This window comes from Rhinoderma darwinii, chromosome 1, assembly GCF_050947455.1.
Source record: "Rhinoderma darwinii isolate aRhiDar2 chromosome 1, aRhiDar2.hap1, whole genome shotgun sequence".
Lineage (NCBI taxonomy): Eukaryota > Metazoa > Chordata > Amphibia > Anura > Rhinodermatidae > Rhinoderma > Rhinoderma darwinii.
Window position 1 is genome coordinate 476,989,314 of NC_134687.1, and position 144,179 is coordinate 477,133,492.

The following is a 144,179-nucleotide window of genomic DNA, read 5'->3' on the forward strand; positions in this document are numbered from 1 at the left end:
TTTTTCACTGATTTATAATTTAACTTTAACATAAATTGTCCTAGTGCTGAAAGATGCTGAGATTACATGATCTGTGTCATCCCAGCATTGCTCTGTATTCAGATCACATATATACTAGTGATCTAATTGCTGCTGGCCATTAGATCACTATTAGAAGTGGTACGCACACAGAGAAATGCTGGGAAGACATAGATCATCTCCTCCCAACATGCTCCTTGACTCCATGTTACAGTTGGAAACCTGTGACGTCATAGTGGCATCACAGGTTTCTATAGCAACAGCCTGAACGTAAGAAGGAAGCTTTCTGCATTCAGGTTCAAGTACTAAATACACTGCTCACATTGTTTAGTGCTTTTTGGAAGAGAGATCTAATAATTTCAGCACCCTTTGCAGCGCAATCTGCTATTAAAGTTAGGACTGTATATATACATCCTGGCTGTAAGTAGCTTGGATGTATATGTACAGATTAGCGGCGGGAAGGGGTTAAGTTGCTTAATACATATAAGGATTTTTTACAACATATCACTAGCTGGGTGCCCTTTCTGTAACTCCCATAGACTTCAATCCAGAGGGATGCGAGCAAGCACGGCCACCTATCTATAAAATTAAATGGGGAAAGCGGTCACTGAATTGGCAGATGGTGGTCATGGGACCTCTCGTCGTCTCATAAATGAGGATCCCTGTGCACACACATTTTACTATGAAAGCTGTCCATCTTTAAGCAGACCCCCCCCCCCCTTTATTCCGACCCAAAACCACTTTTTAAAGAACATTTTTCCATGGGAACCCCTTTGAAAAGACCACAAATTGGACTTGCACTGTGAATCATCTGAACATTGGTCAGTGCCACATCACCGGACCGGAGAGAGCAGAAGGAGAGTTGCGTGGCATATCAGGGTAGAGAAGCTGTCAGGATCACTCCGCATCATTGGAGGACTAGGAGGGAGGATGTCAGAGAAGGGGAGAGTGCGGCAGGTGTCATTCTGCACTGAACAGCGGTTGCTGAGCAAGGGAGCCTGCAGACTGCAACTGAGGTGTCAAGGTTGTCCGTGAGGGAATATGAAAAGTTGAGCTCTGGGGTCTAAGAATGAGGGGAGCCATGCTAGTGTAGTGTACTATATAAAAAATAAAAGGGGAGCCATGCTGGGGACCAGGAATCCGTGGGGAACCATGCTGGGGACCTAGAGCGGAATATGTTGGGCAACGAGATTTTGAGAGGAACCGTGCTGGGGACCAAAGGGGGAACATGCTTGGCAACAAAATTTAGAGGAGAGGCATGATGGGGACTGGAAATGACAGGGAGGCCATGCTGAGGACTAGGAATGATAGAGGAGCATAGTGAGCAACAACATTTAAAGGGAAGCCATGCTGGGAACCAGAAATGAGAGGGCAACATGCTGAACTACAAGATTTAGAGGGGTGCAATACTGAGGACTAGGAATGAGAGCGGAACCATGCTGGGGACTAAAAATAATGTGGCTATCTTGAACTGGGAAAGGGAGGGGTTACCATGGGGACTGGGAGGGGTCCTCCTATGGTTATGTGTGCGGACAGGAGTGACTTAAGTACCATACCACGGCTGTTTTATTAGTCCTAGTCTGGGCCCGTTATGTGTGATATGCTGATGTGATGCCAAGCACCGCTGCCAGGGGCGTAACTAGGAAAGACTGGGCCCCATAGCAAACTTTTGACTGGGGACCCCCTCCCCTGGGTGTCACACAACCCCCCCCCCTTGTAGATAGTGCCTTTTTTACAGCCCCCCCTGTAGATAACGCCATACAGCCCCCTCTGTAGATGGCGCCATACAGCCCCCTCTGTAGATGGCGCCATACAGCCCCCTCTGTAGATGGCGCCATACAGCCCCCTCTGTAGATGGCGCCATACAGCCCCCTCTGTAGATGGCGCCATACAGCCCCCTCTGTAGGTGGCGCCATACAGCCCCCTCTGTAGGTGGCGCCATACAGCCCCCTCTGTAGGTGGCGCCATACAGCCCCCTCTGTAGGTGGCGCCATACAGCCCCCTCTGTAGATGACTCCATACAGCCCCCTCTGTAGATGACTCCATACAGCCCCCTCTGTAGATGACTCCATACAGCCCCCTCTGTAGATATCTACAAAGGGGGCTGTATGGCGTTATCTATAGGGGGGGCTGTATGGCGCCATCTACAGAGGGGGATGTATGGCGCTATCTACAGGGGGGCTACAGCCATACAGCCCCCCTGTAGCGAACGCCATACAGCCCCTCCCTGTAGCGAACGCCATACAGCCCCGCCCGTGTAGGGAACGCCATACAGCCCCCCCCCCTGTAGGGAACGCCATACAGCGTCCCCAACCCCCCAAAAAAATGCGACCTACAGTGTGAAAAGACATGTATCCCCTATCCACAGGATAGGGGATACATGTGTGATCGCTGGCAGCGATAGGGAGAATGGGGGATCGAAAGTCCCCCAAGTTCTCCATGACTAACCTCTGACTTACGTCGTCTGCGCAGCTCAATAAAAATGAAAAGAGCGCTGGTCACGCATGCGCACAAGCACGACCGGCGCTCCATTCATTTCTACGGAGCTGCCGACACAAACCCCGGAAGTCCGAGGTTTGTGATGGAGAACTTCAGGGGACTTTCAGTCCCCCGTTCTCCCTATCAATGCCAGTGATCACACATGTATCCCCTATCCTGTGGATAGGGGATACATGTCTTTTGTTTAATGGCAGAGCGGGGAAATACCTCCCTGCTCTGCCATAGTGTTTAGTGGCGTCCTGCTGTAGCAGCCATAGCGGCTGCTAGCGGAGCCTCCGGCCATGGTGGGGGCCCGTGCCGGCGGGCGACACGGGCCCCCTCATGCCGCGGGCCCCGTAGCAGCCGCTACAGCTGCTATAGCGGTAGTTACGCCACTGACCGCTGCTATCAAAACCCTCAATACCTACACTTGTCCACAACAGGTTACGATGTATGAGAACTTTCATGCTGTACTACTAGAGAACTTGTCATTAACCACATGATAAAATACATTATTTTATCATTATTTGTTTTTTGTGTGCCGTACTTGTTTTCTTTTTTTTTTTCTCAAATCTGTTTTTATTTGAAATACAAACCGTAACATCATAGAAACAGGGGCACATTAGCCCAAAGTGCAAAGAAATAAAGTTACAATTTCAGTACATGAGATATACATTGCAAATTACGGACACTGTTATACAGGTGTACATTAAAAAAAAATATGGAAAACGGGGGGGGGGGGGGGGGGGGGTCACACAGTGACAATAACGTTTGTAAGCAGCAATTAGTATTAGGAACCATTTCCAATCAAAAACCAATATAATGAAAATATATATATATAAGCAATGAGCATATGTCTAGAGGATCTACCGAATCAAAGCCCCTCCATATGACAATATGTAAACTAGAGTGGGTGGTCTCTATTGTTCCAGAAAGAAACCCACTGCTGCCATAATTTCATATATTTAACATGACTGCCCGTCTCCCAGCTGGCCAACTCTTCCAATCTGGATATCTGATGCACCTTTTCAATCCATTGTCCCATTGTTAGGGGGTCAACAGATCTCCACCGAAGTGGAACCAGCAGTTTCGCCGCTGTAAGTAAGATTGTTGGTAGGTTATGCCTAGAGGGTCGAAACTGCTGGGTAGGGAGCCACAGCAAAATAAATTCTGGAGTCAAGGCAATCGCACCTCCACATATTTTGGAGATATATTCTTGTACCTCCAACCAAAAGGGTTGAATCAGATCACAGTGATACCAAATATGTGACAGAGTACCTGTACCCCTCCACCATCTCTAACAGCTATCGTCTTGAGATAGTCCCATCAATTTTAATTGACATGGCGTCCTGTACCATCTGGACAATGTTTTGAATGAATTCTCTTGGATCTTTATACATCTAGAAAAACCATGTGAGCTTGAAAAAATTCTAGTAATTTCAGATGGCGTAAATTGTACTCCCAATTCCTTTTCCCAAGCAGTCAAATAACAGGACCTAGATGAAGCAGATTGTATCCACAACTGTTTATAAATTTTAGACACTAAACCTTTAGGAAGCTTTGGGAGTATTAAGATATTTTCAAGCCAATTGGCATCCCGTAAGGGGGCTACCTGTCGAGCTGCAAGTCTTCCACACCAGTATTTAAAGGACATTTAGTGTAAAAACGTAGTAGGTTGCGAAGGTGTTTCTAGTAACAGCCCAGTCAATTTAGGCAAACGCAAGTTATCTTTAAAATGTGTTGAGATATATATGTTCTGAAGATTAGTCCAAGGCAAAATTAATGGTATAGGTTTGTTTTGAACACGTACTTGTTTTCTGATTGCTTCAGATGCTTTAAACTGCATTCTGTGTACTGTTTTCTTTGAGAGGACCACCCCCATTTTTTGTGCAATTTTGGGTGGTCGTCTGAAAGATGTTTCACTGTATATAGTGAATTGTAGTTTAAATGATAGTATTTATTTTTGTTTATTTTTACAGATACACATGAAAATCCATGCAGCTTATGGCTCCACAAAAGACATCTCCGTATACAGCGCTATAGGTTTGTCACCAATGCAGATTTTTATAGTAGGCCGACCCACCAAGAAGTTACAACACCAGTGTCAGGTAATAAGCCTGGAACTACTGTACTTAAATTATGTCCATTTTTTCTTTATCACAGACAGGCAATGGAGAAAGCTATTGAAGATTGTAAAAAAGTACACGATACAAAACTGATAGTGTTATGCCTTGTGTATGTCTTAAAGGGGTTGTGCATGACACAGAGATTTGGTGTTCTCTCACTCCCTGCACTAGGCATAACACGGTGTATCAGTGTCCACCGGATTGTTTTTTTTAATTACCAGATGAATATTATTCCACAACATTTGCAGATAAGCAAACTATCCTGTAGTTGGATTATTCATTTCTGATGCCAAAGGTATTCAGCAGAAATTAGGAAAGGCATCTGACTGATTTTTCAAGATCGATTTGTTATCTACTTGATTCATTTTTAGAAGGTAGATGCCAAAAGTAGTGAAACAGCCATAAACTTTTATGAAGTTGTGTATGGATAAGATGCCAAGAGCACTGGTTGCAATCTCTGGTATCCACAGACTAATGAAAATGGAAAATAATATACAAAAAAATGTCTCTACAGGCAACTTATTTCAAATTGATAAACCCCTTATTTATTAAAGTGCCAAACAATTATAATTACCTTACATCTAGGATATTCATGTGCCACTCATATTACTCATAAATGTGTTACCAATAATAGCAATAAGAAAAAAAACTATTTTATAATAATAATGTAAAGATAAAAATGGACGATGTCAAATAAAAATAAAATATGTTGTATTACTGTGATCTAAGATCGCTTTGATAAGAGCTTTATTAAAGGGTTTTTCCATCTTAGACATTTATGGCATATCCTAGCTCTGGGACTGGCACCTATATCGAGAACGGGGGTTTCCCGACCCCGATTTTGCCTGGCGCGGTGGCTGCTGGCCGCTGATTCCAGACAGGTTCTAGTGGATAGAGAGAGTCACGCATGCACATGGCTCTCTCCATTCTGTCCAATGGAAGTTCCAGAAACAGACGAGCAAGTGCTTCTCAGCTGTTTCCGTAATAACCATTCTATTCAATGGGAGTTATGAAAACAGCCTGTCAAGTTTCCGGAACTCCCATTGAACAGAATGAAGAGAGCAGTGCGCATGCGTGAGCCCCGTTCTTGATATAGGTGTGAGTCACAGAGCTGGGACCCGCATCTATCAGACAATTATGGCAAATCTTGTGGCTATGCCATAAATGTCTAAGGTGTGAAAACCCTTTTAACCTAACCACAAGGGCCCCGTGGTAGTTAAAACAACTTTACAAATGCCCCCTTAGACACACATACAGAAACACGTCTATAATATATATGCGTGTGCGTCTGTGTGACTAAGGGAGCATTTGTAATGTTTTAACCTAGCCACGAGGGCCTATATATATATATATATATATATATATATATATATATAATATATATAGAAGAAGAAAATTTGCAGCACTCCAACATGAAAAAAGTGGTGGTTTATTCAATCCAAAACAACTGCTGTTGTTTTGGATTGAATAAACCACCACTTTTTTCATGTTGGAGTGCTGCAAATTTTCTTCTTCTATATATATATATATATATATATATATATATATATATATAGCCTGTTGCCAATAGGCGTGTGGTAGATGCTATGGAACCCTGTAACAACCAGACATTTTTACACAGAAATTAATCAATAGATGTTGCCCCTCTGCATAGTATGTAAATGTTCAAATTTTAAGATAGAATGAGTGCTAGGTTTAACAGTCAATTCAAAGATTGTTGGTGTGCTTTCATAAACGCTATACACTCACCGCTCCAAGCAGGACCTCATGTTCGTTTTCAGTTGCGCAGTCAATGCGGTAGAACACCAAAGCAATTAGTCACCACTGGTTCTATCGTTAACCGACCAGTGAATAGCGACCACGGCATCTAAGTCGTTAGAAGGAGGGGGCACTCCCTCCAACAGTCTATTTGCCCCCCACCTGCAGGCGACGTAATCGTATTGACCCGCAGAATAAAGTTAACGTGTAATTTTTACCACCGTGAAAAACTAAACTCAAAAAACAATGGGGGAATCACTGTTTTTGCACCACACGCAGAACTTTTTCCGGTTTCCCAGTACATTATACGGTACAATAAATGGTGGCGTGAGAAACTGCAACTCGTACCACAAAAATAAAACCCTCATAGAGCTATATCGACAGAAAAATAAAAAAGTTATGGCTTTTTGGAAGGTGGGGAGGAAAAAACGAAAATGACTGCGGCGGCAGGGGGTTAAAGCTGGAATCATCCAATTCCAAATATGTACAGTTTTATGTTTTAGTACTTTTGTAAAATAATAGCTAGTATTCGCGAAAACATTTTTTTATGTTGACGCATTCTGAGAACTAACATTTTTTCCGGGGCAAGTAGTAGATTTCATTGCCACCATTTTGGGCTACAAAGAAGTTATTGATTTTTCATTACATTTTTTTGGGGGAGATTGGAAAACAATGTAATCTGCCATTCTTTTTTTTTTTTTAAATGACATTTGCCATGCATTATAACTTATATGTCATTATTCTATGGCTTGTTGCAAGTGTGGGTATACCTTTTATATGTATTTCTTTTTATGGCTTACTATTTTTACAAATAAAATAATTTTTAATGAAAAAAAGGGATTTGTTTTACTTTGGGCAATATTTATTTATATTACACTTTATTTGTTGGTTTGATGAGTACTTATATAATGCTTTGGAATACGGAGCATGTGTCTATCAGTCAGTGTTTTATGCCTCTTGCATGGACTAATAGATATCTACCGATAGCAGACCTGGGGGCCTTCGTTAGGCCCCCTGCTTCCGTATTAACCCATTGGCACGCTACGATCGTGTTGTGGGGGCACCAATGGGCTGACCGAGGGAGCTCCATCCCTCTGTTAAACTTCTCAGGTGTCGCAGTCATTATTGACAGTCACATCTAAAAGATTAAAAAGACGGGGAGCGGACTTATAATGGACACTCGACTCTGCCAGAACAGGGACCGTTTTTACAGTGCGGCTCTCTATTCTGGCTCAGAGGGGGGTCTTGAGCAGGGTACCCCCCTTTGACATCGATATGGCATATGAACAGGGGTTGTTTTCATGACACAACCCCTTTAAATGGTTGTAATAAAATTTAACAAAGTATTCTGTCACCTTACTATTAATCTTTCATTTGCAATCGCGCAGATCCTAGAAATCCAGGAAACTAGCACATGCGCAGTGCGTTTCAACGGAGGTTGCTGATGGATAGGTCGCGTCACAAGACCCTCCATCTGAAGCCGCTTTCTGGACGGGAGCAACATGCTGTCTGGGGAGAAAAGCTTTGCTAACAGCGTACAGCTTCTAATGAGTATACAGTGCTGTGAAAAAGTTCTTGCCTCCTTCTCAATTTCTTCTATTTTTGCATATTTGTCACACTTGAATATTTCAGATCCACAAACTACTTTTCGAGTGCTGTCATACGCGGCAGATTTTGATGCAGAAATTCCTGCAACAAAATCTGCCGCATGTGACGACACCTTTAAAGCCCCCTGCACACGGGACGGAAATGCTGCGGAATTGTGTCTAAGCAAGATAAATTGTGAATTCGCACTGCAGGTCAATATCCGCACGCGTTTTCTGTGGGTTTTTTTCAGCGTATGGATGAGCTTTGCTCAAATATCATCTACTGTGCCTCTGCTGTAATACACTGCAGGATTTCTGCACGGAAATTCTGGACGGAAACTCCACAGCAATTCCATCCTGTGTGCAGGTTTTATACTTGTATATACTGTAATTATTGAAGGAAAAATGCTGGCCCTACAGCTACTAAATCAACCAGTTAACCAAATTGAATTGACAATTGGGTTCAGTTTCACTAGCCACATTCAGGCAGGATTACTGCCAGACCTGTTGAATCTAAACATCACTTAAGTAGAATATGTCTGGCAATGTGAAGCCAGCTAGGAGGTCGCAAAAAGCAGCACATGATGTCACGATCTAAAGAGATTCAAATACAGATGTGAAACAGTCATTGAAATCTACCAGTCTAGAAAGGGTTACAAAGCCATTGATTGATATGGCTCTGGGACTCCAGCAAACCACAATGAGAGCCATTATCCACAAATAGAGAAAACGTGGAACAGTGGTGAGTGGCCGGCATACCAAAATTTCACCACAAGAATATCAATGACTTATCCAGGAGGTCTCAAAAGAACCGAAACATCTAATGAACTGCAGGCCTCAGTTAACATCAATGTACACGAATTCCACAAGAAGAAAACCGCTGGCCAAAAAGGGTAGCCATGGGAGAGTTGTACTGCGCAAACCATTACTGACTAAAAAGAAGACAAAGGCTTGTCTCGCATTTGTCGAAAAACATTTAGATGACCACCAAGATAATAATCTGTGGACTGATTTCGGAAGACGTGAGTTTTGTTACATTTGGCGTAACACTAACGCCGCAATTCACCATAATGCATGCGCTACAATGCGCAAAAATTTCTGCAACTGAAAATCAGTTACATTCACCTCAAAGGGGTTGTTTCTGCAGAAAATACTAAATCTGCAGCGTGTGCAGGGGACCGAGGATTGGATTCACACAGAACGGAAATGCTGCTCTTTTTCTGCTGTGTTCCGTTTTGCTCCGGATTTCCCCAATTCTATATTGAAAAAGGGTGATATCCGGAGTGAACATATTAAAATCCGGAAAATGTTCAGCAGCGTGTGATTTAGATTTGTTCATATCCCATCCACATGGCTGGGACTATGCAGCATTTCCGTCCCATGTGAATCCACCCTAAGAACATCATATCAACAGTCAAACCTGGTGGTGGTAGTGTGTGACGGTCTGGGGCTGCTTTGCTTTTACAGAACCTTGTCGACTTGTCATAATTAATGGAACCATGTATTCTGATCTCAACCAAAAAATCCTCAAGTGTAACAAATATGCAAAAATCAAATAAATTAGGAAACCCTTTTACACAGGACTGCAGCTGCTGCCACTAAAAGGCAGACACTAAAGTCCCTTTCACACGTGCCAATTATTGGGCAAATGAGCGTTCACAGAACACTCAATCCCGATAATTGCCCAGGGCAACGATCAGTCGATAAACTAGCAAACGCTCGTTAATCAGCTGATCATATCGTTTTAAATACTGAGACTATTATCGTTGTCGGCAGCACATCTCCCTGTGTGAACAGGGAGATGCGCTGCCGACATGATGATAATGTGTGGGGACGTGCGATCTGAGTAATGAGTGCTCGTCCCCATACTCGCTCCTTGTGAAAGGAGCAAACGAGTGCCCAGGTTGGAACATGTAATAGCACCTTAAGTAAAAAGCTTTAGCTCCTCCTATCAGATATATCCTTTCTGCAGGTAATGAGCTAAGCCAGTTTAGTTCAAAAACAGTAGAAGAAGAAATGTAGTAACAAGAATAGTGAAAGACCAATAATTTATTTAAGAAAACTCATTTATTTAATTTGTTTTACACCCTGTTACATTTTATTGTGGAATAGGAAGCAGGTGGTTTGTTAACAAGGAGAATTAAAGAGGCTCTGTCACCACATTATAAGTGGCCTATCTTGTACCTAATGTGATCGGCACTGTAATGTAGATTACAGCAGTGTTTTTTATTTAGAAAAACGTTCATTTTTGACGGAGTTATGACCTATATTAGATTTATGCTAATGAGTTTCTCAATGGACAACTGGGCGTGTTTTACTTTTTGACCAAGTGGGCGTTGTACAGAGGAGTGTATGACGCTGACCAATCAGTGACTAATCAGCGTCATACACTCCTCTCCATTCATTTACACTGCAGATTGCAGTAATGTTATAGTGTGTTTGTGGCTGCACATAACGATATAGCTATATTGCTGTGTCCTGACAATGAATATACATTACCTCCAGCCAGGACGTGATGTGTATTCAGAATCCTGACCACTTCTCTGTGAGTTACAGCACAGCAGGCGTAGTCTCGCGAGATTACGCTGTAAACTGTCATTTACAGCAAGATCTCACTGTGCTGTAAATCACAGAGACGTGCAGAGAAGTGGTCAGGATTCTGAATACACATCCCGTCCTGGCTGGAGGTAATGTGTATTCATTGTCAGGACACTGCAGTAATGTTATAGTGTGTTTATGTGGCTGCACATAGCGATATAGCTATATCGCTATGTGCTGTGTAAATGAATGGAGAGAAGTGTATGACACTGATTGGTCACTGATTGGTCAGAATCATACACTTCTCTCCATAACGCCCACTTGGTCAAAAAGTAAAACACGCCCAGTTGTCCATTGACAAACTCATTAGCATAAAGCTAATAAAGGTCAGAACTCCGTCAAAAATGATAGTTTTTCTAAATAAAAAACACTGCTGTAATCTACATTACGGCGCCGATCACATCATGTACAATATAGGGCACTTATAATGTGGTGACAGAGCCTCTTTAAGCAGCAGAAAGAAAACAAGGAATCCTTGACGGGTGAGCTAAGGTGATGGGGGAGACAGTGCACATAAGGGGGGGGGGGGGGTGAAATATAGTGTATATTAAAGAAGCAGTCTGGCTAATTTACCCCTCTACCTCACTTGAATATCTGATTAAGTGAAAGATAGTGTAGAAGGGGGGGGGGGTAAATCAGTAGGAGTGTTTTAAAGGTGTCATCCCTTGAATAACTTTCTTACCAAAAGTACATATATTCTGTTAATAATTTTCTAAAGTAAATTGCAGTGTTCCTAGCATACAAAAATACCTTTCTCATCTTTTTTTTTTCTACCCTGCGCCCCTTTGGTGCCGCTGCTAATCTGTGCTGCTTTTGGTGCAAACATTTTGTTTCATTTGGGAAAAGGGGCAAAACTAAGGAAGTCTTAAGGAACAAATATACGATTTTAGGTAATCATTGCCTTTACTAACGTGTATTATTCTTGCAGTTTATCACTGAGGGCTATGCTTCTCACCTTGCCCAACTGGAATACAGCCACCGATCACGGCCTGCCAAGAATACCAACAGGATAGCACTGCGGAAGGGAAGTTTCTGTCTTCCTGGTCAAACAGATTTTCTGAGGAAGAGGAATCACTTGCTTCGTACTATCTCATCACAACCCACTGGTAGCAGCAACCACAAACCGGAGAGAACACAAAGTCAGTCTGAGAGTGACCGGGATCGGGAAAAGGAACGTAGCCAAAGAAGTATGAGTATTGCAGCAGGATGCTGGGGCAGGAGTGCAGCCAACCCCAAGCTGGAAGCTGGCGTTTTAAGTCAGAAGTGAGCCTCCATATTTTTGTGCGTTAGCTCTGGTCAGGTTAAAGGTAGGGGTGGTGACAAAAATTGTTGGAGGCACAACTTTATTGGAGACAGCGTTCACAAAATGGTGCTACTACATAACAACAATAGCAGAGCTGGTGACCAAGTGTTGAACTGCAGGCCTTAAAAGGGTAGTTATGCCCAGGAGATAATTACCCGAAAACCACAGAGGGAGCAAATCAAATTCAAAAGTAGCCCAATGTTTTTATTTATTTTTATTCTTTTAAAGCAGGTTCAAAGACTTCTAGGTGTAAATACGTGCCTCCTATACCTTAGCCATTTCTGAATTGTTACTGAAGAATGCACAACACGCGTCCGGTTAAGTAATGAAAAGGGATAGTACATTCACCTAAAAGCTTGAAAGTCTGTTAAATTCTCAAGAAGAGGTAGCCTCCACAGAATAAGTGGTCAACGGAGACCAGTTGACCTCAGTCCTGCCCTTGTTGGCTTTCTGTCTTGCAAACTAAGGCACAACAAATTAATAAACGGAAACCTTTCATATTTTTTTTGCGGGAAAAGAAGGAAAACGCTTTTTACGCAATGACACTATTTCAGAATCTATGACAGTCTGCCTAGCTCATTTCAATATGTTGTGGACCTATCTAAAGAACACATTTATAACAAGATGTGACAGTACTTTGCAGGTATACCTTGCTAATCAGAGGACGTCCAAACCAGTAACCGAAGTCCATTTGTATCTAAAGTTCTTAAGATTCTGTAAATTGTCCAGTTTGCTGCTTTTGCGTGTAGTTGCTCAACTGTACAACCTCATTGTTTTCTTTGCACTGATAATTTTTAGATTGGAGATCTGTTACCATCTCATGTAGCTACACATTCTTGTCTGTAGTGCATGGTAATTGAAATATTGCTAATCCAGGAGATAGATATTATTACTATTTTTTGTTTTTTTTGTGTGCGGTTATATCACATGGTATGCAGAATTAAAGCAGGGTGCCAAAAAAATAAAAAATTAATGTAAGGTAGAAACTAAAAGGCCATATCTCAATTTCCTCATCTCCACTAATAACAAGTGGGACACTAGGAACAGATGGAACCCCAATACATCTACTCCCTCCAATGCTGAAAGAAGAAGGTTCCAAAATGGCAAATATGTTTTCATACCACTTATTTACTTAGACCGATCAACCACTTTACACATAAAATGACGTTGCAGAGTACAGTATAGGAAATTATTGTACACACTTTAGCACTGTAAAATTTTCCTAATTGTCCCCTATAGAGGTGAACAGAAGCCAAAAAGGTAATTCTTTAAATTGATTAAACAAAGTGCGTGTGCGTGCACAATGAGCATTCTAATTTTTTTTTTTGCTGTTTACTCTGCCCTCGGAGTTGTTGTTGCTGCCCTGGCTTCACAGGGAATACATTGTAATGCCAGTTTACGTTTGTTTAAATTTATGGAGAGTAGGTTGCACTGTTTGCCTGCATGTATAGACCGCCTCAACTTTCACTTTTGTTCCCAATATTACGTAAACCCTAATTTGATATTAAAAACATGCATATTACACATTATAGTACAGATTTACCTGTGGTTCCATTGATTCCCACCCCACCCCCCAAAAAAAAGTTTTATTTTTACAAATATTATGTACCTTTTATATTTCTATAATTGTTAGAAATTTGAGGATACCTTTTGCACGGCCATAGTCATTTTAAGAGCGATTTCTAATATACCACTTCCAATATAAAGCACAATCAATATTGTGTATTATCAGCTGTTCGCCAATAGGCTTTGGCTATACAACAGTGACTATGGAGGTCTTAGGATACATCTTACTGCAGGTCACTGCCAAACAAAATAAAATTCATCCTTAACTGGGCACGTTACACCTATACAACACAAATCGGTATAAAGAATTAGATATGGCCTTTCAAATGGTGAATGCGAGAAACATGAAAAATGCACAAAGGGAGGAAATGTATGTAAATTTATTGTTATGTTCAAGGGATGATAAACTATTGTGTGTAGATATTGTACAACATACAATGTAAATGTTCAGAAAAGTGGTTATATAAAAGTGAAAGTTATTTATTTATGTAGAAAATGTCTAGGGTGGGGGTGATCCTCCGGGTTTTTAATGAATATTTAAAAAAATAAAAAGTAGCTTTTTGTTTTCAGGCATTATGTACAAAGCAATTAAATTAAAGGACCAAGTATAATGTAATAGTCATTTGCATAAGTGCAATATTTTAGATTCCTCCTCATTGCTACATATTTCCCATGTAGAATTGACAATCATACTCTGTATATCTTCATATATTCACTCTTTGTTAAGCTTTCTCAAAACATTCTGCCTTTCCTAAATGTGGGTTTTTGGATATATGCCACGCGGAAATAACTGAAAAAATAAATAAAATACATATATATATATATATATATTATAAATTGACTGCAATAATATCAGACGGTGTAGAAAAAGTGTGTTTGTTCTATGAGATTCCACCATGAAGTATTTAGGAACGAGAAGTCCAGCACCTCATTACTTGTTAGATTATGTGATTACCATGTTAGTTTGTATTTATTTTCCAAAAGCAATAGTGAAAATCAGCTTCTAAATAGGGTTGGGGCCTGCTCACGCTGAAATAGCTGTGTGTGTCGTGACCATGCCTATTCTTTATCGGTTTGAAATGGCTATTATTATTTTTTATCTGTTGCTTCAGAAAGCCTAACCACAGCCTGTCTATTTCTCCTATAAGACGTTGTATCCTTTGATTCAACATCTTCGTCTCAAATAACCAAAAAGAAATAAAAAATATACGTTTACAATGTTAGAAAATACAATAAATGAAAACCAGAAGTTATCTCACCGTCCAGATTCCAACCCTTTAGCTAGCTGTTGTAGACCCCAGTAGCATTGATGAAGATAAATGAAACTTGCCTCCCGTGTATAGGATCCTGCACTTTCTCAAGCCCGGACAGAAAGGTATTTTACCTTTGCTGCATTTCCTAGAAGCTCCAGTAGCCTTACATTTCTCGTATTATCGCCAGGAGTATAATCTATTCTAGACTGTCGGTTTTCTATGTAATAATAATTTATTTATAAAGAGTTATTTGTTGGGGATAACAGTAACAGTTGGTGTGCAGACGTACAAGAGACTTGCACATGACTATGAACTCTTCCAAATGTCTGTCTGCTGCTACCTGGTTTTCATTTTTTGTATTACTTTGGTGTGTGTACAAATACTATTTTGCTTGTATGTGTGTGTTGTTTTAGGCCTCTGTGCGTTCTGTACAGTACCCATTGTACGTTACACAGATTAAAGATTTGGGAAGGCTCTTGGATTGTATCTTTTTTTTTTTTTTTGAAACGCCGATAAAAGTGAAATATTCTGTACTGTAAAGGAAAGTTGTTCTTGGAATGCACTACAAAAATGAACAAACTAGATATGTAGCATTACAGTAGCTTTTAGAACATTTCAGGAAAATTCAAGAGAATGTGGTAAACTCAGGTACAGGTATTGACTGATGTCGTATTTCGTTATCTCGTAATTGCAGCAGATTTTCCGTCCGGATTTGCGGGTGGAAAATCCGCAGCATATTACAGTAGCAGCAAAGTAGATAAGATTTTACAAATCTCATCCACACACTGCGGACGACTTCTGTGCAGATTTTTTAATCTGCAGCATGTCAATTTATGCTGTTGAAATGATTGCGCTAGTGTTGCAGATTTTCTCTACTAAAACTCTGCAACAAATGGCAAATGCAGCTATTTCACACCAAAAATCACAACTATAAAAAAAATTCCACTTAAAAAAACCCCAACATATTTCCCTGTCGCTCCCGTAGCAACGTGCCCATAGTCCCCTGGCTGGTCTTCGTTGAACCGGCCTCCTGGAATAACATTTTGTCTAATGTGACCACTGAAGCCAATCACATGCTGCAGCGTCACATGGGATGAGACACAAAACGGATTGAGGCAGCACCAGCTATACGTCAATAGAATGCAAGTACGCTGTAGCGGGTTAATCCTCAATCCCAACCATAAAATCCAAGAAAAAAAGTAGCAACAGCATCCTTCCTTCAAAGAAGTCTCATTGTGCCTAAAAATGCATACAGAAGTATAGCAGCAACATCGACCCAATCTAGTAGCAGGGTCTTTTTTTTTTTTTTAAAGTCTCTTTATTGTGCCCAAAAATTATGCCTTCGCTACATGGTACGAGACATCATCCTAGGAGGCTGACTCGACAGAGACCAGCCAATGGGAGCTGGGCTGGGTTGCTAGAAGAGTGCCAGGGCAGATGAGTACGGTCCCCCCTCCTTCTTCAGGGCAGTGGCAAATCCGCATTAAATCATGTTTGAAAATCTTCACCAAATCAGATGGACTTTCTCCTGGAATTCTGGATCGGCAGCAAATAAGACCCATGTGAACTTACCCTTAAGGTTTTTCTGCAGTGTCTGTATGAGCTTTTTAAATATCAATCACTTTGCTGCTGAAGATTTTCCAGCCGCAAATCCAGACGGAAAATGCACAACAATTATGCTGTGTGGGAACATAACCTTAAAGTTGTTGTTATGTCCCCACGGACCAACTTTTTCATATAGTAGACACTAAGGGTTTCGCTCCCGCTGTAGCCACTGCAGGGGACGTATAGTATTACAGTGTGGCCATTCAGACAAATGCCATCTGGCTCGGGTCCACCAGAGCGAAAGCCACTGCTGGTTCCCATTTTAGTGGTTTCTCAACAATAATAACAAGAATGCAAATCTGCTAGTTTTTATGCATATTATAAAGTTTTCATTTGTCAGTTCAGTTTCTGCCTCAGCTATTTGTTTTATGTATAAAAATGCATTTTACATCTGTGTTTCTCAATCCCTGGTCAGGAGTATGCTTACCGTACTTGTTTTATGCTCCTCCTTAGACGAAGTAAGAACATGAGAAGTACTTTAATTGTCAATGTGCTGTAAATAATGTAAAAAACATATGCAAAGATGCGGTAACATTTCACCTACACATTGCAACTAATTTCCAGTGAATACAGGGCCTGCAACAGTTGTAATGCTATGAGCAGAAACTGCCAACTCCTAAAGTACCGGTCTTTCAGATGACACGTGGAAAACCATTAAAATGTATCATCAATTTAAGTTATTCCCCACATAAATAAGTGGAGTAGTTCCAGTGAATACTACAGGGTCAAATTTGTAAATGGCCATGCGCCATCAGCTGGCAAGCCCAAGAACTTCCCAAATCTACAGGTAAAAAAATAAAAATATATATTATTCTCCAACCTAACAGAACCTTTTTCGTTAGTTGGCATTTAGCCTCTGGAATAGTCTTGGTTTTTTGCAGCAAATAATTATTCATTCCTGTCAATGACTGGGTTAAATTTGAACACAGACATTTATCTAATAATCTACATTTCACATAGAAATCAGACAATGAGCTTAGATCAAAACATGTAAACCTATGTATTGTTGATTACAATATAAAGATATGTAAGTTGGTATAATAAGAATCTGCATATACACAAAAGGTATCTAAAATAAAGAGAATAAAAAGCACATTTAAAGCAGATTGTGTCAGGTTTCCAGGCTACTTTTATCTGAGAGGCAGCATTGGAAACCTGACAAATCTGCGATAAAAGCAGACCATGAATTAAAGGTGTATTTATGACATACCCACAGGAGATGTCATAAGGGTCCACCTCTGGCACTCCCATACTACCTTCTGCCGCTGGGCTCAGAGGTGGCCAGGTTTTTTTTTTATTTCCTCCCCTGGAAACAGCCAAACACATTTTACTAAGCGGTTTATGGAACTCCCATAGAAGTGAAGGGGAGTTACAGAAACAACATAGCACAGCAAGCTACACTTGTTCTGAAGCTCCTGAGTTCCGGAAACGATGTAGGTTGCTGTGCTACGCTGTTTCCGTAACTCGCATTTAGCACAGCAAGCTTGGCTGTTTCTGTACTCCTGACCACCTTGTAACAGTGGCCAGAAGCAGTAGATAGGGTCAGGAGGACCCATTCTAGAGATAGAGGTGGGACCCGCATCTATCAGACATTTATGCCATATCCTGTGACTCTCGTATAAGTGTCCAATATAGAAATACCCCTTTAAAGGTACAAAAAAAAATATATAAAAATAGCGAATGCATTTAGTACAAGATTATTTTGGTCTCTACAGCAACTCTGTACTGATGTTAAATAGTTGTGTGAAAAACGTAAGTGATATTTCATTGCTTAGCTAATAAAAGTGTAATTGCAGTTGTGGTGAAAAGCCTTTTCAAACAAGTTTCACAAATAACGGACAGGATAGTACAACATTTAACGTCATACACAGTGATTCTTTATGAAGGGGCAACAGCTTAACTCTGAGCTGAAATAGCCGACATCCTATGGCCAAGAGTGACGCAGTTTCCGGAAGGCAGCAGACAGTGTCAAACCTGGATGTATGACCAGGACACATGTTTCCTGCGTGTAATAAATTTAAAGTGAATCACTTAGAAAGTTTAACAATGACAGGAAGGACGGCCTGAATTCAAAGCTTCATTTGTAAACCAGCCTGAAGAAGGAGCCTTTGTGCTCCAGAATGCTGCAATTATTGTTTTTCTAGTTAGGCAATAAAGGTAGAATTCTTGTGAGCTGCCGCCATGTGTAAACAGTTTGGCCAAGGTGACCGTTAATAGTTAAGAAGATATTTCTCTGCAGCACATTGCCCTCAGTCAGCAGTTCTTCATGCAGAGTCACATAATGAGTTGATGACAGACTCCGCTTCATCCTGCCAAGACATGAGCGTAACGGATCTTCCAGCTGAAAGGCGGCGGGCTGATTGTTTGACAGAAAACACATCATCAAACCATCAGTGTCACTAGAGGTGACCAGACGTCTTCCTTCAATCACGTTTCCAGCCGGTACAGGCTCTTACACTTTTTTTTTTCTGCCTCGTGCGGTCATCAGTTTTTAAATGATATTGCATCACGTATTTAATTTTAAACGAAATCTGTGAGTCTGTTGAATTTTAAAAGCAGAGATTTTTTTTTCAGACTATGGCCAGCTGGTTAATCTGGTGAGTCCTGTTGTTGCAGTGAGAGTTGGGCATCATAACAGCTGATCTGCGTGCCCAGAGACTGTATAGCAGCAGTCATTCCCGCACTCTACAACACCATATTAAATAGATATGAAGACATTAGCTCCGCACTATGGCATGAGAAAGAACAGGGCACCATTTTTTTTTTTCTTTGTCTATACCAATGGATGGCAGAAGAAGAAAAAACCCTCCGTATGCCCAAGCGTTCATGCAGAGGTGCAGTAGGGCCCCATATTACAGGCGCTTAATTGCAGTGTAAATCTAATGGATGCCATGAACTACAATCTATGACAGAATTATGGCACGTTTTGCTTAGTAAATGTCTCTGAACTCCACCAAACCTCTATCTGTTCTATTGCTAGATTCTATATACAACTATATGGAGCGTAATATATAATGCTTCTTTACACGGAGGTGCTTGGACTAGATCTGTTCAGGCTTGCAGTTGCTCCTTTACCACAATCAATGTCATATTTTCTGCCCAGTCACCTGTTCATGTTTCCTCAGACAGACCGCACAAAGCATTGTGAACGCAGGCTTGGAGCTATTCACACAGTTCTCTTCGTTCTTTAACATGATATATACTATGTAAAATATTGAGCATTTGCACGCTGTGTATACTGTACAACTTTGCCTTCAGTGTTCTTTCAATAAAAAACATATGTGCTTTTATAAATTGTTCTTTTCATGCTTTCTAAAGCCCTGATTTGGTTATTTACCATTGCCCAAATGTTTTACAAAACAGGAAGGCAGCCCAGGAAACGTTGAGAGAAGTGAAATCATTACTAATCATCATCAGATATAGGCGAGAAGTAATCATTTGTTACTGCAGGAAAACTGGTGTCCGCTTGTGGTAGTTCTCATAAATGCCTGATAAAATACCCACTATTCATACAATTCTTTACATTTACAAAATAAAGAATGGACTTCCTATGACATCACCACCACACATATAAATGTGTTATGAGTAGCGGTCACATGACAAGACGACCATGCATGGAAAACAATTGGCGTTACTAGGACAACCCCAGAGCAAGTGCATTATTGCAGGAGTGTAGCAGGTACCGATCCTTCATTTTTCTATGATAAAAGGGAAGGGTCATTTGTACTGCTCAGAGTTGTAGGTCTCCTGGGTAATAAGAACATCTGATTGTTATAAGCACTTGCCAACTCTCCCACTACATGGCCTGATCATTGATTCTACCTCAAATCCTTAGTCTGCTCTTTTTGTATGTTACCCTTGTATTCTCAGACGCAGTTTTGGGATACGTATCTGTCATTATGAAATATGAGAGAGATTATATATATTTTTTTTGTTATTTATTTATTAGGAGTAATCTTAGAAAGCCCACCAAGCTTGGATAAAACATTTTTTTTTTTTTTTTTTTAAATCCAACTTAAAATAAGTTCTCATGCTAAATAAAACGAGGCCTATAGTCTTACACATTGTATCTGTCATTCTGTGTTAAAATTATTAAAATTAAAATGCATACATACTGTGTACATTGTACAACATAGATTTCAGAGCAATTAAAAGTATGTTCTGTATGCCGTCACGGACGGTCTGATGTCTGTAAATCTACCTTTGAAGTTTCACCAGGATGCAGAATGACCAAAGGAGTAGACTTGAAAATCCAACACTTTGTTGGAAATTAGAACATCCCTGACATCATCTGGAAAGTCAAGCCATCACTTTCTGTTGCATGCTGCAAAACATAACGTAAGCAAACAACGTAAGGAAGGAATCGCACAGCTCTCACAAATCAGCTCCCTGGAGACATGCTTTTGTCCTTTCCATTAATGCCGTTTTTGCATACTAATAATTTTTCTACTGTCGTTTTATTAAAAAATGTTTCATTTTAGAGATGCAGCATTTATATAGCTATCCACTATACATAGATGCTGCATAACACTGCTTGAATCCATCAGTCAGCTGGACTGACAGTGGCTCCTCTGTCTCTAAGGCTGGATTCACACGAGCATGTTCGGTCCATAAAGGACGGAACGTATTTTGGCCGCAAGTCCTGGACCAAACACACTGCAGGGAGCCGGGCTCCTAGCATCATAGTTATGTACGACGCTAGGAGTCCCTGCCTCGCTGCCGGACAACTGTCCCATACTGTAATCATGTTTTCAGTACGGGACAGTAGTTCTCCGGAGAGGCAGGGACTCCTAGCGTCGTACATAACTATGATGCCAGGAGCCCGGCTCCCTGCACTGTGTTTGGTCCGGGACTTGCGGCCGAAATACGTTCCGTCCTTTACGGACCGAACATGCTCGTGTGAATCCAGCCTAAGGATATGTTCACACAGAGTATTTTCAGCTGTTTTTCGAGTCGTAAGCGTCCCGAAAAACGGCTCAAAAATCAGAAGCAGAACGCTTCCCAACCCTTTGATTTCAATGGGAAAAACTGTGCTCTGTTAGGCTGGGTTCACACGACCTATTTTCAGACGTAAACGAGGCGTTTTATGCCTCGTTTTACGTCTGAAAATAGGGCTGCAATACGTTGGCAAACATCTGCCCATTCATTTGAATGGGTTTGCCGACGTACTGTGCAGAAGACCTGTAATTTACGCATCGTCGTTTGACAGCTGTCAAACGACGACGTGTAAATTGACTGCCTCGGCAAAGAAGTGCAGGAAACTTCTTTGCTACGTAATTTGAGCCGTTCTTCATTGAAGTCAATGAAGAGCAGCTCAAGATTTACGAGCGTCACAGACGCCTCGCATAATGCGAGGAGGAGCTTTTACGTCTGAAACGAGGCAGCTGTTTTCTCCTGAAAACAGTCTGTCTTTTCAGACGTAAAAGACACTTATCGTGTGCACATACCCTTACGACGGGGTGTTTTTATAAGGCCGCGAAACAGAAGTGCATATCACTTCTTGGGCCGTTTTTGGAGCATTTTTTCATAGACTCTATAGAAAAACAGCTCCAAAAACGTCTATCACAAAGGCCACGGAAAACGCGAGTGATTAAAAAACGTATAAAAATCAGGAGCTGTTTTCCCTTGAAAACAGCTCCGTATTTTCTGAAGTTTTTTATTTTGTGTGTGATCATACCCCAACACTCAATCTAACCCTAAGGCCGGATTCACACGAGCGTGTGCGTTTTGCGCACGCAAAATACGTGGCGTTTTGCACGCGCAAAAGGTCCATAAAAGCTCCGTGTGTCAGCAGCATATAATGCGTGGCTGTGTGATTTTCGCGCAGCCGCCATCATTAGGACACTCTGTTTTTATGTTTGTAAACAGAAAAGCACGTGGTGCTTTTCTGTTTTCATTCCTAGTTTTGACTACTGTAGCGCGCATCGCACGCGGCACACGGAAGTGCTTCCGTGTGCCGTGCGCGGTTTTCACACACCCATTGACTTCAATGGGTGCGTGATGCGCGAAAAACAGGCAGATATAGGACATTTCGTGAGTTTTACGCAGCGGACATACGCTGCGTGAAAATCACTGACAGTCTGAACGGCCCCATTGACTAACATAGGTCCATGCGACGCGCGTGAAAATCACGCGCAGTGCACGGACGTATTATACATTCGTCTGAATAAGCCCTAATACAAATCAAATCTAAGATGGATTAAAGGGGTTTTACAGCTTCTGACAGGTCGTCAGTACATGATCTGTGGGGGTCCGACACCCGGGCCCCGTACAGATCAGCTGGTCCGATGTCTCTGTGCACCGGACGTACAAAACGGAAGCAGTTAGCTCTGGCCACTGAATAGCGACCAAGCTGCAGCTCTGCTCCTATTCAAGTGAATAGGAGCAGACCTGCAGCACGGCCGCTATGCTACGTACATAGCACTATGTGCCACAACATCTGGTGCCCGCATGCCCCCGTAGTGGCTTATCGTTGCGGGGTCCGGGTGTCGGACCGGCACCAATGACATACCAGTGGATAGGTCATCAGTTGTCAGAAGGTGGACAACCCCTGTAATGGAGTTTGGTTTTTTTCTATAAATATCGAATAGTCGCCTTCTAAATTGAAATTGTTTATTTAAATAACCAGATAAAGCTATTTAAATGGTCACTAAGTTTTTAACAAACTTTGCATAAATCAATAGTATAAGCGAATATAAGAAACTTTGTAATATATCTTAGAGTAATATGCCTCTCTCTCTACTTCAGGCTTCCCCCAACTGTAAACCGACTCGGAATTTACTTATTTTTGCATCTCTCCCAAACAAGACGGACCATCAGCTCACGGCGAGAGGAGGGGAGGAAAGTGAGAAAGGCAGAGACAGAGGTGCTGCTGCAGCTTCTAGTACGTGTTATATTTCACCCCAGGGCTAGATTAACAGCTACACTGCTCATTAATGCTGTATGGTGTCCTCCATGCTGCTGCTGATTTTATATATGTGACCGGTCGGAAAGCAGAAGAATTCTCCTCTTCTATGTGTGCAGTGGATAGAACACATGATAGCAGTTAGGCTCTGCCCACTAGCTCAGAGAAAACGTAGAATAATGCCTCATTCAGACATGCGTTGAAATCGTCCATGTGATGGCCGTTTTTTTAGGAGCCGTCACACGGCTGCATGTATTTCTATGGGGCTGTTCACACGGCCAATGTTTTAACAGCTCGTGAAAAAAATAGGACATAAACCTATTTTTGTCCGATTTTGCAGATCCCTCAATAGATTCAAGTCTATGAGTAATCCGTGAAAACGGGTCCTCCACGGGTGCCTATCGGCTGTTAAGAAAACACGCTTGTCAAAATAAGGCATCAGAGATAGAGCCTGCAAAAAGGGAAAAATGCTAAAAAAAAATGCAGGCTATAAGTCATACAATGGCCAGAAATAGTGTCATTCCTTATCTACACGACAGGTTATTCTGAAAAATCACTTGAAAGGTTAGGTACGCTTTAAGCATGTTCCGTGTGTTCATATTTAGGAGACAGCTGTATGTTAGAAGCAAATATTATTAAAATGGGTTGTCAGGGTATTTGAAAATATATATTTTTAAACCAATTAGAATATTCTGATTAAATAGAGATGGTCCCCATTCAGAATCCTCATCTATTTACCAGAGAAGAGACTGGCCACAAACAGCATTTCTCACACTGTAGGTCTGTGCATTACATGGACACCCCATTGATTTCTATAAAAACCATGTACAGTAACTGCTGCCACTGCAGAGGAATGAAATACATACTCCTACACATATTACAGCTAATCGCTGGGGGTCCTACCTGCAGGAAACCCTGTGTTCAGTATTGTTGGAGGACCCCTCTAACAAAAAAATAAAATAAAATATTTTCAAACCAGGTAATCCCCCTTTAATTCTTTTGCTGTCTGGACCGTTTTCACATTTTTGACAAGCACATATTAAACATGGGTGTATAATATGATTTTTTATTTTAGATTTTCTGAATGTAGGCACCTGGCACATTGTGAAAATGCAACACAGCACTTTAGCATCATGGGCGCCTTCATGCAATTTTGTATCAAAACACAAGCAGAGCCTGAGATACACAAACCCTCCTAACAGTAAGAGTTCATGATGTGCAGCGTTCATATATGCCACTTATGCCTACATGCACACATCTTCACAAAATCACCAGAACGGAAGGGATCAGATGCCATAAAAACACCCGAGTCACGGAGTCAACAAATGGTCTGATCAGGTGCAGGGGGAAATAAAATGTACAACTATTATTTTCTCACTCCTTTAGTAGAAGCTTCCCCAACACCACCAGACCCCTGCGTGCGCCTATGCCCAGCCACCATGTTCAACAGCCCCCACAATATAAGGTTCCCGTCATAACCTGTCATTTACCACGTAATCTCGCGAGATTACGCTTCCTCTGCTGTAACTACCACAGACAGAGCAACAAAGTGCAGGGATTATGAATAGACATCCCGTGGAATGTCTATTCACTGTCTAAACACTTCAGTATTGTTAATGTGTTACTATAAGACAGCACATAAGGATCTAGCAGGATCCCTATGCGCTGAGTAAATGAATGGAGAGGAGTGCATGAGGCTGATTGGTCAGCGTCATACACTCCCCTGTACAACGCCCACTTGGTCTAAAGTAAAAACACGACCACTTGGGCATTAAGAAACTCATTAGCATAAATCTAAAATTGCTAATAAAGTGGTGAAAATAGATCGTTTTTTTAAATAAAAATCATTACTGTCACCTACATTATAGCGCCGATCTCCTTATATAGGAGACAGGGCACTTATAATGTGGTGACAGAGCCTCTTTAAGGGCCCTCCCCTCCCTCTGCAAACACAGACAGCACAATACAACGCACGTTGCATTCTCTTCCTGGCTGGCAGGAACGCCCCACACGTGACGTCATGTTCACATGGTACTCGGAGTGTACCATGTAACAGTGACAACTAAGGAGCCCTCAGCCCTACCGATCCGTTACTAGGCAGCCTAGTGCCGGCGTCTCGGCAAATAAAGACTTAAATAATTTTATACACGGTTAGCGCTGCGTGGCAACTGCGGCCCATATTGCTACACCACTGCCCTAAACGGGATAATCAGGCAGTACATATTTTCTCTCATGGGTAAAAGGGGAGATATAACATGAAGAAAAGTTGTTATATTCCACCCTCCTGGGGTCTCTGAAAGGCTATACAGGCGAAGAGATGACAGTAACTTCTTCCTGCTCTCGTTTGTAGCTTCCCACCTCTTCCTTACAGGGACACTAAACAGGGAAGTAAAACTTTTCATCCAGATTCCTGACTTCAAACGAGCCTGGTATAATTTAAAAGCTAAGCTTTGGGGCTTTAATATGATACTAAGACCTAAATTTCAGTTTAATTTCTAGCTGCGGCAAGTGATGATCTATTACATAAGTCCTTGGTAGTGAAAGGGTTAAGCAGTGTAAGTTGGCATTATGTTAACAGACACACACACCTTATTGATCTCTCGGTGGCGATCTTGGCTTACGATTTCTTCAAGTACTTCACCATCTCCTTTAATAAGTCTGCATGAGAAACAGATACAGTGCTGATCATAAATTGTATATGTGCCTAGAAGAGCACAAAATAAATAGTTGGTTCCCCCCCCCCAATCTTACAGGTGTTGTTTATTGCCATGTCATATTCCACCATGCTCCTGGAGGATAGCTTTTTTACCCAAAATAATGATGCCACTGTGCATTTCCCTGTGCCCTGGATGTGTTCTGAGTACAACTGGTAACTGCTGTTGCATTATCCCTCCTGGACTGGTCAATTCCATCTGGATCCCCTTAGTATATATCACCTTACCTCTGCCCCCCCACCTTTAAACCTTTTCATCTCCCACTTCTATGTTTATTAACCCCTTTCCTCCGCAGCCATTTTTCATCTTCGCTTTTTCCTCCCCACAATCCAAAAGCCATAACTTTTTTATATCCGTCAACATAGCTACATGAGGATTTGTTTTTTGCGAGACAAGTTGTCATTTTTCATGGTATTATTTATTGTACCATATAATGTACTAGGAAACTGGGAAAAAATTATTTGTGGGGTAGAATGGGAAATAAAACCGATTCCTATATTGATTTTTGAGTTTAGTTTCTTCGGCTTTCACCGTAGACTAAAAAAAAATGAATTGTTAAAAATAATTTTTGTTGTGTAGCCATACACGGAGAGCCGTAACTTTTTTATTTTTCCGTCGATTGAGCAGGTTGAGAGCTTTTTGATCACTTATTCCATTTTTTGTAGCGGAGGTGACCATAAAAACAGCGATTCTGGCGTTTAAATTTTTTTATTTTTACAGTGTTCACTGTGCAGGTTAAATAATCTTATATTGTGATATTTCAGAGTTTTTATGTTATTTTCTACATTGCTTTTGGGGGAAATGGATTTTATTGAACACATACATACATATATATATATATACACACACACACATACAAAAAAATGTTTACTAGCTTGCACAATATACTCTGGCAGGGCTTACTAGGAGAACAAAGGTGGCCGCCAAGACAACCATCAGCACCCTGCGATCAAGTATCTAGAAGGGGAGGAAAAAAAAGAAAAAGAGCACGACCGGCACACATAGTGCATCAAACGTGGACAGAAACCTGTGGTAAGTCAGGTGGGCGATTCTGCTAACCTGGTGACGTTGTGTTAGGAACAACATCCTGCGATGCATATCTGTGGATCAGTATAGACCAGGACTGCTGCTAAAGATCCGTGCCAATGCCGGCTGAGGGCTCCATAATTATTAGTGTAGAACAGAAGAAAAAGATAAATCCACTTCAGCACTGTCCGGTGAGCCCGCACCCAGGATGGAGACGCCTCGTTCAGATGGAGAGGTCGAGAAGGTAACTCATGGAAAATAATAATTCCAAACCATAGTGTTCTTTAAAAGTCTTGTGTTTTAATAATTAATTTAAAAGAATAGCAGTTACGTGTTTCGAGGTCGGACCGACCTCTTCCTCAAGCTAATAAAACATTATTAGCCTGAGGAAGAGGTCAGTCCGACCTCAAAACACGTAGCTACTGTTCTTTTAGGTTAATTATTAAAACACAAGACTTTTAACGAGGCGTCTCCATCCTGGGTGCGGGCTCACCGGGCAGTGCTGAAGTGGATTTATCTTTTTCTTCTGCTCTACCATACCCCTCATTCTAACGGCTTAGGTGCTGCGGACGCTATTGACTGCAGCATCTAAGGGGTTAAACGAGCAGGATCTCGCTGTAAGATACAGCAGACACACTCGTTCTATGGAGTGGGCTCAGCCTGTTAAATTGCTTTTGCCTATTCTAAAAACAATAAAACACGGGGGAAAAAAAACAAAAACAAGCAAAATATCTGGGTAGAAAGCTGCACCTTGGACTGTCAAGCATTTAAAAGTTACATCTTGGCAGCAGAGGGGCTAAGACAAATCAAAACCATAGAATTTTTTGACGACATCTTCCTTAATTCTCCCATAAACGTGCTAACTCAGATCAGTCATACATGCAGGTTTACAGCTAGAGGGGGGATTAGCTTCTGCCAAACACCTCTGGCAGAGATCATCTGCAGGGGGGAAAATAAGGATTGGGCATGCTGAACCCCAAAACGCCTGATCCTGATTTCGGCCTGATCCTGGTCAAAATCAGTGGAAGTAGCCAACCTTTTTCTAATGTGTATGACCAGCTTAAGCTGTAGACCACATGTATGTTTGGAAGGGAAGCTAGTCCTTTTGTGACTACTGTGTGTGGCAGAGCAGTTGACATGAGGAACATTCACATGGTTAGCTCTCTGGGGCAGCAGAGAGCTGCACCATTACAGTACCATGGCAAAACTGAATGGAAGTACATTCGGTTTTTTTACTGTAGTTTTACAGCAATTGCGAACAATGGCAAAACCGCATGTAAATAGTGGTTTTTTTCAGTCACAGTAAAACTGCAGCTAAAAAACGCATGTTTATACAGTTATGTAAAAGGCTAGGTTCAAATATCTCCGGTTGCAGTGCGGACACAGACCCACAGCTCGTTGTTCCTGGCTCTTAGCCTTGCCTAGCCACTAGCTCCAAAAGTTAAGATTTATCCAGGCCAGGTCAACCAATACACCTGGATGTCTCTGACATGTCATTGTCAAAAAAACATATTGGATGGGAAATATACTATTCTGCATAAGAATGTAGGATCTCTGCGTTGTAGTAGGTTTTTTTTCCTTATCAAATGAATCACTCCTATATGTAATACCCAAAGCGTGCACATCCCGTGTATAGGCTCAATGCCAATAATATCTTATTGATTCACTATCATCTTACTAGTTCCAAACAAAGACTAGTTCTGCTCACAAAATGTTTGGATGTAGGTAATGGGTATATAAACATTAATTTGCAGTGTGGAGTCACAATTAAGCATTATAATCACCTCATTCTACCAGTTTCTGGGTCCGTCACTCTGCGGATAACACTCTGACGAGCATCCCACTCTTCCTTGGTCATTGGTTTCATTGCTTGAATACGAGTTTTTTGTTCATCGGTCAAAACTTATGGACAAACAGAAATAATATTGTTATAGTGAACTAGTCAGTTAATGAAATTATTATAATCTGAAAAGCTTATTTATTGCCATTCCATTTTTTAGATGCATATAAGAGAATGCTATTGCTCTCCGTAAGAGAGAAGCAAAATAGTCTTGCAGATATAATACCTTTTAATGGTAATCCCAAATAAATTATGTTAAACAGCAAGCTCTCGAGACTACTTAAAGGGGGTTTTACACTGGGCGATTATCGGGCAGACAAGCGTTCATAGAATGCTCGTTGCCGATAATTACCCTGTGTAAAAAGGGGAACGATCAGTAGAGGAACGGGCAAACGCTCAATCATATGCTGGTCGTATCGTTTAAAAAAAAAAAAAGTAAAAGATTATCGTTGTTGGCAGCACATCTCTGTGTAAACAAGGAGACGTGCTGCCGACATGATGGTAATGTATGGGGATGAGTGATCTGAGTAACAACCGATCGTCCCCATCCGTAGCTCCGATCAACGATGTCTCGTTGATCGGCGCTCGCTGCAGCGGCCGAGTGCAGTCTCTTCATTATGCATGGAACTACAAAATGCCTGGATAGATAGATAAATAGATAGATACACAAAAGCACAGAGACGTGGTGTAATAAATGGTCATTGAAATAAAAACAACAGAACAGCAGAATGAGCTTGCAGAGTTAAAGGGGTTGTCCACTCTTTTTTTTTCTATTAATTTATTTATAGAATAGGAAATCATACAGATTTCTAATATACATGTATTTCACATTTTGCTCACATACCCTTCTTATATCAGTGAAGTGGTCTAAAAATAAAAAAATGGTGCAGTCCACAGAATTGTCCCTAACAAAAAAAATCACCCATAAGATAACTGAATGGACAGTCATGTGACCACTGTCCAATTATCCAGCAGGTAAGTATTTCTACCTACAGCAACATCTCATCATTGTCTGTCAGTGTCTGGGAGGAGCAGATTTACATTCTTCCTCCTGTCTTTTTTTTTATTTTATTTAACTTTAACAACATCACCTAGAGACAGGCAGCTATTTTATAAACAGTGACTCAATTGTTTATCACTATCCCACCATTAGGCCTCTTTCACACGACAGTGAAAAACGGCCATGTGATGGCCGTCCTTTTAACGGCTTTCACATGGCCGTTTTCAGAACAATGATGTTCTATGGGTGCATTCACACGGCCGTTTTTTTAACGGCCCGTGAATAATGGCCATCAAAAAATAGGACATGTCCTATTTTTGGCCGTTTTAACGGCCTGACGGCCCCCATAGAAGTCAATGGATCCGTTTTTAACGGCTGTCAATACATGTAACAACCGTTAAAAACGGATCTGTTACATGGGGACTGGCAAGGGAACTACTAGTTCCCTTGCTGGCTATCGTTGGCATACTCACGTTTGCGGCGCTTCTTCAGGTGTGGTCACTCGTCTGTGGTCACTCGGGTTTGAAGGCGCCTCGATGACGTCACCGCCCCGTCGCACTGCCTTGCCAGATCCCATGCAGACGAGTGACCATACCTGAAGAAGAGGAGAGACGGCGCTGCACCCGTGAGTATGTGGCACGATCTATAGGCAGGCTGGTGTGGCATCTACAGGGAGGCTGGTGTGGCATCATGTACAGGGAGGCTGGTGTGGCATTTACAGGGAGGCTGGTGTGGCATCTACAAGGAGGCTGGTGTGGCATCTACAAGGAGGCTGGTGTGGCATCTACAGGGAGGCTGGTGTGGCATCTACAGGGAGGCTGGTGTGGCATCTACAAGGAGGCTGGTGTGGCATCTACAAGGAGGCTGGTGTGGCATCTACAAGGAGGCTGGTTTGGCATCTACAAGGAGGCTGGTGTGGCATCTACAAGGAGGCTGGTGTAGCATCTACAAGGAGGCTGGTGTAGCACGATCTACAGGGAGGCTGGTGTGGCACGATCTACAGGGAGGCTGGTGTGGCATCATCTACAGGGAGGCGTGTGGCATCATCTACAGGGAGGCGTGTGGCATCATCTACAGGGAGGCGTGTGGCATCATCTACAGGGAGGCGTGTGGCATCATCTACAGGGAGGCGTGTGGCATCATCTACAGGGAGGCGTGTGGCATCTACAGGGAGGCGTGTGGCATCTACAGGGAGGCGTGTGGCATCATCTACAGGGGGCGTGTGGCATCTACAGGGAGGCTGGTGTGGCATCATCTACAGGGGGCGTGTGGCATCTACAGGGAGGCTGGTGTGGCATCTACATGGAGGCGTGTGGCATCATCTACAGGGAGGCGTGTGGCATCATCTACAGGGAGGCGTGTGGCATCATCTACAGGGAGGCGTGTGGCATCATCTACAGGGAGGCGTGTGGCATCATCTACAGGGAGGCGTGTGGCATCATCTACAGGGAGGCGTGTGGCATCATCTACAGGGAGGCGTGTGGCATCATCTACAGGGAGGCGTGTGGCATCATCTACAGGAGGCGTGTGGCATCATCTACAGGGGGCGTGTGGCATCATCTACAGGGGGCGTGTGGCATCATCTACAGGGAGGCGTGTGGCATCATCTACAGGGAGGCGTGTGGCATCTACAGGGAGGCGTGTGGCATCATCTACAGGGAGGTGTGTGGCATCATCTACAGGGAGGCGTCTGGCATCTACAGGGAGGCGTCTGGCATCTACAGGGAGGCGTCTGGCATCATATACAGGGAGGCTGGTGTGGCATCATATACAGGGAGGCGTGTGGCATCATATACAGGGAGGTGTGTGGCATCATATACAGGGAGGCTGGTGTGGCATCATATACAGGGAGGCGTGTGGCATCATATACAGGGAGGCTGGTGTGGCATCATCTACAGGGAGGTGTGTGGCATCATATACAGGGAGGTGTTTGGCATCATATACAGGGAGGTGTGTGGCATCATATACAGGGAGGTGTGTGGCATCATATACAGGGAGGTGTGTGGCATCATATACAGGGAGGTGTGTGGCATCATATACAGGGAGGTGTGTGGCATCATATACAGGGAGGTGTGTGGCATCATATACAGGGAGGCTGTAAATAGTGTCTAGGTGAACATGTGACCTTCCTTTGGTTGTTTTCAGGGGGTTGGGACAAAAAAAGCCTGACCAATGAAATTCATCAGTTTTTTTAACGGCCATGAAAAACTGATGCGAAATGGATGTCAAACGGCCATTAAAAACGGACAGATGGACTTGAAATGGATGAAAATTTAGACACACACTGATGCAAAATGGCCATGAAAAACTGACAGTTGATCAGTTTTAAATGGACATTTTTTTTCACTGTCGTGTGAATAAGGCCTTAGTCTTGTTCACATAGGCCACATTGCCAACACGGTGTGTGTGGAGTCACACGACTGACACCATGTCTAGTCATATTCAGTTAGCCTGTTGATGCATTACACAGGAATAATCTGTGCTATACCATTCTACTGTGACAGGGGCATCAAGCACGATAAGAAATGTATGTGAGCAGAATTTCTAATACATGTATTTTGCGAGTAAAAAAAAACAAAAAAAAGCTGGACAACCCCTTTAAAAGGGTAACCTAATATTCAACAAACTTCTGACATGTCATAGGGACATGTCAGAAGGTTTGATCGGTGGTGGTCTGAGCACTGAGACCCCTACGAATCGCTAAAACTAAGCGACAGAAGCGCTCATGTGAGTGCTCAGCCCCATCGTTTCTGTTCGGCTTTCTCCGAAAAGCAGGCTTTAAAGTTTAGTGAGCGGGTGGATCGTGGAAGGTGCGCGGCTCCGCACCTTATAGGCAACACTGATAGTGACATGTCAGAAATTTTGATTGGTGGGGGTCTGAGCACTGAGACCCCCACCAATCGCTAAAACGAAGCAGCAGAGGTGCTTGTGTGAGCGCTCAGCCGCTTAGTTTCAGTTTGGCTTTTCCGGAAATCAATTTATCGGAGTACGAGCATAATATAAAGTCTATGAGCACTTGTATGTGCGACCTCACCTGTATGTGCATCAAATGAATACTATAGGCTGCAGGTCACGTTAGAAGGAGGAGGGCTGTGTAGCGCTATATACAAGGGGAGGAGTGGGGCTGTGTAGCGCTATATACAAGGGGAGGAGTGGGGCTGTGTAGCGCTATATACAAGGGGAGGAGTGGGGCTGTGTAGCGCTATATACAAGGGGAGGAGTGGGGCTGTGTAGCGCTATATACAAGGGGAGGAGTGGGGCTGTGTAGCGCTAAATACAAGGGGAGAAGGGGGCTGTGTAGCCCTATATACAGAGGGGAATTGCTGTGCAGCACTATATACAAGGGGATGGGGCTGTATAGCACTATATACACAAGGGGAAGAGGGGAGCTGATATTGAGGACGCGCCGACACGGCCCTACGTGACGGAGGGCTTGCTTCCTGTGCTGTTCGTGTCGGCCTGTTATCAATGGCATGACCGCAAGGGGCTGTCACATTGTCTATTGCTGGAGTCCACCGAGCAGAGCATCAGCTAGCACTTTGCTCGGGACTCCAGCATTGCTCCCGACATTTGGTCAGTGACTTCAGGGGTTTCCTATAGCTAGAGTTCCCGAATAGAGCCTCAGCTGATGCTCTGCTCGGGGACTCCACTACTGCTGCCGACATCACTGTCCATATATTATCCATATATGGACAGTGACTTCAGGGGTTTCCGATCGCTCGAGTCCCCGAGCAGAGCATCAGCTGATGCTCTGCCTGGGGACTCTCGTACTGCTGCCGACGTCACAGTCCATATATGCTCTGCTCCGGAACTCCAGCTATAGGAAACCCCTGAAGTCACGGTCCATATATGGACAGTGACGTCGCAGCACTACGGGGGTCCCCAGGCAGAGCATCAGCTGATGCTCTGCTCGTGGACTCCAGCGATAGGAAACCCCTGAAGTCACTGACCAAATGTCAGGAGCAGTGCTGGAGTCCCGAGCAAAGCGCTATCTTGAAAGCTTGCAGTTCAACATTATTTATTTTTTTACTAGCCATTATAAAAGGTATTATATCTGCACGACTGCGATTTTCTCTCTCTTACTGAGATAAATAAAACCTCTCAATTGGCTAAATAGGTGCAAAAAAAACCTTTTCTTTTTTTGGAATACTATGGCAATTTACAGCATACTATGACACAATTTACAGGAACTGCTCATAAAAAAAATATAAAAATGACAGGATCATGAAGAATTATAGTCTTAACCTGGGCCGGTGTTTTCCATAGACTCCTTCTGCCACAGATCTAGAGAGGGTCCAGGATGGAATTCTTCAGTCCTGTTTGGGGTTCCCTGGCCTTTCACTTTGACCATTTCTTTTTTGCTATGTTTTTTGGTTTTCCTTTTCACCTTTTTCTTCTTCTTTTTCAGTTTTTTATCTCCTTGCTTTTTCTTGCGACTCCTTTGCTCAAAGCGGTCATTTAATTCATTTGAAGAGCATGATGATGATGATGATGAGCTGGATGAAGATGATGTGCTAGTCTCATGCTTCCTTTTTTTCTTTTTCTCTGATCGTGCGGAAAACGATGATGACGATGATGTGGATGATGATGATGAAGTGCTCACCTTTCTCTTTCTCCCCTTTACTTTTTCTGAAATCAACATAAACATTAACTAGTACTTTTGAGACACTATTGCTAAAAACTGGCAACACAAAGTAAACCTGAATACATGTCTGCTACTTGAATTTGGAATGAGCCCAAGTTGTGTCATAACTGCGGCATCACCAACCTTTTCTCGAGGTATCAGCATGATATTTAGCATGAGATGAGCTCTTCCGCAGAGGTGAAGAACTGCTGCTGCCGTCTCTATGGCGAGAAGTCGATTTCTTTTTCACAGATTTCTGATGAGAGTCAGAATTACTTCTACTACGGTGTTTTCTGTTTGTATTACTTTTGTCCATGATGGCTCTTCAGCAGGTTATTACTGTAAACCAAATATAATCTGCTATGGTTACCAGGTCGTAGTCCAGAATGGTCAGCAATTGCACATCAGAATAATCCATTCAAAAGCATTACACACACGCCAGGTGTGGGGATAAAGAGTTAATCTAGCGTGCGCTAATATTTTCTTTGCAGTTGCTAAACAGTTGTATCATCACATATAGGTATACTTGATCAGATACAGGTTAGCTGGGTTACAAATATTCATTTAGTTTCCATATTTCTCTTAAAATACCATAGAATGACCACGTTAGAGACTTGTCGGATCATAATAAACATACAAGTTACGGTTTGGCGAGCTTGTAAACTGTGTTTGCAAGTTAGCGTGCAACTTTTTCAACACAGAGGATAAGTCGCTTGTGATTTAGACATTAGAGTTAAGTCACCCGCCTCATGAATAGTCCAGTCAGTTAGCAGTCACTTTTGCAGGCGGTTTCCTATGAAATTACATATATATGGCATATCGATTTGGGGACAACGGATCACAAGAGTATCCAATCCCTTATTTCTCTGCAGATCAGATAAACCGAAAACTCTATATAAAGTAGTGACTGCACAGCCCCCACCACGCCTCCAGTCCGGGGGCCGAATACACCTGTCCCAGGAATTGGACCCCCACCATCAGACATAAATAAAATACATTGTGCATTAGATATTCATTTTATTTTTGTCATTTTTTTCAGTCAGGAACAAAAAAAATAAAATATCTAATTTAATATACTTTAATACATCATTTACATAAAGGTCGGAATAATGTAAACTAGTAGGCAGTGTTGAATTCCTCAGAAAACCCCTGAAAACAAATGATTAATAATTACAATAATGCTAATAAATTGCACACATCCCAACTATATCCAGTCAACGAATAAAGAATATTTTCAGCCTCACCATGCGCTTCATGTCGTAATAACAACGACAACTTTGTATCCCATCCTGCAAACACAATAACACAATAGTACTCGGGACCGGTCTATATGTGGTTCCCTTATACGACGTAACTCTCCCAAAGCAGCACGCATGCGTAGTAAAACATTCACCTATATCATAAACGCGCGTTGATTTATCATTCTGAAGGGGAATGTAGAAATAATGGACGCCTCACCCCCGACGGCAAAGAGCAAATACCAATTTCATTACGCGCAGGACGTTATTAGGTGCTTTAATTTACCTGACGGACTCTTTGTGCAACACTCCTAAATGTCCCCGGCTACATAAAACCCTCACTTACAGTTCCGCCGCACTAAATCTACTGTGCAGAGAAATGCACGACTTTGTATATACAATTAATCAATTAACTATTTTACCTCAAAAAAACATGCACATGGGAATTTTATGATGAAAATTATGTTGTTAGTTCAAAATGGTTGAAGTTTTGGTATTTGTTTAACCAAAGCCCTTTTTGGTTGAATAGTTGCACATATAGGTTAGGGGTACACAGCGACTTTTAATGTGTGATTTGCACACACAGCTTTGTCACAACATGGTCTTAACTGTTTTTTTTATCTCAAAAATGTATATATTATGCTAAAGTGTTCATGCATCTGTCACACAACAGAAAAGTTACATGTATCACCAGCTGAAATTGGGGTTGCCAACTTTCCCACCCAAAAACTCCGGCCAGGTTAACAAGTGTAAAAAAGTGGGGTCGTGGCATCACATGGAGTCTTATTTTACACATTGAGTTTCAATTACTTTTTGGTAAATACACATAGATGAATTTCGACCAAATCTGCTGCCCTCTGCCGCTCCAACACCTACATTGCGGTGGTCCCCACCGATCCTACAGCAATGACATCACGTAGAAAGTGCCACACAGTGCCCACTGTAGTTAGAGTTATACACAGTGCCCGCTGTAGAGTGCCACACACAGTACCCCCTGTTGATAGTGCCACACACAGTGCCCCCTGTAGATTCAGATCAGAGCTCAAGGCAGCATTTAGATGGTGCAACAGTGCCCACTGAAGTGATTTAGAAAGAACATCTGATGAGAGAATGTCTTTGAAGAAAAACTAGCAATGAACTTCTATGGCTCCAAAATGGGAACATAAAAAAACTTCTGTGTAGCATTGATTCTTCTTTGTTCAACTGTCGCAGATACATGGTGCCACGTGCTTCCATCTGTACACAAAGACAACCTGTCATCTGCAATTAGGTCTCAGGAAGGGGTTACACAAGACAAAAATAGGTAATGGAGGATTGTGTGTGTGGAGAATTGTGTCAGTGCCATCTTGGTAGTTGCACACCCAGATAATATGTTCATGTATGTCATCAAGAGGGGGTCCATCTACACCCTCAATCTGTGCACAGCTATCCTTCATGGTGCGTTTATGTGTGTGTAGATCAGCCAATCGGCATCATTAACTGCTATTGAGAGGTATGGGCCATCCCTGGCTCGCTGGTCACCCACGGTTCACAGTACTCAAATTATGGGGCTGGCACCATTTGAGATGTAACTGCCCTAGCAATATGTGAGTCATGGCAGTCAATTTATAGGGTCGGCCCTCCGCCTGTGATGTCACTGCAAACCGAAATCCACCTGTGACATCACCATGGATCCTGGGGCACTTAAAAGAGATAGGTCAGGCAATGCCACAGACTTTGCCCATTATGACACCATCACCCATATGATGTCACCTCCCCACTGAGATCTTAACATGCTCTCAGGGGTGGGATTCAGCCGGTTCTCCTTAACCAGTTGTTGAAATAATGTCAGTACCCTTGAAACAGCACATTTGTATTGTTGTAGTGGTGAGGGTGGTGCGCATCCAATTCAAACCCACTTTCACGGGCTGAGGTAGTATCTTTATTTTCAAGAAACAGGAACCATATATTAAAGAAATAGGACAGCACACAATTAAAAGTATGCAAATTACAACTAGGTATTTATTGTAGTATAAAAGTTTCTATATAAGTGCCAGAAAGAAGTGGGCCACATATACATGTATGCTTTACAAAAATTGGAAAAGACCCTAGTAGTTGGCGGGTTAAAAAATGTAAATATATAGAAAAATTTGCTGAGGCAATACAAACCCGTTTTTTTCCCAACTATATGCATGTATGCCCCTAAAACCCCTCAGGACACTGCATCTGTGGCGGGGGGAGGGGGGGGCTATACTAGTCTTTTAGTGTGATGTTAACTGGAGCTGATTCTTCATATAATTGTCTATAGCTAGCAGATATACTCAGTGTCAACTCTGCATTGGGTTATATCTCTCATGTTCTATAGACAGATTTATGTCTGCAAATTGCATGTGCCAGTACAGAATGTAGTTTTACATTTTCATGTTGTTTGTCCCTAATTTAATAAAGGTATTTAATTTATTATACTCTCCTATTCTATTAGTAAGTAGTTGGGAAAAAAACGGGTACATATATATGTATGGCACTATTTTTGATGGCACTAGCTACTTGCAACTATTAGTATTGGGGATACTATCTGTATTCCACTGTTTTTAGGGGCACTATTTATATGACTCAAACAGTACTAGACAGATAAATTCTCTCAAACTTATTTTTGTGAGCTCCAGCTGTGTGGCACTATTTTTTGCGTGGACGAAAAAAAAATGTGACAAAATACACGCTGTGTGAATAAAGCCTAATACCTCATGCACACGACCGTTGTGCCACTCGGGCCGTTTTTAACGGCATCCGAGTGGCACCCGATAGTCTTCACGGACCCATTCGCGTTAGCGGGTGAATCGGGTCTGTGAAAAATGGTCTGAGTCAATTGCTCAAAATATATTAGACTGAAATTTAGATGAGTGTTTCAACAGACACTCATGCCAGGAACTTTATCCAGCATCCTAATGAGGGGATTTCATACAGATATATATCGAGAGAGGAATAGACACACAGACATTGCTTGTATACTCAAAATACTCCTCTGAGGTTTATTGCCAAAATCAATTACAATAATATCATTCAAAAGGGGTGTAGGCTTGAGGTTAACCAATTAGAGGCAACGTAACAATAACTGATTCAGCCAATGGGAATATTTTATATTACATTTGAAATGCATTATTATAATTCTTCATTAAAATGCTGGCATCAGGTCTGTTGACAAGGATATAATAGAGTGTTGTTAGCTATTCTAGTCAGACCGCCATTTGAACATTTTGAAGGCCATAAGAATAATACACAATAATAACATATTTTTGTAGACTCAAGTAGAACTATGTAGGGGAAAAGTCATTAGAAAATGGAGGATAAATATCTTCATAATTTGGCATGCTTGATAATTCATAATGTAATTTAATACAGAGAATATAAGCAAATTGACCACCCATCACAGTTGGGTTCTCAATTCACGGTTTCAATGCGGTTTTTTTCCGAGAACCGAGGCGGTTTTACCAGGATTGCCAGCAAAAAACACATTTAAACTGTGACGTAAGAACCCGGTCTTAAATCACTGCATTTTGCTGTGAGCTCGCAGTATTGAATCAGGATTTGGCCACGCCATCCAAATATACTGACTTCAGCGACTTTGAATAGGGCCAGATTGTGATATCTTGATGACCGGGTCAGAGCATCTTCAAGACGGCAGGGCTTCTGGGGTGCCCCCAGTATGCAGTAGTTAGTACCTACCAAAAGTGGTCCAAAGACAACCGGTGAGCCTATGACAAGGTCATGGGCGCCCATGGCTCATAGATGCGCATTCGAAGCGAAGGCTAGCCTGTCTGAGCCAATCCCACGAAAGGGTGTTTGGGGCTGTGTAGCCGCAGACCGGTCAGTTCCCTTGCTGACCCCTGTCCATCTTCAAATGCACCTACAATGGGCACAGAACTGGACCATGGGGCAATGGAAGAAGGTGGTCTGGTTTGATGTCAGGTTTTCTTTTGTCACGTGGACGGCCGGGTTGGTGTGCGGCGCTTACCTGGGGAAGACATGGCACTAGGAAGCACTATGGGAAGAAGGCAACTCGGCAGAGGAAGTGTGATATGCTATGAGAAATGTTTTGCTGGGAAACCTTCGGTCCTGGCATTCACATAAATGTTACTTTGACACATAACACCTACCTAAACATTGTTGCAGACCAAGTACATCCCTTCATGGCAACGGTATTCCCAAATGGCAGTGGCCTCTTTCAGAAGGATAATGTGCCCTGTCACACTTCAAAAATTGTTCAGGAATGGTTTGAGGAACACGACAAAGAGTTCAAGGTGCTGACTTGGCCTCCAAATTCTCCACATCTCAATCCGATCAAGCATCTGTGGTATGTGCTGGAAAAACAAGTCCTCTATGGACGGTCCAGCTCGCAACTTACTGGACTTCAAGGATCTGCTGCTATCGTCTTAGTGCCAGATGTCATAGGACACCTCCAGAGGTCTTGTGGATCTCATGCCTCAACAGTTCAAAGCAGTTTTGGTGTCACAATGCGGACCTACACAATATTAAGGTGTTTTTAATGTTATGGCTGAACAGTACAATTCTCTTCCAAGTAGAGAACGTTTTTAATATTTGAATCCCACTCCAGTGTGCATCAGCTGTGATGAAAGCCAATCGTCAGCGACCACCACAGCGGTCTGGCAATTATGGGTCAATATATAAGGTCTACAACTATTGTGATGTCACCACCCACTAATTCCTCACCTGTGATGTCAACACCTATTCTGAAGTCACACCAGGCAATGTCACTGATATTGACCATTATGTCAACACCCCTATGACATCATAACATACAATGGTGCCCTACAGGGGACCACCAGCTTATGTTCCTGACAAACCCACTGATAACATCACCAAGTTGATGACGTTACCTTCCCTTCTCCCTGGCATCAGGCGCACAGCCTCATACCCACCATTTGGCTTTTAAGAGGACTCACCATGTCACTCTTGCTGCTGGGTGCAGCTGTGTGGCTGTCTGGCAGTTGTGAGTCACGGAAGTCAATCTATAGGACTGGCACCCCTTGTGATGCCACAACCACACCTCTGACCTGTGATGTCAGAGTCTCATGTTTCAGCACCTTGACATCATAACTCCTAGACTGCTGCTGTTTGTCATGTATGCCAATGACAGGGTTGGCACTAATTGAGACGCCACTGTGGCCTCAGCTGTGACATCATCACCGGAGATGTTTCCACCGATTCTGACATTACCCATCATGGTGTCATTTTCACTGTCACCATCCATGTAACTTATCAGTCCATGTCCCTGACAACCCACTCTCCCCATGACGTTATCAGCGGTGATATTACCAAGATAGTGACAATGTCCCACATGTAACATCACCACTCCTATGCATGGGCCAGATTGAAGGTGTCCATAGAACAGAGCAGTTGTCACCCCCCCAAAAAAAAGAAATAATAACAAATAAAAAATAACCCAAGTATGTATGTAGCTTTTCAAAGTTGGCCTTGACCTACCACAGCAAACTTTATTAACTCTTAGGCTGGATTCACACGAGCATGTTCGGTCCGTAAAGGACGGAACGTTTTTCAGCCGCAAGTCCCGGACCGAACACACTGCAAGGAGCCGGGCTCCTAGCATCATAGTTATGTACGACGCTAGGAGTCACTGCCTCGCTGCGGGACAACTGTCCCGTACTGTAATCATGTTTTCAGTACGGGACAGTAGTTCCACGGAGTGGCAGGGACTCCTAGCGTCGTACATAACTATGATGCTAGGAGCCCGGCTCCCTGCAGTGTGTTCGGTCCGGGACTTGCGGCCGAAATACGTTCCGTCCTTTACGGACCGAACATGCTTGCGTGAATCCAGCCTTAGTAATCAATTTGCCACACTCAGTGTCCAAACTATGCTATCCAGCATTATACAGTGGCAGTATAATACAACACTTTTATAATAGTGGCACACCGCCTACATATCAGTACTTTGCTATGTGCAAATACTATTTTACCGTACCATACCTATGAAGACGACAGCTCGCAACTTACAGGACTTAAAGGACCTGCTGCTAATGTCTTGGTACTGGATGCCATTTAATATTTCCATTGTGTTTCAATATGTAAATAAAGCTAAGCTGTCCCCCACAATAGAGTATCTCATGGCTCCCAAGATTAGAATGTTTAACCGATTTTCATCTGATCCCTCCTAGCAGCAATCTCTTCCCCAACAGCAGCACATTCTCTCACTCGGTCAGAATCAAATTCTCATAGTATCATAGTTTGCAAGGCTGAAAAAAGACATATGTCCATCCTATTATTCTGCAATGTACATCCATAGCCCCCATGAGGCAAAAGAAAGTTTTCCTCATCTTAGGCAAAAATTCCTTGACTACAATATGACAATCTGAATAAATCCCTGCAGCTGTCTGACACTGGTTGCTACAGTTAAGTTTACTGTCAACTAGAATCCCTAAGTCCTTTTCCATGTCAGTTTTACCCAGTGTTCCCATTTAGTATGTAATACCGACATGTGCTTTCTCTTCCCATGTGCATAACGTTACATTTATCAGTGTTAAAGAGGCTCTGTCACCACATTATAAGTGTCCTGTCTCCTACATAAGGAGATGGGCGCTGTAATGTAGGTGACAGTAATGCTTTTTATTTAAAAAAAACGATCTTTTTTCACAATGTTAGGAGCGATTTTGGTTTATGCTAATGAGCTTTCTTAATGCCCAAGTGGGCGTACTTTTACTTTCGACCAAGTGGGCGTTGTACAGAGGAGTGCATGACGCTGACCAATCGGCATCATGCACTCCTCTCCATTAATTTACACTGTACTAGCGATATAGTTATATCACTATGTGCAGCTACATACACAAACCCTAACATTACTACAGTGTCCTGATAATGAATACACATGAAATCCAGCCTGGACGTCATGTGTACTCAGAATCCTGACACTTCTGACTCTTTTTTGTGAGATTCCGGCAAGTGAAACCAAATCTCGCGAGATTTCGGAGCTAAACGAGATTTGGTTTCACTTGCCGGAATCTCACAAAAAAGAGTCCGAAGTGTCAGGATTCTGAGTACACATGATGTCCAGGCTGGATGATCATGTGTATTCATTATCAGGACACTGTAGTAATGTTAGGGTTTGTGTATGTAGCTGCACATAGTGATATAACTATATCGCTAGTGCAGTGTAAATGAATGGAGAGGAGTGCATGATGCCGATTGGTCAGCATCATGCACTCCTCTGTACAACACCCACTTGGTCGAAAGTAAAAGTACGCCCACTTGGGCATTAAGAAAGCTCATTAGCATAAACCAAAATCGCTCCTAACGTTGTGAAAAAAGATAGTTTTTTTAATAAAAAGCATTACGGTCACCTACATTACAGCGCCAATCTAATTATGTAGGAGACAGGGCACTTATAATGTGGTGACAGAGCCTCTTTAAACCTCATTTGCCACTTCTCTGCCCAAGCTTTCACCTACCCCAAATTCCTCTGTAATACATCATCCTCTCCTGTGGTGATTACATTACAGAGCTTAGGATCATCTGGAAATATAGAATTTATACTCTGGAAGACCTCTGGAAGGTTATTAATAAACATTATAAAGATTAGCACCCAATACTGACCACTGTGGTAACCCACTAGTAACCGTGACCCAATAAGAGTATAATAACCAACCTCTGAGCCAGTTACTTACCCACTTACACACATTTTCTCCCAGTCCCAGTATTCTCATTTTATGTATGAACCTTTTAAGCGGCACAGTATGAAATACTATGGAAAAATCAAGATATACAACATGTATTTACTCACCCCGGTCCAGTCTGGAGCTTACCTCCTCATAAAAGCTGATGAAGTTAGGCCCCATGCACACAAACGTGTTTTTGCGTCCGCAATTCCCCCGCAAATCCATGGGAGAATTGCGGACTCATTCATTTCTATGGGCCCATACACACTATCCGTGTTTTCACGGGTCTCCGCGTGTCCGCAAATCCGTGCCGCAGAAACTCAGGACATGTCTTATTACGGCCCGCAAATTCGATGCGGACATGCCCATGGAAGTCAATGGGCCCGTGGAAAATGCGGGTACACCTCCGTGTGTCAACCGCAGTTTGCGGATTTGCGGAAGTGTTGCTAGGCGACGACCGGGAATGAGTTCTGTCGTCATCCTGTTTTACCTAGGCTTTTTTTTTTTATCCGCATTTTGCGGATTACATACGGATGAACTGCGGATTACATACGGATGAACTGCGGAGGACATTTCACGGAACACGGTCCTGGAATTTGCGGACCAGAAAAACACTACGGTCGTTGTGGCGGAACGGGTGACGGTTACAGGCATTGTACCCAAATAAAGGTTAAGCCTGCCGCAAACCGTCGCACTCCCGCCATCCGGGTGCCATAGCTTAGATGGCGCCCGGTGCTAGATGGGGATATGTCCCCTCAAACTGCATTACGTTATGTTTGATAAGCAGTTGATTTATATTATACTGTATTCAGTGCTGCTTCACTGTCCTCCCCTCTAGGGTTAATCTTATACTGAAGGAGAATGAGTCACAGGCTGCAAGCGGGAACTTGTCGGAGTGTAAATAAGAAAAAGGAGGGGGCAAGAGCAGAATGCACATGGCCTGATGCCTGAGGGAGGGGTGAGTGAGGGATATAGTGGTGCTGTGTGAGATTTCAGTCAGTTGCTGTCGAGGAGAGGATGAGATAGCAATGTGAGCTGCAGGCAGGGGATATCTACCTCAGAGATGGTACCTGACCTAGGGACAGTAATAGAGGACAAGTGCTGGAGTCCCATCTAACTAAGGAGGATCTGGAGACACCCCAAAGTATGTGGAGAGACCCCATAGTGAGGTAGCCTGTCCCATCCAGCCCAGAGGGGAGAAGCAGCGATGCATTGGTTCTGTGTGTGTCTGTCCCTGTTAATAAACGCGCCGCTGTGGCTTGTCCCCTGTTAATCTGTGTCGCCTGAATCTATCGCCCACAATCTCATGCCGTAAACCGACCCCCACTGACCCGGTTTCGCCACAGTCGTGTGCATGAGGCCTTAGTTTGACAAGAAGAATTCCTCATAAACCCATGCCGACAAAGAGTTATACCTTTATTCTGATTGAGATTCTTCAAAATAGCATGAATCTTCAAACATTTTACCCACAGAAGAGGTTAAACTTACTGGCTATAGTCTTCGTGTTCAATTTTTGACCCCCTTTTGAATATTGGCACAATATATGTGTCATTATAGAATCCTTAAATATTAAAAAGAAGCTACGTTCTATCACTGTACTTGATACCCTTAGAACTCAGGGGTTTACGCCATCGGGGCACGGTGATTAGTTGATTTAATCTTTTAAGGCGGCTTTGCACTTCTTTCGGAGTTAGACAGGTGAGATTTAATTTGAGAATTTACTTTATTCCTCTGCAATTAACAGACATTTAATTCTCATATGTGAACACAATGGAGAAAAAATGTTTAATACATTTGATTTTTCCTTATCACCCTTCACAATTTCTTCCTCATTACTTTTTAAAGGGCCCACAGTTTTTATTATGTAATGAAAGAACATTTCAGGGTTAGTTTTACTCTCTTTGGCAAGGAGTCTCTCTGTCTCCAGCTTTGCTGTCTTTAGAAGTCCTTTTTTATACAATTTATTTTTTTCCCTATAGCTTTTTAGCGCTTCTTTACTACCTTCCTGTTTTAGTAGTGTTAAATGCTTTATTTTTATCATTTATTGCCACTTTTGCATTTTTTTATTTATCCACATTGGTTTCCTTCTGTTTCTAGCTCCTTTCTTTCCATAAGGTATGTACCTCTCGCAATGAAAACTTAAGATGCTTTTAAAAATATTCCGTTAACTATCTGTAATCTTATTTTGAAAGGATATTGTCCCAGTCAACAAGTTTAAGAGCACCTCTAAGTTGGTCGAACTTTGCCTTCCCAAAGTTCAGTTGCTTTTTTTGGCTTTTTGACAAAATATCCTACTAAAAGACAAGTTGGAGTTTATTATATTATGGTTGCTATTTCATAGGTGCCCCTAAACCTGCACCTAATTCTATCAGGTTTATTGTAAATTGTAACTAAAAACCTCTTACAAAAATGTTGGCGTCATAATGAGCGATGAGACCCCCCACCTACAACGAAGCTTCAGAAGCGCTCCGGTGAGCGGTGTACAGTCTCAGACTTTCTATTGAGCCCGTACACCAAGGAAAGCTGAGCAGAGGCGATCAAAAACCAAGCGACACAGCGGACCACGTTTTAGCGATCGGTGGGGCTCGCAGTGCTTGGACCCCCACTAATCAAAATTTTTGACATGTCACTATGACAAGTCAAAAGTTTTATAAAAGTTTAGCTACACTTTAAGTTCTAAAGACTTCTCCCTCTAGTCAGATCCTGCACCAGTTTGGAAAGGTAATTATCTTTAGTTGACAGAAACCTGTTTTCTTTATAAGATCACAGATTTCAGTTTCAAAATTGATATCTGGGTGGTTGAAGTCATCCATAATAACAACCTCATTGCGATTTGATGCCTCATCTATTTGGCTTACCAGAAGATGTTCTGTGAACTCAGTTATATTTGGAGGCTTATAGCAAACCCCTAACAGCATTTTATTATGTTTTTTGTCTCCAAATGAACCTTTCCCTTACATATATCGTCTCATAGTGTGGGCTTTAGACAGGACTTTACATAAAGGCAATCCCCTCCCCCTTTGCATTTTTATGATTCTTTTCTGAACAGACTGTAATCCTATAATTTCGCTGTGCAGCCCCAGTTACAGTGGAAAAACATGGTCTAAAAGAAGAAGAAAAATACATAAAGTCCCACAAAGGTATTATCTGACCTTTGAGGGACAGACCATAATAATAATAAAAACCATAAAAGTAAAAATAAAAAAGTGCAATTTAAAAAAATAAATAAAATACACAAACTATCCACCCAAAAAACCCGTCTCCCCCCCTGTCAATCATTGTAGTAACGCTAGCCATGACCCAATTAGCCTAGAATAGACCTGTAATATATCAAAATGTAGAAATAAAAGGTATATTTTAGGGTAAAACTATATAATTACCAGAAAAAAATAGCTATAGAGTAAAAAAGCTTATTTTTTTACTATTATTTTCAAACTTTAAGCCTAAAAATGCTAACATAGCAAAAACGATGAATATAAAAATGAGGGGCGTGGCTTAGGCATGGCGGTGTAAGGACGCGTGTGACTGCAGCTCCGGACTCACCCCGCCGAAAATCGCCCGACAGGGCAAACTTACCAGCCGCCTGACTCAGCATGACCAGGGGGAAACATCGTCGGCACCTCCAGGACACGCTCGGGCACCCCGTCTATCGGCCGGTTTCTCCGATCAGCGCAGGAAGGCACTCCACGGCGGTCCTCCTCGTCCCCTCCTGTAGGCCGCATTCAGCCTCCGTCGTCGGCGCGTGGGCACACCCCGCCTTCCTCCCCCTCCGGCCAGCTACAGACCGGCGCCTGCACCAGAGGCCCTGGAGGAGAGATGCAGATGGCAGACAGAGGTCAGTGTGGGGCAGAAATCACAGGGCCAACTCCACCGGCCCCGACAAAGGTAATCCCCCTCCTCCATATCCAGCCCCAGCATGTTCCCGGACGCGGGGCCCCTAACCTGACACCGATGGGCAGGGTGCATGAGGCGCCGCAAACACCACCCGTACAGAGGCCAGCAACCATGCCAGATAGCCAGCAGAGTCAGGGACTGCCGGTCATTTTCCGGGAGACCCCCTCCCCCACCCCGCCAGTGCACTCAGGGGATCATCACGCAGGCCTGTCCTCAGGCCCCCTGCTCTCAATGGAACGGACCCTGGCAGAACTTTGGGAGATGGTCAGGGTATTGCCCACAAAAACTGACTTGGACCTCCGCCTCGCCCGGCTAGAGGAGAAAAACGACAGGGCCATTGGTGAGGTCACACAAGATGTGCGTGCCCTGGCCGCGCGGGTAGACACATTAGAGCGCCAGAATTCAGTGTCTTCTCTGGACATATCGGTCCTCTCCCAGTCCTTGGCTACCCAAGCTACGCAACTCAGAGACCTCTCCCTACATTTGGATGATGTCGAGAATAGGGGGCGGCGTAATAACCTGAAACTGAGGGGTTTGCCAGAGTCTGTACCCCCTGATGGACTTCTTTACGATGCTGTGACCCACATTTTCAACAAGCTCCTGGAGCGCCCGCGGGATATGCCCATAGAGATGGACAGAGTTCACAGACTGGCAGGCCCTCGGAATGGAGACGGCAACCGACCCAGGGATGTTATATGTAGAGTGCATTTCTACAAGCAGAAAGAGGAGATTGCCCGAAGAGCCTGGGAAAAGGAGGCTGTCCCTTACAACAGTACCGACATCACCGTCTTGCCAGATGTATCCAGATTGTCCGCCTGTTATTGGAAGCAACAAAGGCAGCAGGCGCAACATACAGGTGGGGACACCAGTTCCACATCATCCTCCGCAAGCAGGGAATGTCGTTTGCGGTCTGCTCTCCGGACGAACTGGGGGAGGCATTCCGGTTCTTGGAGATCCCACCGGTGCGGTTACCAGACTGGACCGAACCGCCGGCACCATTCGCTCCCAGAGGAGGCCCATATCCGGATTACGTGTCCCATCTTCCGAACCGAACAGGAGCGGAGCCACACGAACTCCGACTCTCGGAGCGTCGACTTCCGCGTAGAGATCGCGGGTCAGGGCCCGCTGACCCTCATCCTCCTGGACGACGTTCACCGCAGAGGGACTGAATGTTCTTCGGTACATCTATGTGGACTTTTTCCTGTAGTCCTTCTCACCCCTTTTTTTTTTCCCATAGGGTTCTTGGAGGACAGTCAAGAACACATTGCTGGTACTGCCATATACCCAGTTGAATTACTGCGGGTCTGGGGGGAGGGAAGGTTCTTGCCTGTTGGGGGATGTTTTAACTGTTATAACTGTTTCACCTGCCTAATCAGTGTCATCATGTAGGGGAAGGTGGGTTCTGGAATTGATAGCTGTTGATAGGGTGAGTCCGGGGCTTCAATGCACTTAAGTTTAATTGAAATACCTAGTTGACACTTGAATTACTGACACGCTGTTACTGCACTACTGTCTTTTCTCGTTCCCTATTTGGGTTCCGTGTAGCTGTGTCGTGTTTGAAGGCCTTCTGCGGGCGACACAGCTCACGTTGAGTAGTGGAGAGGTATTGTGCTCCGACTTTAGAGAACTTGCTCTTGATACAATCGGTTCAGCTGCTCCTGTGTAGGAGCTCGTTCTTTTTCTTCTTTCTCTTTTCCTTATCCCCTCCTTCCCCTTCTATCCATCCCTAAAAACTCTGCTACCATGTCTGACATTACCGTTGTCTCCCTAAACGTGCAGGGTTTGAATGTTTCGGAAAAGAGGTCCTCCATTCTCCGTCTCCTGTGGAAAAGAAAAGCGCATGTGGCCTTTCTGCAGGAAACCCACTTCCGGGCAGACTGCATCCCAAAGCTCACAAACGCTAACTACCCCGATGGGTATCATAGTGCATCACCTGACTCCAAGACCAAGGGAGTCTCCATCCTGGTCTCCCATTCCCTTCATTGGGAACACGTGGACACCTGCACAGATGAAGTGGGACGGTACCGTTTCGTGAAGGGTAAGTTGGATAATGCACTGTACACACTGGCCTCATACTATCTCCCTAACTCTGGTCAGGTGGCCTACTTGGACAGAGTGTTGAGGGCACTGCATGGCTTTCTGGAAGGCACCCTAATACTGGGGGGGGATTTAAATGTCACACTAGACCCCGTCTTAGACACCTCGCGAGGGCACTCCTCTCTACCCAGGGCAGCGCATCGTCGTATACGACGATTGCTGCATGAACACCAACTCATTGACGCGTGGCGGGTATTGCATCCCTCAGTCAAGGACTATACGTATTACTCGGCACCACACAATTCCTACTCTAGGTTAGATTACTTTTTCCTGCGTCATGCTCATCTCTCTAGCCTTACATCATCCTCAATAGAGGACATAACAATATCTGACCATGCCCTTATTACCCTCACCTTAGCCCGTCCTACGGCACACCCTCATTCCTGGCAGTGGAGACTGAACGAGTCGCTTCTGCAGGACTCGACAGTGGTCTCCAAGGTACGCAGGGACCTGGTGGAGTACTTTGACAAAAACAACACACCAGGGATGGATCCTTTTTGTATTTGGGAGGCGCACAAATGCGCGGTGCACGGGTCCCTTATACGAATTGGCGCCAAACTTAAGAAGGAGCGGACGGCTCACCTCAGAGACTTACTGTCCCGAATACACGGACTGGAACAATCCCATAAGGTATCGCAGGACCGGGTATTGGGGGCAGAACTGGGACAATTGAGGGAGCAGGTACGTTCACTCTGTCTTGCCAAGGCAAAGGCCACCCTAGTTAAATGTAGACGGCACTTTTACGAATTCAGTAATAAACGCAGTAGGACCTTGGCCCGTGCCCTCCGGAAAAACCCGCTCGCGTACATGCGTCCCACATATCCTAGGCACACGTAATGAACGACTGCAACTCCCACACGATATTTCAGAGACCTTCCGTGCCTATTATCACTCTCTCTATAACCTCCCAAAGGCACCCTCCTCACAAGACGGCGGTAGCCAGCTGGAGAGGATCGAGCAGTATCTTCGATCCTGCGGGATGAAATCCATCCCACTAGACGATATTGCGGCCTTAGAGGCTTCCATCTCCCCAGAGGAGTTGTCATGGGCACTGAAGGACTCACCCACGGAGAAGGCCTCGGGATCGGACGGCCTGTCCTTGCCATACTACAAGACCTATTCAGACGTGCTCACACCCCATTTCATCCGGGCCTTTAATTCGCTCACCGAGGGAGGCTCCATCCCTGGAGACACGTTGAGGGTGCACATCACGGTCAAACCCAAAGAGGGGAAGGACCCATCCCTATGCCAGAGTTATCGTCCTATTTCTCTACTGGATGTAGATTTGAAACTCTTTGCGAAGATTCTGGCATATCGGTTGTCTCTGCTCCTCCATAATGTGATACATACAGACCAAGTGGGTTTTATGCCTCTATGGGAAGCGAGAGATAACACCACACGGGCAATTAACTTAATGTACCAGGCGGCAGTTTCATCACTCCCCACTTGGTTTTTGTCAGCAGACGCGGAAAAGGCCTTCGACAGAGTCAGCTTTACGACATATAGGAATAGGGACTCATATGATGTCCTGGATCGCCGGTCTCTACTCCTTCCCGTCAGCCCAGGTTAAGGTCAAAGGGCACCTCTCATCCTCATTTAGGATCACTAACGGTACACGACAAGGCTGCCCCTTATTACCATTGATCTTTATTTTATGCCTGGAACCCCTGCTGTGTCATATCCGCTCCAACCCAGATATTACGGGCTTGGACCTGGGTGGCAGATCCCATAAGGTTGCCGCCTACGCGGACGATTTACTCTTCTTCCTCACGGCCCCTAGAATTTCTGATGGCGGAGCTGAGTAGATACTCGAGATTATCCAACTTCAAAATAAACTACCAGAAGTCAGAGGCTCTGAACATCTCGTTACCACAGACTTTAGTCACTGACCTGTCGGAGTCCTTTTCGTTCAAGTGGGCAAGGGACTCACTTAAATACCTGGGAGTCCGACTTCCCAGTGATCTATCTCGCCTTTATGCGGTGAATTTTCCCTCACTTCTTCAACGTATAAAGGCGGACCTGGACTCTTGGACGTCGGGTACTTTCACATGGTTTGGCAGGTGTGAGATTTTTTAAATTAAAATTTTACCACAGATTCTGTATTTCCTACAGGCCCTACCGATACATATCCCGCGCCCATTCTTTCAATCCCTGCTGTCCCTGGTGCACAAATTCATATGGGCAGGGAAACCGGCGCGTATCGCCCGATCCTTGCTTTTTCGTGTAAAGAGGGAGGGGGACATTGGTCTACCGGACTTTGTCTCCTACCATCACGCCTCCCACTTGACACGAATTTTAGACTGGTTCCGACACGGCGGGATAAAAGAATGGGTATCTATGGAACAGGCTTTTATGACGGTCCCCTTACAGGCACTACCTTGGTTGGGTAGACATGTTCCCCTGGCCGCACAGGACACACCCGACAATAGGTCCCACCCTTGCAGTCGCAGCACGAGTGTTTCCTCGGGCGGAGTTCTCGCCGTCCCCCTCCCTGCTATTTCCGATCTTAGGAGATCCTGCTTTTCCACCGGGACTGGATAGGGTCCCATTCCAAGTATGGTTGAGGGCGGGTAAGGGACAGGCAGTACATTTTCTGCAGGATGGGAGGTGGATGTCGAGCGCCCAACTAAGGTCTTTGTCGGATCCAGTCACTTTCTCGGCGTGGCCGGTTACCCAGTTGCGACATTTCCTGGTGTCATTAGAGCATCCTGGGGCGCAACTACGAGGCTGCTCCGCGTTTGAACTCCTATGTACAGGTACAGGCCCGATCCGGCACTCGTTGTCCAGACTCTATACGCTCTATACGCTCACCCTCCAATTTGCCTCCACCCCCTTACCTGCTTAGCTGGCAGAGGGACTTGGGCGAGACATTCACCCCTGAACAAAAGGACCGCCTATTCACCATGACGCATAAGTCCTCTTTGGCCAGTAGATTTCAGGAGGCAGGGTTCAAGATTCTGTCTCGTTGGTATAGGGTGCCTTCCAGATTGCATGCAATGATCCCGGCGGCCTCGCCATTATGCTGGAGATGTGGTGACCATGTGGGTACAATCATGCATATTTTCTGGGACTGCCCACTCCTGACTGGATTCTGGACAGAGGTGTGGTGCATATCCTCAAAGTTTACGGATTTCACCCTCCTGCGATCCCCGGGCCTCTTCCTGCTCCATTTGTGTGAGGTACCTCTGTCTTCGTATAGACGCTCGGTAGTTCGCCACCTGGTGAACGCAGCTAGGGCGTGTGTTCCTGCACTGTGGAGACAGTCCTGTCCCCCGACAGTGGGCATGTTGTTTGGCAAGATTCAGGAGATCACGAGAATAGAGGACCTCACGGCATCAATGAAAGGGACCCATGCCTCCTTCCTAAAAAAACATGGCGTGAATGGATCCGATTTCAAACAACTGTGGAATATAAGACCATCATGGCCTCGTGAATTCACATCTAGACCCGGTGTGTCAAGTTAGCTCCCCCCCCCTTTTTTCCTTTCCATTTTTCCTCTCCCTCTTACTGTCTCTGCTTCCCTTTCCTCCTTTTACTGCTCTCATGCTCGCTTCTGGAATATCATGCACGGCTGCGGCTTCAGGGTGCATATCAGAGATTCCATAAATATCTGTTTCCAGCGACATGGTACTCTCAGGTGACCCCTTACACTTATGTGATGCTGATAGCTGGCCTGTGGCCTTTTGAATGTTTTGCACTGCCATTTTCGAACTGTGTTATGTATATTTTGAATGCTTTGTGATACAAAATAACAAAATGAAAATAAAAGAATTTATATAAAAAAAAAAAAGAATATAAAAAATGATAAAAAGAAACCTGCATAGTTTTACGGAAAAAAACACGCAAAAAAACACGCAAAAATCACATCGCTAGCCCAACAAATAAAAAAAAAGTTATAGCTGTTTAACGAACGCGCGATAAAAATGGCTAAACGGTGACTGGTCCTGAAGGCTCAAAATAGCCCGGACCTGAACCGGTTAAAGTTTTTAGAAATTTTTGAGCTTAGACTTGTCCTTAATAACTTTTTTAACCCCTCCCTCTCTTCCAACACCAGTTTCATTAAGAAGTACCAGTTATCTATCTACAATATATTGCCCTACCCCAATCCCTATTTAAACACTCCTCTAACCTCCTAGCCATCTTCTCCCAAAATACAGCTGCACCTTCCCCATTCAGGTGCAGCCCATCCCTACTGAAAAGCCTGTAGCAAATAGAGAAGTCGACCCAGTTCACCAAGAACCCAAATCCTTCCTTCCTGTACCAGTTCTTGAGCCACTAGTTTACCTCTCTAAACTCCAGCTGCCTCTTTGGTGTAGAACGTGGTACTTGTTTTTTAGAAATGCTGAATTTTAGAGATGCCATCCAATAAGAGAAGGTATACTATTGGACAGTTTGACAGCTAATGAGAGAGGACAGGCTTCACTCTAGTACAATGCTTGCCAGCCACAGCCTGCAGAGCACAATCTGTTCTCTACATCGTACAAACATACATCTGGTAGGTGAGCAAGAATTAGGAGACAAATGGCAGTATGACTGAACGATCAGACTCCAAAAGGTTTGTTTGTAGTCTGTTACCATGAAGACATATACCATAGGTCTGCATAACAGCTGTAGGAGATTTTTAATTAAGACTATGTGCAAAGTTCCTTCATTTTTCATTTTTGAAACACCAGAACAATAAAACACTGTTACTGAAGTTGGACCCTTCCCTTTATTTATTTTTTATAAAATTTTATTGAACATACAATATACAAAAGCAAAACATGGCATTGCCCACATTTTGAGAAAGTGCACATTGATACAGAGTATGTCATTTACATTTTTTTGTCAAATAGATACGTTATCCATATATTGTTTCCTAAAAGCCCTTCCCTTTATTAATTTATTTAAAAAATAAATCATTTAGATGATTAGTTCAGTTAGAGAAGATGTAAATTGTAATTAGTAATTAAAGACAAGCAAAAAAAAACAAAACATAACATTAATGTGCTTAGATTAAAGTGCAAACATTCACAGCCTCTCCTCTGTCTTCCTTTCTTATCACTGTGAATCCATCACCTTCTCCCATTGTCTCTACTAGTTGGGGTTCCTTGTGGCACATGGGACACTGCTTATTGCGTATGCTTGACGCTCTCATCCATATTATAAGATTCCATCTTTCGCCTGAAGTAATGGGAAGAGCTCCATGAACTTGCTGACCTCTGTGAAGTATACCACGGCCAATAGTATGTTCAACCTCTGTATACCTTCGCTCATTGGATGGCACCTGAATAATGCAACAGAGAGAATTTAAAAGTGGTTATTTGTTTTAAAAAAAACAACAAAAAACAATTTTCAAATAACCTGTTAGGGAATTCTAGTTAAAGTTATCCCATAAATCATTTTCATACCAAAAGTCCAGAAATGCAGTTAATATTTTTTTTTAAAGTAATTTTCAGTGTTTCTGGCATATAAAAATACGTTTCTCATCTTTTTTTGCTTCACTGTGTCCCCCTTGGTCATGCTGCTAATCCATGCTGCCGGGGGTGAGCTCTGACAGAATTAGTCCAGCAGCTCCATGGAAACTAATGGAGCTGCGGTCGCACTTGTGTACATGCGTGACCGGCGCTCTATTCATTTCTATGGAGCTGCCGGACACACAAGCTGGACCCCGGAAGTCCCAAGGTTCTCATGTAGCACTTCGGGAGAATTTTTGTTCCCCGTTCTCCTTATCGCTGGGGGTCCCAGCGGTCGGACCCCCAGCGATCACACATGTTATCCCCTATCCTCTTTAATGACCAAGCCAGATTTTTTAAATCTGGTATGTCTGACTTATATGTCTGACATATCCAAGTAATTCTGACATTGTTTTTGTCATCACATGTTGTACTTTATTTAGGTGGGAAAAGTAGACTGATACGATTTGCGTAAATAAAATAAAAAAAATTTAGGGGCTTATAGGTGTCAGAATGATGGAAACCCCCATAAATGACCCCATTTTGAAAACTATACCCCTTAAGGTATTTATTAAGGGGTGTTGTAAGTATTTTGACCCCACAGTTCTTTTGTAAGGATTTATGCAATGCAGGTATAAAAGGATATCATTTAACATTTTTTTCACAAAGGTGTAATTTTAAAGACAGATTTCCTTGTAAAGCGACCATGAGAATGAAGAAACACACCCCAAAATATATCACTCTGTTTCTCCTACGTTTGAAAATACCCCCATTGTGGCCCTAATGCGCTGCCTGGAGAAACGGCCGGGTCAAAAAGGAAGGGAGCACCCGGAGGCTTTCAGGACTTTTGCTTGAAAATGTTTTAGGCCCCACTGCACATTTGAAGAGGCTTTGAGCTGCCAGACCGATAGAAACTCCCCATAACTGACCGCATTTAGAAAACTAGACCCCTTAAGGTATTTATCTAGGGGTATAGTGAGTATTTTGCTGAATTTAATGCAAAGCAGGTGAAAAAAAAAAAATCCACCCACCTTTTTCACAAATGTATAATTTTGAAGACAGATTTGTTTGTAAAGCGAACATGAGAATGAAAAAACACATACCAAAATCTATAACCCTGTTTTGCTGATGCCCCCATTGTGGCCTCAATCTGCTTACTAGTCGTGTAGCTGGGCCAAAAAGAGAGGGAGCACCCTTTGGCTTTCAGGGCACAATTGAATAAATTCTAGGCCCCATATCATGAATTTAGAGGCATTGACCTGCCTGAACAAAAGAAACCACCCAGAAATTACCCCATTTTAAAAAGTAGACCCCTAAAGGTATTCATCTATTGGTGTAGTGAGCATGCTTACTGTGAAAGTGATTAAAATGTTTAAATGATTACATCTTGCATAGACTCCATCTTGTATGGTGGGGACCATTTTGGATAGTTGGAATCCATCTTGTGGCCTAAGGAGCCATTTTGAGATTAATAAGTTATGATTGCTTTAAAAAGCGAATATCTAGGTCAGCAGTTGTCTTGAAACAATTCTAGGTTATGTGTTTTCGAGTTGAAATTTTGTATTATTTTTGTGTGATAAGGAGCCGATCACCCTTGAGTCTGGAAGGACGACATTGTTTACCATAAGGGAGGGGTCAGCCTGACTCTTCGCCTTGGAGAAGAGGTTTAATATAAGGAAGGGGGTAGTCTGACTCCTAACATCTATGACGTGGTATATTTTGGAAACTCATGGCTTTAGGGTATGTTCACACGAGGTCATTACGTCCATAATTGACGGACGTATTTCGGCCGCAAGTCCCGGACCGAACACACTGCAGGGAGCCGGGCTCCTAGCATCATAGTTATGTACGACGCTAGGAGTCCCTGCCTCGCTGCCGGACAACTGTCCCGTACTGTAATCATGTTTTCAGTACGAGACAGTTGTCCGGCAGCGAGGCAGGGACTCCTAGCATCGTACATAAGTATGATGCTAGGAGCCCGGCTCCCTGCAGTGTGTTCGGTCCGGGACTTGCGGCCGAAATATGTCTGTCAATTACGGACGTAATGACCTCGTGTGAACATACCCTTACATTTAAGACGCCTCTTGAGCCTATGATTGGTTCAGGACAAACATATTGCCATTATATGCTATTGGCTAAATGAAATCCAAATAAATGTCATATTGTAAAACATTGTAAATGATTGGCTGTAATCAAGCTGCTCCTACTTCGAAAGATATTATTGTAATGGTTTGATGAATAAACGGCAGAGAAGGATTTTGAGCATACAAAGCATGGTCTCTTGTGCCATCTTTTCTCTCATATATATATCGATCACCTATGATTTGAAACTGGATAAAATCACTGGAGGGCGGGTATAGGTTGACATACACAATACAAATTTCAGTCGAATATATTTTTGTCCATGATTGCATTAACGCTGACCAAATATTTTTTTAAAGGCGGAAATAATGGGTATTATTTCAGACACAGACAATATGGGTATATAACATTTTCTTCCAATTTTCAAATGCAATAGAGGAAAAATTTGTTAAAAGGTTTTTTGTTAGAAATATGCCACAGTATTAAATTTGGGCGGCATACAGAAGAGAAGTGAAGCTGTGTATTCATAATGGGTGCATGTCGCTATAGAAGTATTTGCCCGTACTTATGACTATGTCCCGCATCTGTGCCATTATGATGTCATTGTGGACAGCATTCTGTTCTAATATAAAATCACAGAGACGAAAAAATAAATCGTACTGGAGTGATGGGCAATATCTTAAAAAAATAAATAAATAGAGGAAAATGTATCCAACTATGTGGCAAACTCGAGTCTGTTCACAAGATAGAAGAACTGTCACGTTGGGTTCGTGGACCCACTGGGCCGTACCGCCTTGGCGGTATGGCAGCTGGCCATCAGGGCGCAGGTTACAGTCTATAGTTCGTATAGGGTACCTGTGGCAGCTCGGACAGTAGCAAGGCAGGCTCGGCTGGGACTAGGCAGCAGGTAGACGTCAGGCGTGGTGTAGCAGGACAGGCGTGGTATACAGCACAGCACGAATTCAGCTCAGCACGGCACTGGACCAGGATAGCACGGGATACAGGAACAGGGAACACTGGGAAACACTAGGAGACCATTTGCATAGACAAAACTTAGGGTACGACAACAACAACGCTCAGGCGTGGGAGGAAGGGGCTGAGCCCTTCTTATAGTCCAGGGTGCTCTTAAACATAAAAGTCTGATGCTGAGGTGAGTGCTGGCATCTCCTGAGGAGGAGACTGGGGCCAGCGCTCGCAGATCCATGGCTGCGGGCGTCAGGAGGTGAGTGAGCCTGACGGCCCGCGGCTATGGGCATGACAAGAACACCTGTCGGGCTGTCATGACGAGCTTTTTTTTTTATATCTCAGTCACTGGTTGTACGTCGTCTTTATAGCTCCATCAATCCCTATATGAGGGACGAGCGTGCCAAATGACGCGGTACACCATAACAGGCTCCTGCTCGCCAGAGTAGAAACCGCTATGTACACAAAACAACCACTCGGTTAAAGTATATATAAAGGGGCAGTGTCCAATACCATCTATAGAAACAGTAAAGAATCACTAATACCCAAAATAAAGTAAGTATTTCCAGAAGAATTGTCGGGTGTAAAAACCTGAACAAAACTGCAAGAAAGTCCATGGTATATTGATAAGGAACAGCTTATTAGCCCCTTAACGACCGGCGTATAGCGTTTTTACGTCGGTCATTTAGGGTAGTTCTTCTGAAGTGTCGGCTTTTCACGTCGGCACTTCAGAAGAACTTTCCCCGCATCGTGCGGGGTGCTGCTGAAGCCTGTGCTGTTAATAACAGCCTCAGGCTTCATGGCAACGATTAGAGACCACTAGCAGTGGTCTCTGATCGTATTTAACCCCTCAGATGCGGTACTCAATAGCAAGTGCCGCATCTGAGGGGTTTGGGAGGGGGTGGGCCTCATCGGAGCGTTTTTTGCAGGGATCTGAAGTCCGGGCTGCTGGTAACAGCCTCGGGCTTCAGGGCAACGATCGGAGACCACTAGCAGTGGTCTCTGATCGTATTTAACCCCTCAGATGCGGCACTAAATGGCAAGCGCCGGCCGCATCTGAGTGGTTTGCGAGGGAGGGGACCGCATCGGAGCGGTTTTACCGGGGATTGCATAATCTGCCTCTGAAGCCAAGGCTGTTAGCAACAGCCTTGGCTTCAGAGTGATGATCGGAGACCAATAACAATGGTCTCCGTTCATGTGATCACTGTGAGAACTATTCACAGTGATCACAAAATGTAGACAATGTGTTTCTCCTCCCTGTCTCTCTGTCTCTCCTCACACTTGTTACTTTGTATAAGAAGAGACGGAGAGAATTTTACAGTGACACTGGAGACACTAAATTACTAAAAATCTAATATATATACTTTATATAAACTTCAATTGTATACCTAGGCTAGGCTTATCCTTAGGGTTATTCTAGGTTCTATTCTATAATTAGTCTAGAGTTAGCCTAGGTTTAGTTTAGGATTAGCCTAGGTTTAGTCTAGGGTTAGCTTAGGTTTAGTCTAGGGTTAGCCTAGGTTTGATCTAGGGTTAGCCTAGGTTTGGTCTAGGGTTAGCCTAGGTTTGGTCTAGGGTTAGCCTAGGTTTGGTCTAGGGTTAGCCTAGGTTTGGTCTAGGGTTAGCCTAGGTTTAGCCTAGGGTTAGCCTAGGTTTAGCCTAGGTTTAGCCTAGGGTTAGCCTAGGGTTAGCCTAGGTTTAGCCTAGGTTTAGCCTAGGGTTAGCCTAGGTTTAGCCTAGGGTTAGCCTAGGTTTAGCCTAGGGTTAGCCTAGGTTTAGCCTAGGGTTAGCCTAGGTTTAGCCTAGGGTTAGCCTAGGGTTAGCCTAGGGTTAGCCTAGGTTTAGCCTAGGGTTAGCCTAGGTTTAGCCTAGGGTTAGCCTAGGTTTAGCCTAGGGTTAGCCTAGGTTTAGCCTAGGGTTAGCCTAGGTTTAGTCTAGGGTTAGCCTAGGCTTAGTCTAGGGTTAGCCTAGGCTTAGTCTAGGGTTTTTGTGTAGCGTACGTGTCTGACGTCTGTGTATTTTTTTGTGTAAAAAAAAAAAAGTTTAAAAAAATATATGTAAAAAAAAGTTTGATAGTCTACGTGTTTGTTCGACATCAGTTTTTTTTGTGAAGCGTGCTTTTGTGACGTCCGTGTATTTTTGTCTGGTTACAGCCTTTGTCGTACGTGTGTGTAATTACAATGGCCCATAGAAGGTTCACGGTGGAAGAGGCATACGCCATGCTAATTTCTGAAAGCGATACAGAAACCGCGTCCGAGGTAGAAATGTTGTCTACCAGTTATAGCGATGACTGATACGCTTTCTGCAAATGCAAGTGTCGCTGCAGAGTCCACACGCACAGAGCATGTCGCAGAAGTACCACAAAACACGGTATACACGCTCTATTCCCCCAGAATATATTGAGTGGGTACCCACAGAGTCATTTTCCCCTAATATCCCAGAATTTATTACCACACTAGGGATAAATATTAACGTTGAAAATTTTATAGCCCTCGATTTAAAAAAAAAAATATTCATTACAGATGAACTATTGGAGATGGTTGTTCACCTAAACCAATCTGTATGCTCGCCAATTCTTTGCTGAAAAGCCAACGTCAATGGCACCCCACAAATACTGGCGAACTTTAAAAAAAATTGGGGCTCATCATGGGGTTAGTTAAAAAGCCCTCAATCCGGTCATATTGGGCAACAAGCCCTACACATGCCACACCTGTTTTTCCAGCCGTTATGACCAGAAGCCGATATGAAGTGCTAATGCGCTTCCCTCATTTTAACGACAATCACTAGGTCCCCCTCCCGGAGTGATCCAGACCGTGACCGCCTGTTTAAAATAAGGCCCCTGATAAAAATTTTGGAGGAGTCATTTATGCCGGTGTACAACCCCGAAAAAAACCTAGTGGTGGATGAATCGCTGATGAGTTACAAAGGCAGGCTCTCATTCCACCAGTACCTCCCCTCAAAGAGAGCAAAATATGGGGTTAAAATCTACAAGCTCTGTGAGAGCGGTACAGGCTACACATCTGCCTTTAGAATCTATGAAGGCAAAGACCGTGATATTAACCCCCCAGGATGTCCCAGTGAGCTAGGATGCAGTGGCAAAATAGTCTGGGACTTGATGCAGCCTCTGCTGAATAAGGGTTATCAGTTACACACTGATAACTTCTATACCAGCATCCCCTTGTACAAGCACCTGCATGCCGCTGACACAGGGGCTTGCGGAACAATCCGCAAAAACAGAAGGGGCTTGCCAAATGAGCTGGTGAGAAAACGCCTGAGAAGGGGGGAATCAAGTGGTCTTTGCAGTGGAAACCTTCTTGCAATAAAATTTAATGACCGCAAGGATGTGTTCATACTAAGCACTGTTCACGCAGACTCAAAAGTGACAGTGAGGGAATGTGGTGCCACCTCTGATAAAGAAAAGCCGGTCTGCATCACAGACTATAAGAAATTCATGGGGGCAGTGGATTTGTCTGACCAGGCTTTACAGCCATACCTGGTGCAAAGAAAATCCCGCGCCTGGTATAAAAAGGTGGCCATCCACCTTATTCAGATGGCAGCATTCAACGGCTTTGTGCTGTACAAAAGATCAAATGGGCAAAATAAATGTTTTCAATTTCTGGAGAACATAATTGAGCACCTTTTATTTGAGTCCCCTGACCCCAGACACATCCATGAGGCAGAAGATGTCCGACGGCTTGTGGAATGTCACTTTGTATACCCTGTTCCTGCTACTGAAAAAAAACAATACCCCCCAAAAGCGATGCAGAGTGTTCAGCAAAAATGCAATACGAAGGGACACGCGATTTTATTGCCCTACATGTCCCTCTAATCCTTGTCTCTGTAACTATCCATGCTTTGAAATTTATCATACAGTCCCACATTATTAACTCATTTACTTTCACACCGTTTTTGTAGGGAGAACCAAAAGGGAGGGTTGCTTATTGGATAATGTTTCACTGTAAAAATGCAGCAATACTGTATTTTCTGGAAAAACCTATTTTTTTTTATTTCTTTCCCCCTATTAAAAATACTCACTATACCCCTAGATGAATATTAGCAGGACATTTATACTTGTCAAAATGACCTGCAGTACAACGGCAAATATAGCGTGGTTCCCTAAAATCAGCTCTGGAGTAAAAAGGCCTCCAAAAGCCAAAATGGACTCCTTCTATGATATGCCCTATAACGGGTCCATATAATAGATTAGACACACATATTTAGTATCGCCGTACACGGGAGAAATAGCAGAATGTGGAAAGGTGTCACTTTTACCAGTATGTCCTATGGTGTTTCAAAATGGCTTAAGAAAAGTGACACTTTTGTAAAAAAAAAAATGCAATTTACATTTTCTTGGCCCAAGTTTGACCAATTTCTGTAAAAAGTGTGAAGGGTTAAAACAGAAATTGAAACGATAGAAACAGAATTTGGGGTGTGTATTTTTTTTGTACCATGGTCATTTTTGGTCAATTCTGACAGTCTGCCACTCCAGTACAATGGCAAATGCAGCATGGTGCACTAAAATTAATTCTGGTGTGACAGGCCTCCAAAAGCCAAAATGAACTCCTATGATATGCCCTATAACGGGTCCATATAATAGATTAGACACACATATTTAGTATCGCCGTACACGGGAGAAACAGCAGAATGTGGAAAGGTGTCACTTTTACCAATACGTCATATGGAGTTTCGAAATGGCATAAGTGCCACTTTTGTAAAAAAAAATGCAATTTACATTTTTTTGGCCCAAGTTTGGACAAATTCTGTAAAAAGTGTAAAGGGTTAAAACAGAAATTGAACCGCTAGAAATAGACTTTAGAGTGTCTAGTTTGTAGAACACAATGTTTTTTTACCATTATTTATTGGACTTCAAGTCCATTACCCATACATTAATTACTTGTTAAAAAACTAAATTAAGACATTTTAGTGCGCAATTGAAAAAAGGGGCACTTGTGTTTTATACTATATTTCTGGTCCAAAAAAAATAAACTACACCTCCAAGTCAGGTGTCCTTATGATCAGGATAAATGAAAGAATATATTTCAATACATTTGTATGATACAATTACTTTTATTTTCAAACTGTTACATTTTAAATTATGAAAAATCTAAATTTTTTCTTTTTTTCCTGCCTTTCCACGGCTATAAAAAAAGTAACAAAAATGTTACCTATACATATATACAACAAAAAGGAAGCACTACATGTCCCAAGAAAACTGCACAATTCACATCGATACATAAAACACATACAGAGTTATATTGTGTTACATCTGTGAATAGCAAAACTGCGAAAATTGCTCTGGTCACTAAGGCTTAAAACACCTTCGGTATTAAGGGGTTAGAGATCCTCCAAAATAATATCATGCCCATATCACGGTACAGAATTAGGAATGTAACAGCTGTATGTGGCAGGACACAGTCCTAAGAAAAAGGAAATACATCCCCAATTTATTCTTGTAACCATTGCTAAAATGCACGACTTCCACTAATTCAGGGGCGGCACGGGCCGCAGGTGTTGGATTTATCTACTAATAAATGCAATGCCCACATTTATTTTTTATTTCAAGAACACTTGTGGGAGTCCATGTTCTGAATAGAAAGATGTGGGCTCCTGCACAATAAACTGTTAATAAAATATTAATTTGTTGATCAAGTCCAGGATTTAATTGTCCAAGAATTGTATAAAAAAAATCATAAGGGGTAAAATTAGTTTTACAGTCTAAAATAAATACACTTTACTAACTCCCCATGAAAATCCCTCCCGCTCTTGGATAGCACAGAAACTAAACAAAAAATATGAATACATGAAATTGACTCCCTAAAAAGAATCCCCAAACCCCACCATTTTTGGTGTTCCCTAAATATTCTTTCAAATTAATTATTAGAAACGGTGTGATAGGTCTCAAAACAGGGAAAGTTGCACAGGCTTGGTTCCCTCCTCCATCTCTTTTGGGGGTATCTTTTGTTCTCAGTGGCAGGGACGGGGTAAAGTGGTGCTCAGTGAGCCTTTGGACATCCTCTGACTTAAAAGATTCTCTAGGTGCAGGGGGAGTCAAACAGGAGGTGCTCTATAATCTTTTCATGATATTGTTGGAAAGGGAGTGTTCCTTGTGCCTTATAGCCATCTGTATGAGGTAGATCGCTACCTTTTTATACCATGCCATAGTCTTACATTTTACTAAGCAAGGTTGTAGGACTAGATCGACCCCCACACCATGAATTTATTGTAGTCCACTACACAGACCGATTTCTTATCATCAGTGATAGCTCCCCTCTCTCATACTGCCACTGAGGTGTCTCCATGTACGGTGGTCAGCATGTACACCTCTTTTTTGTCACTCCACTTGACAGCAAGCAACTGGTCACTTGCAAATGAGAGTGACGCACCCCTTTTTAATGGCCTGGACACCAGTTGTTGAGGGAGGCCAGCTCTATTTTTTCATACCATCCACAGGCCCCTGTACTAGCAGCATGGAGGGACTTATACAGGGGACACTAGTGTAGTAGTTGTCCGTGTACACATGGTGCCCTTTTTGTAGCAATGGCACCATGAGTTCCCACACAATTTTCCCACTAATGCCAATATCCTCTGGGCAGCTTGGGGGATTAAGGTGGCGATCCCTGCCTTCAAATAAAAATAAAAAAACACCCAGGTGTAGCCCGTTGTGCTCTCACACACCTTACACAGTTTGACACCATATCAAGCTGCTTTGGAGGGGATGTATTGCCGAAAGGATAGACGGCCCTTGAAGCTCATAAGAGACTCATCTACCGATAATTTTCGGTAGATAAGGTGTCTCAATTTGTTAAGGCGATCATAGCCTGGGTCACTTCTTGGTGGGATTTGGGAATTATCAGAGAAATGCATGAAACGCATTATAGTTTCATAGCGTGTTCGGGTCAGTAGGAACGGATGGAAGTTTTTTTAGGGTAATTTCCTATTGTAATTGTATTTCAGAGACCGTTGTGGGGATCCATGCTCTGGCATAGCAAGGCCTGGGATTTTCGGTCACAAATTGCCTGCCATATGTATTTGTCTGCTGGACAATTAGTTCCGGGACCTGATGACCTATGAATAGGGGGTAAAATTTGAGACAACTGTGTCGACGTCTGGAGTCGATATAAATGGTGAAATATGGGAGTGAAAGAATCTGCAGGATCCCACAATGCAGGGGGGACTGCATTACTAGGCCCTGCCTCTGACCGTTCAATGGTGACAGCTGCGTCCACAACCATAGGGCTGGGGGGTCCAGTGTGTCGCTTTCTGAACTAATTGAACTAAGTTCTGCTTCTGATGCAGTGTCCGCACCGCTGCCTGAACTTCTGGAGCACAGCAAGGTGTACGTCTGCTCCGCAGTGAACATTCTGCGATTTCTGCAATTCACATCCGCTATACTAATAAACTCATTAACTTTTTTTTTTTCTTTTTCTTTAAAAAACAAAAAGATATTACTGTAAACCGCAGCTAATAACCGCTATTATAATAGCGTAATCAGAAAAAAATGATCACAGAGATCACAGGTAATGTGGGGGTGATTACAGATAATCTGGGAACACAGGTGGATTAGTGGTGTGTATTTTACTGGCTGACAGCACAAGATTTGAATTGTGTCTCTCTCCTCTCACAAATCAACTACAGTGAGAGGAGGGAAAGAAAGAGCACAAATCCTGTGCTATATTTACTAAATATATGACTATAGGTATATCACAGTGACCATGTGATCAGTGGGGGCCTAACAATACATTTTTTTATCTCCACTCACCTAACATTCATGGTGAGAGGAGATAAAAAGCTTATTTTTACTTCATACAGCATTCGAACGGTGATCGCCGGTATTTGTGGACTATCGGCGATCATGTGTTTGGGGACCGCAAACAACGGTCCCCAGTCAGTGCTCGAGCCCTCAGTTACCAGGGGGAAGCTGAGAGCAGGGAGCTCTCCCTACTCCTGGCGGCTAATTTATTCTAATGCAGTGCCTTTTAACCTCTTAGCGCACCTTGACGCAACTGTACTATGGGAACCGGAGGCCAACAGTGGCTTCCTGCTCTCCCATGTACGGAAGCCTATTAGGCCCCGCCCGAGGCGGAGACTAATAGGCTTGATGTCAGTGAATAGCGGACAGCTCTAATGCATTGCGTTACGTGGGTAGTGCAATGTATTCTAATAACGATGAGAGGTGCAGGTCTTCAAGTCCCCTAGTGACACAAAAAAAAAAAAGTTATAAAAAAGTTCAAAGTTAAACAATTAAAAACTGCCTTTTATAGGAAAAAAACCTAAAAACTTTAAAAAAAAAAAGTACACATATTTGGTATCACCGCGTTCGTAACAACCCAAACTAGAATGTTATTTTTCCCGCACGGTGAACACCGCAAAAAGATAAAATAAAAAAACAATGCCAGAATCGCTATTTTTTTGGTCACCATCCCTTCTAAAGTATAGAATAAAAAAAGTGATCAAAAAGTCGAAAGTACCCCAAAATAGTACCAATAAAAACTACATACCGTCCCGCAAAAAAAAAAAAGTCCTTACACAGCCTTGTCAACACAAAAATAAAAAAGTTATGGCTCTCAGAATATGGGGACACAAAAAATTAATTATTTTTCAAAAAAGGGATTTTTTTTTTTTGTGCAAACTTGGTAAAACATAAAAAAAACATATACATATGGTATCTCTGTAATCATATCGACTCGCAGAATAAAGTAAAATTTCATTTATAGCGCATGTTGAACACTAAAAAAAAACCAAAAAAAACATTATCAGAATTGCTGGTTTTTGGTCACCTTGCTTGCCAAAAAAATGGAATAAAAAGTGATAAAAAATTGCGTGTACCCCAAAATGGTACCAATGAAAACTACAGATTGTCCCGCAACAAATAAGCCCTCACACAGCTCCAGTGGCCAAAAAATAAAAAAGTTCTGGCTCCCAGAATATGGCGACGAAAAATATACAAAGTATTCCAAAAGCGGATAAGATTGAGCACCATTTATCAGTGCGACACTGGCCACACATACGCGGGTTATTATTTATTTAGCGCATTATTATACCCTCTTATTTTACCCTGAAGTACTCCTCACTGATTATATATGCCCCCACATTATAAACTGAAATACCAGCAAAATCCAAAACAGAACTGCCAAGCAAAATCCCAAACAGAACTGCCAAGCAAAATCTGCGCTCGAAAAAGCCAAATGTCGCTCCCTCCCTTCTGAACCCTACAGTGTGCCCAAACAGCAGTTTACGTCCACTTATATGGCATCGCCATACCCGGGAGAACTGGCTTAACAGTTTATGAGATATTTGTCTTCAGTGGCACAAACTGGGCACAACATATTGTGCACTAAATTGGTATATCAGTGGAAAATTGCAATTTTCACTTTGCACCATCTGCTGGGCCCTAATTTCTAATGTAGAATCACCTGTGGGGTCAAAATGCTCACTACACCCATTATAATGCCCTTAGGGGTGTAGTTTCCAATATGGGGGTCACTACTTGGGGGTTTGTTTTACTATTTGACTTCCGAGCCCTGCAATTGTGGGCCAATGCTGTGAAAATCACCAAAATAGACCTCAAAATGTGCATGGTGCGCATGCTCATTTGTCCAGGCAAATGATAAATGCCTTGAGGGGTGCAGTTTCCAAAATGGGGTCACTTCTTGGGGCTTCCACTGTACTCTGGTACCTCAGGAGTTTTGCATATCTAACATGGCGGTTAAAAACCAATACAGCAAAATCTGCATGCCAAATGGTGCTCCTTCCCTTCTGAGCCCTGCCGTGGGTCCAAACAGTAGTTTATGACCACATATGGGGTTATGCCATAATCGGGAGAAATTGCTTTTTAAATGTTGGGGTGCCTTTAGTCCAGTATCCCTTGTGAAAATGAAGACATTCTACAATTTAGTGGAACAAAATGTAGATTTTAATTTTCACGGCCTAATTTCAATAAATTCTGCAAAAGACCTGTGGGGTTTAAATGCTCACTATACTCCTAGATGGATTCCTTGAGGGGGGTAGTTTCCCAAACGGGGCCACTTTTGGAGGGTTTCCACTGTTTTGGCCTCTCGTGGGCTTTGCAAATGAAACATGACACCTGAAAAACAATCAAGCAACATTTGAGGTCCAAAAGCCAAATGGTGCTCCTTCCCTTCTGAGCCCTGCCGTGGGTCCAAACATCAGTTTATTACCACATATGGGGTATTACCGTACTCAGAAGAGTTTGCTTTACAAATGTTGGGGTTCTTTTTCTTCTTAATCTATTGTGAAAATGGAAAACTCTGAGCTAAAACGACATTTTATTAGAAAAAAAACTTAGATTTTCATTTTTAGAGCCTAATTACACTAAATTCAGCAAAATATCTGTGGGGTCAAAATGCCCACTATACCCCTTGATAAATTCCTTCAGGGGTGTCATTTGCAAAATGGTGTCTTTTTGGGGTGTTTTCTTTGTTTTGGCCCCACAAGACCTTTTCAAACCTGACATGGTGCTAAAAATATATTCTAATAAAAATAAGGCCCCAAAATCCACTAGGTGCTCCTTTGCTTCGGAGGCCGGTGTTTCCGTCCACTAGCGCGCTAGGGCCACATTTGGGATATTTCTAAAAACAGCAGAATCTGGGCAATAAATATTGAGTAGCGTTTCTCTGGTAAAACCTTCTGTGTTACATGAAAAAATGGATCAAATCTGATTTTCTGCAAAAAAAATTACATTATTACATTTCACCTTTCATTTGCTTTCATTCCTGTGAAACGCCTAAAGGGTTAAGAAACTTTCTAAATGCTGATTTGAATACTTTGAGGGGTTCAGTTTTTAAAATTGGGTAATATATAGGGGGTTTATAGTATATAAGGCCCTCAAAACCAGTTCAGAATGGAACCGGTCCCTAAAATAAGGTTTTTGAAATTTTCTTGGAAATATGAGAAATTGCTGTTGCTGTTCTAAGCCTTGTAACGTCCTAGAAAAATAAAAAGGACTTTCAAAAAACAATGCAAACATAAAGTAGACATATGGGAAATGTAAACTAGTAACTATTTTGTGTGGTATTACTATCTGTCTTACAAGCAGATACATTTAAATTTTGAGAAAAACGGCAACATTTTTTAATGTTGCAATTTTTCTCAAAATTTTGGTGTTTTTCATAAATAAACACTGAATGTATCGAGCAAATTTTACCACTAACTTAAAGTCCAATGTGTCACGAGAAACAAAATCTCAGAATCGCTTGAAAATATAAAAGCATTTCAAAGTTATTACCACTTCAAGTGATACATGTCAGATTTGATAAAAATGGTCTGGTCCTTAAAGAGAACCTGTCACCAGCATTTCACCTATTGAACTTTACATATCCCTCACTGGCCGCTGCTATAAAAAGTTCATTGCCGTTATCCCCTTTCCTAAACTCCTCCTCCAACTGTAAATAACGGTATGCAAACATTTTGCGCCTTTTATCATAATAATCCGGTGTCCCTTTGAGCGCACACCCCAGAAGAGGACATCCATGCACAAGCACAGGATTTTGTGTGCTGGGGGAAGGCAAGGAGCTGTCCATCAAAAATAAGGAGGCGGGGTAAAATCGGAAAGACTTGAGGAATGAAGATATGACTCTTATGCTCATTTGCATACAGCGTGGGAACACTAAAAAACAGAATACTAAAGCTACAGAGCCGACTAAGAAGACAATTATAGGTTATATAGAAATGATTCTTCACCCACTACCACCAGGTATTGCTGGTTTAATAGGTGAAATGCTGGTGACAGGATCCCTTTAAGGCCAAAGGGGGCTTAGACACTAAGGGGTTAAAGGCTATAACTTTTTAATTTGTTGGGCTATTTGTTTGCGATCTTTTTTTCCGTAGACAATGCAGGTTTCTTTTATTATTTTTACACACATAATTTTAGTACTTTAGAATTTCTAAGCTTAAAGTTTGAAAATAATTGTAAAAAAATATGCTTTTTTACTTTTCAGCTTTTTTTTTCTGGTATTAATATAGTTTTACCCAAAAATATACCTCTTATTTGTGATCATCATTGTCTACCATAAATGTTTATATATTACAGGTCTATTTTAGGGTAAATGCGTCAGGGCTAGCGTCATGACAGTGATTGGCTGGGGGGGAAACGTTTCTTTTGAGTGGGTATTTTAGGTGTATTTATTACTTAGTTTATTTGCACTTTATTTTACTTTTATTTTTTTATTACTATTATGGCCTGTCCCTCAAAGGTCAGAAAAGAGCTTTGGGGGACTTTAGTTTTCTTTTACACCTTATTTTTCCACTGTAACTGGGGCTTTACAGCAGCCCTAATTGTAGGGGGAAAAAAAGCCCTCTTTAATGACTATTGTCACTAATAGGGCTGTGCTGTCACTAATAGACCCAGGAGCAGCCTGCCACTAACAGCATCCCGGCAATCATGTGACCAGTCACATGATCACTGGGACCAATAGAGGTAGTGGCACGCTCATTGAGTGCTGTGTATAAGTGATCAGAGAGGACCGAAGCAGTGAAAGCTTTTTGGAATTTTGTCTTTATTTTTGCTTTTGTTCAACTACGGTTATCGGTACATAAAATGTCTTGCCTGCGTAGGTTTCTGATACATCGTTGGTTTATTAAGCCGAAATGCGTGGTCAGCAATGGGCTTTGAGATAAAAATAATTTTTTATCTGTTTATTATTAAAAAAAAAAACTTCAATAAAAATATATATATATAAAAAAATAATAATAATTTGTGTGCATGTACAGGATTCACGTCAGCTGTCAGGATGCAGAGCTTTACATTCTTTGCAAGCTGACAAGAAGTAGTTTCCTCAGTACTGCTATGCTACTGCAGAGGCTCAGCTTCTTCCCTGACAAGCAGGCTCACTATGCAGAGACCTGGCTGTGGGGAGTTTGAGTGAGCATTCGTGTACACCAGTACTAGTCTCAGTGGGTGGACGTGCACATTGCTATGCACCTTGAACACCATTTGGCGCCATACTATGTAAATACATGTCATAGTTATTCAGAAGGGGTATAATGGCTAGTGATCTGTTTTAGGTGATAGATATATATATATATATATATATATATAGGTACTTTTCTCCCTGTTGTATGGGACTGCCATAAAGTAACTTTATCTTGTTAACAACTATGTAAATTCCTAAAGGACCACTTATTTAAAAATTAGTACGGCCGTCGGAAAGGTTGCAGGAGAAAATCAAGGGCCGCGTAGACGTGCGCCCTAGTATGCCGTAATGGAGCAGGAACCTTGATATTTATTGCTGCTAAGGCCGGCCCGTGAGCATGCGTTGTTCCGGTGAAGCCAGGGCCTGACTTGAATGCTGCTGCCAGGCTGCAGTACACTTTCTGAGCTGAGGAGTATGTGTAGAGTGATACCAAGTGGGCCAAGGAAAGCTGCGGATGAAATGTTAGGACACCGACGAACTGTGTAGGCGCGCACCGCTTCTACAATGAGGGGCTAACTTCAATCCCTCGGTCAGACCGTGAGGCTGGCAGGCGGCCCATGTGACATGGCCACGTAGCATGAAAAAACTAAAGTGGGAAGGCAAACAGTGGAGAAGTATGTTGCTCTATTGAAGCCTTGCCAGACAAAATGAGGGGAAGGCCAGACACTGAGAAGGAAGGTGTGCAGAAAATCCCATAATTGGGAATCTGGTCCTTATTGGAGCAGAGGAATAGAAAACTAGTGTGGGGGGGGGGGGGATATGGTGCTATACTTACCTAGTCCTGACATACCAGTATACCATACCATACTAGTATCCTCTTTGCTTCAGCTACCCTGAAGGACCAGCAGGGTCACCCCTTCAGCGACTGTCAATTAATTGTGAGAGCATGCTGGAAAAAACGGAGCAGTCAGAAATGCTGGGTGACCCCATGGCTGGCAGGTAGCAGAGGAGTTAGGCAGCTCAGTTCCACTTGTCTTCTTGGAGGAGGGAGTAAGTGTGGCTGTTTGTATTGACGTGAACATCTATTGCGGAAGTTAACAGTAAATTTCACCCCTTTCAATGTAGAAGGGGTTAAATCAAAGGACAATCTATGCGCGTATGGGTACATTTATGCTTGATGAACTTAGATTTAAATGTATTAGGGTTATATTCTGTGTTAGAGGCACACAGGAGCCGCCATCAGCCAAGTGGCAGTGCAGCGTCTATATATACGGTAGTAAATACATAGAAGCTGCAGTGCAAAAACAAAATAAAATGTTTAATAAATATAACAAAATGAAAAATGACAAAAATGAAAATAAAACACATACAACATACATTTAATAAAAAAAAAGGGCTACAAAGGTTTACATAGCCTTTAACTTGGCCTCATGCACACAAACGTATTTTTGTCCACCCGTAAATACTGGCGTAAATACGGGTCCTTGGTCACACGTATTCGACCCGTATTGCACCAGTATTTACGGACCCGTGCCCATAAATACGGGTCCGGTATCACCAGTATTCCACCCGTATTTACGAGCACGTTTTCGCTGCAAAATTGCACTGCAGTAATCGGCAGCCCTTCTCTCTATCAGTGCAGGATAGAGAGAAGGGACAGCCCTTTCCGAGGTAAAAGTAAAAGAAATTCATACTTACCCGGCCGTTGTCTTGGTGACGCGTCCCTCTTTCGACATCCAGCCCGACCTCCCTGGATGACGCGGCAGTCCATGTCACATGGGTTCAAACGTCATCCCAGGAGGCCGGACTGGAGGAAGAAGCAGGGAGTTCTGGGTAAGTATGAACGTCTTTTTTTTTTTTTACAGGTTGATCTATATTGTGATCGGTAGTCACTGTCGCGAGTGCTGAAAGAGTTACTGCCCGTCGTTTAACTCTTTCAGCACCCTGGATAGTGACTATCCCCTGACATCGCCTAGCAACACTCCCGTAATTACGGGTGCACACACGTAGTCACCCGTAATTACGGGAGCCCCATAGACTTCTATAGGGCTGCCCGTGCCATTATTACGGCCTGAAATAGGACATGTTCTAAGCATACGGGGAGGTACCAGTGGCCAATAGAAACCTATGGGCCCGTAATTACGGCCCGTAGTTACGGGCGTTTTTACGTTCGTGTGCATGGGCCCTTAGGCTGTGTTCACATAGAGTTTTTTTGCAGGAGGAAAATTCCTCCTGCAAAAGCTGCTCCAGACGTTTTTTGCACAGTGGTTTGACAAAAACTCGTCAAAACACTCGTTGAGGCATTTTATTCCCGTTTCTGACTGATTGAAATGGGGTTTTGGAGGTGGAAACCGCCTCAAGATAGGTCATGTCGCTTCTTCTTACCGTGACGCGGTTTTTCCGCTCGCGGTAAAAAAACTCGTCCGCCTCCCATTTAAATCAATGGGAGGCATTTTCGGGCGGTTTTTGACGAATTTTGCGGAGCGGTTTCCACGACAGAAAACTCGTCAAAAAACTCTGTGTGAACAGGGCCTTAGTATATAATTACATGAGCCATTTTTCGTGTCTTTACAAAAACGACGTGGTCTTGCTGTGATTGGGAAAATCACGTGATAAAACTCCAAAAGACTGCAGAAACTGTGGAAAAAACGTATCATGTATATACACCCTTATACCTCCCAGTGATCTGACTTCACAATTGCAAAAAAAAGTAAAAACCTGTTAGTAAACTTGAAGATCAAAAAAACAACCAAAATAGAACACGTGCTAAATCAATCACTTAATCATGCCGACTAAAATTACAGCGTGTTTTAGTTCAATATACGTAATAAGCATGTTGTAGAATTACCTCTCTCATATCAGAAAAATACAGGTTTCCATCAGTAAACGCTTTTCCCAGTGAAACATTCAGTGTGACCTCAGAGTTGTCATAGTGGCAGCTCAAATCTAAGTCTTTATCCTCAGAATACTGTACGACGAAGGCTTTGTGGCTGTCCAAGTAGCCACCTCCCCAATCTGGATATATAATAGAGGTAATGGGACGCAGATATTTCTCACGAAGAGGAGTAATGAATGACTCATCTAATCCAAGCTCATTCAGAAGAACCTAGGCAAGAAAGCAAAATAGGTGAAATGTGTTATACACCAGCCGCATATTGTTTCCATATGCTCGCCTATAAGGCTGGATTCACACATTCCGTTTTAATGCAGTTTTTGGTGCAGTTTTATTGTCATTTTTAAGCCAAAGCCGGGAGTGAATACAAAAGAGGAAATATATAATTTTTTTTTCTCTAAAATTTTCCTTCCATTCTGATCAACTCTTGGCTTTGGCTTAAAAAACATCAACAGAAACTGCATCAAAACTGCCTGTGTGAATCCAGCCTAACGGTAGGAACATGTAGATGCTTCAGTCTGGTTAAAGTGTAGGCGAATACCGAGTCAACAAGCGGTTTTACTGCAAATCGGTGCAATATCGCATGCAGTGTTAATTTATGGGATCACATGACATTGCATGTTAACACGCAACGTCATACATCTACAATTTTGTACCGCTATTGGATTTTTTTCACTTATTGAAAAAATTCAATTGAAGAATCTTCTCCAACTTTAAAAATCCTTCCTGGATAGGAGGATATGGCATGCGAGTCTTTGCTGAGATCTTACATGAGGTCAAAGTCCAACACATTGCGCTGCAGAGCCCTGCCTTAAGGGCGTGTTCACATGTCATGATCAAACTGCGCTCTTTTGCAAAATGTTTACGTTTTGCAAAAATCACAGCAGAAACCGCAATTTAACTGCGACATGTGAACACACCCTTCTAGGCTGGAGAAAGTTCTGTTATGACTGCCTGCTGAGGAAAGGTGATACAAGATGTGATAGGAGTCAGGTGACCCTGTAGTGACTACTTGGCTGGGTCTGTTGTATCTACAAAAAAAATTAGGTTAAAGGAAAGGTGTCATGAATTTTTTTTTTATTTTTATAATATTGCTTTTAATGTAATATTTTCAAACATTTTATTAAATTGTGTTCTCATGTTTTACGTTTTTATGTTTTTTTGTGAGTCTCCTCCAGCATCACCACCCAATCTTGCTGACAGCCTTCTCCAGCATCACCACCCAATCCTGCTGACAGTCTCCTCCAGCATCACCATACAATCCTGCTGACAGTGATGCTGGAGGAGACTGTCAGCAGGATTGTATGGTGACCCTCGAGGAGACGGTCAGCAGTATTGGGCGGTGATGCTGGAGGAGACTGTCAGCAGGATGGAGGGATAAAAGACATTTAGTAGGAGAGACATGTAAAATGCGCAAAAAATGTTTTTCAAATACACGCCGTGTGAACCTGTCAACTGAAAAATCATTCACTTCACTTTCATCATTCTAAGGGTATGTTCACACGCAGTATTTTCAGCCGTTTTTGGGGCAGTAAACGTCTTGAAAAATCGGAAGCGGAACGCCTCCAAACATCTGCCCATTGGTTTCAATGGGAAATACGGCGTTCTGTACCGACGAGGCGTTTTTTTAAGTGCCCATTTCCCAAAAACGGGACGTAAAAAGACGCCCGCCAAAAAGAAATGCATGTCACTTCTTGGGACGTTTTTGGAGCCGTTTTTCATTGACTCTAAAGAAAAACAGCTAAAAAAACGGCCGTAAAAAAAGCTACCAAAAACACGAGTTTGATTAAAAAATGGCTGAAAATCAGGAGCCGTTTTCCCTTTGTTTAGTAAGCGTGTGAACATACCCTTAGCCTTTTGGGGTGTCCTATAGCTTCTGCGAGCTTCATTTCAACATTCACACCCAAAATGTCAGCCGGACACTGCTTAGCAATTTGAAGACACCTTTTCCTGGCTTGTAGGAGGGAGGGGGGTGGGGGGGTGAGATTCCCTTCCACATTTACGGCAGCTGTGAGTCAGGTTGCTTTGCCTTATTCACCTTGCTGTAATTCTGGGAAGTGCTCCCTCTGGTGGCCAACATAGGAAAACATGTCAAATTATTATTTACTTTTTAATACTTTCCACCTTGTGGAAGAAAAAAAACATACAACAAAAAACGTAAAAAATATAATAGAAATAAGTAACTTACTTAAAAAAAAAAAGGTTTAATTCACGACACATTCCCTTTAATTTTCCACACATAAACCCTACCCAATTCCCTTTTTAACTTTTCAAGTAAATTCCACCATAAAAACGTAATTTGTTGACATTCCTCGGTTCGTTCTATTACGGCTTCTGGATCCACTCCCAGCATGCACTAGTTCTCCTCCAGCATGTTGTGTGCCGGGATCGAGGCTCACTAAACTGAGCATGCGTGGTTCAAAGAGACATTCTTTTAGGCACGCATGCGCCGAAATGATGCCTGGTCGACTGGAACAATCCACTGAACGAGCGTCATTGATGACGCGCCATTCAGTGAGCCTGCCAGAAGAATAATTTGTCCGAAAGAGTGCTGAATGGTTAAGTCATCATCAGAAGTCCAGAATTCCGATGGGAGTGGCGTCACATGACCGGAGTGGTATGCATATTTGAAAGTTTGTTTAATAGCTATTTGGGATCTGATTGTTAAGACTTATTAGAAAGCGGAAAGCCCCTTTAAGTCACACCATGTGAGAGATATTTTAAGAAGCCGCCTACTGAATTAGACACATGCCTTTAATTAAATTAGGTGCATCTCTGGCTGTTCGTGTCCGAATGAGAAATCAATGTAAATTTTCGCTATAATTTACATCAGTTTTTGATGTAAGCTATAGTAAATTTGTGGGGTCATGACCTGCCCCGCTCCTTCATAAGCTACACCCACTTTTCTGAAACTGTAAATGCATCAAAAGTAGAATGTTTTGCACAAATTGCAACTTCTGTTGCATTTGCGACTTTTTTACGCCAGTAAAATAACGTAGAAAAAAAAGTTCATAAATTCCCCCTACGGGTTTATATATTTAGAATTATTTTTGAACAAAGCAGCCAGGATAGTATTCTCCATGAGTTTTACTTCCCCAACCTGCTCTATTCTTGTATCTGGAATATGATATCTGCACAAATAGAACATGTATTGCCTGCTTATAAATTTTGTTATGCCCTTTCTGTCTATAATGCCTCATTCATGTTTACGTATCGAAATTAAGTTAAATACCACCACTTATTTAACTCAGAATTACAGATCCATATTTTTCATTTTATTTTTTACTGTGTCCAGTTTGAGTTTAATATACACTACATAAAAATAATATAATATACATAAGTAAAATATAAAATAAGAAAAAATACCCCATAGTTATTCATTGTGTTTGGCCGTCCCTTGTCCAATTGTGATTTCTCAAAGTTTTCAAGTTCTGCCACAAAGTCTGTGCAAAACTGAGGAAGAAATAAAGGGAAACAATATATCCTTTTACCTTAAAAAAAAAGAAAACAAGTGGGGAGGTAAAAAAAAAATATACACACTCACAATTCCAAATAACATAAGTAAATAAACTAGTACACGTCGAGTACATACAGACAATCTTTTGGACCTCATGGGTCATTTATTTACTCCGCTAATAACCAAAACAACGGACATCTAGCAAAATTCAAAACCGGTTCCTACTATTCTCCTGTGGGACTATGGATACAACAAACATTTTATGACAAATGTTTCAGAGAACAAAATATCGAAGCAGTTCTCCATTCACCTGCGTTTAACATTAAATAAAAAATTACTTTCAATGAAAAGGCCTGGATATCTCTGATCCTCCGAAAGCAGTGGATAGCAGATTCTTATAACGTATGTCACAATGGCATGACCGCACTCTACCTTCACATACCTCTACTAACATCTTTATCGTGGCATCAGTAAAGCAAGAGAAGGAATTAGACTACCATTTCCTCCTATGTGCAGTAGGAGGAGAGAGTAGTCAGTGGGCATATGAATCCTTTATTACGTACTATGGCAATACATGTAATCACAGTAGAGACATCAATATTTCATCAGTCTTAATGGCCACATAGAATCTAAACAGTGGTCTAAAGGTATCTCACGATATTGGAGTTAAAAATAAAATACAAAAAAAGTTCACCTTATCTTGAAGTTAGTGAATGTTCCAGATCCTGGAACTGAAAATGACAATCAGGGCCGGCGTTAGGATAGATGGCGCCCCGTGCAAAATTATCTTTTGGCGCCCCCCACAGTATAATGCCCCTTTAGTACACCCCCATACAGTATAATAATAATATAATATATTATGACCCCTTCAAGGACACGGTATTTTGTGCTCTAATTGTGCCCACACAGTATTATGCCCCCTAAGTGCCACAAATAGTATATTGCCCCCTGTAGTGCCCCTACACAGTATAATGTACCATAGTAGCCTCCCCACAGTATAATGTCCCCCTCCACTGGCTGCCACACACAGCCTTCCCTTGTAAATAGTACCTCCTGTAGATTGTGCCATACAGCCTCCCTGTACACAGTGCCATAATCCCCCACCTCCTCCCTGTACACCGTGCCATAATCCCCCACCTCCTCCCTGTACACCGTGCCTATAATCCCCCACCTCCTCCCTGTACACCGTGCCTAGAATCCCCCACCTCCTCCCTGTACACAGTGCCATAATTCCCCACCTCCCCCATGTACACAGTGCCATACAGCCCCCACCTCCCCCAAAACAAATTGTACTCACCTAGGCCCCGTTCCCACGACGAACTGAGCTGCTCCACAACGAGGACGACGAGATACTTGCCTACGGGCGTTTTTACGTTCGTGTGCATGGGCCCTTAGGCTGTGTTCACATAGAGTTTTTTTGCAGGAGGAAAATTCCTCCTGCAAAAGCTGCTCCAGACGTTTTTTGCACAGTGGTTTGACAAAAACTCGTCAAAACACTCGTTGAGGCATTTTATTCCCGTTTCTGACTGATTGAAATGGGGTTTTGGAGGTGGAAACCGCCTCAAGATAGGTCATGTCGCTTCTTCTTACCGTGACGCGGTTTTTCCGCTCGCGGTAAAAAAACTCGTCCGCCTCCCATTTAAATCAATGGGAGGCATTTTCGGGCGGTTTTTGACGAATTTTGCGGAGCGGTTTCCACGACAGAAAACTCGTCAAAAAACTCTGTGTGAACAGGGCCTTAGTATATAATTACATGAGCCATTTTTCGTGTCTTTACAAAAACGACGTGGTCTTGCTGTGATTGGGAAAATCACGTGATAAAACTCCAAAAGACTGCAGAAACTGTGGAAAAAACGTATCATGTATATACACCCTTATACCTCCCAGTGATCTGACTTCACAATTGCAAAAAAAAGTAAAAACCTGTTAGTAAACTTGAAGATCAAAAAAACAACCAAAATAGAACACGTGCTAAATCAATCACTTAATCATGCCGACTAAAATTACAGCGTGTTTTAGTTCAATATACGTAATAAGCATGTTGTAGAATTACCTCTCTCATATCAGAAAAATACAGGTTTCCATCAGTAAACGCTTTTCCCAGTGAAACATTCAGTGTGACCTCAGAGTTGTCATAGTGGCAGCTCAAATCTAAGTCTTTATCCTCAGAATACTGTACGACGAAGGCTTTGTGGCTGTCCAAGTAGCCACCTCCCCAATCTGGATATATAATAGAGGCAATGGGACGCAGATATTTCTCACGAAGAGGAGTAATGAATGACTCATCTAATCCAAGCTCATTCAGAAGAACCTAGGCAAGAAAGCAAAATAGGTGAAATGTGTTATACACCAGCCGCATATTGTTTCCATATGCTCGCCTATAAGGCTGGATTCACACATTCCGTTTTAATGCAGTTTTTGGTGCAGTTTTATTGTCATTTTTAAGCCAAAGCCGGGAGTGAATACAAAAGAGGAAATATATAATTTTTTTTTCTCTAAAATTTTCCTTCCATTCTGATCAACTCTTGGCTTTGGCTTAAAAAACATCAACAGAAACTGCATCAAAACTGCCTGTGTGAATCCAGCCTAACGGTAGGAACATGTAGATGCTTCAGTCTGGTTAAAGTGTAGGCGAATACCGAGTCAACAAGCGGTTTTACTGCAAATCGGTGCAATATCGCATGCAGTGTTAATTTATGGGATCACATGACATTGCATGTTAACACGCAACGTCATACATCTACAATTTTGTACCGCTATTGGATTTTTTTCACTTATTGAAAAAATTCAATTGAAGAATCTTCTCCAACTTTAAAAATCCTTCCTGGATAGGAGGATATGGCATGCGAGTCTTTGCTGAGATCTTACATGAGGTCAAAGTCCAACACATTGCGCTGCAGAGCCCTGCCTTAAGGGCGTGTTCACATGTCATGATCAAACTGCGCTCTTTTGCAAAATGTTTACGTTTTGCAAAAATCACAGCAGAAACCGCAATTTAACTGCGACATGTGAACACACCCTTCTAGGCTGGAGAAAGTTCTGTTATGACTGCCTGCTGAGGAAAGGTGATACAAGATGTGATAGGAGTCAGGTGACCCTGTAGTGACTACTTGGCTGGGTCTGTTGTATCTACAAAAAAAATTAGGTTAAAGGAAAGGTGTCATGAATTTTTTTTTTATTTTTATAATATTGCTTTTAATGTAATATTTTCAAACATTTTATTAAATTGTGTTCTCATGTTTTACGTTTTTATGTTTTTTTGTGAGTCTCCTCCAGCATCACCACCCAATCTTGCTGACAGCCTTCTCCAGCATCACCACCCAATCCTGCTGACAGTCTCCTCCAGCATCACCATACAATCCTGCTGACAGTGATGCTGGAGGAGACTGTCAGCAGGATTGTATGGTGACCCTCGAGGAGACGGTCAGCAGTATTGGGCGTTGATGCTGGAGGAGACTGTCAGCAGGATGGAGGGATAAAAGACATTTAGTAGGAGAGACATGTAAAATGCGCAAAAAATGTTTTTCAAATACACGCCGTGTGAACCTGTCAACTGAAAAATCATTCACTTCACTTTCATCATTCTAAGGGTATGTTCACACGCAGTATTTTCAGCCGTTTTTGGGGCAGTAAACGTCTTGAAAAATCGGAAGCGGAACGCCTCCAAACATCTGCCCATTGGTTTCAATGGGAAATACGGCGTTCTGTACCGACGAGGCGTTTTTTTAAGTGCCCATTTCCCAAAAACGGGACGTAAAAAGACGCCCGCCAAAAAGAAATGCATGTCACTTCTTGGGACGTTTTTGGAGCCGTTTTTCATTGACTCTAAAGAAAAACAGCTAAAAAAACGGCCGTAAAAAAAGCTACCAAAAACACGAGTTTGATTAAAAAATGGCTGAAAATCAGGAGCCGTTTTCCCTTTGTTTAGTAAGCGTGTGAACATACCCTTAGCCTTTTGGGGTGTCCTATAGCTTCTGCGAGCTTCATTTCAACATTCACACCCAAAATGTCAGCCGGACACTGCTTAGCAATTTGAAGACACCTTTTCCTGGCTTGTAGGAGGGAGGGGGGTGGGGGGGTGAGATTCCCTTCCACATTTACGGCAGCTGTGAGTCAGGTTGCTTTGCCTTATTCACCTTGCTGTAATTCTGGGAAGTGCTCCCTCTGGTGGCCAACATAGGAAAACATGTCAAATTATTATTTACTTTTTAATACTTTCCACCTTGTGGAAGAAAAAAAACATACAACAAAAAACGTAAAAAATATAATAGAAATAAGTAACTTACTTAAAAAAAAAAAGGTTTAATTCACGACACATTCCCTTTAATTTTCCACACATAAACCCTACCCAATTCCCTTTTTAACTTTTCAAGTAAATTCCACCATAAAAACGTAATTTGTTGACATTCCTCGGTTCGTTCTATTACGGCTTCTGGATCCACTCCCAGCATGCACTAGTTCTCCTCCAGCATGTTGTGTGCCGGGATCGAGGCTCACTAAACTGAGCATGCGTGGTTCAAAGAGACATTCTTTTAGGCACGCATGCGCCGAAATGATGCCTGGTCGACTGGAACAATCCACTGAACGAGCGTCATTGATGACGCGCCATTCAGTGAGCCTGCCAGAAGAATAATTTGTCCGAAAGAGTGCTGAATGGTTAAGTCATCATCAGAAGTCCAGAATTCCGATGGGAGTGGCGTCACATGACCGGAGTGGTATGCATATTTGAAAGTTTGTTTAATAGCTATTTGGGATCTGATTGTTAAGACTTATTAGAAAGCGGAAAGCCCCTTTAAGTCACACCATGTGAGAGATATTTTAAGAAGCCGCCTACTGAATTAGACACATGCCTTTAATTAAATTAGGTGCATCTCTGGCTGTTCGTGTCCGAATGAGAAATCAATGTAAATTTTCGCTATAATTTACATCAGTTTTTGATGTAAGCTATAGTAAATTTGTGGGGTCATGACCTGCCCCGCTCCTTCATAAGCTACACCCACTTTTCTGAAACTGTAAATGCATCAAAAGTAGAATGTTTTGCACAAATTGCAACTTCTGTTGCATTTGCGACTTTTTTACGCCAGTAAAATAACGTAGAAAAAAAAGTTCATAAATTCCCCCTACGGGTTTATATATTTAGAATTATTTTTGAACAAAGCAGCCAGGATAGTATTCTCCATGAGTTTTACTTCCCCAACCTGCTCTATTCTTGTATCTGGAATATGATATCTGCACAAATAGAACATGTATTGCCTGCTTATAAATTTTGTTATGCCCTTTCTGTCTATAATGCCTCATTCATGTTTACGTATCGAAATTAAGTTAAATACCACCACTTATTTAACTCAGAATTACAGATCCATATTTTTCATTTTATTTTTTACTGTGTCCAGTTTGAGTTTAATATACACTACATAAAAATAATATAATATACATAAGTAAAATATAAAATAAGAAAAAATACCCCATAGTTATTCATTGTGTTTGGCCGTCCCTTGTCCAATTGTGATTTCTCAAAGTTTTCAAGTTCTGCCACAAAGTCTGTGCAAAACTGAGGAAGAAATAAAGGGAAACAATATATCCTTTTACCTTAAAAAAAAAGAAAACAAGTGGGGAGGTAAAAAAAAAATATACACACTCACAATTCCAAATAACATAAGTAAATAAACTAGTACACGTCGAGTACATACAGACAATCTTTTGGACCTCATGGGTCATTTATTTACTCCGCTAATAACCAAAACAACGGACATCTAGCAAAATTCAAAACCGGTTCCTACTATTCTCCTGTGGGACTATGGATACAACAAACATTTTATGACAAATGTTTCAGAGAACAAAATATCGAAGCAGTTCTCCATTCACCTGCGTTTAACATTAAATAAAAAATTACTTTCAATGAAAAGGCCTGGATATCTCTGATCCTCCGAAAGCAGTGGATAGCAGATTCTTATAACGTATGTCACAATGGCATGACCGCACTCTACCTTCACATACCTCTACTAACATCTTTATCGTGGCATCAGTAAAGCAAGAGAAGGAATTAGACTACCATTTCCTCCTATGTGCAGTAGGAGGAGAGAGTAGTCAGTGGGCATATGAATCCTTTATTACGTACTATGGCAATACATGTAATCACAGTAGAGACATCAATATTTCATCAGTCTTAATGGCCACATAGAATCTAAACAGTGGTCTAAAGGTATCTCACGATATTGGAGTTAAAAATAAAATACAAAAAAAGTTCACCTTATCTTGAAGTTAGTGAATGTTCCAGATCCTGGAACTGAAAATGACAATCAGGGCCGGCGTTAGGATAGATGGCGCCCCGTGCAAAATTATCTTTTGGCGCCCCCCACAGTATAATGCCCCTTTAGTACACCCCCATACAGTATAATAATAATATAATATATTATGACCCCTTCAAGGACACGGTATTTTGTGCTCTAATTGTGCCCACACAGTATTATGCCCCCTAAGTGCCACAAATAGTATATTGCCCCCTGTAGTGCCCCTACACAGTATAATGTACCATAGTAGCCTCCCCACAGTATAATGTCCCCCTCCACTGGCTGCCACACACAGCCTTCCCTTGTAAATAGTACCTCCTGTAGATTGTGCCATACAGCCTCCCTGTACACAGTGCCATAATCCCCCACCTCCTCCCTGTACACCGTGCCATAATCCCCCACCTCCTCCCTGTACACCGTGCCTATAATCCCCCACCTCCTCCCTGTACACCGTGCCTAGAATCCCCCACCTCCTCCCTGTACACAGTGCCATAATTCCCCACCTCCCCCATGTACACAGTGCCATACAGCCCCCACCTCCCCCAAAACAAATTGTACTCACCTAGGCCCCGTTCCCACGACGAACTGAGCTGCTCCACAACGAGGACGACGAGATACTTGCCTAGGCCGCCGTGATCCTGTACAGAGTTTCCCAACCTTTTGAAACTCCAGGCACCCCTGGAAAAAAAACAAAAAACCTCCCCCAATAAAGTGACCATCTGCCCCCCCCAGTAAAACGACCATTAGCCCCCCCGCTCACAGTAAAACGACCATCAGCCACCCCAGTAAAATGACCATCAGCCCGCTACTCGCAGTAAAATGACCATCAGCCCGCTACTCGCAGTAAAATAACCATCAGCCCGCCCCTCACAGTAAAATGACCACCAGCCCGCCCCTCACACATGCACCCTGTAGATAGTGCCACACAGCCCCCTGGTAGGTGGTGCCACACAGCCCCCTTGCAGGTATTACAGGAAGGGGGGTGCTAGCGCCACTGTAGCTCCCTGAAGGAGCGGAATCTCCCTGTGGCCAGGGATTCCGCTACTGGACGGAGCGCTTGATGTCTCTGTCCATATATGGACAGTGACACCAGGGGCAACACCTGAAGCGGAATCCCCGTCCACAGCGTTGCTGACGCTGTGACCGGGGATTCCACTCCAGGAGAAGCCCCTGACGTCACTGTACTGACGCTAGTAGATAGAGCAGGTAGATACCTCCCTGCTCTAGTGTTCAATAGTATTTGCGTCCTAAGGACGCAGATACTATTGAACGTGGTGTCGCTACCGCTGTAGCAGCCAAAGCGGCTGCTAGCGGTGCCGCCGGCCATGGGGAGCCCATCCTGACGGGCATCACAGGCGCCCTCATGTCCGGTGTTGCCGCTATGGCCGGTAGCGACGCCACAGAGAAGAAGCGCCCGAGCGAAAAGGCAGCTGTTGGGCTAAGGGGCTTCTGAAACACAAGCAGGGGAAGGGAGCCAGTGCAGCACCCCTTTCCACCTGCTGAAGTGATGCGCCCTGTGCAGTGGCAGAGGTTGCACACCCCTAAGGCCAGCCCTGATGACAATGACGCCTTTTGAGATGTGCTATTTCAGATTTTATGATTTGAATTGATCTCCTTAAAGCAAGCTTTGAGACAACTCAGATCTGATAAGTACACATGTAACATAGCTACTTCCGTTACGGTTCAATTCGTTTTATTGAGAACCCCAGAAATCCATACATCATTGTATATAGAACAAATGAAGTCGGCAAAGGAGGCAATATACCAGATTTCAACATAGGCATATAACAGTATAAGAAGGACAACAAAACCATTTTATACCTTGTTTAAACAAAAATCAGGTAGGACAAAGACGGAGGACTTACATAAAAGACATTGGATCTTCAGAAATATATCCATCTGTTCACAAACAGATGGGGGAATAGGGGTGTAATTCAAAAGCTTGGGCACAACTAGATGTGTAGCTTGTATGAGGCTGGCAATAGGTCCTGTGTGTGTCCCAATAATATCAATCACATCTAAGTTTATTAACTAATTTTCTTTCTTTCATGGGCTACTATTCTTACAACACAAAAGATGTGCATACACTTAATATGTATGTTTTATTGCGGTTTTTATTTACTCTTGCATTTTGCGAATCAATGATTACATAATGCATTGTTAAATCTTTAACCCCTTCCCGACAATTGTCGTATGGATACGTCATGGAAAGCTAGTGATTCCCGCATTTTGCCGTATCCATAGACAAATGGTGGACATCGGCTCAGAAGCTGAGTCGGTGCCACCACCCCCGGGTGTCGGCTGCATGTTATAGCTGACACCCTGGGGTAATGGCGAGGACCGAAGTTTGCTCCGATCCCCACCAATAACCCCTTAAAGGGAAGGTGTCACGAAATTATTTTTTTTTAATATAATATTGCTTTTAGTATGATATTAAAATACATTTTATTTATTTGTGTTCTTATGTTGTACTTTTTACTTTTTTCTTACTTTTACTTCTCTACGTAGGCTGCCATTTTTTTTTTCATCTCTGTATGTGACGATTAACGACACATACAGAGATGGAATACGGGAGCCGTTCCATTCACTATAGCGTACACCGTCTGTGTGGGAACGGCGCATGCGCCGCTCCCACACAGACCAAAAGGAAGGTCTTTGGCAGAGCGAAATCCGGCGCCATTTTCATGTGGACCGGAAGCCGCGGCCGGACAGTAAGATGATGACTTCCGTTCGCGGCTTCCGGCCATATCTTCAAGGCAGTGAAGACGCAAGGTACCGGAGCGGAGGCAAGTTATGTTTGTGTATGTGATGTGTGTATTATGTTCGTGTATGTTCATGTTATTCTGTCTGATTACCACTGTATCTAATCCTCCTACACTGTGTATTCGCTCAGAAAATGGCGGCACACAGTGTAGGAGGTTTGAAGATTCAGCCCCTTTCTTCTCCTGGCACTAGCCAGAATAAGGGAGGGGGGATTGTGTGAGGACACTAGAGCGAGTGTGTCTACCCCAAATTTGCAGCATAAAGCAATGAGGTTGCTTTACCACATTGCCAATGCTGCAATTTTGGGAATTGCTCCCTCTAGTGACCAGCACATGGAAATGTTATAAATTAGAATCTAATTTATAATATTTCCTGACTTGTGAAAAAATTAAAACAATGTGTAATCACTTATATACTAACTGTTTAAAAAAAAAAAAGCGACACATTCCCTTTAAATGCAGCGGTCAAAAGCGATCGCTGCATTTAAGGTGTTTGCAGCTTATCGGACCCCAGCAATGAAATTGCTAAGGTGCCGGTGGCTGCAAAGGCAACCGGAGGCCTAACACTGGCCTCCCGGTATGCCTAGTACAGAAGACTTTCAGGCCACGACCGGAGGCTTACGTAGCCGCCGGCTAGATGGTGCCGGCTCAGGAGCTGAGGCGGCGTCATCAGCGGTGGATGTCAGCTGTATGTTACAGCTGACATCCAGCTAGCTCCGATTCCTGCCATTAACCCCTTAGATGCAGCAATCGTTGCATCTTAGAAGTTGGCAGCAGATCGGCGGCCTTGCATGCTAACAATGGCCTCCTGCTCTGCCATTAAGGAAGCCGATTAGGCCCCGCCCAGAGGCGAAGCCTAATCGGCTTGCGGTCTGTGATGGACTGACAGATCTAATACAATGCACTGCATAGATAGTGCAATGTATTAGAAAAAGAATCCGAAAGTTGGACCTTCAAGACCCCTAGTGGGACTAAAGAAAAGTGTACAAAAAAAAAAGTGTAAAAAATGTTGTAAAAAACATAATAAGTTTCAAGTTATAAAATAATAAAACGCAATTGCCCTTTTTCCCTTATCAAGTCCTTTATTATTCAAAAAAATACTTAAACCATAGATATTTGCTATCGCCGCGTCTGCAACGGCCTGAACTATAAAAAAATTATGTTATTTATTCCATGCCGTAAACGGCGTAAAAAGCAAACCAGTTAAAAACAATGCCAGAATTTTGTTTTTTTTGTTCATTTTGCCCTACAAATATTGGAATAAAAAGTGATCTAATAGTTGCATGTATCCAAAAATGTTACCCATAAAAACTATAGGTTGTCTCGCAAAAAACAAGCCCTCATACAGCTCCGTCGACTAAAAAATTAAAAACTTACGGTTCTTACAACATGGCGACGGAAAAAATACATTCTTTATACAAAAGTAATTTTATTGTTGTAAAACATAAGAAAGTGCTATAAATTTGGTATCGCCGGAATCGGACTTACCTGTAGAATAAAGGTAACATGTCATTTATAACGCATGGTGAACACTGTATAAAGAAAAAACTATGCCAGAATTGCTGTTTTTTGGTCACCTTGCCTCCCAAAAAAATAGAATAAAAAGTGATCAAAAAGTCGCATGTACCCCAAAATGGTACCAATAATAACAGCTTGTCTCGCAAAAAAACAGCCCTCGTACCTCTAAGTCTATGAAAAAATAAATTACTTAAGGCTCCAATATGTAAAAAAAAAAAAAAATTCAGTTGTGCAGGCCCGAGGGGAACATTTCTTCTGTTTCAAAAGGCGATTTATCAAGGCCCTAAAATTAGGGAACCAGGAAGGGTAGGACCAAAACATATCTGGTGGAAGAGAGGGTGCCCATATTATACCAGGACAACACTTTCCCAGCAAAATTCCCCAAACTGCAAAGGTGCAGAGTGTGGACCAAAAGGGGGCCTGTGCATAAAGGATTGCTTCACAGCGTAACACACATCTATGGATTATTTTACCCCATTATTATACCACCTGACTATGCCCCTGATGTACTCTGCCGAGCTTACATATGCCCCCACGTTATAAACTAAAATACCAGTAAAACTCCAAACAAAACTACTACCAAGCAAATCCACTCTCCAAAAGCCAAATGGCGCTCCCACATATATGGCATCGCCATACCCAGGAGAACCCTTTTAATAATTTTTGGGGTGTGTGTCTCCAGTGGCTCAAGATGGCATGACATATTTGCCACTGAAATGGCATATCTAGGGAAAAATGGACATTTTTACTTTGCACCATCTGCAGTGCAATAATTTATGGAAAGACCTGTTGGGTGAAAATGCTCACTACACCCCTTAATAAATGCCTTGAGGGGTGAAGTTTCCAAAATTGGGTCACTTCTCAGGGGTTTCTTTTATTATTTCACATCAGAGCTCTGCAATTGTGAACCAATACTTTGTAAATCACCAAATTAGGCCTCAACTTCGCATGGTACTCTTTCGCTCCTTAGCCCTGTCAAATGTCCAGGCAAAAGAATAGGGCCACATGTAGGGTGATTCTAAAAGCAGGAAACAGCATCATAATTAGAGAGCTGTCTTGTTATGGTGGCACACGCTGGGCACCACATATTGGCATATCTATGGAAAAAATCCCATTTTCACTCTGCAACATCTAGTGCACACTAATTTCTGCAAAACACCTGTGGGGTTAACATGCTCACTACACCCCTAGGTGAATATCTTGATGGGTGTAGCTTCCAAAGTGGGGTCACTTCTGGAGGATTTCCACTGTTTTGGTCTCACAGGGGCTTTGCAAATACGACATAGCGACCAGAAACCAAAATCAGCACTCCAAAAGCCAAATGGCACTCCTTCCCTTCTGATCCTTGCCGTGTGCCCAAACAGCAGTTTATGACCACATATGGGGTATTTCCGTACTCCAGAGAAATTGCTTTACAAATGTTGGGGTTCCTTTTTTTCCCCTTTATTTGTTGAGAAAATGAAAAATTGAGCTAAAGCTACGTCAAATTGAAGAAAAATATTTTTTTTCTTTTCACTGCACAATCCTAAAAAAAAATCTATGAAAACACCTGTTGGGTCAAAATGCTCACTACACCCCTAGATGAATTCCTCAAGGGGTGTAGTTTCCTAAATAGAGTCACGTTTTGGGAGTTTTCACGGTTTTGGTCCCTCAGGGGCTTTTCAAATGCGACATGGCCTCTGCAAACCATTCCTGCTAAATTTGAGTTTCAAAAGCCAAATGGCACTCCTTCCGTTCTAAGCCCTGCCGTGTGTCCAAACAGCCATTTATGACCACATATGGGGCATTGTTTTACACGAGAGAAATAGCTTTTTCTCCTTTAGTCCTTGTGGAAATGAGAAAAAAATTCGCTAAACCTACATTTTCTTTGAAAAAATTTCGATTTAATTTTCATGGCCTACTTCCAATAATTTTTGCTAAATACCTGTAGGATCAAAATGCTCACTATACCCCTAGATAATTTCTTCAAGGGGTGTAGTTTCCAAACTGGGTCACTTGTGGGGGTTTCCACTGTTTTGTCCCCTTAGGGGCTTTGCAAATGCGACATGGCCTCTGCAAACCATTCCTGCTAAATTTGAGCTCCAAAAGCCAAATGGCGCTCTTTCCGTTCGGAGCCCTGCCGTGTGTCCAAACAGCCGTTTATGAACACATGTGGGGTATTGTTTTACTCTGCAGAAATTCCTTTACAAATGTTGCGGTGCTTTTTCGCCTTTAGTCCTTGTGGGAATGAAAAAAAAAAAATTGCTAAACCTACGTTTTATTGGAAAAAAAAGTCGATTTTCATTTTCTCGGCCTACTTTCAATAATTTCTGCAAAAAACCTGTGGGGTCAAAATGCGCACTATACCCCCAGATAATTTCCTCAAGGGTGTAGCTTCCAAAATGGGGTCATTTGTGGGGGGTTGCCCCTCTTGACATCACAAGACCTCTTCAAACCTGACATGGTGCCTAAAATATATTTTCATAAAAAGGAAGCCCCAAAATCCACTAGGTGCTCCTTTGCTTTTGTTTTGAAAACTTTGAGGGATGCAGTTTTTAAAATGGGGTGACTTATTGGGGGTTTCTAATTTGTAAGGCCCTCAAAGCCACTTCACAACTGAACTGGCCCCTGAAAATACAGCCTTTTGAAATTTTCTTGAAAATGTGAGAAATTTCAGCTAAAGTTCTAAGCCTTGTGTCCTAGAAAAATAAAAGGATGTTTCAAAAAAACTATGCCGATCTCAAGTAGACATATGGGGGATGTTAATTTGCAACTATTTTGTGTGGTATAATTGCCTGTCTGACTTTTTGGATATGGGGTACAGGAATAAAAGGGATGATAACTGGCTGTCTTACAAGCAGATACATTTAAATTTATAAAAATACACATTTTTCGCTAAATTTTGGTGTTTTTCACAATCAAATACTGAATGTATCGAGTACATTTTGCCAGTAACAAAGTCCAATGTGTCACGAGAAAACAATATCAGAATTGCTTGGATAGGTAAAAGCATTTCGAGGGTATTACCACATAAAGTGAAACATGTCAGATTTGAAAAATGAGGCTCTGTCAGGAAGGTCAAAAGTGGCCAAAGAGGGAAGGGGTTAATAAACTATGATTTAAAAAAAGTTCATCATCTTAGATGTCATCGATATTATGATGATCCTGTGTGTTAGGGTCAGTTCACACTGAGGTATTTAGCGGTGATTTTGATGCGGAAACCACGTTGGAATCAGCGCCAAAGAACTTCCAAAATTGCCCCTCATTGATTCCAGTGGGAGTCATTTTTTTTTCCCAGGTGGCTTTTGGCTTATGCGGTGTGTGAATCCTCCCTGACATGGAAGACCATGATAACAACTGTTAGCGAGTTAAAGAGGCTCTGTCACCACATTATAAGTGCCGTATCTCCTACATAAGGAGATGGGCACTATAATGTAGGTGACATCAGTGCTTTTTATTTAAAAAAACGATCTGTTTTCACCACTTTATTAGCGATTTTAGATTTATGCTAATGAGTTGCTTAATGCCCAAGTGGGCGTGTTTTTACTTTAGACCAAGTGGGCGTTGTACAGAGGAGTGAATGACGCTGACCAATCAGCGTCATGCACTCCTCTCCATTCATTTAGTCAGCGCATAGGGATCCTTTTAGATCGCTATGTGCTGTCTTATACTAACACATTAACAATACTGAAGTGTTTAGACAGTGAATAGACATTCCACGGGATGTCTATTCATAATCTCTGCACTTCGTTACTGTTTCTGTGGTAGTTACAGCAGAGGAAGCGTAATCTCGCGAGATTACGCTGTAGATGACAGGTTACAACGAGATTACGCTTCCTCTGCTGTAATTACCATAGAGACAAGAGACAGTAACGAAGTGCAGAGATTGTGAATATACATCCCATGGAATGTCTATTCACTGTCTAAACGCTTCAGTATCGATAACGTATTAGTATAAGACAGCACATAGCGATCTAAAAGTATCCCTATGTGCTGCCTAAATGAATGGAGAGAAGTACATGACGCTGATTGGTCAGCGTCATACACTCCCCTGTACAACGCCCACTTGGTCTAAAGTAAAAACACGCCCACTTGGGCTTTAAAGAGGCTCTGTCACCAGATTTTGCAACCCCTATCTGCTATTGCAGCAGATAGGCGCTGCAATGTAGATTACAGTAACGTTTTTATTTTTAAAAAACGAGCATTTTTGGCCAAGTTATGACCATTTTTGTAGTTATGCAAATGAGGCTTGCAAAAGTCCAAGTGGGTGTGTATTATGTGCGTACATCGGGGCGTTTTTAATACTTTCACTAGCTGGGCGCTCTGAAGAGAAGTAACATCCTCTTTTCTTCAGAACGCCCAGCTTCTGACAGTGCAGATCTGTGACGTCACTCACAGGTCCTGCATCGTGACGGCCACATCGGCACCAGAGGCTACAGTTGATTCTGCAGCAGCATCAGCGTTTGCAGGTAAGCTCGACTTACCTGCAAACGCTGATGCTGCTGCAGAATCAACTGTAGCCTCTGGTGCCGATGTGGCCGTCACGATGCAGGACCTGTGAGTGACGTCACAGATCTGCACTGTCAGAAGCTGGGCGTTCTGAAGAGAAGAGGATGTTACTTCTCTTCAGAGCGCCCAGCTAGTGAAAGTATTAAAAACGCCCCGATGTACGCACATAATACACACCCACTTGGACTTTTACTTTTAAACACACCCACTTGGACTTTTGCAAGCCTCATTTGCATAACTACAAAAATGGTCATAACTTGGCCAAAAATGCTCGTTTTTTTAAAATAAAAACGTTACTGTAATCTACATTGCAGCGCCTATCTGCTGCAATAGCAGATAGGGGTTGCAAAATCTGGTGACAGAGCCTCTTTAAGCAACTCATTAGCATAAATCTAAAATCGCTAATAAAGTGGTGAAAACAGATCGTTTTTTTAAATAAAAAGCACTGCTGTCACCTACATTATAGCGCCCATTTCCTTAGGAGATAGGGCACTTATAATGTGGTGACAGAGCCTCTTTAAGAAGGACAGATCTGCAACACAAACGGCTGAGCTTTGAAAGGTAAGGCTTCATAAAAGGTACTGCACATGAGGATCTAAGAGCATTGTAAAGCTTTTATAATACACTGGAGGTACACTTTAATACCTGTTCACATTAAAAAAATATATATATATCTGGTATTATAAATATCAAAAAGCACATTACCTGGGATTGAATGCAGGTGGTTTAAAAGACCCTCCAAAGTTGCATTATGAGACTCACAGAAATGAACAGCTTCCAAAAATTCTTCAGTTAAAAAAGACTCCTTATAATAATAAGAAAATACAATTATTAGTCAAAAGTCCTGTTGCCATTTTTATAGCTCATAAAAGGGGTTGTAAACTAATAACAAATGAAGCTCTTGTTATGAGAACTTAACCCCTTAGTGACCAGCCTATTGTAGGCCTTAATGAGCAAACCATTTTTTAAGTTTTTCCATCGTCTCATTGAAAGAGCTATAACTTTTTTATTTTTGCGTTGACATAGCTGTATAAGGTCTTGTTTTTTGTGGGACAAGTTGTATTTTTTAATAGCACCATTTTGGGGTACAAATAATTTATTGATTAACTTTTATAATTTTTTTGGGTTTACCGTGTGGTATAAATTGTAGCGTCCATGGCCGCGGGCCGTCGGGTTTACTCACCTCCCGACGCCCGCAGCCATGGATCCGTGAGTGCTGGTCCCCGTCTCCCTCCTAGGAGACGCCAGCACTCACTTCCGCTCCATTCGGCTGTGTCATCATCAACTGCCACGATTTCCTGGTCTATAAGAAGGCCCCAGGCCTTCTAATCCTTGCCTGAGCGTTGTTAGTCTATCCCAGTCTGTCTCGCAAATGGTCCCTTAGTGTTTCCCGTTCCAGCTGTTACCCGTGCCCTGTTTTACCCGTTCCTGTATTCCGTATTGTTCCAGTTCCTGTGCCTACCAGCGTTGGAGTCGTGTCTTCTGCCACGTCCAGTGTCTCCTGCCACGTCCATTGTCTCCTGCCACGTCCAGTGTCGTCTGCTTCATCGCATACTGCCCGCCACGTCTGGCGCCACCTGCCGCACCAGCCTCCATCCGTGCTGTAGCCACAGCCACCGTCCGGACTATTTCAGGTACCCAAGCATTACTGACTGCCATTGACTTTCGCATAGACTGTGACCTGGTCAGCTGCCTCCCCGCTACGGCGGAGCGGCCTAGTGGGTCCACATACCCTGTGTCCGTGACATAAATAACACAATAACTTGATTCAGCGGGTTGTTACAATTGCAACGATACCAAATTTATATAGTTTTCTTATGTTTTACTACTTTTACACAGTAAAAACACTTTTTTTTTTTCAAAATTATTTGTTATTTTGTCTCCATATTTGAAGAGCCATAACTTTTTTATTTTTCTGCCGATGCAGATATATGACGGACGACTTGTCGTTTTTATTGGTAGCATTTTGTAGTACATCCGACCTTTTGATCACTTTCTATCACATTTTTTTTACGACGGGATGAACAGAAAACAGCATTTCTGGAACTGTTTTTTACGGCGTTCACCATGCGGTTTAAATAATGGAATAGCTTTATAGGTGGGGTCGCCATGGACACGGCGATACCAAATATGTCATTTTTTTCCTTTTTTTTGTTTTTTCATAATAAAGCATTTTGTATGGGGAAAAAGTGGGTTTTTATTTATTTTTTACTTGGGACGAAGTCCCCCAGGTCCGCCATCTTTGTACTCCTATGAAGCCCTGCCTATGGCAGGGCTTCATAGGAGACGGTCAGAATCGCGATATACTACAATACATTAGTATTGCAGTATATCGTGCAAGCGATCTAACGATCGCTGGTTAAAGTCCCCTAGGGGGACAAGTAAAAAAAGTAAAAAACAGTAAAATAAAGGTTTTTTTTAACAAATAAAAAAAAAAACGTAAAAGTTAAAAGCTCAAAAAAAAACCCTTTTCCCATTTTCCCTCCAGCACAATGTAAAAAAAATAAAAAGCTAACATAACAGGTATCAACGCGTCCGTAAAAGTCTGAACGATTACAATATATCATTATTTAGTCTCAAGTGATCAAAAAGTCTCAAGTACCCCAAAATGGTACCAATATAAACTGAAGCTCGCCACGCAAAAAATAAGCCCTCACACGGCTAAATCGACAGAAAAATAAAACCGTTATGGCTCTCAGAATGTGGCGACAAAACTCAAATTTAAATTTTAACAGTTTTTTCCTTGTAAAAGTAATAAAACAAAGAAAACTATATAAATTTGGTATCGCTGTAATCGTATTGACCCGCAGAATAAAGTTAACATGCCGTGTTTACCGTACGGTGAACGCCGTAAAAACAAAACCATCCAAAAGGTTGAGGAATCGCAGTTTTTTTCCTATTCCACCCCACATATATTTTTTTCCTCATTTCCCACTACATTATATTGTACAAAAAATGGTGCTGTGAAAGTCTACAACTCGTCCCGCAAAAAACAAGCCCTCATACGGCAATATTGATGGAAAAATAAAAGCGTTTACGGCTTTTGGAAGGTGGGGAGGAAAAAACAAAAGTGAGATTCCGAAAAATGGCTGCGGAGGGAAGAGGTTAATGAGTTAACATTATTCTTTGTGTCGTTACGATCGCAGCGATACCATATATGTGTACTTTTCCAAGTTGTTTTTTTTTTCACTTTTATTAAATAAAACCACTTTTTATGGAAAACAATGATTTTATTATATATTTAATGTTCACCTTTTTTTTTTTAAAGATTTAAATGCTGCGGTCGCTATTGATCGCGGCATTTAAGGGGTTAAACGGCTGAGATTGAAGGTTTCTTCAATCTCAGCCGTTGCAGCGGTGGCGATCGTGCGGACGTAGCTTCAGTGCCCACGCGATCACCATCATGTACATGCACGTTATAATGCGGGAAGGTGCAACTTGTCACTTCTTTAATAAAAACTATAATTAAAAAATTAAATCTATTGATAAATCTGAAGCAGATTCTTTTTGCCTATCCCTGATGTAAAGCTGGCATAACAATCAAATAAAACGTGCGTGTGTTCAAACCAAGCCACAAGCCTGGAAAAGATGTACTCATACGTGCGCTTACCTGTAATACATACACTTCTGGGTGCAACGGTTTATAATAAAGTGAGATTTCTACTTTCCTGTGCATTGATTCTTCTGCCAACCTCATTCGTCTGTGCACCTCTTTCTTAACCTGAAAAACAAAAAAAGTTTCGTGCTAATTAATATAAAAACAATAGTAAAACTGCAGCATGGAGACAAAAAGTCTCATGCATAAAAACTACTCCACACTAAAGGCTGAGTCTTTGTCCATAGCAGCCAATCACATAACATCATTCCTTTCATTAAAGAGGCTCTGTCACCAGATTTTGCAACCCCTATCTCCTATTTTTGGCCAAGTTATGACCATTTTTATATTTATGCAAATGAGGCTTTCTAAAGTACAACTGGGCATGTATTGTGTATGTACATCTGGGCGTTTTTACTTCTTTTACTAGCTGGGCGTTGTGAATGGGAGTGTATGATGCTGACGAATCGGCATCATCCACTTCTCTTCACAACACCCAGCTTCTGGCAGTGCAGACACACAGCGTGTTCTCGAGAGATCACGCTGTGACGTCACTCACTTCCTGCCCCAGGTCCTGCATCGTGTTGGACGAGCGAGGAGACATCGGCACCAGAGGCTACAGTTGATTCTGCAGCAGCATCGGCGTTTGCAGGTAAGATCGATGTAGCTACTTACCTGCAAACGCCGATGCTGCTGCAGAATCAACTGTAGCCTCTGGTGCCGATGTGTCCTCGCTCGTCTGACACGATGCAGGACCTGTGAGTGACGACACAGCGTGATCTCTCGAGAACACGGCTCTGTCTGCACTGCCAGAAGCTGGGCGTTCTGAAGAGAAGTGGATGATACTTCTCGTCAGAACGCCCAGCTAGTAAAAGTAGTAAAAACGCCCCGATGTACGCACATAATACACGCCCAGTTGGACTTTAGAAAAACTCATTTGCATAAATATAAAAATGGTCATAACTTGGCCAAAAATGCTCGTTTTAAAAAAACAAAAACGTTACTCTTATCTACATTGCAGCGCCGATCTGCTGCAATAGGAGATAGGGGTTGAAAAATCTGGTGACAGAGCCTCTTTAAATACCGGCAAAATGAAAGCTGCAATTTATTTGGTTGCTTTGAGCAATAGCTTAACTTTTTATGAGTCTATTTTTTTTTTTATATACATGATGCTAAAATTCCCCCATGACAGTTCTCCGGTGCCTAAGCATTAAGTAGATCTACATAGTCGAGTCACATTATTATGACCGCCTCCTACTTTCGACGTCAGCAGCACGTAGCCCATGAAGGAAGTGATGTCTAGTGGGCTGGCTCGGTCGGTATATAAGGTGTGCGATAGGCTGTCTGAACACATATCACATGTTGTTGCCATGGGTAAAAGGGGAGATTTATCAGAGTTGCAAAAACACATGATTTTTGGCTTTCGTGCCAAGGGTGGCGGTATTTCTCAAACAGCGCAGTTTGTGAACTGTTCGCGTGCTGCTGTGGTGAAATTGTATCGTGAGTGGACAAACAGCACCATTAGAAATACGTGGAAACCGCAGAGCACCACATGCCATTGATGTGAAAGGTGAACGTCTGCTATGAAGGTGTGCCAGGGCCAAACGACACGCCACAGTGGAGCAGCCCACCGTGAAAATCAACCAAGGGGCTACCAGACGTGTCTAAAACAACAGTTCAGCAGGAAGATTGTCACTGCTCCTATGCTAACAAAGATGCATCAGAAAAAAAAGGCTTCAATTTGCACGGCAGTATCGGAATTGGACCACTGATGATAGGCAAAGGGTTGCCTTCAACGATGAGTCACGTTTTCAGCTACATCGAACAGATGGACGTGGGCGTGTCAGGCGGGAAACAGAGAACAAACACCGTGCAACAATTGCTGGAAGAACACAAGCTGGTGGCGGCAGCGTTATGGTCTGGGGAATTTTTTCATGGCATACTCTGGGCCCACTCATCCATGTAAGAGCACTCTGAACCGATTTGAGCATGAATCTATCATTGCAGATCACCTCCACCTAGGGATCCATGATGCATCGAAACTTCGATACTGTTTTGATACTGTGCACCCCCAAACTGATCGATACCGTTATTTCATGTATTTCGATACTAAGCTGTGCGGCCGCACAGTTCAGTATAGTAACACATGAATGTATGAGAGCAGGACTGCGGCTGTGTGATACAGCCATTGCCCCGCTCCCGAGTCCTGACAAGTGCGCGCGCGGTCAGCATGAGGTGATGCGACCAGCGCTGCACTAATGAGCGGCGGCACTGCAAAACAACCCCAAGTTCTGTCTTCAGTGCCTGCGCCGCTGCTCATTATTGCAGTGCCGGCCGCATCACCTCATGCTGACTGCGCACAAACTTATTGTTAGGAGCGGGGCAATGGCTGTATTACACAGCCGCAGCCCCGCGGCGGAGATCAGAGAAACCGCTCATCGCCGCCGCTATTCTCCTGAATTCTGCGATCAAAGCTGACCACAGCATTCAGGGGAAAAGGAGAAGGGGGCATGCCCTTTGGATCGCGTCACAGGGAATTCCTGTGACGCGATTGAGAGCCATACCATATATGGGCAGACAGCCCAGGGTTCATTGAAGTACCCCAGGGTTGTCTGACCATATTTCCTGTTAGGGCATACTTAGGTATGTCCTAACAACTGCCTGTGTACTATCAGTACACAGGCTAATGTACTGGCATATAGATATATGCCAGTACATTAAAGTTTAAAAATAAATAAAGTAATGTTAAATAAAAATTTAAAAAACACACACACAAATTACAATAAACATTCAAATAAGTCTCGATACATAAAATATACACATATTCGGTATTGTCACGACCATAACAACACATTTATAGCGCCATTCATGTTTACGCTGTTATAAAATAAAAAACGGCTTTCTTTCGCTTATTAATGTGAGGCACGAGGTATTATGAATTTTGAACCTCCATGTGCCTCACATTAATAATAATTAACCCCATCATGTACCTCAAACATTAACCCAATGTTGTCCATTATGACTGAGGAACATGATGGGGTTAATTACTTTTAATGTGAGGCACGTGGAGGTTCAAAATTCATCACACCACGCGCCTCACATCAGAAAACGGAAGAACTTATTTTTATTATTATTATTGTTGGCAAAAGTATCGTTTTGGTATAGAGTATCACAACACTACATGAAGTATCGGTATCGAAGTCCAAATTCTGGTTTCGTGACATCCCTACCTCCACCCATACATGGTGTCTGTCTTCCCTGTAGCAGGTGGAATCTTCCGGGAAGACAACGCGACATGTCACACGGTTAGAAATGTCTGACAGTGGTTGGAAGAGCACGACCAAGACATTCAAGTACTTCCCCGGCCCCCTAATTCGCCAGACTTGAACCCAATTGAGCATCTGTGGGACCACCTCGATCGTCTTGTTCGCTCTATGGATCCTCCCCCACGCACCCGCCAGCAAATGTGGGATGCACTGGAGACAGCATGGCTCCAGATACCGGAGACAACCTACCAGCTCCTTATAGAGTCACTCCTAGCCCATCTAGCTGCTATCTGTGCTACACACGGCGGTTACTCTGGATATTAGCTGGTGGTCATAATAATGTGACACGTGTGTGTGTATATGTCTATCTATCTATAGGAGCCCTAAAACCAGCTGAAATTATGCAGGAGGTGGATGTACTGGTAATCATAATGCATCAGTCCTTCTCTAGTGCAGAGGGTGACTATGATTATTTCCATAAGAGCATGAAGATACAGTATACTAACTGGTTGCTTATCACACTGGCTGCTACACAACACCCTAGAGTCGGGCAGTGAGGGTTCATTCGACAGCTATCCCTCCCAACTTCCCCATAAACATACAGTACACCATTAGATGGCTTGAGCATGCATGTATATTTTAATAGCGAAAATGGGATAGGCCGCTTACCTCTCAGAGGAACGAAGGATCAGGCTTGTTGAATTTTAACATGCCGAGCCTTCAATCCCCAAACAGCAGACATCAGAAGACCGGAAGACTCCTTCAATACACATTCAATTGTCAACTGATCCCATTGAATTTGGAATTTGAAGGTTCAGCCGAAATGTATAATGTGCATGGCCAGCTCTAAGAAATACTTAGCCAGGACACCGTGTGAATAAATAAAAAGGATTCTAACGCTTATATCAGACTTTATCTGGTCTACAAGCTGGTGCTATGTTTTATCACACATGTCCATATAGTAAGTACATAAATGTGATTTTTCGGAGAGGAAAAAAAATAACGTTTGAAAATATTTTATAAATATTAAATTACACAGCAAACATCATACAGTATGTTACAAGATAACTTAGTAGTGAATGAGTAAGTGTATGCCCATATTTTACCCATACCGTTTCCAGTACACGAGCAAACTTCTCCGTACCATGGCATCCTCGGCTTTGTAATGCCTGAAACAGATAAAATTCAGATCATTAAAACCTTCTACTATTAGTTGAAGTTACAAAGTTTTAGAAAGCCTTCCCTATCTCAGCTCGATGATAGAATTGAATTATGAGCTCCTACATTTAAGTCCTTTCTTTTAGGGGTTATTTTATTTTTGTGTTGTGGGTTTGCTCTATGAAAAAAAACACACGCATGAACCTCACCACAAATAATGGGGCTTCCACTACAAACCAACTAACCCAAAAAAAACAACGAGCGAAAAACAAAAGCTCCGTGTGGCATCTGTATATGGTGCGTGGCTGCGTGATTTTCGCGCAGCCGGCATCATTATGACACTGGTTTTATGTTTACAAACAGAAAAGCACGAGGTGCTTTTCGGTTTTCATTCATTCTTTTTACTACTGTTGCACGAATCATGCGCGGCACCCAGGAGGTGCTTCCGTGCGCGATTTGCACGCACCCATTGACTTCAATGGGTGCGTGCTGCGCGAAACGCGTGCAAGTATAGGACATGTCGTGAGTTTTACTCAGCGCACATACGCTGCATGAAAATCACTGACAGTCTGAACGGCCCCATTCACTAACATAGGTGCGTGCGACGCGCGTGAAAATCACGCGCGGAGAACGGACGTATAACACGTTTGTGTGAATAAGGCCTAAGTGTGTTAGCATGCAGGGCATCAAAATATAATTTCGTGATATGCAACAGTATATCACATGCACGGTATCAAAACACAATTTAATGACATCATGCAATAGTATAAAAGTATATACTCAATTCTGTTAATGAGTGATGGAAATTTGTATAAAGATATAATACAATATTTATAGATGTCAAACACTACAACACACTATTTTATAGTATGGCAGCCAATATAGAGTAGAGCCCCTAGGCTGCCATGGTAACAGAAGGAGCCCCATCCCTCTGTCAAGCTCCTTAGATGCTGCGGTCACTATTGACTGCAGCATCTAAGAGGTTAAACAGCTGAGGTTTCTGGTCATTACAGTGAAAGCCTGGCAGTCAATTACCACCAGGCTCCCGCTGGTGACCACACAGGCACAGCTTCTGTGCCCGCGCGATCTACCTGACATAAATGTACGTTTAGGCAAGGCAATCCATGATGTACTTTTACGTTAAGGTGCACCAAGGGGTTAAGGGAGCATTGCATCAACAGCTGTATTTCCCATGATAAACTTTTTGGCTACGTTTGACGATTACTCGGGGGAAAAGCTTCAGACGTATACGGAAGCGTAGTTTGTGACGGATCTGTGGAATTCGTCACCATAAACTTGAATCCATTAAACAGATATGTCGTGAACTGGGGTCATGAGAGTTCATGATGTATACGATTATAGTCTATGGGTAAGGGATGCGACAACTAGGCATCCGTTTAATGGCTCCGTTACCCATAATGTATATTGGTATCCATTTAACGTATACGTCATGAAAGGCTATTTAAAAGCTCATGACATATACAGTAATTGTATACCTGTATGCCATACGTCATCTATAGGCTCCCATATTAAAAAAAAACGTATTCTGTGTGGTATGTCTACTATATATATATATATTTGATCCTTCAAAAAAATAAAAATAAATAATAAGATATACTGGCTTATACCAGCCCGACAGAGGCCAAAAGGATAACTTTCCCGCCATACATGCTAAACGTAGGGCAAAAACGTGATTTGAACAGGGCCTAATAATGACATACTGTACCGGTCCCAAAAAAGGAGGAACAAAGGGAAGGAACGAAAGAAAAGGGAGCGAAAAACAAGAAAGAGAAAATATAGTGGGTGGGAATGGTGTCATTACTACTTATATAGCCGGATTCCAAGTACACTATATGGACAAAAGTATTGGGACACACCTTAGGCCCCATGCATACGACCGTAAAAAACCTCTGTTTTTGCGAACCGCAATCACGGTCTGCAAAAACGGACCCATTCACTTCCATTGAACGCAGACACCTTTCCATATTGCAACGGATGGGTGTACGCGCCGTAGAAATGTCCGAAAATTATGGAGAATGTCCGTTCTTTTGCATTTTGCGGGCCGTGCTCCCATACTTTGTGTATAAAATAAAGCCTTTACAAACATTTGTGGATAGAATGGGTCGTTCTAAAGAGCTCACTGAATTCCCGTGGTATTAGAATAGGATGCCACCATTGCCACAAGTCAGTTCCTGACATTCAGCGGTCCGTTGTGTCTTGCAGGACAGGGTTCAGGGGAGCCCCGTACACCTGACGAGTGGGGGCGCTAGAAATGGAACCACTACCGGTCAGATATTACGGCATATCCTGCGGAGTCTGACATTTTGCAAATCTTCCACGACTTTGTTAGTAAAACATTGAGATACAATCATGGTTGCAGTAATCTCGGAACTTTACACATTACCAAATTTAACCCTGTAGCCCCCAGCCATCGGCCTCATGCACGCGGCCAACTTACGGCTGTTTTGATTTCTGCAATTGCGAATCTGCGACCACTTGACCTGCCACGTACACTTGCAATATCATGCAATCCCATAGGCTAATAACGCGTGTGATATCAAAATGTCATTTAGCACGCACATGTGACAATCACTTTGAGCTCAGTCATTATTTCATTTATACTTCACTATGCTATGGTAGACCGCTCAAATAAAAAATATCATCCTCAGTTCACTGATTCATAGACCCTAGAAGACCAGAATAATACCCTCTCATAGTCCCTGGTGAACTGGGGCGCATCTGTAAACCTGACATGTAGCTGATATTCCTCTATGAAGATGTTGTCAGTGTAGAAACAGGCGCAGGAATAGGAGGGTTCAGCGGCTCTGTCCGTCATCGCACAGAACTACGAGGACAAGCTAGAAGCCGAAGACTCCATTCTGTGTACACACAAGCCCAGCGTTCCGGCTACAACAGGTGACTACCCGGCCTCCGGGTGGCAAGGGACCGCATACAAGCTTACCAATGCCGAGGTTCAGTCACACACGGATAGTTCCCGTGCGCCTGATACAGTATCTGTGTAGTTTTACACGGTCCCTTACGCTTCTGGTGTAGCAGTAAATGAGGGCCCCCGGAAACATCTAGGTGAAGCGCAGAAACATGCCGTGTCGCCTGTCACCTATGCCTTCAGCTGAGAGCAAGCCACCTAGCTCTCTATAGGGCTTGTGCTAGGCATGGAGCCGCTGCAGGTGGCGGAGGAAGTGGTGGAGTCCAGTCCTAACAAGCTGGAGGATATCTACAGGCTGCTGGCTGAAGGATCCTTCCCATCATCTTTCTGCTCCATCAAAAAGAAGAACTTGAAGAGATATGCTCGCAAGTTTATTCTGGAAGGTAAATCCTATGATCAGCACACACAGGTGACATCTATTCAGTATTATTCCCGCAGACTATAATGCCTATATTAATAGCTGTCATCCTAGTTTGTGGCATTGACAAGCCTGTGTATTGGGACCCCAGGAGAAACATTATATGATATGTTTCATACAACTGGACCCGGAAACCAAAGTGACTTAATATGTGTGATCCTACACATGTCACAACAGCCATGACAAGCTCCAGGTGACCGTATGATGTGATCGTCAAAGTGACTTACAGGTCGCACGCTGTTGGATTACGACGCACGCTACATTCAGTTCTGTACTGATATACTTGGTGGTGTGCTGCCACTAATAATAAATATGTCCCCTACTGGATCTCCTCTAAGAGAGCATCAATAAAAGAAATAATGGAGAACTTAAATAGATAAATATGGCTGCCAAATACAGCGCCACACCTGTCCATGAGTTGTGTGTGGTATTTCAGTCCCTTTCACTTCAATGGAGGTCATCTTTAATCTCAGACACTACCCATAGGCAGTTGTGGTGTTGTTTTCAGGAGAATGCAGCCATGTTTTTATAATCCTGGGCAACCTCTTTAGTTTTCCTCATTTCATTGCTGCGGAGTGGCTGCCATACTCCGACTCTCTGATGCTGGTCAAGAAACTCCAGTTATAGCTTTAATTCCTGGTGGATTCGGGCTCAAGAAAATAACGTCCTGTGACGCAAATTGCTCAAATCCCCAAACTTTTTTTTTCTTTCATATACAAATTTATGTAGTGGGCACTCCTAATGCCCACCGTTCATGGGAATCCCCTGTTCTCCCTGAAAAGTAGATGTTAAAGTCCCTTGTTACTTCCCCTGCAGAAGGAGTCCCCTCCGCTCTACTGCCATGTTACTTCAGCGGCTCTGCTCCTTCCTGGGGAAGCTATTTCTATTGGCTATCCAGCAGTGAACAGAGCGTCACTATGCAGAGAATTGGCTGTGAGGGGAGGGACTGAGCATAAGTGTCCACTAGCACTCGGCTTATTAGGTGGATGTGCACAATTCTATACACTTTGAACACCAGGTGGCACCATACTATGTAAGTAAATGTCATAACTAAAGATAAACGCAGTGGCGTAACTACCGCTGTAGCAGCAATAGTGGCCCGGAGGCTCCACTAGCAGCCGCTATGGCTGCTACAGCGGTAGGAATGCCACATTCAATAGTATCTGCGTCCTTCGGATGAAGACCCTACTAAAGCTATAACAGAGCAGGGAGGTATGTCCCAGCTCTGCCATAGGCTACACATACCTCCCAACCGTCCGGCAGTGTCCCGCTGTTCCGGGCGGCCGGGGGTATGTACCGCTGTCAACTGTATCTGTGTCCTCAGGACGCAGATCCAGTTGAACTCAATTCTGAAGCAGTGAACCATCAGCTCCCTGCTTCGGAATTAGTTCAGAGCGGAGGAGCAGAGGGAGCTCCTCCACTCGCCGAGGGCTCCCCGGGCACAGCGCTACTTTAAGCGCTGTGCTCGGGGAAGCCCTGATGTCACTGTCCAAGAGCGGAATCCCCATTTCCGATGATCTGGCCGGGAATTCCGCTCCTGGAGGAAACTTCTGAGGTCACTGTCCATATATGGACTTTGACATCAGGGGCTCCTCCAGGAGCGGAATCCCCGGCCAGAGACTGCAATGGGGATTCCACTCCAGGAGTAGCCACTGACGTCACTGTCCATATATGGACAGTGATATCAGGGCTTCCCTCTACGAGCGGAATCCCCAGCCTATGCTCTGGCTGTGGATTTCGCTCCTAGAGGGTGTCCCAATGGCGCTCTCTACATAAGGGGGTAGCGCTATCTTCAAGGGATGTGTGGCACTATCTACATAGATACTGTGGCACTGTATACTGGCACTATCTACAAGGGCACTGGCACTAGGGGCAGCTAAGGGGGCATTATACAGTATAGTGGCAGCTAGGCGGCATTATACCATATGGGGGCATTAAGATGTGTGGGCCATTATACTGTATGGGGCAGCTATGGGGGCATTATGCTGCATGGGTGCGGTTATGGGGCAATTTGTTTGGCCATTATACTGTATGGGTGCATCTGTGTGGGCATGATACTGTATGGGTACATCTGTGTGGGCATTATAATGTATGGGGGCATCTGTGCGGGCATACTGTATGTGGGCATCTGTGTGGGCATTATACAGTATGGGGGCAACTAGAGGGCATTATACTGTATGGGGCAGCTATTTGGTATTATACTGTGTGGGAGGCATTATGGGAGCATGATAGGCTGAACTGGGTGTGTATGGGTGGGGATTGGGTGGGATTAGAGGCATGTCTTAAAAGGGAAAAAAATTGCTGTGCTGCGTGCCGCATCGGTTGTCCCCCTTTGTGGTACTTGAAAGTATAGCACTATCTACAGGGAAGGCTGCATAGCACTGTATGGGGAGACTGTATAGCCCTGTCTACAGGGGGCACTGTATAGCATTATCTACAAGGGGGGGGGGCTGTGTAGCACTGTCTACAAGGGGAGACCGTATAGCACTGTCTACACAATTGGGCCGTATAGCGCAGTCTGCACAGGTGGGCCGTATAGCGCAGTCTGCACAGGTGGGCCGTATAGCGCAGTCTGCACAGGTGGGCCGTATAGCGCAGTCTGCACAGGTGGGCCGTATAGCGCAGTCTGCACAGGTGGGCCGTATAGCGCAGTCTGCACAGGTGGGCCGTATAGCGCTGCCTGCACAGGTGGGCCGTATAGCGCTGCCTGCACAGGTGGGCCGTATAGCGCTGCCTGCACAGGTGGGCCGTATAGCGCTGCCTGCACAGGTGGGCCGTATAGCGCTGCCTGCACGGGGGTGGGCCGTATAGCGCTGCCTGCACGGGGGTGGGCCGTATAGCGCTGCCTGCACGGGGGTGGGCCGTATAGCGCTGCCTGCACGGGGGTGGGCCGTATAGCGCTGCCTGCACGGGGGTGGGCCGTATAGCGCTGCCTGCACGGGGGTGGGCAACACAAAAGTTTGAACAGCACATTCCAACAAAATGTAACAAAACGTATATAAAGGTGCAAGAACACCTGTGACTGCAAATTTATACAGCACACAAGAAAATAGCGACCGCACGCTGTGAACACTAATGCCACCTAAGCCACTAAATATAAATAAATATGCATTACTGCTAAATTTACTTACAATAGGGAGGTTCTTAGCGCACATTTTAATCAAATAAGTGTTTGCCGACCTGCCATGACAAGGAGTGTCCATTGTAAGTAGATTTAGCAGTAATGCATATTTATTTATATTTAGTGGCTTAGGTGACATTGGTGTTCGCAGTGTGCTGTCGCCATTTTCTTGTGTACGATCTACAGGGGGGCACCATCTACAAGGGCGGGCTGTGTGTGGCACCCAGGGGAGGGGGGCCCAGTCAAAAGTTTTCTACGGGGCCCAGTGTTTCCTAGTTACGCCCCTGGATAAGCGAATTCCCCGGGGGCCGAATTGAATTGCTATGGAAGGCTAGTGGAGCTTGTGAGTATGGTTTCCAAACAATGCATATTATATTTTAAGGGGTTGTCCACTACCGGACAACTGATGACCTATCCACCAGACCCCGCACCGATCAGCCGCTCCGGTGGCCTCCGGGCACCGGATGTTTTTGCCCATTATACGAAGCCGGAAGCAGTTGGCTCCATACATAGCATAGCGGCCACGCTACAGACTGCAGAACTGCAACTCTGCTACTATTCACTTGAATGGGAGCAGAGCTGCAGCTCGGCCGCTATTCTGTGTCTGGACCGAACTGCTTCCAGCATGTACGTCCGGGGCCCGGAGGCAGCCGGTACGCCTTAACGGTGCGGGATCCGGGTGTCGGTCCCCCGCAGATCATGTACTGATAACCTATCCGGTGGATAGATCATCAGTTGTCGGGTAGTGGAAAACGCCTTAATTGATGGAACAGCCACTTTAACCCTTTCCTGCCCAATGACAAAACTGTACGTCATAGAGCAGGGGGTTAAGTTTGGAGCAGGCTCACGCGCTCAGCTCGCTCCATACGCTGCAGGTGTCATCTGTGTATCACAGCGGACACGGCTACTCTAACTGCCAGGGACAGAGATCGCTCTGATCCTGGCCTTTTAACTAGTTAAATGCCGCAGTCAATAGCGACCACGACATTTAAACCGTTAGCAGGCGGGGATGGCCACCTCCGACAGCCTGTAGCCCCTGCGCGATTGCGGGGCGCCGATGGTTGTTGTGGCAGCCTGGGGGCCTAATGAAGGCCCCCAGGTCTGGCTTCGGTCTGCCGTCTGTCTGCCTCTGCTAAGCCATGCCACCGACAGGGCTTATCTGAAGCCTGTAAAAATGACAATATACTGCAATACATTTGTATTGCAGTGTATTGTACTCCTAGGGGGACTAATAAAAAGTGTAAAAAAAAAAAAAGTTAAGTACGTTTTGCAAGAGTGTAAAAAAAAAAATATTAAAAGTTTAAAAAAAAAGAAGCTTTTTCCCCTTTTTCCTGAAGCACAATGTAAAACAGAAAAAAAATTGGTATCGCTGCGTCCGTAAAGTCGGAACTGTTACAATTTACCATTATTTAATTTGCACGGTGAATGGTGTCATTTTTTTTTAAAAAAACACCAGAATTGTGGTTTTTTGGTCACCTTAGCGCTAAATTTTTTTTAATAAAAAGTGATAAAAAATTTGTATGTACCAATTAAAACGACCACTCGTCCCGCAAGAAACAAGCCCTCATACCACTCAATAGACAAAAAAAACAAAAAACAGATACGGCTCTCACAATGTGGTGACACAAAACAACTTTTTTTTGTAGTTTTTTTTTCAAATAGTTTTTTCTTTGCAAAATATAAAAAAAAACTATATAAATTTGGTATCACCGTAATCATATTGAGCTGCAGAATAAAGTTAAGTTGCTGTTTTTACCACACTGTGAAAGCCATAAAAACAAAAAACAATGGAGGAATTTAGTTTTTTCCATTTCCACAAATAATTTTTTTTTGCGTCTCCCAGTACATTATATGGTACTTTAAACGGTGTCAATAGAAACAACCGATCCCCCTTGCAAAAAATAATCCCTGATACCACTATTGACGGAAAAGTAAAAAAGTTATGCCTGTTGGAAGGCAGGGAGTAAAAAAACTAAAATGTAAAAATGAAAAATGTCTGGGTCATTAAAGGGTTAAGGACTCAAGGACGATGTGGCTCGATTGACCATAATAGAAATGAAAGTATGAATGCTTTTTGGCTGTTTATTTTCTCTTGTATCTTTTCTTCACAAAGAAAAAAAACTTAGATGTTTAATTTTTGAGCAAATTCCACCAAATTTATTAAAGTGGTGCAAATTACATAATATACCTGGATCAACTCATAACATGTGGCCAGTTTTCAATCTGGCCACTGAGCCTCACAATAGACTGACACTTCCTGTTCTGTAGAGATCACTTCTCAGCAGTAATAATAATAATCTTTATTTATATAGCGCCAACATATTACGCAGCACTTTACAATTTAGAGGGAACACGAAACAAACAATATCAGACATTACATAGTGACAAAATTAATTTACAATTCGAACTAGAGGAGTGAGGACCCTGCTCGCAAGAGCTTACAATCTAAGAGGAAATAAGGGAGACACATAGTGTAACAGTGTTTGTTCTGTACAATAGTCCAGCCGTTTTTTATACACATGGGTGGTACACATAAAGCTGCATGAGCCGGTCACCAGCCAGTATCCATGTATGACGGGCATGAAGTGAAGGAGTGTGAGGGAATCTTATTCTGATGACTAATCTAAAAGGGGGGTGTTAAAGGGGGGTGGGGTAATAGCGGGATTCACTGGTTAGTGACACCCACTATTACTACCGCCTTTATAATCAGGGTCACTAGGGTTATTCCTAGTTCCCCTACCTTTTCCTTATACTAACGTCGATCTATTTGCTTTTGCTGCTACTCAAGGGAATAAGACCGTATAGTAAATAAAGGTAATCTATATTAACATACAGTAATCACTCTCATATATAAAATACAGTAACTAATCACAGTACAGTATAAACACGGTATCACAATCCTAATTATACCGCCACCCACTTACCTAAACATGCACAGAAGTTACGTTACAACACAATACACATAAGTTACTTGTAATTCTCACACGCTCACTATCTCTGTCCCACTCCCTACTAATATAACTTTCCCTATACACTAAGGGTTAATACGGGAGAAGGAGGAACAAGGGGAATGGGTTTCTGTGTACCTGGGGATGTGCAGGTCAAGGGTCACTGCAAGGTACTTAGGGCACCAAGGGTACACAGGGTTCAGCAAGGGGTTAACTCAGGGACTCAAGGGTTAACTTTACTCAGGGAAGCAAGGGTTAACTTAGGGACAGTAACTTCAGGGACTCAGGGAGAGCGAGGGTTAACTTACTCAGGGACAGCAGGGGCACAAAGGGTTACTCAGGGAAGCAAGGGTTAACTTAGGGAGCAGGAGGACAGTAACTTCAGGGACTTAGGGAGAGCAAGGGTTAACTTACTCAGGGACAGCAGGGGCACAAAGGGTTACTCAGGGAAGCAAGAGTTAACTTAGGGACAGTAACTTCAGGGACTCAGGGAGAGCAAGGGTTAACTTACTCAGGGACAATAAGGGTTAACACAGGGACCCAGGGAGAGAGAGGGTTAAGTGTAGCTGTTGCTACACTTGATACTTAGCGTGACTCGTTGGTGGAAGCAGAAGCAGGAGCCGTAGTAGGAGACAGGAGACGTCGTTGGAGGAGAGAGGCAGGACAGGAGAGGTGAGCCGGTTCGTGGTGGTGTGGGAGGCAGGCAGGCCCCAGCTGCTCCTCATTGGTGGAGTGGTAAGGTCGTCTTCAGCTGCTGAGCGTACCGACGCAGGGCTATTTAACCATGTTGGTATGCTCGCAGCGGGGTACGAGTGGCGCTTGCCCCCGGCTAGCATGGGTCGGCATGGTAATAGTGTATCGCCAGCCGACTCATGAGCGCCCACGCAAGACCGTCCGTGCGCGCGGGAGATTTGAAATGGAGACAGGGGATAACTATCTCCTGTCTCCATGGTTTCCAAACAAAGCAGGGCAATTCTAATTGTCCTGCTATGTTTATAACCGTATTCATGACCAGGGCTGTTGTTGTTACAGCCCTGGCTCATGATTCATTATACGTATTATACATACACATTTTATATATATATATATATATATATATATATACACGACACTTCCCTTTACAGGGGGCCATGGAAAATGGTCAGATTAGGGAATGTTATAGGCCTGTCTAAAAAGATGTGCGTTTCAGGGCCCGTTTAAAACTGTGGATGTTGGGAATTAATCTGATTGTCTTGGGTAGCCCAATCCGGAGAACTGGTGCAGCACGAGTAGGGTGGTAGACAGAGATGTAAGGAGGTGCAGCACTGTGGAGAGCTTTGTGGGTGAGATTAATAAGTTTGAATTTAATTCTGAAGGGTATGGGCAACCAGTGCAGTGACTGGCACAGATTGGAGGCGTTGGTGTAGTGGTTGGTCAGAAAGACGAGCCTGACTGCTGCATTGAGGATAGATTGGAGAGGGGAGAGTTTGGTGAGGGGAAGACCGACTAGTAATGAGTTACAGTAGTCAAGAAGAGAGTGAATCAGAGCAACAATGAGAGTTTTGGCTGTTTCCTCCGTAAGAAAAGAGTGGATTCTGGAGATGTTTTTGAGGTGAAAATGACAGGAGCGTGCAAGTGATTGAATGTGCGAAGTAAAGACAAGATCAGAGTCAAAAATAACCCAGAGAAAGCGGGCGTGCTGCTTAGGAGCTATGGTAGGGCCGCACACTGAGATGGAGACATCATGTTTAGGGAGGTTAGTAGACGGTGGGAACACAGGGAGCTCCATTTAAGAAAGATTCAGTTTCAGATAGAGAAAGGACATGATGTTAGGGACAGTGGACAGACAATCACTGGTGTTTTGTATTAGGCCTCATGGACACGAACGTATTTTTTTTTCCTCCCGTAAAGACTGGCGTAAATACAGGTCCTTGGTCACACGTATTCGACCCGTATTCCACCAGTATTTACGGACCCGTGCCCATAAATACGGGTCCGGTGACACCCGTATTCCACCCGTATTTACGGGCACGTTTTCGCTGCAAAATTGCACTGCAGTAATCGGCAGCCCTTCTCTCTATCAGTGCAGGATAAAGAGAAGGGACAGCCCTTTCTGCAGTAAAAGTAAAAGAAATTCATACTTACCCGGCCGTTGTCTTGGTGACGCGTCCCTCTTTCGACATCCAGCCCGACCTCCCTGGATGATGCGGCAGTCCATGTGAACGCTGCAGCCTGTGATTGGCCTGTGATTGGCTGCAGCGGTCACATAGGCTGAAACGTCATCCCAGGAGGCCGGACTGGAGGAAGAAGCAGGGATTTGTGGGTAAGTATGAACGTCTTTTTTTTTTTTTTTTTTACAGGTTGATTTTTATTGTGATCGATAGCCACTGTGCAGGGTGCTGAAAGAGTTGCTGCCGATCGTTTAACTCTTTCAGCACCCTGGACAGTGACTATCCCTTGACATCGCCTAGCAACGCTCCCGTAATTATGGGTGCACACACGGCGAGAGTAGACCAAGTGTTCCAGGAGTTTGGAGATGAAGGGCAGATTAGAGACTGGTCGGTAGTTAGCAGCGCTGGATGGGTCAAGAGTTGTTTTTTTCAGTAATGGGTTTATAATGGCATGTTTAAAAGAGGAGGGAAATATTCCAGAAGAAAGAGAGAGGTTAAATATTTTAGTCAGGTGACTAGTGACAGCCAGGGAGAGGGACTGGAGGAGGTGTGAGGGGATAGGATCACTAGGGCAGGTAGTAGGACGAGAAGAAGAGAGGAGCCTAGAGAGGACTTCTTCTGTTATTGGAGTCATCTCATTATCATTATATGCAGTATTAGGGCTTATTCAGACAAACGTTGAAATTGTCTGTATGGTGGACGTTGTTTTTTTTTTAACGGCCACAAAACACGCCTATGTGTAATTCTATAGGGGTTCCCCGCGAACATTGTTTTAACAAACCATGTGAACGGACCGTGAAAAAGTAGGACATTTATTGTACGTTTGTATGTATGCCATAATGTGGTTTATCTAATTTATGCACTGTGCCTTTTTTAAATGCTGGGGTGTTGTGCTGTTTTTGTGCAGGGGGCATTCCCGAAAAAGTGTGGCCTATCTGGTCTGATATGTGTTTATGTGGCCAGTAAGGCCTTGTTCACACGGCATGTAGTAGACGCGTTTTACGCATGAAGAATTGACCTGACAGTTTTTTGTTTTTTTTTACACCGTGTTTTTTAAACACGCGCGTAAAAAAAACGAGTCGTACGCACTACAATGCATTTTCCCATTGGTCAATGGGAAGCTTCAAGCATGCATTTTTCGGCAACTTAAACGCGTCATAAACACGCCGTGGGAAGAAGGCCTTATTGCGTTGTAACGTTGCTTTTGCATAGGTGAGGCAGAGTGATGGTTGGCTAGCTGGCAAACTAAATTGTTTAGATCCCGTTTTTGTATTCATACCTCTTTGAAAATAAAATTAAATAATTAAGAAAAAAACAAAACTAAAAACCGTTTGGAAAGGTAGAGAAACCTGGCTATAGAGTGAGCTGCTCTGGCTGCGACAAGCACTAGCATTGGGCCTGAATCTGTGGGTCCTGGAGCCAATTGTGGGTGATGGACAGAAACTTTCACGTGTGTTTGCAGAGTCATGTGAGCTGTGGTGGGTGACTGGCAGGAGCCTCCCCACGTGTGCCAGTGTCAGCAAGCCAGCGTGGCCTAGTATTTGCCAAACATCCCTTGTATAAAGGAGGATCACCATGGCTCTATCCTTCATCGTGAAAGTCATCAAATGCCTGCCTGAGTAGTTTTGTTCCAAGAGACTGCCTCTCTGTAAGAGAAGTGGTCATTTTCCTGATGTGGCTGGTTGTGCTGCTAACACCGGCCTAGTAAAGTTCAGTTGCCGCAAAATCTCCTGGTATCCTTTCCATCTTTTCTGTGACACCCCTGCCATGGCCGTGCACAACCTAGGCTCCAAACGTACACATTCACAAAAGGTGATGGACACAGCTCCTCTCCTCCCCCGCCCTGTCATGTTGCCTCTGCACAGGTCACAGAGCATGCCCAGTAAACTCTCCTATAGACGTTTATGAACCTCTCCAGTCTACAGGTTCTTATGGTCCATGTGGATGCTGTCGAGCATATCTGTAAATGCTGTTAACAGCAGCTCAGGCAAGATGGCTGCCCCCACAATCATTTACAGTAAATCAGCCAATTTCCATGGGTCCTGCTTCTGAAAATTTGTTTTATTTTTACCTCTTGCAAGTTGAAGTATATGCGTTTGACTTGTCCCTTTTTTTTTTTTTTTCTGTGTGTGTGTGTGGATTTATGTTGGTTCAGATGGTTGCCTATACTATGTCGGACCAAAAAATGAAGAGAAAAGGGAAGTGGTTGTGGACCCAGAAAGAAGACACCATATTTTCTTAGCGAGCCATCTCACGGAGTCTGGCCATCATTTAGGGCAGAAGAAAACCGTGAACAGGATTCAAAGCAGATATTATTGGCTTGGGATTGTGAAGGATGTAATAGACTGGGTAAGCCTCCTTTTACCAGTAATGATACCAGTGTATAGAGAAGACTAACTTCTTATGTCACATGATACTCTTGGTATCACGGAAAAGGGACTTGTTAAATTGGGGCTAGAGGATATATGAAATTCAGTGTTTGTGGTTAAGTTAAGTAAATGATTACCCAAATTTTTTATTCATCTCAACTCAAGTTGTCTTAGTCTTGAGTTCGGCTAGGGCTATGTGGCGACTTTGGCCACGACACAGGTTGCACGGCCAAAGACTGATGTCGCACTGCCTACATTGCAGGTAATGAAAGAGAATGTGGACCTGCAGGTTACTGCACGTGCGACTTGTGTGGTGACCAAAGTTGCCCTGTCGCCCTAGCCTACAGACTGGTTTACATGGGCAGATTTCTACCCATAACGAGCACCAATCGACAGTATAACAAGTCGATCTGCAGGTTAGCAGGCTCTTTCACATTTGCCTATGCTTTCTGTATGGGGATCAACGATCGCTAATATGATCATTCAGTCCCCATCAGTTTGAATCGTTGTTGGCATCGCGTAGCCTGTTTACACGAGGAGATGTGATGCCAACAACCATGATTTTATAGCCTGCACAAACTATGTGATCAGCCGATAAAGGAGCGTTTGATCATTTGTCAGCTGGTCGCTTCCTAGTTTAAACAGGCCAATAATCGGGAACGAGCATTCGGAAAAACGATCGCTTGGCCAATTATTGGCCGGTGTAATTGGGCCTTTACTTGTTACAGCTGGTAAAATTTATTCCATGAGAAATGTATCGCTTTCCCGCTGTCATTTGGACATTCTCTATTTGTAAGTTATGTTACCAGTATATGCATATATAAGCAGTTGAACAAATGTTATACGTATGAAAATTTATTTCTGTCTTTAAAGGATTATTCACTTTCTCGGCTGTTTCAGTTACTCCCGTAGGTGAAAGAAGCGACTCCACCTTTCCATTCATTCCCCACCTGAATGCGACGGCATTGAGACGGGACAATAGTCGGTTATCCCCTGCTTTTGAGATAGTTGTGGGCCCCAGAGCTGGGACTCGTATCTATCAGACATTAATGGAATATCAAATGGATATGCCATAAATGTCGATGGTGGGAATACTCCTTTAAATGAGGCTATACACTACATATTACATAAGGAAACACTAACCAGACGTTTTTCCACCATATCAATCCTTTATTAAAACCTCGTCATGACCAGTTCGTCACTCCGTACGCATCCGTTTTAAATATACTGCTTGGTATTCCTTGGAAATTTTACATGGCCGAATAATTATTTCTCTGACTTAAAGGGAACCTTTTACTAGATTATAGGGCACTAAACCACGAGCATGTCGTTCTACTGCTGGGGAATAGTGTCCTAAACATGCCCGTCTCAAAGCTGTTTCAACATTTTGTTTAAAAGAAGTTCTAATACAGCGTATGTAAATTACCAGAGGAGAGTCTTGAGATTAGTCCAATGGCATCCTGCACATGCTCCATACTCTACTGAAGCGGAGGCCGGTAAACCTGGACTCCTCTCAGGACTCTTCTCTGGTAATTTACACTCCGTGCACTGGTTAAGGTCCCTAAAATGTAGTGACCGGTTCCTTTTAAGGTCTCATGCACACAACCGTAATTTTGATCCGCAATTACGGATCCGTAATTGCAGATCAAAGTACTGATCCATTCATTTCTATGGCCCGCGGACACCTTCCCGTATTTTTACGGGAAGCTGTCCGTGCCGTAGAAATGATCTTCAAAAAATAGTACTTGTCCTATTTTTTTTAATTTAGGGACCGTACTTCTATACTTTATAATGGAAGCACAGCCCGCAAATGCGGGTGATCGTCTGTGGCCTGTGATTACGGCTGTGTACAGCGGGCCTTAGCGTTATACTTAGAGATGAGAGTGGGTATTGGCTTCACCTCTAGTGAGTACAGACAGGCAAACAACATAAGATGGATAAAATGTGTCAATACACATTAGAAACTCTTTTGACTGAGGGTTATCTCTCCCAATTCACCTATAATCCTGTGGTCTGATGGTCATTTAGCTCTGGTTATTTGGCGAAATGGTTATAATACATTGTGTTAGGTCTTAATGCTGACTTACCGAAAGTGCCACAGTCATGTGCTTCATCTTAGCTAAACCATGGTAAAACCGTATGCGCTTTTGCCGCACTGTTCTCAGCAACAAAGGCAACTACCACAGCTCAGCCGTAGCGTGTACAGGCACCCTTACTCTGATTTTCTAACACTGACGTTTAGCCTTCGTTTGAATACTTTTCTATTTTTGTTGTAATGCAGATCAAAGTATGTGAAACATGTCAGAATGCTGAATATCACAAATATCCATCTAAGAAATGCAAACCTATAAAAGCGGACAGTCCATGGGAAATATTGGGTATGACACTGCAGGGTAAGTATCTTTCCACGCTTACACTGCTGGAGAACACGTGGAACATGACAACTAAGGCCACTTTAATACTTTGGTCACTATTTGTAAGCCAAAAGCACGAGTAGGAAATAATCTGATTAAAACTGATTTGCACATCTATGTTTGGGCTCACTCCTAGTTTTGGCTTACCAATACTGACCAAAATATGCCCGTGTTAAAGTGGGCTATCAAAACTACAAGGAAAGCATGCATTTATAGTGGCGTAAACTCCGCTTTGTACATAGTGTTGAATCCTGTTCATCATTTGTTAGAAAATATCATTTTACTTTTCATTATTCAATTTGTATCATGGCCATGGTGCCACGTAACTTGACTATTGGCACATGCTACACACATTTTGGATTATATCAGGAAACTATAATTTATTCCATCTGATTTCCCAGGGCCGTTTCCTACCACTTCTCAACTCAATACCTATGTTATAACAATAACGGACTTCTTCACAAAATGGACTGAAGCCATGCCTATCCCCACAAATGATGCACTCTCTATCGCCAAAGCACTTTCTTCCATTTATTACAGGTTTGGACTTTGTTTGTATCTCTGGTCAGAATTTCAATTTGTGTGTGTGTGTGTGTGTATGTATGTATGTGTGTGTATATATATAATATTAGCATTTTAGCTGTGTATATGATTGCAACATAAACACATCATTTTTGTCATTCATTTATTAAATTCTTGTTAATGCAGATTTGGGGCTGCAAAAAATATTCATTTCAATCAAACCTGGGACTTCTGTGAGGAGGTATGAAAAATGGTGGCATAACAAGGAAAAAAAATCGAAGTGGTAAAGTATAATTTGGAATCTCCTAGATAAGTTATACTGCATGAAGGAAATAACCGGGCTTGTATTTGTCTTCCTATATGGGCTAATACTAGATTTTAAGAGGGATAATTGCATATTGTTCTAAATAGAATATGCTTACTATATGTACTGTGTTCATATGAATAAAACTCGATTGATGGCTATCAATAAAAAATAAATGTTGTTATTTCATGGAAAATACATGTATTTATGAAAACGGACATGTCAGGATAGCTGAGGTCCTCCTAAACCAAGAAAATGTTTGCCTCCGCTTTTGGGATAGGTACATAATGTTTACAGAATAGACGCTATTTTTTTCCTCTTTCTAGATTAGTAGGCTGCTTTGTGAAAGATGGAACATTTCTCAAACATTGACAGCAGCAGACACCAATGACCCCACAGGATTACATGGTCAGACCTATGAGCTGCTGAAGTCTTCTATAAAGAGGGTGGTGAATGACAACCAGGAGAACTGGGATGAGCAATTGGATCCCATGTTATTTCGGTTCCGGACACTGGTTAATCCAGTAACCAAATATGCACCTTTTTACCTTATGTTTAACAGGAATGTCCAAATTTCTAGCACGGTAGGTACCTCACTTTGGTCGTATTTGATATGAAATTTGTAGATCCCTGAATGTGTTTTATTTTTTATTTTTTTTTACTTCTCCAGGTTATAAGATAAACAGTATACTTTAAACGCAATAGGTTACAGCGAACAGTAGATATGCAACATAGATTAGTCTCGATAATAACAAATACAGACACAGTAGATAAGCAATATACAGTAGTAACAACCAGGACATGATCCGGCTGCAGCTAAAATCCCAACCGTGAGAGGGTATGGAGTATCACTTCATAGTAGACAAAACCTGAACACAACAATGCATGTCAATAAAAGTGACTAACATGGGGTAGCAATACAACAGTGGTTTTTAGTAGGCGAGTAAGAGCAAATTAAAGGGGTTCTCTGAGATTTTAATCCTAAGTATAGGCCATCAATATTAGTCATGAAAACCCCTTTCACTGGTTCCCGTGCTTAACAGCATGACGAGCATAGACGTCCTGCTGATCGCACGGGCACAGCAAGTGTGCCTGTATGATCAGGTTTGGGGCAATTTCTGTAATACACAGCCTCACTGATTTCGGCATTCAAATCGAAAGAGGAAGCGGGACCCCCTTTGATCGCGTCAAAGGAGATCCCTGAGATGTGATCGAGTGACATATCTTCTATAGACAATTGTCCATTGCAGGACCCCAGGCCTGTCTGACCATAGACCATATTTCCTGTTGTTAGGGCATACACTGGGTATGCACTAACAACTGCCTATCTAATGTGCTGACATATAGATATATGCCAGTACATTATAGGTAAAAAAATCCCCCTATATATATATGTACGTACGTACGTACGTACGTACGTACGTACGTACGTACGTACGTGTGTGTATATATATATATATACACGCATACATATAAATATACACACACATATATATATACACACACACATACATATACACACACACACGTGTGTGTGTGTGTGTGTGTGTGTATATATATATATATATATATATATACAGTGAAGGAAATAAGTATTTGATCCCTTGCTGATTTTGTAAGTTTGCCCACTGTCAAAGACACGAACAGTCTAGAATTTTTAGGCTAGGTTAATTTTACCAGTGAGAGATAGATTATATAAAAAAAAAAAAAAAGAAAATCACATTGTCAAAATTATATATATTTATTTGCATTGTGCACAGAGAAATAAGTATTTGATCCCTTTGGCAAACAAGACTTAATACTTGGTGGCAAAACCCTTGTTGGCAAGCACAACAGTCAGACGTTTTTTGTAGTTGATGATGAGGTTTGCACACATGTTAGATGGAATTTTGGCCCACTCCTCTTTGCAGATCATCTGTAAATCATTACGATTTCGAGGCTGTCGCTTGGCAACTCGGATCTTCAGCTCCCTCCATAAGTTTTCGATGGGATTAAGGTATGGAGACTGGCTAGGCCACTCCATGACCTTAATGTGCTTCTTTTTGAGCCACTCCTTTGTTGCCTTGGCTGTATGTTTCGGGTCATTGTTGTGCTGGAAGACCCAGGAACGGGCCATTTTTAATGTCCTGGTGGAGGGAAGGAGGTTGTCACTCAGGATTTGACGGTACATGGCTCCATCCATTCTCCCATTGATGCGGTGAAGTAGTCCTGTGCCCTTAGCAGAGAAACACCCCCAAAACATAATGTTTCCACCTCCATGCTTAACAGTGGGGATGGTGTTCTTTGGGTCATAGGCAGCATTTCTCTTCCTCCAAACACGGCGAGTAGAGTTAATGCCAAAGAGCTCAATTTTAGTCTCATCTGACCACAGCACCTTCTCCCAATCACTCTCAGAATCATCCAAATGTTCATTTGCAAACTTCAGATGGGCCTGTACATGTGCCTTCTTGAGCAGGGGGACCTTGCGGGCACTGCAGGATTTTAATCCATTACGGCGTAATGTGTTACCAATGGTTTTCTTGGTGACTGTGGTCCCAGCTGCCTTGAGATCATTAACAAGTTCCCCCCGTGTAGTTTTTGGCTGTGCTCTCACTTTCCTCAGGATCAAGGATACCCCACGAGGTGAGATTTTGCATGGAGCCCCAGATCGATGTCGATTGACAGTCATTTTGTATGTCTTCCATTTTCTTACTATTGCACCAACAGTTGTCTCCTTCTCACCCAGCGTCTTACTTATGGTTTTGTAGCCCATTCCAGCCTTGTGCAGGTCTATGATCTTGTCCCTGACATCCTTAGAAAGCTCTTTGGTCTTGCCCATGTTGTAGAGGTTAGAGCCAGACTGATTAATTGAGTCTGGGGACAGGAGTCTTTTATACAGGTGACCATTTAAGACAGCTGTCTTTAATGTAGGCACCAAGTTGATTTGGAGCGTGTAACTGGTCTGGAGGAGGCTGAACTCTTAATGGTTGGTAGGGGATCAAATACTTATTTCTCTGTGCACAATGCAAATAAATATATATAATTTTGACAATGTGATTTTTCTTTTTTTTTTTTTTTTATATAATCTATCTCTCGCTGGTAAAATTAACCTAGCCTAAAAATTCTAGACTGTTCATGACTTTGACAGTGGGCAAACTTACAAAATCAGCAAGAGATCAAATACTTATTTCCTTCACTGTGTGTATATATATATATATATATATATATGTGTGTGTGTGTATATACACAGACACACACACACATATATATATATATATATATATACATATATACACGCGCGCGCACACACACATATATATATATATACACGCGCACACACACATACTATATATATGTATGTGTGTATATATATATATATATATATATGCGTGTGTGTGTGTGTGTGTATATATATATATACATTCGTGTGTGTGTATATATATATGTGTGTGTGTGTGTGTGTGTGTGTGTGTGTGTGTGTGTGTGTGTATATATATATATATATATAAGTTCAGATAGATAGAAAAACACAGCACTCAAGGCAAAACTGAACATCAGGCCATGTGCACGTTACCAGTAGAAGGAGGAATCAACTCCTTGGGATCTAATAACAGGAACAGAGAACAAGTAACAGCACCAGGACTTCAGTGTTAGGGAGTTGTTGGTTTATTCACCACCAGGTGGAAAGAATAAGCTCAATATCTCCTTCTCCCAGCATATTTCAAGCAAAGGTGCACGTGTGAGGATTCATAAAGTCCAGATAGATGGAAAAAACATTCTTTCCACCTGGTGGTGAATAAACCAACATCTCCCTAACACTGAAGTCCTGGTGCTGTTACATGTTCTCTGTTCCTGATATATATATAGATATATATATATATATATATATATATATATATATATATATATATATATATATATACACACACACACACACGTTCTCCACAGAGGGGATACAGAAACAACTGTCACTAACTACTTATGAGCAGACACATGACTATCATACATTTAAAATGAAGGTCGCAGCACAGCCTCCTGACATATAACTGTGTGACCGTTATGTGTCTGCTCATCGGTAGTTCATAACATAAGTTTCTGTATCCCCATCCGTGGAGAACCTATTTGGTACAGTCCATAAATCAGGAAGTGAAGAGGCTGACTCTCCAGTACATTAACTGCTGCAGATTTTATCAGGTCAGAGTGAGGTCATGTGACCCAACTAAAGAAAAGAATTGAAAAAATTATCTGAGAGAACTAGTGGAGAATGTCCCAGATGTGGGAGACCATATGTAGGTTTTACTCATTTGTGAAGAGGCTGACTCTTTATCTACATTAAAGTGTTGGTCCGGGCACGGGGCGGTTCTTCATACTGATGACCTATCCACAGGATAGGTCATCCGTATATGATCGGTGGGGGTCTGACACCCAGACCCCGTACCGATCAGCTGTTCCGGCTGCTTCCGAGCTCCGGATGTTATGCAGGGGCCGGTGTCCGAAGCGGATGGCTCCCAACACTGCATACCGGCTGTACTGCAACTCTGCTCCTATTCACTTAAATAGGAGCAGAGCTGCAGTACTGCAGCACGACTGCTTTACTGTGACAGGAGCCATCTGCTTCTGGCAAGGACATCAGGTGCCCGGAGCAGCTGATCAGTCCGGGTATCCCCACCGATCATATACTGATGACCTATCGTGGCTAAATCATTAGTATTAAAAAACGTGTCCGGACTACCACTTTGACTGCTGTAGATTTTATCAGGTCAGGGTGAGAATAGCTAAGGTAATATAGCTTCAGGTCAGAATAGCTAAGGTAATATATTTAAAACTAATTTGTACCTAATGATAGGGAAAAAGGCCCGGAGTGCTTCTTTAATCAGTTTTTGTTATTGAATGATCAGAGTGAAGCTGTGGATGAATCCAATTCTCTTGAAGGTGTGTGCCCCAGGAATGATAATTTGGTCCAGCACACCTCTGGAGTGCAACTACAGAGGACAGCAGTAAGACAGATGGTAGGTTTCATACATATCCTAGCATTCATATGGAGCTTGAGACATTTCCAGAATAATTTATGTACATTTTGATGCTTTTTGTTTTTTTGGGCGGGGCTGTGACTGGAGCCATTAAAATATAACTAAAAGCCAGGGCTCCATGGTGTCATAGGATTACTACAAACAAACGCTGCTTGGCTGTCTCCGTTACTCCCATACAACAGGATGGAGAGAGTCGCACGCACGCGCAGCCCCCCTCCACTAATCCTTGTATGGGATCAGCAGGTTGCAGCAGCAGCACCAGGCAAGGCGGAGATCAGGTGACCTCTGTTCTCGATATAGGCGTGGATCCCAGAGCTGGGACCGGCATCTTTTAGACATTTATGGCATATCCTGCGGATATGCCATAAATGTCTAAGTTGGGAATACCCATTTAAGCTCGCGTAGAATTACCTTGTCTAAATACAATTGTAGCAAACCCTTAATGTAAAGAAGTATTAGTTCGGTTTTCAGCTTCTGGATGTAAGGCTCGGTCCCCAGTGTATTTGAGCCTTCCGTCAGAGATATGTTTTAAACATAATAAACTTTAGCCCTATAGAAATTTTAATTTTGCCACAATTTGAGGACTCGCAATGGACCCTATACTAAACCAGCGGTCTGCTGGTCATCTGTGGGGAATTTAAGATTTCCCCCAGACGTTCATGATGTTATCAGATAGCTCCCATGAACAATTCCATTAATACCATAATATTCAAGTAAATTCAAGGCTTTTCCTGTTTAGTACATCTGTGTAGGGGAGACTTGTCATTGTATATTGTATTCTTTCTTCTGTAGGTTTTGGCAAAATTATCAGCTGTTGACCCACAACAGAGGAAGACTGCTCAGAAGTCCAAGAGAAGCTCAGTACCTATAACTTTTCAAGCCCAAGAAGATGTGTTCGACCCTGTTGCAGACCAGACTTTGAAAAAGTTTAAGCACAACCACATAGTTTCATTTAAATTTGAGACGGTTCTGTCCCCAGAGGGGAATGTTGAAAAGGACAGTTGAAGTTTTGGTGCTCCTATGCCTGCCTTGAAGGCCACATTACAACTTTCAGCATGTAAGACTTAGGGTATGTTCACACGCTTAACAAAAAATGGCTGTAAAATACGGAGCTGTTTTCAAGGGAAAACTTCTGATTTTCAGCAGTTTTTTAAGCAACTTGCGTTTTTAGCGGCGTTTTTTACGGCCATTTTTGGAGTTGTTTTTCTTTTGAGTCAATAAAAAACGGCTCCAAAAACGGCTCAAGAAGTGACATGCACTTCTTTTTACAAGGCGTTTTTTATGCAGCTATTTTTAAAAATGGCCACGTAAAAAACGCCCCGTCCAAACGGAACGCCGTTTTTCCCAATGAAATCAACGGGCAGATGTTTGGAGGCGCTCAGCCTCCGCATTTTTAGCCATTTTTCGGAGTGTTTACGGCCTGAAAAACTGCTGAAAATAGGTTTGTGTGAACATACCCTTATACACACACACGGGTTGCAGAATTAAAAGTATACAATATATTTACCTTCCCAGTCTTCATTGTCTACTCATATTTGGCGGGGCTGGATGCTAAGTTTTCACTGTATGATTGTTAAAAATGTTTTGAACGTCTCTATTAAAGATGTGTTATTTGGATATTGTGCACATGGTTTCCCTCTGCTTACGTTTTAGAAAGCAGCCATGTATTAAACATGGATCTAAAAGTCATTACAAATATGGCTATACTAAGGGCTCATGCACACTACAGTATTAAGTACAACCTCCGAGTTGTATGGAGCCATATACGGCGCTTATAAATCTCTAAGGGGCCCTATTTTACCAAATTTCATACTGAGGAACACAGATTTTTTTTTCTGTGGAGTTCAGTTTGAATGTGACAGAAAAAAAATTGCGCCGTGCGTTCTCCATAAGATGCTATATTACAGAGGTATCTCCCTAATATTGTATAATATGGAGGTACCATAAGGCAACAGAGTGCCTAAGGCATCAGAATACGTAGCAGCAGGGGGTTTGTGTGCCTCCACGTGGACTGCTGTGTGCATGAGGCCTGTTTCTGATTTGTGTCTAATGGATCATTAAATATGACCACACTCTCTTTTTAGATTCTTGTATATTGCTTGTTTTATGAACGTTTCTACAATTTGATACTGAAAATGTTTTCTAAAAAATGTTTTACTTTTGTCTCAATTCCATATCATTACTTGTAGTCTGTAGTTGGTTATGTTTGCATCCAAGTATTTTCCATATACATATACTATGGGTACACCTTGCAGGTGTAAATAAAAGTATTACAATCTATATTTGATAGACTATTATTATTAGACCACCGTTAAAGGGGTTGTCCGACGGCCCGAAACAAAACTGAAATCTCCCTAAACCCATACAAAATTCCTTGCACGACTGTAGTTTTCATCCGTAATTACAGATCAGGTAATTACGGATGAAATTGCGGACCCATTTAATTTCAATAGGCCACTGACACCTTACCGTAAATTTACGAATGTGTGTCCGGGCCATAGAAATAATCCGCAAAATACAGAACGTGTCCTATTTTTGTCCGCAATTGCGGCACGGACTCACCCAAAGAAGTCTATAGGCGCTTCTGCAATTGCAGAGGGCTACCGATGTGCATCCGTATTTGCGGACTGTAAAGAACCCTTACGGTCGTGTGCATTAGCCTTGTGCTAATAGATCATTATTTAAAGAAAAAGGATATTTTGGTGCTTTTAACCCCTTCAGGACTGAGCCTGTTTTGGCCTTAAGAACGAAGCCGATTTTTTTCAAATCTGACGTGTCACTTTATGTGGTAATAACTTGGCAATGCTTTTACCTATCCAAGTGATTCTGCTCTGACCCCACAGTTTTTTTTGCTGAATTCATTGTAATTAGTCTGTGAAGATCAAAATCTTTTTTTTCTGAAAAAAACATAGACATTTTTAATTTTTACAAGGAATAAAGGAGAAAAAGCAGCCTAACATTTGTAAAGCAATTTCTTCCGATTACAGCAATACCCTATATGTGGTAATAAACTGCTGTTTGGACCCACGGCAGGGCTTAGAAGGGAAGGAGCGCTATTTGGCTTTTGGAGCTCAAATTTAGCTGAAATGGTTTTCGGGTGTCATGTCGCATTTGCAAAGCCCCTGAGGGACCAAATAAGTGGAAACCCCCAAAAGTGAAGTTACCCCATTTGGGAAACAACACCACTTAAGGAATCTATCAAGGGGTATAGTGAGCATTTGGCCCCCACAGTTTTTTTGCAGAATTTATTAGAATTAGGCTGTGAAAATGAATATCAACGTTATTTCCACTGAAATGTTGATTTATTTTTTTTTCTATTTTCACAAAGAATAAAGGAGTAAAAATCACCCCCCCCCCTTGTTTGTAAAACAATTTCTCCCGAGTACGGCCATACCCCAAATGTGGTCATAAATGTTTTTTTTATTAGAAATTAATTAACCATTCCCGGACTGATCCATTTTTTTCTTTTTAGTTTTTCCTCCCCGCGTTCCAAGAGCCATAACTTTTTGTTTATTTTTCCGTCAATAGAGTGGTGTGAGGGCTTATTTCTTGCGGGGAGAGTTTTAGTTTCTATTGACACTATTTAATGTACTGGGAAACTGAAAATAAAATTCTTTGCAGGCAGAAATTTGAAAAAACTGCGATTCCTCCATTGTTTTTTTTGCTTTTACTGCTTTCACCGTGCAGTAAAAACGACAACTTTAATTTTTTCTGCGGCTCTATATGATTACGGTGATTTATCAAATTTGATATAGTTTTTTTTTAAAATGTTATTTATTTGACTACTTTTACAAAGTAAAAACTATTTGTTAAAAAAAAAAATCGTTTTATTTCACCGAATTCCAAGAGGCATAACTTTTTTTTTTTTTTTTTTTTTTTGTCGATTGAGCGGTGTGAGGGCTTATTTTTTTGCGGGACAAGCTATAGTTTTTATTGGTACCATTTTTTGGTACATAGAATTTTTGAACACTTTTTCTTAAATTTTTTTAGCGTTTTAAAATTCTTTATTTTTTACGGAGTTCACGTGCGAGTTAAATAATGGTATAGTTATAGTTCTGACTTTTACGGACGCAGCAATACCATTTTTGTGTATTTTTTTTTTATTTTTTTTTACATTACTTTAGAGAAAAAATGAGAAAAGGGTTGTTTTTTCGACTTTAAATATTTATTACAATTTTTTCACTAATAATAACTTTATTTACTTTTTGTTTTTACACATTTTATTACTCCCCCCTAGGGGACTTGAACCAGCGATCATTAGATCGCTGGTACATTACACTGCAATGCTAATGTATTGCAGTGTATTGTCATTTTTGCAGGCTCTTGTAACAGTGCGATCGCTGTTCCTGTCCGTTAGTCCCGGGTGTCAGCTGGAATACACAGAAGACACCCGCAACGTATGGCACGAGCTCAGCGCGTGAGCCGGCTCCATACATCAACCCCCGCACCACAACATGCTATCAAGTTGTGAAGCATGAAGGGGTTAATGCGCAACGGATGGTGCGGAGTGAAAAATTAAAATTTTTACTGATATGCCATTTTAGTGCATAATATTTTGTGCCCAGTTTGTGCCACTGAAGACAAATCCCTCATAAAATATTAATCTGGTTCTCCCAGGTATGGCGAAGCCAGATCTGTGGACGTAAACTGCTGTTTGGGCAGGGTGCAGGGATGAAAAGGGAGGGAGCACCATTTCGCTTTTGAAGCGCAGATTTTGCTTGGTAGTTGTTTTGTTTGGAGTTTTACTGGTATTTCAATTTATAATGTGGGGGCATATGTCAGCTGTGCGGAGTACATCAGGGCATAATAAGAGGGTATAATAATGTCGTAAATAAATAATATTTCACAGATGTGTAACCAGTGCCACACTGATAAGTGGTGCCCGATCTTATCCGCTTTTGGAACGCTCTGCACATTTTGTATCGCCATATTCTGAGAGACAGAACTTCTTCATTTTTTTTCTCCACCGGAGCTGTGTGAGGGCTTATTTGTTGTGGGACAATCTGTAGTTTTCATTGGTACCATTTTGGGGTACATGCATTTTTTTTATTACATTTTTTGGCAAGCAAGGTGACCAAAAACCACGGCAACCTTTGGCAGCCCCCACGATTTCATGTGGGGGCTGCCGATCTGCTCTAAACTCCTTAAATGCGGCGATTGCAATCGACTGCCGAATCAAAGGGGTTAATTGACGAAATCAGCGGCTATGGGCCGCTCATCGGCAACAGGGAATGCAGGGCAGACACCCTGCACAGTTAACCGCCACTGCGGTGTAGCGCCGCGCTGCGGTTAACTGTCAAAGTCCAGACGTAACTGCATGTCAAGGTGCGCGAAGTTACTGCTCACCTTGACATGTTATTCACTGTGTCACCTGATATAGAATGTCGTTCAGTTAAATTGTAAATTCACCGCCTGAAAGAACGATTAAAATATACTTTATTAATTACTTCAATAAAACGTGGCTCAGTAAGGCCAATTCTCCAGAAACAGGCACAGGCAGGAGATCAGAATAGAGAGAAGCGTCAAGGGGTGATATAGCGTATTTACACCCAGAGATCACTCCTTCTCATTATGTAATAGGTATTCACTAAACCCCTGCCACAAGTTTTCTATCTAAATCCTACGCGTTTCTGTATCACCTAATAGTGTGATACATCATCAGGGATTTTTAGAAACGATAATATGAACAGCCGGATAGCACTGTTTTTGTGCTGATCTAACCTCTCGGCGCGTGTACGACTCAGATGTAACGGGCGCACACGCGCCGGAGGAATTCTGAACCTTTTAAGGCTTTAGAGCCCGTCTCTAGTTTGCCGTCATTCCGGCAAGCCGCCAATCAGCATCAAACACGTCAATCCTGACGTCCCGAAGACGGCGAGCCTCCATTCTTGGCAGCCAATGAGAGCGCCCGGACGACAGAGTGTCCTTCGTAACCCTGGGGAGCTACACGCGGCTTCTTATATACGCTGATCATTAACATACGATTAAACCAATCCTGCACCGGGGGGCGTGGCCTAGCAGCAGATGTAAGAGGACGTGTGTGGCTGGAGCTCCTGCTGTATTCATCCTGAAAGTACAGATTATCCCTGAATTACCCGGTAATATTCACCGATCTGGAGGCTGGGAGGCTGGAGGAGTCGGTACCGCTTAATACAGCTACAATGACCCGTTCTAAGAAGCAAAAAACGCCGCCGGCGAGTCCGGGGCCGAGGAGGCAAGATGGCACCGAGGAGACTGAATGCAGGAGCAGGCACATGCGGTCTGAGGCGGCAGACAGGCTGGAGAGATTTGCAAGAACCCCTCGTGCGAGCGGATCTGCAGCAGGCAAGACGCCGATGGCTGGCAGTGGGAAGGCAGACAACTTGGCCTCCGGTTCCAGATACTCCATGCTGGGAGAGGACACGGTGAGTGAGGAGGAGGAAGAGCTGGGGAGTCAGCGGCGGGACAGGCATGTGGAGGAAGATGGCGGCAGAACGCATAGCAGGAGAGACCAGGTGAAGGAGCCTTCCCTTGCGGATATATTCGCTGCGATAAAGCAGAACTCCTCAATTTTATCTGTGCTGACCGGGCAGGTGGGAAGCCTGAAGGAAGATATACTGCTGTTACGTAATGACTTACAGAAAGTGGCAGAAAGAACCACAGTTATTGAGGGGAGAGTGTCTGAAGTGGAGGATGTTCTGCCGGAGCTCAGGCTGGATGTGCAGTCTCAGTCCTTGGCGGTGGTGGCCCTGCAGGCTAAGGCGGATGATTTAGAGAATCGGCTACGCAGAAACAACGTGCGTTTGGTCGGAGTGCCGGAAAAAACGGAGGGCAATAACTCGGATGAGTTCTTTGAAAAATGGCTGCTGGAGCAGTTTGGCCGGGATGAATTGTCTCCTTTATATGCTGTTGAAAGAGCGCACAGAGTGCCTACCAGACCGGGACCACCGGGGAGGCCCCCGAGGCCGGTCTTAGTGAAGCTGTTGCATTACAAGGACAGAGATAAGATCCTGAGGAAGGCAAGGGAACGGCAGGATATCTCCATCAATGGCGCCAAAATATCCTTTTATCCGGATTTCTCCGCGGAGGTGCAGAAGAAGCGGCTGCAATATTGGGATGTAAAGAAACGTCTGAGGAACTTGTCCATACCATATTCCATGATGTATCCGGCCAAATTGCGGGTGGTTGCTTTTGGGACTGCTTCATTCTTTGAGAACCCCAGAGAGGCTGCAAGATGGCTGGATAGCAATGAGGCACGGTTGCGAAGACCGGCTGGAGAAGAAGATGCGTGAAAGCCCGCCTGGGCGGTGAAGTCTGGAGCCATGTTGGCGTTTATGGGACTGTAGCATATTATATGTTATTATGCAGTTCTCCGAAGTGTGTGAACACCCTTGTCTGAAACACCGCAGGGTGGTATCCTTTTAACAAAAATGGCCGCACCTGACGGCAATGTTATTGAGGGAATGTTACTGGGTACCTAATGTATCTGTAAACTCTGCTGATTGTGTGGGATTGTTTAATACATGCGAATAGCAGTGGGAGCCAGCGCTCACTGGAAGTGGTGAGAAAGTGGTGAGAAAGTTAAACGGTTCAAAGAGAGATGCCAGTAGGGCATGTTAAAAGTTCGCACTATGGTGCGTTTCTGCTGGATAGGAGAGACAGTACATGTCGCTCTGACCCTTTTCGGAGGGGAGGTTTTGTTGGGGGGGGAGGGGAGGAGGGAGGGAACGCACGGCCTAATATCTTGACTGGAGCAGGCTGGAGGAGTTGCAGATTTCTTAAAAATATGACGCCTGATGGGATCGGTTAAATGTCTATCCTGGAACGTCCGGGGAATACGGGAAGCTAGGAAACGGCAGGCAATCTTTAACTGGGTTAAACAACAAAATGCCCTGATAGTGGGGCTGCAAGAAACGCATCTGACTAGAGAGTCTGTATCATTATTGATTAAACAAGAGTCTCACAGGACAAGTGCATATAGAGGTGGGAAAACACTCAACCACCCATATGAAAAATTAGAGATAAGGACTCTAACAATATATGATAAACCGGAGAAACAGAGTCCATATATATCAATGTATGAAACAACTAAATATCTTTATTAAGAAACAAGAATAAAATACATAAAATAACATAGACAGAGAATCCAAAAATAGTCCTTAAATGGATCACAAAAAATGTACATTGAGTCACTGTATATATTAGAAAACACAGATAGTATGCATAGTTACTATGACACAATGTAACTCCAACATGGGGTGCATTGACATGGTATGATTTATATGAAAAAACAGGCAAAGTGCCTAACTCTGAAATGATCTATAGTGACCGAAAAAGTAGGTACTTATTGCCTAAAAAATGGCAAAAAAAGTAAGTAAATCTAGAGTGTGCACTTACCCATGTATGGGAGGTGGAGTGTGACCCAGCAGTATAGGATAGCGCTATCCTATACTGCTGGGTCACACTCCACCTCCCATACATGGGTAAGTGCACACTCTAGATTTACTTACTTTTTTTGCCATTTTTTAGGCAATAAGTACCTACTTTTTCGGTCACTATAGATCATTTCAGAGTTAGGCACTTTGCCTGTTTTTTCATATAAATCATACCATGTCAATGCACCCCATGTTGGAGTTACATTGTGTCATAGTAACTATGCATACTATCTGTGTTTTCTAATATATACAGTGACTCAATGTACATTTTTTGTGATCCATTTAAGGACTATTTTTGGATTCTCTGTCTATGTTATTTTATGTATTTTATTCTTGTTTCTTAATAAAGATATTTAGTTGTTTCATACATTGATATATATGGACTCTGTTTCTCCGGTTTATCCTGTATCATTATTGCAGAGAGTGTGGATCGCACATGGGTTTCACTCATTTCATACGACGTATTCCAGGGGGGTGAGTTTGCTGATACACAGGAGTCTTCCCTTTGTCTGTCATTCATCCTTTTCTGATGAGGAGGGGAGGTATGTGGGAGTGCATTGTACTATATATCACTGGGAGTGTATTCTGGTAGTGCTGTATATCCCTCCGCCTTATTCTAGCACTGTACTGAAACGAGTTACGGAGAAACTCTCCAGGTGGCCTGAGGTACCGCTAATCGTGATGGGGGATTTTAATGCTGTGATGTCTGAAGGGTTGGACAGGTTTCATAGAGGAGGAGGAGGGCAAAGAAGAGATCTGACCGCCTTTGGAAGACTAATGGAGGAATTGGGTCTGCGGGATATTTGGAGAGATAAACATCCAGGGGTGAGGCAATACTCGTGTGCATCATCCACATTTCAGTCACTTTCCCGAATAGACATGGTAGCATGCTCAGCTTCAGCGGTGCCGTACATAGCGCAAATAGAGTACCTACAGAGGGCATTGTCGGACCACTCTCCGATGGCGGTGACGCTGGAAGTGGGTGTAAGGCATACCAGGAACCCCGGGAATTGGAAGCTGAATGCGTTTTGGTTAAGATTGATGGATGGAGGGGAAATACGGAACCTGATAAAAGAATATTTTAATTTTAATACCGAGTCGGTGACGCGGGGAGTGTTGTGGGATGCCATGAAAGCCTGGCTGAGAGGAGTATTCATTCAAAATATTAAACGAATTAAAACTAAATCCAGGCAGTTGGGAGAAAGTTTAGAGGAGCGGGTGACAGAAACAGAAGGGAGGCATGTAGAAGAGGGATCCGAGGAGACACTTCGACATTGGGTGGAGGCACAGACGCTGTTAAAAAATCACCAACTAACAATGGCGGATAATAAACGACTATTCCTTAAACAGCAATATTATGAAGAAGGGGAAATGGCGGTGAGATTACTCGCTAGGATGGCAAAACCGAATGGGGGCAATAATTTCATTCATGGCATTAGGGGGGAGGGGGGGAGGGTGGAGACAGACACGGGGCAAATCCTGCAAATATTCCAGCGGTTTTATACTGACCTATATACATCCAAAGTGCATTACAACACACAGCAATTGGACGAGTACCTGGGAAACATTAATTTGCCTACCTTGGGCCGGGAGGACCGTGAAAGTTTGGAGACCCCTATTTCACTAGAGGAGTTGGAACAGGCGATAAGAGATATGGCAAATGAGAAAGCTCCGGGTCCAGATGGGTTACCGGGGGAAATCTATAAGGAATATGGGACGGAACTAGCGCCAGAATATTTGAGTACTTTGCAGGATAGTTTTGACAGAGGTAAACTACCAGACTCCCTATATGAGGCTACGATAGTGGTTCTCCCAAAAGAGGGGAAAGACAGTCAATTACCGGAGTCCTACAGACCAATATCCTTGTTGACATCGGATGTCAAGATCTTGGCAAAGATATTGGCACTGAGGCTGAACAGGGTGGTACAGCATGTTGTGCATGAAGACCAATCGGGGTTCATGCCCTCCAAATCGACAGCGGTCAACCTCAGGCGGCTGTTTTTAAATCTTCAGGCGGCACCGGATGAGCAAGGAGGAAGGGCGGTGCTAACGTTAGATGCTGCAAAAGCGTTCGACTGCGTAGAATGGGGGTATTTATGGCGGGTAATAGAAAAGATGGGATTCGGCCCTAACTTCGTAAAGTGGGTACAGTTGCTATATGTGGCCCCTACAGCCCGCATACGGGTGAATGGTACAATGTCTGAGAAATTTTCACTGGCCCGGGGTACACGACAGGGGTGCCCACTGTCACCATTACTATTCGCCTTGGCGGTGGAGCCACTGGCGTGCCTCATAAGACAGGAGGAACGTATAAGAGGCTTGCAATATGGGGAAATGGAGGAAAAAATTTCATTATATGCAGACGACATTTTAATATATATGACGGACACGGAGAATACACTGCAGGTAGTAATGGATACGATCACAAGGTTTGGGGAGTTCTCGGGATTAAATATTAACTGGACCAAGTCTGCTTTGATGCCACTTGATACAGTGAATATTGTAGATACTGGAGGGGGGATCCGGATTCCGATAGTTTCTGAATTTACGTATCTAGGGGTTAAGGTGACAGCTAGGGTCCAAGACTATATGTCTTTGAATGTCTCACCACTGCTGCTTAAGGTGAAACAAAAGGTGGATGCCTGGAACAGGCTCCCGCTCTCTGCTCTGGGGAGGACTAACTTAATCAAGATGATCCTTATGCCTCAAGTTTTATACATTCTTCATAACTCCCCAGTATGGATACCTAAGCAATGGTTCAGACGATTGCACAATCTCTTTCGGGATCTGGTATGGAAAAAAGGGGTTCCAAGGATTAAATTGGAGAAATTGCAATTGCCCAAAGATGAAGGGGGGGTCGCGCTGCCAAATGCCTGGATATATTACCTGGCTGCCCAGAGCCAACAATTTAAGGGATGGGAGGACACAGAGACTTGGGGTGCCAGTGCACGTTTATTGTCATACATGGGGGGAGGACATAATCCACTAGAGAGTCTGGAAGCGCATACCTTTAAGAGATTGGCGAGTGCTAAACCAACGTTACTCCTGATACATAAAGTATGGTGGCAATGTAAACAGATCCTGGGAGTGGGAATGTGCACCAAATATACTCCCCTATGGCATAATCCGGTCCTGTGGGAATTATACCAATTAGAGGGCATGCAAAAATGGGAGTTGGCAGGGGTTAGACGAATACAACACTTGTATGATGATAACGGGCTGAGATCATTTCAGCAGTTGAAGGACCTATTTCCACTAGAGCACAATATGTTTTAGCAATATTTGCAGATCCGTCATGCCCTACAGGCGCAGGCGCAGGTAGTGGACCTAACGGTTTGTGCTCTTGGGGTCCTGGAGTATGTGGGAAGGGCTGACACGACCAAAGGCCTGATCTCAATGGCGTACAGGAGCTTGCTGTCCAAACACCTGGGAAACCCAATGATGCTGGTAAAAGCGAAATGGGAACGGGATGTTGGTCCATTGACTGAGGAGGAGTGGAAGGAGATATTAGCATCCACATCTCACTTATCGCTCAGTCTGGCGCAGAGGAGATCACAACTCTTCCTGATACATAGAGTGTATCGAACCCCGTGGGTATTAAAGCAGATGGGTATTAGAGCGGATGCTAAATGTCCTAGGTGCACGGAAGAGAAAGCAGATATACTGCATATGTTTTGGTCATGTGAGGCTCTGAGGACCCTATGGGGGGAAATATTGGATCTGATAAAACAGGTATATGGTCGGGAATTGGCGGCAGACCCTAAAGTTATGTTGTTGGGAGTAGTGGGAGAATTGGAGAGTGACAGAATGGCAAACCTGGCAATTGCCAAGATATTATATCAAACAAGGAAATGCATTGCTAAACACTGGCTGGATGCGGAGCCACCAGGGATGAGGGAAATTGTAGGAATGGTGAACTATAATATCCTGATGGAGCATAAGATATTTTCTAAAAGGGGCACGGAAAAAAAATTTGAGAAACAATGGAGCAGATGGATGGCCTGTTATGAGGTGCTGTCACCTGAACTAAACAGAATAAGGGCGAGAGTTGTCTGAGGAACTGGAGGTGGTAGAGTCTGGAGCAAAAAGGGGTGGTGGGGAAACTTGATAAGAGAAATGTGCTCTGGCCAGGATTGGTGCTAGAAACAAAGGGCAGAGATATAGTGGGGGGCCGTGCGGGGAGGGGGGAAAGGGGGGAAGTTGGGGATTTCCTGATATGCTGTCATTATTGTATACGATGCTGGAAAATTGTAATGTGAATGTTACTATGTTATTTCTTTTATGTGTTCGTATCAATAAAATTGGTTTGATTTAAAAAACCAATCCTGCACCAAAGTGTTCATCGCCATTTATCACAAGGGAAACTACTACTATGAACAGGTCCTAAACTCCACCTCATGTCAGGGGCCCCCCAGGCTATTGCCTGGGGGACACATGGTCGCACGGCCCCCCATAAGTTGTTAATAAAATATGTTTTTTTGCTTGGTATGTTTTTCTCTCCCCCTTTCCCTCTTTTCTCCATTTGTTATTTTATATTAGAATGGTACTTACCATCGTGGTGTCCCCCGGGTAAGCTGTGCTGGTGGCACGAGCCGGTTTCCAGATGTTTCTGTCTCTGGGCAGTTTGGAGTTGGTCCCAGCTGATTGGACCTAGGTCAGCTGTGCAATTGCATGAGCAGGTTCTGGCAGATTCTATCTCCAGGCAGTTTTGTGGAAGGCCAGCTGATTGGTCATTGATAAAATCCTAAAGGCGGGAAAATTGGACATAAAAGGAGCAGTTCATCGTGGTCAAGCAGCCAGTTTTTGAAGATTGGACCGTCGCCCACCCTCCCGCCCTATTGTTCTTAAATTCCTTCACGTCACGTTGTTTGTTAGAGGGGTTTGTCACCCAGCTAATGCTGGGCGGACTTGGTTTTTATTGGTCAAAATATTTATATTTTATTATTTATTCGATTATTTATGGTTATTCTCTTCGAATTATTTTATCTTAGGTTACCCTTAATAAACACCGTGGCCATTTTTATCCAAAGAAACTGTTGTCATGTTTTATTTCATTTTGATTGAGTATTGTGGGGTTTGTGCTACCATGTGGCTGGCAACTGTTCATAGTTTGTTGGTATACATCAGTGAGACATGTCAGAGTACTGTTGTGGTTACATGTGTTGTCAAGGAGACGGCCATCAGAGATACTGTGTCTTGCCCTCTGTTTATTCATGTCCACACACATTCACTGGGATGTAAAAAACTGCATATGTCTAATGTGGTAGCCTGACAGTAGGGACTTTAAATAATAGATAATCACAATAAGCAAGAATAGGAAATTTGCTCATTAAGCCCATGTGGGCTAATCGTCTGCAGTCTAAAAATCCATTCCTCCTCTTTTTGCAAAATCTTTTTATCCAAATCTCACATATTCAATTCCTTGAAATTCTATGGCCATAACGTCTCCTTTATGACATGCCCAGACGTGTCGTGACACCGGGGTGTCCTCTTTCCTCCTAATGTCTCCAATGTGATCGCGAATTCTTCTCCTAAATTCCCTGCTTGTTTTACCAACATATTGCATGTGACATTTACATGTGATCAGGTATACAATTCCCTTGGTTTTACAATTAATGTATGACCAATTATCGAAAGTCTCACCCGTCTTTGAACTCCTGAAGTTCTTACTACACAGAATGGACATACACGCCTTGCATGATCCACACCTAAACGTGCCTTTAAGATTACTATTCAACCACGTCGTGGGTTACATCTGAGTCGTACACGCGCCGAGAGGTTAAATCAGCACAAAAACAGTGCTATCCGGCTGTTCATATTATCGTTTCTAAAAATCCCTGATGATGTATCACACTATTAGGTGATACAGAAACGCGTAGGATTTAGATAGAAAACTCGTGGCAGGGGTTCAGTGAATACCTATTACATAATGAGAAGGAGTGATCTCTGGGTGTAAATACGCTATATCACCCCTTGACGCTTCTCTCTATTCTGATCTCCTGCCTGTGCCTGTTTCTGGAGAATTGGCCTTACTGAGCCACGTTTTATTGAAGTAATTAATAAAGTATATTTTAATCGTTCTTTCAGGCGGTGAACTCACCTTGACATGCAGTTACGGCAAGGGGTTAACCTCCCGATATCACAGCCCAAATGTAGGCTTCCAGTTTGTAGGTTGGAGTTAGTGCTGGACTGGCGTTACTTTACTACAAGTCCTGTCATGCATTACTGCCTCTCTTCCGCATTGATAGGCTGAACATGCCGAGAGACCCGGGACTTTAAAGGGACATTGTTAAGGAAACGATCAGTTGCAGCGCCAGCCCCTTTTGATCACATTTGATGATGCGCCAAAACCAACAGATGTAGGAAGCAGGCATAAGTCATGTGTCGGTGCGTTATCATGTAGGTGAAAACTACAGAGGTTCCAGGAAAACGTGACCGGCGTAATGTTTGAGGTTTTGGTGTTTAACCCCTTAACGACATGCCACGTTTAACCTCTTAGATGCAGTGGTCATTCTCAGCCACGGCATCTAAAGCGTTAGAATGAAAGCGGCGCCCCCCCCCAATGTGGCATCCGCCCCCTCGCGACGTGATCCCGGGGCGCCGATAGTCGTCATGGCAGCTTGGGAGCCTAATATCTGTACACCTATGCCTCCAGCAGGTCTTCATAGGAGATTATAAGAAACACGATATACTGCAATACATTAGTATTACAGTATATCATATAAGCGATCGCTGGTTCAAGTCAAGTCAAGTCAAGTTAACTGTTTGCTATTTTCTTTAGATGTTCCAACAAAAAAAAAAACTATTAAAAGCTAAAAATAAAAAAAAAGTTAACCTAACTGTTATCGCCACGTCCGTAAGATTCTGAACTACTAGGGTATGTTCACACGACCTATTTTCAGCCGCTTTTCGGGCCGTAAATGCCCCCGAAAAACTGCTAAAAATACGGGGGCTGTATGCCTCCAAACAGCTGCCCATTAATTTCAATGGGAAAAACAGCGTTCCGTACCGACGGGGTGTTTTTTTTTATGCGGCCATTTTTAAAAACGGGCCCGTAAAAAGAAGTGCATGTGACTTCTTGAGTCGTTTTTGGAGCCATTTTTCATTGACTCATTAGAAAAACAGCTCCAAAAACGTCTGTTAAAAAAACACAGCAAAAAACGCAAGTTGCTTAAAAAACGGCTGAAAACCAGAGGCCGTTTTCCCTTGAAAACAGCTCCATATTTTCAGCCGTCTTTTGTTAAGCGTGTGAACATAGCCTTACAATATATGTTATTTAAACCGCTCGGTGAAAGGCATAAAAAAAAACACCCAAATTGCTGTTTTTTTGGTCACCAGCTCCTCAGAAAAAGTGTTCAAAAAGTCGCTCAATCTACAGAAAAATAAAAAACGTATGGCTCTCAGAATATGGCGACACAAAACGCTTTTTTTTTTAACAAATGTTTTATTTACTTTTAATAAAAGTGGTGGAACATTAAAAAAAACCATCAATTTGGTATCGCTGTGATCGTATCAACCCGTAGAATAAAATAAACGTTCATTTTTACCACATGGTGGATGCTGTCAGGGTAGGAACACACACAACGTATTCAGTGCGGATACGCTGCGCAGCTTAACGCAGTGTATCTGCCCTGAACACCGCAGGGAATACCATCCAGAAAATGGCACTACGTTGTGATGCGTTTTTCCGGCGGAATTTCCGCTGCGAAGAGGCGCTGTAAAAATAAAAAAAAACAGTTCATACTTACCCCCTTCCTCTTCTCGGCATGTAGTCCAACCTCCTAGGATGACGTTGCAGGCCATGTGACGCTGCTGCCTGTGATTGGCTGCAGCTATCATATGGCCTGCAACGTCATCCAGGGAGGCCGGACTGGAGAAGAAGCAGGGAACTCTGGGTAAGTATAACTTTATTTTTATTATTTTCTTTCTTGCGATTTTGGCAGCGCATTGCTGTGATTCCGCAATTAATCTGTTGCTGAAAATCCGCAGTGTTTACTCTGTGTGTCTGTTCCTACTCTCAAAATGAAAACCCCAAAAAATGGTGCAATCACTTTTTTTGCCCATTTCACCCCACAAATATAGGATAATGCCATGAAAAACTATAACTTGTTCTCTGAAATACAAGCCTACGGCTATGTGAACGAAAAAATAAAAAAGTTATGGCTTTTGGAAAGTGGGGAGGTTAAAACGAAAATGAAAAAAACTAAAATTGGCCGGGTCATTAAGGGGTTAAATCTGATTATAAGCTTACTAGGAAAATGTTTTGTTTCTCCGGATAAACCCTTTACTAAAACGTGTTTTTGCAAGTCAACACAAGCATACACACATAAGAAATAGGTGCCACAGTCGTCATCTGTTCCATCATGATGATCTCCCTTTTTTTTCTCTTTTATTTATTTATTTATTTCTTTTTTTAAACAATTTGCTGCTGTGTATTTACCCCTCATATCCCCTCTTTGCATATTGTGATGCCTCCTCCTTCCGCACGCTTTTTTTATTCCCACTTGTATTGACATCCAGACATGTTCATGCATATACAAATGTTAAAAAAAATGGAAACAAAATATTACCATACATCTTGATTTATTCAGTATCGAGTATGAGCGCCACGCACAGAAATACACGCACTTACACACCTTGGCATGCTATGAATGAGGTTATTAACGGTTGTCTGAGGAATGTTAGCCACGTTGACTGCACTTGGACACGCAAATCATCAAGATTGGCTGCTGGCATCTCCCTTTGCAATTACCGACCAATGACGTCCCAGATGTTCTCGATGGGAGACAAGACCGGAGACCCTGCAGCCCATCGTAGCACGTTTAGGCCACGCTGGCTCCTCACAGTAGCACGAGCAACATGGGGCCTGGCGTTGTCCTGTTAAAAAACAACTTCTGGGACACTTTGGAGAAATGTCTGTACCACTGGTTCCATAACCAAATCAATGTAACGCCGAGCTGGTAGTGCACCTGAAATGAAGGTTAAATGGGTCTGGCTACTGTACATTATGCCACCCCATACCATAATCCCCGGGAGTTGAGAAGGCCTCTTCATTGTGTTGCCCACGTGGTCTCCAGACCAATCTCCAGCTATTATTGCGTCCGAGACAAAAACGGGATTTATCGCTGTAGAGAATAGACCTCCATTCCAGCCTCCTTGGCTGTCTTGCTGTGCACCATGATAGCCTTTGAGAGGGGTGGTGTGTGGTCAATGGAACACCTGTAGCTGAATGTGTGGCTCGTAGCCCAATGTCGTGCAGACGCCTTCTGATGGTTTGTGTCGACACTGGATGCCGCCCTAGGCTTGGGATTTGACCTCCAATTTCCCTTGCAGTACAGAAAGGATCACTACGCGCCATTCTTCTAATCAGTTGATCCATCCCTGCAGAGGTTTACCTGCGGGCTCCTCTTTCTGTCAATCCCGTTTGTTGTTGTTCTCCCAACCTCCGGGGCACGAAACGTGGAACAGTGCTGAAATCTCAGCCTAGACGCATAGTGAACTGCTGGAGTGTTAACCAAGGTCTCCCAGTTCAAGGTTTCTTTCCCTCTCAATTTGCGACAAGTAGTGATAATTGGCACATTGACGAACAGGAGACATCGCACAATCATCCTACACCACTTGATCCGATTTTTGAGGTTTTATTTGGCTAAAAAAACTTTGCTTTTAGGAATCTCAGTTTGTTCCAATTCACCCATTATATGGTACTTTACATGGTGCCAATAAAAACTACAACTCCTCCCGCAAAAAAATAATCCTTCACACCACTACATTGATGTAAAAATAAAAAAATTATAAAGCTCCTGACCACTTTAGTGCCTCAAAATATTCTGCTTTTTCTCCTCTGTATGGCTCATTCTGCTTTTACAGCTAATTTAAAACTGTACCAGATCTGTGGCCGCCTAAACAGAAATCTGCAAATATATACGGTACAGCGTCTTCAAAGTTCTGTCTTTGGAGTTCGGGGGGGGGGGGCAGACTTGAAAAAGTGCCCGGGGCCCATGGTGCCCTAAATCCGCCCCTGGTTAGCTGACGTCCATTTTGTAATGAAAAAAAACCATAGCATTTTAGGAAGGTTTAGATTTCTACGGGTAATATTTCTTATACTACAGTGTTTTTTTTAAACTAAAATATAGGGTTACATTTAGTGTCATTGGTACCGTAGCTTTACAGACTTAATCTAAATTTACTGCAGTATAATTTTTATACTACAGTTTTTTTTTAGCACTAATATAAAGCGTTACAGGTTTAGCGTCAGTGACAGACGTTCAGTTGTTGTTGTTTTTTTACTGAAGTTAGTTCATTAAATTTCACATAGCGTAGCTTTATAGTTTTAGTCTAAATTGACTGTAGTATAATTTTTATATTACAGTTTTTTAGCACTAATATGTGGCGTTGCAGATTCAGCATCACTAAATTTTAGTTAGGCCCCATGCACACGACCGTATTTTTCATCAGTAATTATGTACAGTAAGTACGGACAGTAATTACGGACCCATTCATTTCTATTGGCCACGAACACCTTTCAGTATTTTTACTGATGTGTGTCCGTGCTGAAAAAATTATAGAACCGCTCGTATTCTTGTCAGTAATTACGACAAGGACTCTCCCATAGAAGTCTATGGGAGCTTCCGTAAATACGGATGGCTACGGATGTGCATCCGTATACCATCCGTATTTACGGAAGTGTTGCTGTGCAACATGCTGATGACATCATTTGCATCCTCCCTCTGTTTTTACGGATCCGCATATACGGATGGAATGCGGATACAATACGGACCGTATTTACGGGCACCCTTTCGTATATATGAATTACGGATGCCTACGGAAAATATTTTGGGTTAGGCCCCATGCACACGACCGTAAAAAACCTCAGTTTTTGCGGACCGCAATTGCGGTCCGCAAAAACGGAGCCATTCACTTTCATTGAACACTGACACCTTTCCGTAGCACTACGGAAGGGTGTCAGTGCCGTGGAAATGTTCCGGGAATCATGGAACATGTCTGTTCTTTCGCATTTTGCGGGCCGTGCTCCCATACTTTGTATGGGAGCACGGCCCGAAAATGCGGCTGTCAGTCAGCGGCCGGCCGTGCCCGCAATCGCGGGCCGTGATTGCGGGCACGGTCGTGTGCATGGGGCCTTAGATGAAAATACGATCGTGTGCATGGAGCCTTAGTCTCAGGTAGTCAGGAAATTCTTTAGGCATCAAGCACACTTCAGTGAAATGCTTCAGTGTGCTATCCCTTTTTTTAATGGATAGCAAACTGACCTATTCATTTCTAAGGGGCCATGCACACTACCGTTTTTTCTTTTTGCTGAACTGTGTGGCTGTTTGGCGAAAAATAGAACAGGTCCTATTCCTGTCCGTTTTTGCATATCAGTCTCAGCCATTAAATTCATTGGTCCGTTAAATCTACGGATCCGTGTTTTGCTTTACAGTTTTATATTGGCATCATTTTTTTTACTGAAATTTTTTCAGTCAATTTTTTATTCTACATTTTTTTTCTAAACTCTTATTTTCCTTTTTTCTTCTCTCTTAAAAATAAATTTAGTATTACACGTGTTCAAGCACTACACCCCCCCTAATAAAAATGTCCCAATCATCCCAAATGGTCTATTCAGCAGAGGAGGCATACGCCGTCCTGGCCTCTGACACTGATTTGGCCAGCGAAGGAGAAGAGGAATTTGCCCCATACATCTTGTCCTCCTCCACCTCATTATCCGATGATGAGGAACCGCGCAAAGGCAACCCAGGACATCAGCTGAATTATGAGCCTCAGATCCCTGATTTCAGCTCAGAAACTCATTTTGAGACTGTAGGCCTCACAAAATTAGACTTTTTTAAGGGTTTTTTTCAGTGAGGATTTTGTGAATTTAATGGTGGCCCAGACCATTTTATAAGCCCAGCAATTTATTGCCCAAAACCCAACGGCAGCAAATGCTGGACCCTTCAAGTGAACCCCTGTATATGCAGCGGAGATGCAAACATTTTTGAGCCTTGTGCTTCATGTGGGACTAGTAAGGAAGCCACAGATCAGGCAATACTGGAGCACAGATGTTAACCCCTTAAGGACGCAGCCTAGATTTGGCCTTAAGGCTCAGAGCCCATTTTTCAAATCTGACATATTTCATTTATGTGGTAATAACGTCGGAATGCTTAAACCTATCCAAGCGATTCTGAGATTGTTTTCTCGTGACACATTAGGCTTCATGTTCGTGGTAAAATTTGGTCGATATATTCAGTGTTTATTGGTGAAAAATTGCAAAATTTAGAGAAAATTTAGAAAAAATAGCATTTTTCATAATTTAAATGCATCTGCTTGTAAAACAGACGGTTATACCACCCAAAATTGTTACTAGTTCACATTTCCCATATGTCTACTTTAGATTTGCATAGTTTTTTGAACATTCTTTTATTTTTCTTGGACGTTACAAGGCTTAGAACATAAACAGCAATTTCTCATATTTTTAAGAAAATTTCAAAAGCCTTTTTTTTAAGGTACCTCTTGAGTTCTGAAGTGGCTTTGTGGGGCCTATGTATTAGAAACCATGATAAAATACCCCATTTTAAAAACTAGACCCCACAAAGTATCCAAAACAGCATTTAGAAAGTTTTTTAACCCTTCAGGCATTTCACAGGAATTAAAGCAAAGTGGAGGTGAAATTTGCAAATTAAATTTTTCTTGCTGAATTTCAATTTTCTTCAATTTTTTTCTGTAACACAGAAGGTTTTACCAGAGAAACACTACTAAATATGTATTGTCCAGATTCTGCAGTTTTTAGAAATGTTCCACATGTGGCTCTACTGCGCTCGTGGACTAAAACACAAGCCCTAGAAGCAAAGAAGCACCTAGTGCATTTTGAGGCCTCTTTTTTATTAGAATATATTTTAGGCAGCATGCCAGGTTTGAAAAGGTGTTGAGGTGCCAAAACAGTAGGAATCCCCCAATAGTGACCCAATTTTGGAAACTACACCCCTCAAGGAATTCATTTATGGTTGTTGTTACCATTTTGACTGAACAGTTTTTTTCACAGCACCTATTTGAATTGGGCTGTGAAATTAAAAAAATGACATTTTTTTCCAATAAAATGTCATTTGTGATCAAAATTTCTTATTTTCACAGGGAACAAAATACCCCATTTTGTTGCCCAATTTGTTCTTAGTGCGGCAATACCCCATTTGTGGTGATAAACTGCCGTTTGGGCCCATGGGAGGGCTCAGAAGGAAAGGAGCGCTATGTGTTTGTTGGAGTCCAGATTTTGCTGGATTGGTTTTCGGGTGCTATGTCGCATTTGCAGAGCCCCAGAGGTATCAAAGCAATGGAAACCCACCAGAAGTGACCCCATTTTGGAAACTACACCCCTCAAGGAATTCAAATATGGTTGTTGTTACAATTTTGACCGCACAGTTTTTTCACAGCACCTATTTGAATTGGGCTGTGAAATGAAAAAAAATTCATTTTTCCAATAAGATGTCATTTTTTATCAAAATTT

General features: G+C 42.8%; 3 protein-coding genes across 18 annotated transcripts in view; 1 reads left to right on the plus strand and 2 right to left on the minus strand.

Annotated features, from left to right (window-relative positions):
* The window catches only part of PITPNM2 (phosphatidylinositol transfer protein membrane associated 2), a 352,986-nt gene extending 333,418 nt beyond the window's left edge, over positions 1-19,568 (plus strand). For 8 of the 11 annotated variants that reach the window (XM_075834044.1, XM_075834086.1, XM_075834087.1 and 5 more), the window contains 2 exons: positions 4,476-4,604; positions 11,493-19,568. In XM_075834044.1, the coding sequence (XP_075690159.1) occupies positions 4,476-4,604; positions 11,493-11,831 (468 nt within the window). In that variant the 3' untranslated portion in view covers positions 11,832-19,568. The remainder of the gene's footprint in view (positions 1-4,475; positions 4,605-11,492) is intronic. The other 3 variants (XM_075834088.1, XM_075834089.1, XM_075834090.1) reach the window with 1 other exon arrangement.
* A 650-nt stretch (positions 19,569-20,218) lies between these two features.
* On the minus strand, positions 20,219-35,960 carry ARL6IP4 (ARF like GTPase 6 interacting protein 4). 5 transcript variants are annotated; one of them, XM_075834094.1, is made up of 7 exons: positions 35,924-35,960; positions 34,544-34,738; positions 34,021-34,404; positions 28,720-28,837; positions 25,784-25,853; positions 24,099-24,138; positions 20,219-20,615 (listed from the first exon to the last, which is right to left on the minus strand). In XM_075834094.1, the coding sequence occupies exons 2-7, from the start codon at positions 34,713-34,715 to the stop codon at positions 20,599-20,601; spliced, it is 801 nt and encodes a 266-aa protein (XP_075690209.1). In that variant the 5' UTR covers positions 34,716-34,738; positions 35,924-35,960; the 3' UTR covers positions 20,219-20,598. The 5 variants fall into 5 exon arrangements, with proteins under 5 accessions (XP_075690209.1, XP_075690210.1, XP_075690207.1 ...); XM_075834095.1 differs by lacking the exon at positions 35,924-35,960 and adding an exon at positions 35,858-35,909; XM_075834092.1 differs by lacking the exon at positions 35,924-35,960 and adding an exon at positions 35,793-35,909.
* Positions 35,961-53,989: 18,029 nt separating this feature from the next.
* OGFOD2 (2-oxoglutarate and iron dependent oxygenase domain containing 2) lies at positions 53,990-103,015 on the minus strand. 2 transcript variants are annotated; one of them, XM_075834097.1, is made up of 9 exons: positions 102,779-103,015; positions 100,026-100,082; positions 95,663-95,773; positions 92,758-92,857; positions 82,459-82,583; positions 79,048-79,305; positions 76,904-76,990; positions 73,493-73,750; positions 53,990-54,558 (listed from the first exon to the last, which is right to left on the minus strand). In XM_075834097.1, the coding sequence occupies exons 1-9, from the start codon at positions 102,905-102,907 to the stop codon at positions 54,283-54,285; spliced, it is 1,401 nt and encodes a 466-aa protein (XP_075690212.1). In that variant the 5' UTR covers positions 102,908-103,015; the 3' UTR covers positions 53,990-54,282. The 2 variants fall into 2 exon arrangements, with proteins under 2 accessions (XP_075690212.1, XP_075690213.1); XM_075834098.1 differs by lacking the exons at positions 95,663-95,773; positions 100,026-100,082; positions 102,779-103,015 and having other exon boundaries at positions 82,459-82,545; positions 92,758-92,843.
* Positions 103,016-144,179: the final 41,164 nt, after the last annotated feature.

Bases quoted from the DNA above. Each gene is read 5' to 3' on its own strand.
- ARL6IP4 (XM_075834094.1), bottom strand. From the start codon at position 34,715: ATGGACAAAAGTAATACAAACAGAAAACACCGTAGTAGAAGTAATTCT. The intron at 34,405-34,543 runs GTTGGTGATGCC...TGTTGATTTCAG, and splicing joins TGCTGATACCTCGAGAAAAG to AAAAAGTAAAGGGGAGAAAG. The intron at 28,838-34,020 runs GTTAAGACTATA...TTTGTCCATAAG, and splicing joins TATGGAAAACACCGGCCCAG to TTTTGACCGATGAACAAAAA.
- OGFOD2 (XM_075834097.1), bottom strand. From the start codon at position 102,907: ATGACGGACAGAGCCGCTGAACCCTCCTATTCCTGCGCCTGTTTCTAC. The intron at 95,774-100,025 runs GTATGGGTAAAA...TTTGTTTTTCAG, and splicing joins TTGCTCGTGTACTGGAAACG to GTTAAGAAAGAGGTGCACAG. The intron at 73,751-76,903 runs GTATTTTTTCTT...TTTCTTGCCTAG, and splicing joins ACACAATGAATAACTATGGG to GTTCTTCTGAATGAGCTTGG.